This window comes from Crinia signifera, chromosome 2 (assembly GCF_055691185.1).
Source record: "Crinia signifera chromosome 2, ASM5569118v1, whole genome shotgun sequence".
Lineage (NCBI taxonomy): Eukaryota > Metazoa > Chordata > Amphibia > Anura > Myobatrachidae > Crinia > Crinia signifera.
This window is the reverse complement of record NC_139218.1, coordinates 25506471-25650649: the sequence shown is the minus strand read 5'-3', so window position 1 is coordinate 25650649 and position 144179 is coordinate 25506471. Positions and strand designations below refer to the sequence as shown.

The 144179-nt window shown below is 48.3% G+C and overlaps 1 protein-coding gene across 2 annotated transcripts; it reads left to right on the top strand.

Annotated features, from left to right (window-relative positions):
• The first annotated feature begins 58951 nt into the window (after positions 1-58951).
• Positions 58952-142615, top strand: EVA1C (eva-1 homolog C). 2 transcript variants are annotated; one of them, XM_083171827.1, is made up of 8 exons: positions 58956-59455; positions 117891-118090; positions 119483-119606; positions 130730-130882; positions 132663-132806; positions 133355-133435; positions 135958-136047; positions 140085-142615. In XM_083171827.1, the coding sequence occupies exons 1-8, from the start codon at positions 59341-59343 to the stop codon at positions 140465-140467; spliced, it is 1290 nt and encodes a 429-aa protein (XP_083027953.1). In that variant the 5' UTR covers positions 58956-59340; the 3' UTR covers positions 140468-142615. The 2 variants fall into 2 exon arrangements, with proteins under 2 accessions (XP_083027954.1, XP_083027953.1); XM_083171828.1 differs by lacking the exon at positions 133355-133435 and having other exon boundaries at positions 58952-59455.
• The last annotated feature ends 1564 nt before the right edge of the window (positions 142616-144179 follow it).

The window sequence follows — 144179 nt, the reverse complement described above, 5'->3', positions numbered from 1 at the left end:
ATTCACCAGCCCACTCTATCATGGCCTTAGAAACCCAGGCTGAAGCAATAAGGGGTCGTAAGGTAAACCCCACCCCTTCAAAGATAGCCTTGAGGTTTCCCTCCAGCTTTTTATCCACAGAATCTTTAAAAGCTGCACCGCCCTGTACTGGTAATACAGTAGCCTTGGACAAACGTGCCACTGAAGCGTCCACAACTGGGACCTTTTCCCAGAGCTCCGCATGAGACTCTGGCATGGGGTACAGACTAAGGAATCGCTTAGGCATCTGAAGCCTCTTATCAGGAGTTTTCCAAGCCCCTTCTAACAATTCCTGTAACCCCTCATCTGAAGGAAAAGTAACAGCCTCCTTCCGCTGTCGCTTAAAAACACCTTTAACAGGAGTCTTATCCTCCACAGTCAGCTTTAAAGCCTGCTTCACAGCTATAATGAGATCCTCTATACCAGCAGCAGAGTTCTCTTCCAAATCATCACCCTGATCCCAGGGGATGTCAGTAAACTCTCCTTCCTCTTCATCTACCACAGTATTTAAGGCATAAGACCTTCTAGGGGTCCCTGCCACATCATCCATTTTGTCCAGCATTTCACTGAACCTGTTAATCCCTTTTGCAGTATCCTGCATCACCTGGATAAGTGCAGGATCTGCCTGGGTAAGAGGCAAGGAGCCAGACGACTGCTGAGATGATGGCATAGGTCTCTGTGATTCTACCAGCCCATCACTCTGCCTGTCCAAAAGCTGCACCAAAGCGTTTACTGACCTGCCTAGGGCCCTGGCCCACGCAGGTTCCATATGCTCTGCCCTATGGGGATCACTGCCCATGGGTCTCACATCAGCGCAAGTAATACATAAGCCCCCCTTGGCCATCTGCTCAGGGACAAATTTTTGTGTGCAAACATTGCATGCGCTCAGTGCATTAAGGGCTCCCTCCCCCAAAACCACAGCCTGATGCTCAGACATGACGCAAGTGATAAAAGTATATCTATCAGTATACACAGTGCAAACAATGTACAAGCGTTTATACAGAGGCAATGCACCCAATCACTTATCTGTCTGTTGGTTTCAACTGCGGGGAAGCGATGCCCAGGAAATCCAAGTCACTCTGCCAGGATCAGTAAGCCAGCTCAGCTCCGCTGCAAGCGTTCTGAAAGGCGCCAAAGTCAGAGTGAAGGAAGAGACCACAGGTCCCTGCTGCTGCGGGGTCCGTGACCTTTTGGCGCCAACCACCCCCAGCAAGCCGCTCCTTAGGTAGGATTTCCTAGTTCCAGTGTCTCCCCCTCAAATGGGGATCACTTGGAACATGCCTGTCACAACGCTGCTGTCCTCTCATCTAGGAGCTCAGCGTGTAAGCTCCGCATAAAATGGCCGCCGCCATCACGGAGCGCCTGTCCCCCATGATCCCCACCTAAGCGTGGAGCCGGTTTCAGGGTACTCCGGAGCCCAGGCAGCCTTTTAGAAAAGGCTATAAGCGCTGCACAGGGGGACCAGACAGTGTCTCCCCTGTGCACAGTGAGCTGACAGGACGCGCTTCTGTCAGCTCCTGCTGCGCAAGCAGTGTGAGGATTCACTATGAGAATCCTCACACTGTGCCTACCTAGCTAGGGTAAAAGTTAATAAAATAATAAAAATCCCCTAACTACTCTAATTCTTCGGCTGCTCCTGCAGCCCTTTAGAATAGCACCCACTCCAGTGGGCACCTAACACGAACTGAAGAGTCCAGGGATGCAGTAGGGGAGGAGCCTACCCTCTAAAACTTTAGGATAGGTGCCTGGCTCCTTCGGACCCTCCTACATCCCAGTGTTGAGCTGTGTCACCAGGACCATTGAAAGAGAAATAAGGCAGTAAAGTGGGCATGGGTCCCAGAATCATCATTTTGAATAAGTAGCTGGTGTCCTGCAAGGGTTAAACAGCGTTGGTCAAAAAATCTTACACTGGAAACCCGCACAGGGGGGTCACTTACATATGACCCACTTGACATTTCTTTTGACCAACAAGGATTTGGGCAGAAATAGGGCAGTAAAGTGGGCATGGGTCCCAGAATCATCATTTTGAATAAGTAGCTGGTGTCCTGCAAGGGTTAAACAGCGTTGGTCAAAAAATCTTACACTGGAAACCCGCACAGGGGGGTCACTTACATATGACCCACTTGACATTTCTTTTGACCAACAAGGATTTGGGCAGAAATAGGGCACTAAAGTGGGCATAGGTCCCAGATGTCATCATTTTGAATAAGTAGCTGGTGTCCTGCAAGGGTTAAACAGCGTTGGTCAAAAAATGTTAAACTGGAAACCCGCACAGGGTGGTCACTTACATATGACCCACTTGCCATTTCTTTTGACCAACAAGGATTTGGGCAGTAATAGGGCAGTAAAGTGGGCATGGGTCCCAGATGTCATCATTTTGAATAAGTAGCTGGTGTCCTGCAAGGGTTAAACAGTGTTGGTCAAAACAAATAACACTTGAAACCCACACAGGGGGGTTGCCTACATATGACCCACTTGCAATTTCTTTTAACCAACAATGATTTGGGCAGAAAATGGGCACAAAAATGGGCATGGGTCCCAGATATCATTTTGAATAAGTAGCTGGTGTTCTGCAAGGGTTAAACAGCGTTGGTCAACAAATATTACACTGGAAACCCGCACAGGGGGGTCACTTACATATGACCCACTTGCCATTTCTTTTGACCAACAAGGATTTGGGCAGAAAATGGGCACTAAAGTGGGCATAGGTCCCAGATGTCATCATTTTGAATAAGTAGCTGGTGTCCTGCAAGGGTTAAACAGTGTTGGTCAAAAAATGTTACACTTGGAATCCACACAGGGGGGTCACTTACATATGACCCACTTGCCATTTCTTTTGACCAACAAGGATTTGGGCAGTAATAGGGCAGTAAAGTGGGCATGGGTCACAGATGTCATTATTTTGAATAAGTAGCTGGTGTCCTGCAAGGGTTAAACAGTGTTGGTCAAAACAAATAACACTTGAAACCCACACAGGGGGGTTGCCTACATATGACCCACTTGCAATTTCTTTTAACCAACAATGATTTGGGCAGAAAATGGGCACAAAAATGGGCATGGGCCCCAGATATCATTTTGAATAAGTAGCTGGTGTTCTGCAAGGGTTAAACAGCGTTGGTCAACAAATATTACACTGGAAACCCGCACAGGGGGGTCACTTACATATGACCCACTTGCCATTTCTTTTGACCAACAAGGATTTGGGCAGAAATAGGGCAGTAAATTGGGCATGGGTCCCAGAATCATTATTTTGAATAAGTAGCTGGTGTCCTGCAAGGGTTAAACAGCGTTGGTCAACAAATATTACACTGGAAACCCGCACAGGGGGGTCACTTACATATGACCCACTTGCCATTTCTTTTGACCAACAAGGATTTGGGCAGAAAATGGGCACTAAAGTGGGCATAGGTCCCAGATGTCATCATTTTGAATAAGTAGCTGGTGTCCTGCAAGGGTTAAACAGTGTTGGTCAAAAAATGTTACACTTGGAATCCACACAGGGGGGTCACTTACATATGACCCACTTGCCATTTCTTTTGACCAACAAGGATTTGGGCAGTAATAGGGCAGTAAAGTGGGCATGGGTCCCAGAATCATCATTTTGAATAAGTAGCTGGTGTCCTGCAAGGGTTAAACAGCGTTGGTCAAAAAATCTTACACTGGAAACCCGCACAGGGGGGTCACTTACATATGACCCACTTGACATTTCTTTTGACCAACAAGGATTTGGGCAGAAATAGGGCACTAAAGTGGGCATAGGTCCCAGATGTCATCATTTTGAATAAGTAGCTGGTGTCCTGCAAGGGTTAAACAGCGTTGGTCAAAAAATGTTACACTTGGAATTCACACAGGGGGGTCACTTACATATGACCCACTTGCCATTTCTTTTGACCAACAAGGATTTGGGCAGTAATAGGGCAGTAAAGTGGGCATGGGTCCCAGAATCATCATTTTGAATAAGTAGCTGGTGTCCTGCAAGGGTTAACAGTGTTGGTCAAAAAATGTTACACTTGGAATCCACACAGGGGGGTCACTTACATATGACCCACTTGCCATTTCTTTTGACCAACAAGGATTTGGGCAGTAATAGGGCAGTAAAGTGGGCATGGGTCCCAGAATCATCATTTTGAATAAGTAGCTGGTGTCCTGCAAGGGTTAAACAGCGTTGGTCAAAAAATCTTACACTGGAAACCCGCACAGGGGGGTCAATTACATATGACCCACTTGACATTTCCTTTGACCAACAAGGATTTGGGCAGAAATAGGGCAGTAAAGTGGGCATGGGTCCCAGAATCATCATTTTGAATAAGTAGCTGGTGTCCTGCAAGGGTTAAACAGCGTTGGTCAAAAAATCTTACACTGGAAACCCGCACAGGGGGGTCAATTACATATGACCCACTTGACATTTCCTTTGACCAACAAGGATTTGGGCAGAAATAGGGCAGTAAAGTGGGCATGGGTCCCAGAATCATCATTTTGAATAAGTAGCTGGTGTCCTGCAAGGGTTAAACAGCGTTGGTCAAAAAATGTTACACTTGGAATCCACACAGGGGGGTCACTTACATATGACCCACTTGCCATTTCTTTTGACCAACAAGGATTTGGGCAGTAATAGGGCAGTAAAGTGGGCATGGGTCCCAGAATCATCATTTTGAATAAGTAGCTGGTGTCCTGCAAGGGTTAAAAAGCGTTGGTCAAAAAATCTTACACTGGAAACCCGCACAGGGGGGTCAATTACATATGACCCACTTGCCATTTCTTTTGACCAACAAGGATTTGGGCAGTAATAGGGCAGTAAAGTGGGCATGGTTCCCAGAATCATCATTTTGAATAAGTAGCTGGTGTCCTGCAAGGGTTAAACAGCGTTGGTCAAAACATATTACACTGGAAACCCACACAGGGCGGTCACTTACATATGACCCACTTGCCATTTCTTTTGACCAACAAGGATTTGGGCAGAAATAGGGCACTAAAGTGGGCATGGGTCCCAGAATCATCATTTTGAATAAGTAGCTGGTGTTCTGCAAGGGTTAAACAGCGTTGGTCAACAAAAATTACACTGGAAACCCGCACAGGGGGGTCACTTACATATGACCCACTTGCCATTTCTTTTGAACAACAAGGATTTGGGCAGTAATAGGGCAGTAAAGTGGGCATAGGTCCCAGATGTCATCATTTTGAATAAGTAGCTGGAGTCCTGCAAGGGTTAAACAGCGTTGGTCAAAAAATGTTACACTGGAAACCCGCACAGGGGGGTCACTTACATATGACCCACTTGCCATTTCTTTTGAACAACAAGGATTAGGGCAGTAATAGGGCAGTAAAGTGGGCATGGGTCACAGATGTCATTATTTTGAATAAGTAGCTGGTGTCCTGCAAGGGTTAAACAGTGTTGGTCAAAACATTTTACACTTGAAACCCACACAGGGGGGTTGCCTACATATGACCCACTTGCAATTTATTTTGACCAACAATGATTTGGGCAGAAAATGGGCACAAAAATGGGCATGGGTCCCAGAATCATCATTTTAAATAAGTAGCTGGTGTTCTGCAAGGGTTAAACAGCGTTGGTCAACAAATATTACACTGGAAACCCGCACAGGGGGGTCACTTACATATGACCCACTTGCCATTTCTTTTGAGCAACGCTGTTTAACCCTTGCAGGACACCAGCTACTTATTCAAAATGATGTAATCTGTGACCCATACCCACTTTACTGCCCTATTACTGCCCAAATCCTCGTTGGTGAAAAGAAATTGCAAGTGGGTCATATGTAAGTGACCCCCCTGTGCGGGTTTCCAGTGTAATATTTTTTGACCAACGCTGTTTAACCCTTGCAGGACACCAGCTACTTTTTCAAAATGATGATTCTGGGACCCATGCCCACTTTACTGCCCTATTTCTGCCCAAATCCTTGTTGGTCAAAAGAAGTTGCAAGTGGGTCATATGTAAGTCATGCCCTTGTGTGGATTCTAAGTGTAAAATTTTTTGACCAACGCTGTTTAACCCTTGCAGGATACCAGCTACTTATTCAAAATGACATCTGGGACCTATGCCCACTTTACTGCCCTATTTCTGCCCAAATCCTCGTTGGTCAAAAGAAATGGCAAGTGGGTCATATATAAGTGACCCCCCTGTGCGAGTTTCCAGTGTAACATTTTTTGACCAACGCTGTTTAACCCTTGCAGGACACCAGCTACTTATTCAAAATGATATCTGGGACCCATGCCCATTTTTGTGCCCATTTTCTGCCCAAATCCTTGTTGGTCAAAAGAAGTTGCAAGTGGGTCATATGTAGGCAACCCCCCTGTGTGGGTTTCAAGTGTAATATGTTTTGACCAACACTGTTTAACCCTTGCAGGACACCAGCTACTTATTCAAAATGATGATTCTGGGACCCATGCCCACTTTACTGCCCTATTTCTGCCCAAATCCTTGTTGGTCAAAAGAAATGGCAAGTGGGTCATATGTAAGTGACCCCCCTGTGCGGGTTTCCAGTGTAATATTTTTTGACCAACGCTGTTTAACCCTTGCAGGACACCAGCTACTTATTCAAAATGATGATTCTGGGACCCATGCCCACTTTACTGCCCTATTTCTGCCCAAATCCTTGTTGGTCAAAAGAAATGGCAAGTGGGTCATATGTAAGTGACCCCCCTGTGCGGGTTTCCAGTGTAATATTTTTTGACCAACGCTGTTTAACCCTTGCAGGACACCAGCTACTTATTCAAAATGATGATTCTGGGACCCATGCCCACTTTACTGCCCTATTTCTGCCCAAATCCTTGTTGGTCAAAAGAAATAGCAAGTGGGTCATATGTAAGTCATGCCCTTGTGTGGATTCTAAGTGTAAAAATTTTTGACCAACGCTGTTTAACCCTTGCAGGATACCAGCTACTTATTCAAAATGATGACATCTGGGACCTATGCCCACTTTACTGCCCTATTTCTGTCCAAATCCTTGTTGGTCAAAACAAATGGCAAGTGGGTCATATGTAAGTGACCCCCCTGTGCGGGTTTCCAGTGTAATATTTTTTGACCAACGCTGTTTAACCCTTGCAGGACACCAGCTACTTATTCAAAATGATATCTGGGACCCATGCCCATTTTTGTGCCCATTTTCTGCCCAAATCCTTGTTGGTCAAAAGAAGTTGCAAGTGGGTCATATGTAGGCAACCCCCCTGTGTGGGTTTCAAGTGTAATATGTTTTGACCAACACTGTTTAACCCTTGCAGGACACCAGCTACTTATTCAAAATGATGATTCTGGGACCCATGCCCACTTTACTGCCCTATTTCTGCCCAAATCCTTGTTGGTCAAAAGAAATGGCAAGTGGGTCATATGTAAGTGACCCCCCTGTGCGGGTTTCCAGTGTAATATTTTTTGACCAACGCTGTTTAACCCTTGCAGGACACCAGCTACTTATTCAAAATGATGATTCTGGGACCCATGCCCACTTTACTGCCCTATTTCTGCCCAAATCCTTGTTGGTCAAAAGAAATGGCAAGTGGGTCATATGTAAGTGACCCCCCTGTGCGGGTTTCCAGTGTAATATTTTTTGACCAACGCTGTTTAACCCTTGCAGGACACCAGCTACTTATTCAAAATGATGATTCTGGGACCCATGCCCACTTTACTGCCCTATTTCTGCCCAAATCCTTGTTGGTCAAAAGAAATAGCAAGTGGGTCATATGTAAGTCATGCCCTTGTGTGGATTCTAAGTGTAAAAATTTTTGACCAACGCTGTTTAACCCTTGCAGGATACCAGCTACTTATTCAAAATGATGACATCTGGGACCTATGCCCACTTTACTGCCCTATTTCTGTCCAAATCCTTGTTGGTCAAAACAAATGGCAAGTGGGTCATATGTAAGTGACCCCCCTGTGCGGGTTTCCAGTGTAATATTTTTTGACCAACGCTGTTTAACCCTTGCAGGACACCAGCTACTTATTCAAAATGATATCTGGGACCCATGCCCATTTTTGTGCCCATTTTCTGCCCAAATCCTTGTTGGTCAAAAGAAGTTGCAAGTGGGTCATATGTAGGCAACCCCCCTGTGTGGGTTTCAAGTGTAATATGTTTTCACCAACACTGTTTAACCCTTGCAGGACACCAGCTTCTTATTCAAAATGATGATTCTGGGACCCATGCCCACTTTACTGCCCTATTTCTGCCCAAATCCTTGTTGTTTAAAAGAAATGGCAAGTGGGTCATATGTAAGTGACCCCCCTGTGCGGGTTTCCAGTGTAATATTTTTTGACCAACGCTGTTTAACCCTTGCAGGACACCAGCTACTTATTCAAAATGATGATTCTGGGACCCATGCCCATTTTACTGCCCTATTTCTGCCCAAATCCTTGTTGGTCAAAAGAAATAGCAAGTGGGTCATATGTAAGTCATGCCCTTGTGTGGATTCTAAGTGTAAAATTTTTTGACCAACGCTGTTTAACCCTTGCAGGATACCAGCTACTTATTCAAAATGATGACATCTGGGACCTATGCCCACTTTACTGCCCTATTTCTGCCCAAATCCTCGTTGGTCAAAAGAAATGGCAAGTGGGTCATATATAAGTGACCCCCCTGTGCGGGTTTCCAGTGTAACATTTTTTGACCAACGCTGTTTAACCCTTGCAGGACACCAGCTACTTATTCAAAATGATGACATCTGGGACCTATGCCCACTTTACTGCCCTATTTCTGCCCAAATCCTTGTTGGTCAAAATAAGTGGCAAGTGGGTGATATGTAAGTGACCCCCTAGTGCGGGTTTTCAGTGTAATATTTGTTGACCAACGCTGTTTAACCCTTGCAGAACACCAGCTACTTATTCAAAATGATGATTCTGGGACCCATGCCCATTTTTGTGCCCATTTTCTGCCCAAATCATTGTTGGTCAAAAGAAATTGCAAGTGGGTCATATGTAGGCAACCTCCCTGTGTGGGTTTCAAGTGTAATATGTTTTGACCAACACTGTTTAACCCTTGCAGGACACCAGCTACTTATTCAAAATAATGACATCTGTGACCCATGCCCACTTTACTGCCCTATTACTGCCCAAATCCTTGTTGGTCAAAAGAAATGGCAAGTGGGTCATATGTAAGTGACCCCCCTGTGCGGGTTTCCAGTGTAATATTTTTTGACCAACGCTGTTTAACCCTTGCAGGAAACCAGCTACTTATTCAAAATGATGATTCTGGGACCCATGCCCACTTTACTGCCCTATTTCTGCCCAAATCCTTGTTGGTCAAAAGAAATGGCAAGTGGGTCATATGTAAGTGACCCCCCTGTGCGAGTTTCCAGTGTAACTTTTTTTATCCAACGCTGTTTAGCCCTTGCATGACACCAGCTACTTATTCAAAATGATGATTCTGGGACCCATGCCCACTTTAGTGCCCTATTTCTTCCCAAATCCTTGTTGGTCAAAAGAAATGGCAAGTGGGTCATATGTAAGTGACCCCCCTGTGCGGGTTTCCAGTGTAATATTTTTTGACCAACGCTGTTTAACCCTTGCAGGACACCAGCTACTTATTCAAAATGATATCTGGGACCCATGCCCATTTTTGTGCCCATTTTCTGCCCAAATCCTTGTTGGTCAAAAGAAGTTGCAAGTGGGTCATATGTAGGCAACCCCCCTGTGTGGGTTTCAAGTGTAATATGTTTTGACCAACACTGTTTAACCCTTGCAGGACACCAGCTACTTATTTAAAATGATGATTCTGGGACCCATGCCCACTTTACTGCCCTATTTCTGCCCAAATCCTTGTTGGTCAAAAGAAATGGCAAGTGGGTCATATGTAAGTGACCCCCCTGTGTGGATTCCAAGTGTAACATTTTTTGACCAACGCTGTTTAACCCTTGCAGGACACCAGCTACTTATTCAAAATGATGATTCTGGGACCCATGCCCACTTTACTGCCCTATTTCTGCCCAAATCCTTGTTGGTCAAAAGAAATGGCAAGTGGGTCATATGTAAGTGACCCCCCTGTGTGGATTCCAAGTGTAACATTTTTTGACCAACGCTGTTTAACCCTTGCAGGACACCAGCTACTTATTCAAAATGATGATTCTGGGACCCATGCCCACTTTACTGCCCTATTACTGCCCAAATCCTTGTTGGTCAAAATAAATGGCAAGTGGGTCATATGTAAGTGATCCCCCTGTGTGGATTCCAATTGTAACATTTTTTGACCAACGCGTTTTAACCCTTGCAGGACACCAGCTACTTATTCAAAATGATATCTGGGACCCATGCCCATTTTTGTGCCCATTTTCTGCCCAAATCCTTGTTGGTCAAAAGAAATGGCAAGTGGGTCATATGTAAGTGACCCCCCTGTGTGGGTTTCCAGTGTAATATGTTTTGACCAACGCTGTTTAACCCTTGCAGGACACCAGCTACTTATTCAAAATGATGATTCTGGGACCCATGCCCACTTTACTGCCCTATTTCTGCCCAAATCCTTGTTGGACAAAAGAAATGGCAAGTGGGTCATATGTAAGTGACCCCCCTGTGCGGGTTTCCAGTGTAAGATTTTTTGACCAACGCTGTTTAACCCTTGCAGGACACCAGCTACTTATTCAAAATGATGATTTTGGGACCCATGCCCACTTTACTGCCCTATTTCTGCCCAAATCCTTGTTGGTCAAAAGAAATGGCAAGTGGGTCATATGTAAGTGACCCCCCTGTGTGGATTCCAAGTGTAACATTTTTTGACCAACGCTGTTTAACCCTTGCAGGACACCAGCTACTTATTCAAAATGATGATTCTGGGACCCATGCCCACTTTACTGCCCTATTTCTGCCCAAATCCTTGTTGGTCAAAAGAAATGGCAAGTGGGTCATATGTAAGTGACCCCCCTGTGCGGGTTTCCAGTGTAATATTTTTTGACCAACGCTGTTTAACCCTTGCAGGACACCAGCTACTTATTCAAAATGATATCTGGGACCCATGCCCATTTTTGTGCCCATTTTCTGCCCAAATCCTTGTTGGTCAAAAGAAGTTGCAAGTGGGTCATATGTAGGCAACCCCCCTGTGTGGGTTTCAAGTGTAATATGTTTTGACCAACACTGTTTAACCCTTGCAGGACACCAGCTACTTATTCAAAATGATGATTCTGGGACCCATGCCCACTTTACTGCCCTATTTCTGCCCAAATCCTTGTTGGTCAAAAGAAATGGCAAGTGGGTCATATGTAAGTGACCCCCCTGTGCGGGTTTCCAGTGTAATATTTTTTGACCAACGCTGTTTAACCCTTGCAGGACACCAGCTACTTATTCAAAATGATGATTCTGGGACCCATGCCCACTTTACTGCCCTATTTCTGCCCAAATCCTTGTTGGTCAAAAGAAATAGCAAGTGGGTCATATGTAAGTCATGCCCTTGTGTGGATTCTAAGTGTAAAATTTTTTGACCAACGCTGTTTAACCTGTGCAGGATACCAGATGAGGCTGAAGTTGGCTTCTTATTCACTTCTTATTCGAGCTCCAGCTTCTTATTCGAGCTCCAGCTTCTTATTCAGGACAATCACTGTTACAAAGGTTAATGAATCTTGGACCACAAATTTGACTGCAGAAATCAACACAGGGGGGTCACGTACATATGACCCACTTGCCATTTCTTTTGACCAACAAGGATTTGGGCAGTAATAGGGCACTAAATTGGGCATGGGTCCCAGATTTCATCATTTTGAATAAGTAGCTGGTGTCCTGCAAGGGTTAAACAGCGTTGGTCAAAACATATTACACTGGAAACCGACACAGGGGGGTCAGGTACATATGACCCACTTGCCATTTCTTTTGACCAATGCTGTTTAACCCTTGCAGAAAACCAGCTACTTATTCAAAATGATTACATCTGGGACCCATGCCCACTTTAGTGCCCTATTTCTGCCCAAATCCTTGTTGGTCACAAGAAATGGCAATTGGGTCATATGTAAGTGACCCCCCTGTGTGGATTCCAAGTGTAACATTTTTTGACCAATGCTGTTTAACCCTTGCAGGACACCAGCTACTTATTCAAAATAATGACACCTGGGACCTATGCCCAGTTTTGTGCCCAATTTCTACCCAAATCCTTGTTGGTCAAAAGAAATTGCAAGTGGGTCATATGTACCTGACCCCCCTGTACAGGTTTCAAGTGTCATACTGTTTGACCAACGCAGTTTAACCCTTGCAGGACACCAGCTACTTATTCAAAATGATGAAATCTGGGACCCATGCCCACTTTACTGCCCTATTACTGCCCAAATCCTTGTTGGTCAAAAGAAATTGCTAGTGGGTCATATGTACGTGACCCCCCTGTGTTGATTTCTGCACCCAAATTGGTGGTCCAAGATTCATTAACCCTTGTAACAGTGATTGTCCTGAATAAGAAGCTGGAGCTCGAATAAGAAGCTGGAGCTCGAATAAGAAGTGAATAAGAAGCCAACTTCAGCCTCGTCTCTCACTCCCAATTTCTCCTTTCCATCTCTCTTCTGTTTCTCACTCTGTCACACACTCATCAATTTCCCCTATTTATTCTCTCTCACCCTCCCTCTTCCAGTTCCACCTATTCCCTTCTCTCTCTCTCTCTCTCTCTCTCTCTCTCTCTCTCTCTCTCTCTCTCTCTCTCTCTCTCTCTCTCTCTCTCACTCACACACACACAAGGTACATACATACATACATACATACATACATACATACATACATACATACATACATATACAGGGGGCCCTGCCTTTTTTGACAGTCCTGGGCCCCATAATTTCTGATGGCAGCCCTGTATATTCCCTACTACATATATATATTGGATTGTGGGAGGAAACCGGAGTACCCAGAGGAAACCCACACAAGCACGGGGAGAATATACAAACTCCGCACAGTTAGGGCCATGGTGGGGATCAAACCCATGATTTCAGTGCTAACCACTACACTGTCCATGCTGCAATCTGCCATATATACATACATACATACATACATACATACATACATACATACAGCGTATCCTTAGTATTTACAGTTATTGTGCTAACATTGTATGACTGTGTATTGAGGTTCAGACACATTGCTACGAATAATACAATATTATTTCTCTGACCATTTATGGTATAGCACAGTGGTTCTCAAACTCGGTCCTCATGACCGCCCAACAGTGCAGGTTTTCCAGGTCTCCGCACAGAATCGCAGGTGAAATAATTAGCTCCACCTGTGATCTTTTACAATGTGTCAGTGAGTAATCAGTGCAGCTGTGCACCTGCCGGGTGACCTGGAAAATGTCCACTGTTGGGGGTCATTGAGGACCAATGTTGAGAACCTCTGGTATTGCGGAACGACCATGTTCAGATCGACAATCACTTGGTTGACCACTAATCATTAAAAATCATGAAAACCTCGTGTTGACCATGTCACTATATAGACCGTGTTCCGGTTGACCTTTTGCTTGCGTTGATCTTCTGTTAATGTTGATCTAGATGCTGCCGACCTTTTCTAGGCATCTAACTAGACACGTTTGACCTTTAGTGCTGGGTCATGTGATTGTCGATCTAGACGTTGTGGATCCACCGACCGGATATACTCTGACATACCTGGTTTTGTCTGAGGGCATGCAGGCCTAGTGGTCATATAATATGCTGATGGTGACTGGAGGACTGGCACAGAAGCTTGGGTACAATTTTGCCAATCCAACCATGGAACATAGGACACAAAAACTATATATAGGCACACATCAGTGAATAACTATGAACAGCCTAGTTACTTAAGCAGTTGTGTTGGTTTATTGCTAGATAGCTGGTACAGCTGTACTCACTGTTACATGCAGGGCCATATTAACAATGGGGAGGAAGGAGCTCCAAATCCAGGCCTCCACATATAAATATAAATAGACCCATCATTATGATGGTGATGACCATATACCCAGCTGGTCACACCGTCAGCCATAAATCATTGGTATTAAAACTGTACATCTATATTCAATAAGAATTTTTTTTAACTTTTATGTATTATTACATTCAATTTTAATTGATTTAATGTAATTGTTATTAAGTATTATTATTATTATTATTATTATTATTATTATTATTATCAAGTGACTTTTCCTTTTCTTGTGAAACGTTACGGTCTCTTTGTCTTGTAATAAACCTTTAGCTGTAAGTGGTATTATGTATCCATGTATCTATTTGGTAATCTGCCTTGTAGCTCTGCCCCTGGAGAGTATCCACCTTGAAGCAAGAAGGTGCAAGAGAAAATATAATGCAATTTGTTTTCATTTCCTTAAGCAGTTGCATCACAGGACAAGGACTGTGCATGCTGTACATACATGGAGTCGGTATAAAACCCCAAGTGGAACCAGGCATCTCTGAAAATGAGCAAATGGGCAACCTGGGGCAAATACTGTGTTATATACAGGGGTGTAGCTACTATAGGTGCAGGAGGTGCAGCTGCTATGGGGCCCAGAGCTGAGAGGGGCCACCTTCCCTGTCACAGTTACATGTGTTATATACAGGGTGTAGTTACCATAGGTGCAGGGGGTGCAGCTGCTATGGGGCCCAGAGCTGAGAGGGGCCACCTTCCCTGTCACAGTTACATGTGTTATATACAGGGGTGTAGCTACCATAGGTGCAGGGAGTGCAGCTGCTATGGGCCCAGAGCTGAGAGGGGCCACCTTCCCTGTCACAGTTACATGTGTTACATACAGGGGTGTAGCTACCATAGGTGCAGGGAGTGCAGCTGCTATGGGGCCAGAGCTGAGAGGGGCCACCTTCCCTGTCACATTTACATATGTTATATACAGGGTGTAGCTACCATAGGTGCAGGGAGTGCAGTTGCTATGGGACCCAGAGCTGAGAGGGGCCACCTTCCCTGTCACAGTTACATGTGTTACATACAGGGGTGTAGCTACCATAGGTGCAGGGAGTGCAGCTGCTATGGGGCCAGAGCTGAGAGGGGCCACCTTCCCTGTCACATTTACATATGTTATATACAGGGTGTAGCTACCATAGGTGCAGGGAGTGCAGCTGCTATGGGACCCAGAGCTGAGAGGGGCCACCTTCCCTGTCACAGTTACATGCGTTATATACAGGGGTGTAGTTACCATAGGTGCAGGGAGTGCAGCTGCTATAGGGCCCAGAGCTGAGAGGGGCCACCTTCCCTGTCACAGTTACATGTGTTATATACAGGGGTGTAGCTACCATAGGTGCAGGGAGTGCAGCTGCTATGGGGCCCAGAGCTGAGAGGGGCCACCTTCCCTGTCACAGTTACATGTGTTATATACAGGGGTGTAGTTACCATAGGTGCAGGGAGTGCAGCTGCTATGGGGCCCAGAGCTGAGCATGCTTGATGCTACACTGTAATCCACAAAAAATTCCTAGTGTGCGCAAGCATACATGGCCAATAAAGTTGATTTGATTCTATTCAAAGCGTGGCTAGCCCGCAGGGGGCTTCATAGTGCTCGCCCCCCTGTCGGAGTCCCGGTAGTCGGGATTCCGACGTTGGTCTAATGTCATCAAAATCCCGACTGTCTGAAGATCATACCACACACCCATTCAGACCTGATCGCTTATCTGCTAATTAACAAAGCCCTACAATCAGGTATGACTCTGAATAACTCTCCTGAGTCCTAGTATGCATTATCACATATTTCTGGCCCATTTGGAATCATTTCCAGTTTTGTCTATTGCTATTTTTTTAGCCTCTTGGAAAGTAATATAATAAAAAGCTGAAGATGTAAATAAACAAACAAACAACAAAAAGTCTACAATTAGGGTTCCTCTGCACACATTTAATAAAAAAAAAACCACTCCATTCATAGAGGAAGTACGCCTTAGTAAATTTACCCATATGTGTGAATACAAACTGGTATAGCTCCGAACTGGTTTGTTATTTTTTCTATATATAAAGAGAGAGAGAGACTTCTGATTGGCTTACTGCACTCACAGCTATATCTTCTTTAAATGGCAGTGCTACTTGTCTCCCTTGCTCACAGACAGTGGCCCGGCCTCATTAAGCCAGGATCCTGTATATGCGGCTAATTGAGCTCCATTCTCACCACCTGCCACTCGTGCGCCTCATCTGCACACTAACTGCTCCTAATTGCCATCATGCGGCCGGCTCACTGCAGCGACTTGAGAACAGATCCATAGCAGCGTGTGTGGTGTACAGTTCCCAATGTCCTAGGGACCGGGTGCAAGGAGACACACAGTTACAGTAACAACCCAACCTGGGACCAGATGTTTGCAGAGGAAAGGCACCTTGTGCTAATATTATGTGTTAATACCTTTGTGTTTGCGATAATGTGTCAGCTATTATTCTGGAAGCTGTGCTGAATGTTTTCTCTAAGTTGTCACCACACTTACACACGAGGCAGCACAGTGTAACCACACGCTGTAGTGTACACAGATCAGTGAGCGCCTGCACAATAAAGAGCGAAATACAAGAACAAGTAATGTTTTTATTACAAGTCCAAAATCAAATAATAAAAAGTGGCGGTTCATGCACAAGACACAAAAAATACAGCCCCCCCACCCCAACTTATTTTCTAGGTGAGTGTATCTGAGTAAGTCCAAGATTACATTTTATTTTATTTTTCAAATTAAATGTGTGCAGAGGAACCCTAATTGTAGACTTTTTTTTTTTACATCTTTCGCTTTTTATTATATTACTTGGTAAGTAAAACAAGACATTGGTTCCCCCAGCACACTGAATAGTATTAGTAACCAATCTTGAACACTACATGATAATAGAATTCAGAGATATTGGTCACATATACCTGCACCGGTGTATGATATGCCCCCAAGCCACGTCAAGGCTTCTCTGTATATTGGGGGTCCCTAGTGCTATATCTAGGTGAGGCACCCCAAAAAACTAGCATAAGCTAGAAAGCCCAGTGCGGCACACCAGTGAAAAACTATAGTGTTAATAAATATTAGTGGTAAGAAGCCGAAGCTATGTATAGAAAGATATTGGTTACTGAATTCTATTATCATGTAGTGTTCAACATTGGTTACTAATACCATTCAGTGTGCTGGGGGAACCAATGTCTTGTTTTACTTACTCAGTATTAACCCCTCCCCTGCATGCACCTGAGTGGTATTACTGAACTAATTGAGCATCTACCACTATCCATATGTATATTATATTACTTGACAACAAGCTAAAAAAATAACAATAGACAAAACTGGAAATTATTCCAAAATGGGCCAAAAATATGCGATAATGCATATTAGGACTCAGGAGGGTTATTCAGAGTCATACCTGATTGTAGGGCTTTGTTAATTAGCAGATAAGCGATCAGGTCTGAATGGGTGTGGTATGATCTCCCGACAGTTGGGATTCCGATGACATTAGACCAGGGGTGGGGAACCTCAGGCCCTGGGGCCATATGCGGCCCCCGTAGCCGGTCTGAATGGCCCACCCACCCGACGGCTTTGCCGGGAGTCAAGAACAGGGGAATTCTCGCGAGTTTCCTCTTAATCAACAGCAGCCGGAGACTGTCGGTCCTATTCAGCGGCAGCCGCCGGAGTGTGGGACGGCTGCAGCAGGACAATTTGTAAGAGACATTTTTACATATGGCCCCTGAATGATTTTTTCCCCATACAAACGGCCCTTGGCGCAAAAAAGGTTCCCCAACCCTGCATTAGACCAACGTCAGAATCCCGACTACCGGGACTCCAGCAGGGGGCGAGCACTATGAAGCCCCCTGAGGGCTAGCCACAGGTTCTATTCGAGGGAGAATAGTCCCCGTAAGTCAGATCCCAACTGTCAGGCTTTTCACAGTTGGGATTCCGATGTCGATCTACTGACTGTCAGAATCCAGATTGTCTGGCCGTCATCCAGCACCCGTTCTGAATACCCCCTCTGTCACTTCATAATTACCTTTACAAACTGTCCATTATTGCATAGGTTCTTAAACTCCGCCATAACAATCATGGTTTTAAGAATATCCATGCTTGAGCCAAAATGTTAAATCCATTAGACTGAGGTACAATGGAAGGGCCTGATTCAGTCCTGATCGCTGCTGTGCGAATTTGCATAACGGCCGATTATCGAAACACTGCACATGCATATGGGCCAGCCTGAATCAGGGCCAATGTACAGTAATATCCACTCAATTATCTCTGGACCTAGGGGCAAATTTGCTAACTTCTATAAATGAAAAAGAAGTGATGTGGCCCACGGCAACCAATCAGATTCTGTCTTTCATTTTCTAGGATGCCATAGAGAACATAATCTGATTGGTTGAATGGGCAACATCGCCTCTTTTCAGATTTAGAAGCTTTAGTAAAGTTACCGCCAACAGGGCCGCCACTAGTAATGTTGGGGCCCGGGACTGACCTTCAGCCCGGGCCCCCAGCGACACCCCCCCCCCCCTCGCGTGACGGCACCCCACCTCCCCCTACATCCAATTACTATTACTTACCAGCGGTGGCGGCGGCGCAACATCCCCCAGGCTCAAGCAGCGGCAGTGCAGCATCTTCTCCCTCCTTCATATTGGGAGTCGGGACTTGGAGCACTCACAGTGCAGCCTGCAGAGCGCCGAGCCCCTCTGTATCCAAGGCTCGGCGCTCTGCAGGCTGCACTGTGTATTGTGCATGCCTGGCCGCCGTAGCCGGGTGGGGGATGCATTGTGCGGGTGCGGGGGGGTGTGCCGTGCCACTGTGGACAGCTGTACCCCTGGCACCCCCCTGTCGGTGGCCCTGACCGCCAGTCTCAAACATTCCGATTTTTATAATCATTTGATATCATTCAATATCGGTGTAAGGGTTTAAATTAATCAGTGTGGAATCGATGACAGGTGCAGCACTCGCGTCCTTGCTGTGCTGTGGATCACATATAACTATTCTGGCCTAATGAAACTCGTGTTCCCTACACACGGAGCCTGATCGCTAGCTGTCAGGCGTAGACCTCTTTATTTGGGAAACACCTCAAAGCGACAGAACAACATCGTGAAACGCTGTAAATGTAAACAAGCCTGGACATGACAGGACACATTGACTTCATTAAACGCGGTGTGTGAGTGCCAACGTGCTAACTACAGAGGACAAACAAACGCTGTCACTTCTAATGATTCGCAACTAACTTCTCCATCCACCGAAGCCAAAACCTCTCCTCAGCAGAGACCGGAACTGACTCTGCTCTTTCCTTTCCTACTTTTCTTCAGTTTGTTTTTGCCGGTTCATTTAAAGTCATGCAAAAGAGGGGGAAAAGCCGCCATTCTTTTCTAGTGTCTGAAATCCAGCGAGTCTGACATACAAGAGCTATCTGCCCATGGCGGAACCAATTGTACATGGATAATCCCTAAATGATACAGTTTGTGTTTTGTTCCCCCTGGGCCTGAGGATGGAAAGGGGGGGGGGGGGTTGCAGCTAACAGAAACCTGGCAAACTTCAGGAGGAGAATGGCAGTTTGACACTGCACTGTCACAGTTGAAATGGGTCTGTATTTGACCCAGGGCTTGGGCACTGATGCTCTTCGCCCACCAACAGCTGAAACTGCATCTGCTACGTTTCCTAGGCCGGCCGCTGCATGCTGTGTGACCAGCTGCCTCTGTTTATGCTAAACCCAACGCAGCCTTCTGGACAGGCTGCGGCAAGCCAAACCCTAATATACCATCAGTGGGATTCATATGGCAACTTACACAAGACCTTGTATTTCAATATTTCACTGAATAATAATAGGATGAGCGGCGGTATAATAGAAGGGAGATGCTGCTTCCCTAGGATGTCGTACTGTGCATTGGTTAGGATGGACCGAAAGAGAAATGTTTTACCGACCCAGAGGAAGGACGGGGTGAAGTTCACTTTAAAAGTTACTTGAAGTAATAGTCAACTTCTTTCAAAGAGAACGGTATATTTTCATGTCACTTTAACGACCTTCAAGTTGAAATGAGTGTGAATCAGTTTAATAGGCGTCATGTGGACTAATGATGAGGACGAAGGTTTTTTTTTCTTTAACCCTTTCAGTGCGAAGTGAATTTGTCGAAATAGGTGTGAAAATTCACTGCAGCAGTCAGTCATCTTCAGATTGTGTTTGCTCTAGGATTGGCCATCGACCGTTGGTTTTTGACCGATGGCAAATAGTTTTGCCATCGATGGGGGAGAACCAGAGGGTTTCCCACCATCGATGTAAAGCTTAAACGAATAGTTTAGTTTTTTGCTTTTTCCCTAAAGTGCCGGGACACGGAGCATAGCTCCGCCCCCGACACCCACAAAGCCCCGCCCCCACATTTTGATTGTCCCACAGGCTACTCAATCACAGAAAATGGATGACCATCGATATACAAAAACATCGATGGTCATCCATTGAATAGTTATACACTATCGATGGCCAGTTGAACCTTTGCCATCGATGGCAACCATCGATGGCAAAGGCAACGATGGCCATCCCTAGTTTGCTTCCGCCCTCCCACTGTTTATTTATGGGAAACTGTCCCGACTTATGGAGAGGGATCCTTCTGGATCCCCTGTCTGGCTCCGCCCCTGTCAGTGTATAGATAGACAGTCAATAGGTCTTCCCCAAAAGGTCAACATGCAATAGGTCAACAGAGTAAAAAGGTCGACATGGGAAAGGTCAAAAGGGTCAAAATGTCAATATGAGACACGTGAAAAGGTCAACGTGAATTAAAAAAAATTGTGTCAATGTCGACAACTGTCGGCATGGGCCCCCAATTAGTGTAACACATGTCATCACTTTGGGTTCGCTCACCATGATTCAGGCTCGGTGCCTCAGTACGTCAGCACACTGTTACAGCCTCCCGCTAAGCTGACATGGATGGTGAAGTAAGAACGATTTGGTTAAAAAATACTCATGTCGACCTTGTCATGTGTCTACAGTTTTCTCATTGTCGATGAAATGCTTGTGTCCACCTTCCGACCCTGTCAACTTTAGCCATATTTCAGGTTTTGACCTTAGCCCTGTCGAACTGCAGTGGTCGACCTAATGTATTTCGACTTTCATTGAGTCGACCCTATGACCCATACCCATAGAAACACCTGTGGTTTAGGGGGAAAAGCAACAAACCGCCTAAAGGAAAAACTGAAGAAGTTAGTCCGGTACTTCCTCATCTATGCGGCCACTGCTACGCCAGTTACATTAACCGCTACGTAAGAGCACCACTGTCCCCTCGCAGGCTCGCTTCACTTACCACGCTTCCGGCTCGGTGGCTCGCTCCACTCCGCTCGCCACAACTTTACTAAGGGTAATAGATGGTGGCGTGGACACAGGAGGGTGGCGTGGACCCAGGGTGGTGGCGTGGACCCAGGGTGTTGGAGTACGTAAGTTCTGTAGTGTAAGCGATGGCTGCAAAGATGAGGAAGTGCCGTTGCTCCAAGCAGCCAATAATCCTCTACATATTATTTATCAAGTACAGTCTATAAAATGAAAGAAGCTGGTTGGTTGTTATGGGCATAGAAGGACTGATATATCTCCCCCCTCAATGCTATGGGGCCCAGAGCTGAGAGGGGCCACCTTCCCTGTCACAGTTACATGTTATATACAGGGGTGTAGCTACCATAGGTGCAGGGGGTGCAGCTGCTATGGGGCCCAGAGATGAGAGGGGCCAACTTCCCTGTCACAATTACACGTGTTATATACAGGGGTGTAGCTACCATAGGTGCAGGGAGTGCAGCTGCTATGGGGCCCAGAGCTGAGAGGGGCCACCTTCCCTGTCACAATTACACGTGTTATATACAGGGGTGTAGCTACCATAGGTGCAGGGAGTGCAGCTGCTATGGGGCCCAGAGCTGAGAGGGGCCACCTTCCTGTCACAGTTACATGTGTTACAGGTTGAGTATCCCCTATCCGAAATGCTCGGGACCACGAGCATTCCGGATAGGGGAATTTTTCGGTTTTTGGAATAATTTTTTTTAGGTATACTTACCTGTCCCCTGATGGTGTCCGGTGGTCCCTCGGTGTCCACAGCAGGCCTCCGGCATCTTCTCTGGGTCTCCAGCGGTCCCAGGAATGCATTGCGCGAGTGTGCGCACGCACCGGTGACGTCAGCGGCGCGCGCGCACGCTCGCGCAATGCATTCCTGGGACCGCTGGAGACCCTGGAGAAGATGCCGGAGGCCTGCTGTGGACGCCTGGGGACTTGGTAAGTATGAAAAGAGGGTTAGGGGGGTTAAAAAAAAAAATTTGAATAATTCGGATAAGGGATGCCCGGATACAGGATACTCAACCTGTATATACAGGGGTGTAGCTGCTATGGGGCCCAGAACTGAGAGGGGCCACCATCCCTGTCTCAGTTACATGTGTTATATACAGGGGTGTAGCTACCATAGATGCAGGGAGTGCAGCTGCTATGGGGCCCAGAGCTGAGAGGGGCACCTTCCCTGTCAGTTATATGTGTTATATACAGGGGTGTAGCTACCATAGGTGCAGGGGTGCAGCTGCTATGGGGCCCAGAGCTGAGAGGGGCCACCTTCCCTGTCACAGTTATATGTGTTATATACAGAGGTGTAGCTACGATAGGTGCAGGGGGTGCAGCTGCTATGGGTCCCAGAGCTGAGAGGGGCCACCTTCCCTGTCACAATTACATGTGTTATATACAGAGTGTAGCTACCATAGGTGCAGGGAGTGCAGCTGCTATGGGGCCCAGAACTGAGGGGGGCCACCTTCCCTGTCACAGTTACATGTTATATACAGGGGTGTAGCTACCATAGGTGCAGGGAGTGCAGCTGCTATGGGGCCCAGAGCTGAGAGGGGCCACCTTCCCTGTCATAGTTACATGTGTTATATACAGGGGTGTAGTTACCATAGGTGCAGGGGGTGCAGCTGCTATGGGGCCCAGAGCTGAGAGGGGCCACCATCCCTGTCATAGTTACATGTGTTATATACAGTGGTGTAGCTACCATAGGTGCAGGGGGTGCAGCTGCTATGGGGCCCAGAGCTGAGAGGGGCCACCTTCCCTGTCACAGTTACATGTGTTATATACAGGGGTGTAGCTACCATAGGTGCAGGGAGTGCAGCTGCTATGGGGCCCAGAGCTGAGAGGGGCCACCTTCCCTGCCACAGTTACATGTGTTATATACAGGGGTGTAGCTACCATAGGTGCAGGGGGTGCAGCTGCTATGGGGACCAGAGCTGAGAGGGGCCACCTTCCCTGTCACAGCTACATGTGTTATATACAGGGTGTAACTACCATAGGTGCAGGTGCTATGGGGCCCAGAGCTGAGAGGGGCCACCTTCCTGTCACAGTTACATGTGTTATATAAAGAGTGTAGCTACCATAGGTGCAGGGAGTGCAGCTGCTATGGGGCCCAGAACTGAGGGGGGCCACCTTCCCTGTCACAGTTACATGTGTTATATACAGGGTGTAGCTACCATAGGTGCAGGGAGTGCAGCTGCTATGGGGCCCAGAACTGAGAGGGGCCACCTTCCTGTCACAGTTACATGTGTTATATACAGGGGTGTAGTTACCATAGGTGCAGGTAGTGCAGCTGTTATGGTGCCCAGAGCTGAGAGGGGCCACCTTCCCTGTCACAGTTACATGTGTTATATACAGGGTGTAGCTACCATAGGTGCAGGGAGTGCAGCTGCTATGGGGCCCAGAGCTGAGAGGGGCCACCTTCCTGTCACAATTACATGTGTTATATACAGGGGTGTAGTTACCATAGGTGCAGGGAGTGCAGCTGCTATGGTGCCCAGAGCTGAGAGGGGCCCCATTCCCTGTCACAGTTACATGTGTTATATACAGGGGTGTAACTACCATAGGTGCAGGGAGTGCAGCTGCTATGGGGCCCAGAGCTGAGAGGGGCCACCTTCCCTGTCACAGTTACATGTGCTATATACAGGGTGTAACTACCATAGGTGCAGGGGGTGCAGCTGCTATGGGGCCCAGAGCTGAGAGGGGCCACCTTCCCTGTCACAGTTACATGTGTTATATACAGGGGTGTATCTACCATAGGTGCAGGGAGTGCAGCTGCTATGGGGCCCAGAGCTGAGAGGGGCCACCTTCCCTGTCACAGTTACATGTGTTATATACAGGGGTGTAGCTACTATAGGTGCAGGGGGTACAGCTGCTATGGGGCCCAGAGCTGAGAGGGGCCACCTTCCTGTCACAGTTACATGTGTTATATACAGGGGTGTAACTACCATAGATGCAGGGAGTGCAGCTGCTATGGGGCCCAGAACTGAGAGGGGCCACCTTCCCTGTCACAGTTATATGTGTTATATACAGGTGTGTAACTACCATAGGTGCAGGGAGTGCAGCTGCTATGGGGCCCAGAACTGAGAGGGGCCACCTTCCCTGTCACCATAACTTTTGTTACGATGTTACGATGCCTACAAATATCCAGCTAAGCCCCCAATTACGTGCCTTGCGGAATCTTTACCCTATCTGAATGCTGTTTCCCCCAAGTTCTCCAGTGGCCAAGGCTTGATACATGTCCCCCTAAGGTAAATATATACTAACTAGGTGATTCATCGCGCCCTCCGGGCGCTCTTCACACCGTCGTGTGGGTCTTCGCCCCCATTAGAAGTAGAAATATATGTGAGTGTGAGATATAGTCTAATTTGCAGAATAATGTGCTTAAAGTGCATTTGAGAGCATAAATGTTGGAAGCATGGATGTGTGTGTGTGTGTGTGTGTGTGTGTGTGTGTGTGTGTAGTTGTGAGTATTGTAGGCATGGATGGGGGTGTGTAGTTGTGAGTATTTGAGGCCTGGATGGGTGGGTGTGTGTAGATGTGAGTATTGGAAGCATGGATGTGTGTGTGTGTGTGTGTGTGTGTGTGTGTGTGTGTGTGTGGTTGTGAGTATTGTAGGCATGGATGGGGGTGTGTAGTTGTGAGTATTGGAGGCCTGGATGGGTGGGTGTGTGTAGATGTGAGTATTGGAAGCATGGATGTGTGTGTGTGTGTGTGTGTGTGTGTGTAGTTGGGAGTAATGGAGGCATGGATGGGTGTTTGAGTATTGGAGGGATGGATGGATGGGTGTGTGGGTGGGTGTAGATGTGAGTATTGGAAGCATAGATGTGTGTGTGTGTGTGTGTGTGTGTAGTTGTGAGTATTGGAGGCATGGATGGGTGTGTGTAGTTGTGAGTAATGGAGGGATGGATGTGTGTGTGGGTGTCGTTGAGAGTATTGGAGTCATAGAAGTGTGTGTGTGGGTTAAAATCACATTGATGCGTTAGTGGGCAAACCTAGTAAAGTGTACTGTGTTACACAGAGTTTTGAAGGCACCTTGAAGCAAATGTCAAAATCATAAGACATGTGTATTTTGGAGTTTTGGAGGCATGGATGGATGGGTGTGTGTGTGTGTGTATTGTGTATTTTTGGAGGCATGGATGGGTGTGTGTGTGTAATTGTGAGTATTGTAGACATGCAGGGGTGTGTGTGTGTAGTTGTGAGTGTGGTAGGCATGGCTGGGTGTGTGTGTGTAGTTGTGGCATGAATGGGTGTGTGTGTAGCAGTGAGTATTGGAGGCATGGATATGTGGGTGTGTAGTTGTGAGTATTGGAAGCTTCGATGTGTGTGTGTATTAGTGATTTTTTGAGCTATGGATGGGTATGGGTGTGTGTTTGTGTGTAATTGTGAGTATTGTAGGCATGCATGTGTGGGTGTGTGTAGGTGTGAGTGTGGTAGCCAGAGCCGGCCCTAGCCTAAATGACGCCCTAGGCAAGATAATGCTGGTGCCCCCTAGCACCGCCACTAGTTCCGCCTCTAACCCTGCTCCCCCTTCCCAGCACCATCAACCCTCATCATAGCAGTCATCATTTTGGTGCTCCTACCCACAATATTTTAAATAGAAGCAGTGCACACATTCAGTGCGCAGCCCAAACAGGGGTGTGTTCTTGCTGGGAAGGGGCATGGCCACCCAATAGTACCCCCAATTCAAAATATGCCACACAGTAGTGCAACTTTATTCACATTATATCATGCGATGGTGTCCCTTATTCACGTTACATCACAATGTAGTACCACTTTACCTTATATACATTACTCCTCACATTATTCACATTATACCCACATTATACCCTTAGAAAAAAATCCTGTATTTTAATCACATCCATGGCCACACTGCAACCCAGCACAAAGCAGTGCGTGCTGGGCAGAGGAGAAGAGCTGCTGATGTCACTTAAGGAGAGGGGGCCCGGGGCCCCCACTGGGCCCTTCCATCAGACTTTGGCCTGGGTAATTTGTACCCCCTACCCCTTTCTCTAGGCACCCCTGATAATACCACACAGTAATGCCCCTTACACATGACACACATTATTAATGTCCTTATAACCATAATGCCCCTTACTCATTATGCCAACCTTTATAAATGCCCTTCATACACATAATGACACACATAATGCCCCTTACACATATGTTGTTCATTATTAATGCCCTTATACACATGACACACATAATGCCCCTTACACATATGTCGCACATTATTAATGCATTTATACATGACACACATAATTCCCCTTACACATTCAGTATGCCGAACACTATTGCACAACCAACCCACCCGCAGACAGCACTCGCACAGCCGCTAACACTGTGACCTCTGCCTCTGCTTGGATACAGATGTTTCCTCATACATCTTGTCTCAATAGGTCATGCAGCTCCTGGCCCTTCTGCTAACGTTGGGTGCCTTTTTTGCTGAAAATTCATCTTATTTGCATTGTTATGACCAGCACACACAAGGAGCTTCCGATGATTAAAATGATATGTGGCATGAATATATTCTATGTGCGACTGTGGCTGTACCTGCACAGAATGCTATGTTACAGTGATTTCCATGAATACACTATTTCATATGCAGATACAGCCTCACTCACACACAGAATATAGGCATGCTGCATATCATTTTAATCAGCAGAAGCTGCTGATGCCCCTAGGCATTCCAAATGCCCTAGGCAATTGCCTAGTTTGCCTATGCCTAAGGCCGGCTCTGGTGGTAGCCATGGATGGGTGTGTGCGTAGTTGTGAGTATTGGACGCATGAATGTGTGTGTGTGTGTAGTAGTGAGTATTGGAGGCATGGAGGGGTGTGTGTCTGTGTGTAGTTGTGCGTATTGTAGGCATGGATAAATGTGTGCATTTGTGGGATTTTGAGGCATGCATAGGTGTGTGTGTGTGTGTGTGTGTGTGTGTGTGTGTGTGTGTGTGTGTAGTTAGTATTAGAGGCAAGGATGGGTGTGTGTGTGTAGTTGTGAGTATTGGAGGCATGGATGGATGTGTGTGTAGTTGTGAGCATTGGAGGCATGGGTATGTGTGTGTGTGTGTGGGGGGGGGGGGTTGTTGGGTGCCATAAGACATAAAAGGAAGTGTGCTAACATTTAAAACTGAGGTTTCAAGGGAGGAGAGGTGTGTTAAAAGAGGGGTTGGTGGTGTAACGGGATCCGTGCGGGTGTGGGAACGGGGCATAGAGGCTGAGCAGTGTTAGGAAGGGGCGCATACCTCCCAACAGTCCCTATTTTAGCGGGACAGTCCAGATTATTAGGGCCTGTCCCGCTGTCCCACCCGCGGGCGGCAGTGTCCCGCGGTGAGGGGGGGCTGTTGGGAGTCCCCCCTGTCGGCTGCTAAGCAGCGGTAGGGATGGCCATCGACCATCGATGATTCAAAATCATCGATGGTTCATGGCCGATGTCAAATACTTTTGCCATCGATGGGGGAGTACCAGATGGTTTCCCTCCATCGATGGAATAGCAAAACGATGGTTTTTTTTTTTTTTTTCGAAAGTGCTGGGACACGGAGCATAGCTCCGCCCCCCGACACCCGCGAAGCCCCGCCCCCGTGTTTTGATTGGTCCACAGGCCAATCCATCAAACACAATGGATGACCATCGATATGTAAAAATATCGATGGTCATCCACTGCATAGTTAAGCACTATCGATGGCCAGTTGCCGATTTGCCATCGATGGCAACCACCGATGGCAATGGCAACGATGGCCATCCCTAAGCAGCGGGGAATAAACGCTGTGCTGGGGACTGGGGGCATGGCTAGAGGCTCACAGAGCCTCTGGGTCATGCCCCCATAGCGGCAAAATGGGGGTGTGGCCTCGCGGGAGCGTCGCGAGTATAGGCCACGCCCCGAAATTAGGCCACGCCCCGAATTTTCCGTCGCGCATCAGCTGGGTCCCGCCGGAGGATCTTCAAAAGTTGGGAGGTATGGGGGCGGTGAAGGGGCGGTGACGTTGGATGGAGTGCGAGGCTGGGGGTGTAGCCGTGATGCTGGACTTGTATGAGAGTGAGGGGGGGGTGTCGCACGTTGTGTAGCTGCTGGCTGAGTCAGGAGGCTGGTGGGGAGGGGGGTTGCGCGGTGCGTTTCCTTGGGGATGCCCTATGGCCGGGCATGGGGTGGTGTGCTGTGGGATGAGTTGGGGGTGGGGTTTGCGGGCGGTGAGCAGCCATGGGGCGGAGTCAGGACATGTATGGGCGGGCATGGGGAGTGGCGGCCGAGGAGGGGTGTGAGCTGATGTGGAGATCGGAAGCAAGGGGGGTGCTGTGTAGAACGGAAGTGGCCAGGTTTTGCAGTGTGGCTGACGGTGGATGGGCCTGTCAATCACCCGTGAAACCCCGCCCACCGTTTGCCACACTGCATAGACTGACAGATCTGGCTAAATATATAAGAGATTATAGGGTTTCTGTTGCTAAGATTATGTGGCTAATTCATATTTAGTTAATGCAATTTAGGGGAAGGGTACTTGTTTCCTAGCACGGCGCCCCGATGTTCATCTTAAGGCATCTGATCGCATCGCATGCCATATAGCCGCATACGATGCATGCAATGCGATGTGATGCGATGCGTTTTTTAATTGTACAAGCACCCTGATGGGTACTTACAACGTTAAATGCCACCCCCACTATCAACGCAAAGGCGAAGTGCAAACCCGAAGCGTGGTGAGCACAGTGAGCCAGCGAGGGGCAGCGGTACGCGTCCTCCGACCTTTTCATACCCCCACTATCCACGTTGGCGTGGAGTTGATTTTAGATAGTGTGGCGAGTGCAGCGAGCCACCGAGCCTGAAGCGTGGCGAGCGGACGCGTATTGCTTTACATGTATTCCGCGTCCGCTCGCCACGCTTCGGGCACGGTGGCTCGAATTCCGAAAAACTGCGCTCGCCACACTATCTAAATTCAATTCCACGCCGACGTGGATAGTGGGGGTATGAAAAGGTCGGAGGGCGCGTACTGCCTCCCCTTGCGGGCTCTCTGCGCTCGCCACGCTTCGGGTTGGCGTTGATCCTGGGGGGTTGGGTTGACTATGGGGGGCCATTTAACATTGTAAGGACCCATCAGGGTCCAGATGCACTAAACTTCAAAACTGATAAAATGGAGAGTGATAAACAGCCAGCCAATCAGCTCCTGCTTGACATTTTGGTTGGTTGGTTGCTTGTTTATCACTTTCCATTTTATCACTTTTGAAGTTTAGTGCATCCGAACCCTTTATCTGTAAAACTTTCTCTGGCACTACCTATGACAGTAACGAGGAACCCTGTCCTTACTGAGCAGAGCAGGGTCACTTTATTTCTCTTGCCTTCTACCCAATTTGCCTAAACTTTGCTGATTTCGGAGCAGATGGACCCTTCTAGGCGGCATGCCTTAATTAACAAATGCCACCGCTCAGGGCAGTGTCACAGGCAGCATTTCTACACAAACCTCGCTGGAAGGGGCGCCTGGATGCCAGCCAGTGGATGGCAGAGCTTGCCAGCCCCCGACTCCTGGAACACTGCAGGGGGCGATAGGAGAGTGTCCTCCCAGCCACCTCTCCTGTCCTTGGCTGGTTTGTCACTGTCACAGAGAATAGCATCAGGGGCCTTTTGGAAGAAGACACACACACAAGAGTCCCAGCCCGTCAATCAGCAGGAGTCAAAGTCAATCGGAAACAGAACAAAACACTCTGGAAATGTTTTACACTAGCCAGCGACAATGGTATAGACATAGTGTCCCTTATGGATGGCGGTAGCCTGTTGCTCACCCCCTAATGGGGCATAGCTCACATGCAATGCCTGTTAGTAATTGAGCAGGAGTGTGGGAGCTGTTATATTGTGATGGTTGGCACACTCAGTTAATCATTCCCGTGCCCGGACGGGTAATGTGTGGGCCGACACTGCAGCAAAATACAGTATTGTTAGTCTAGTCAATGATATTCCTTTATGTTCCTGTCAGGCACCTGTCCGACCGGAGTCACAGGGAAGACTGTCCTGTCTGCTACGGAGATGCATTGCAGAAAAACGCACTGTTGCAGCATTCCTGTCACACCGCCAGGGAAAATGAGGAGGAAGCGATATAGGCCCTGATTCTAGTTCATTCGGAATGGGGCAAATTCGGCACCGTTACGATGTTTGGGACTCCCCTTTGTAAATGGCTTCGGCAACTTACATTCGCAAGGATCAGGGTGGGCCGGGGGGCGGACGGCGGCAGGGAACATCACCATGGGAACGTCAAGCGTTTTATGGTAGTCCATGGGTGCACAAGCATGGGCAGTGTTTGCCAGGGGCGGGCATCTGGCGTCACAGGATGTCAGCCATCCCCACATCGTCTTTGTCCTGGCATTCTCACTGACTTCTATCTGTGAAGCCAGGAGAAATGTGACGTTGAACGTATGTCTGTTTTGCATAAAATATGCATTTTCTGACTTTGTCCTCCACAATAATGCATGCATATACCGGGGGCCGGATCAAGGCAGGTAGGGACCCAGGGGCAGGGACACTGAAACTTCAGTATGTGTTGGCCCCTAATGTGTGGGGGCCTGGGTTGGCCACCCCTGTCTTAATACCTCTTTATGTAGATCTGATGGAACCTTGCATTTACAATTCACTTTCTACAGCAATTTGTGGAATATCCCCCCTGAATGTTTCTGTGGGGGCGACCACAGCAGATATTGGATATGCGGTTCCCCATTTTAGGTCACAGTAGCAGTCTCCATAGATTTTTGGTTGCGACTAAAACCACTTTTTTTTACTTTTCCCATCATGCATTGGGTCCACGTATACCTGGACGTTTATATGGGGCTGCTATTTATGAGATTTATCAAGAGATTTATGAGAATCCTCTTGGTAGGGACACTCGCGCGGTGCGTCGTTTTCACCCTCTGCGCCGCTGAATAGACACTGCCGGCCCCGGGCAGGAGGTGGGACCGTCCCAAAAAGATACGGGATGTTCCCATGAAAAACGGGACAGTTGGGAGGTATACATATCCCAGCATGCCCAGCCACAGTTTTTCTATCAGGTGGCAGGGCATGCTGGGATATGTAGTCCCACAACATCCGGAGGGCTGCATATTGTGCCCTTGCTGTAGGTGTTTGTGCTGTGGTAATTGTAAGCTCCAGTGGGATTATATTGACTGCTCAGCTCTGCACAATCACAGCAGGAGCAGCCCCAATAGGCGTCACTGGCTCTCTGGGCTTTAGCTTCGCATTTACGAGCTGGACGTTGGCAGCTAACAGCCATCTTTATATGCAGAAAGGGCCTGATTCAGCCATGTTTGCTAAGCTGCGTGTAATCGCAGCCTAGCAAACAGGTAAACGGTGCCCGACCGTCATGTGACGTCAGCCGCCCACCCTGAGCAGACATCGCCACGCCTGCGTTCTCAGGGAACGCCCAGAGTTTTAATAGGGATGCCCATATAGCTCTTCCCATCCCCCTGCTCCATATTATATTAATAAATATAGCTAAATTAATAAATGCCCCTTACCGGCCGCAGCAGCGTTAATTTCACACCATTCGCAACTTTCCGGGGGCGGACTAAAGATGCAAATTGCATAATTTAGCCACGCCCCCTCCTCGAAGACACGCAAATTACAGGTTTTATCATACTGGGGGCGGGGCTTTGTAAGTCTACATCAGGCCCCGCCCCCTGAAGTGCTGGAGAGGAGACTTTAAAAGTAGGCAAACCTGCGTCATATGTGCAGATACCCCTCCCCATGTATGAAGTGTATATGTGTATGTACTGTACATGACTTCCCTTGTACATTCATTGTGCCTATATTATACACCCAGAATAATACCCTGCAACACAGGACCCAACCTTCTGGCTTTCCAGATGTTGTGGAACTAAGAGTCCCAGCATGCCCTCTGGCTGACATGCAGACATAACACCTCCACAACAGCCGGGGTAGCACATGTTGGCTGGGCCTGTCCTATACGACATTGCATGCCGCCTACAGGTACCTGATGTTGCCATTGTGTCACACATTCTTAGGACACTTGTATCACCTACCTCTGTATAGGACATGCCAGCACGGAGACAGACCCCCGCCGCAGGACACTTGTTTGTCTCTCCTCCCCATTGTTCTCCCTGCAATACATAGTGGGAGGGGATGGAAGCGGTGGGGTTGCTGACTGGCGATGGATGGCCTATGTAGGTGTATGGGCTGGGTAGCAATGGATCACCCTGTCACACTAGCACCAGTTTGCATAGACTGGAGCACTGAGGCCCGTATACTGGTAACCCGGCTACAACTGTATTTGAAGTGGAATTTTATGGACAAAGGACAATCCCGCTATTGTTATCCTTAAGTAGCCTAGTGAATATGTTGCTTGTACTCTTATAACCACATAACGGCCTAGAAATAACTTCACACGTAGACACTTATCTAAAATAAAGACGCGACACCAATAGCTTAGATTAAAACTGTCATACTTATTTATTTAAGAACTGGTATGACCCCCGATAAAGGGGATGGCAAAGACCAGGCACCTGAGACCAGAGACCGTTCAGGGGTGTTGCCCCGGGCAACGACCAGGTCGTTCCCAAATTCCTACACACCCCTTACCAAAGGCACAGCCCGCCCTGCGTGGACATCCCCCCGCCTCTAAGGCCTGACGCGAACATATCCGCCTAAATGTTCGTCGCCCCACCGCGCTGAGTCGAGGCCCGTCCGCCCTCCTGGCAAGGAGAGGGGTAATACCACGCAGGGACCACCTGACGCCCTTCTAGAATCCTGGTCGAGGGTGCTGTCCCGCCAATTTTAAAATTATAATAGCCAATTGAATCAAATTTTTGTGAGGCAAAGCCTTTAGAAGAAAGGGAAGGGAGGGTGGGGATCAAAGAATCAAAGAGGGCGCATACCCTTGCTACCCTAACCTATATACCCCTGACCTGGGGTGCAACCCCCTTTGCCCCCCATTGGTGGGGGCTTCCCGCCCTGGATTAACCCCTCCTTCTATGCCCTGTCTCTCTCACTCAACTTTATTTACACAGCCCAATTCACAGGCTCTTAACTGCACTTGGGCTTATTCAGCCCTCGTTTAAACTAAGTAGCCTAGTGAATATGTTGCTTGTACTCTTATAACCACATAACGGCCTAGAAATAACTTCACACGTAGACACTTATCTAAAATAAAGACGCGACACCAATAGCTTAGATTAAAACTGTCATACTTATTTATTTAAGAACTGGTATGACCCCCGATAAAGGGGATGGCAAAGACCAGGCACCTGAGACCAGAGACCGTTCAGGGGTGTTGCCCCGGGCAACGACCAGGTCGTTCCCAAATTCCTACACACCCCTTACCAAAGGCACAGCCCGCCCTGCGTGGACATCCCCCCGCCTCTAAGGCCTGACGCGAACATATCCGCCTAAATGTTCGTCGCCCCACCGCGCTGAGTCGAGGCCCGTCCGCCCTCCTGGCAAGGAGAGGGGTAATACCACGCAGGGACCACCTGACGCCCTTCTAGAATCCTGGTCGAGGGTGCTGTCCCGCCACAGCAATGGTACTTCTCTACTGCCCTGTGCACCTAGTACCAATGCCCCGCCATACCCTACAGTAATGACACCCACTAAATTAACTGTTTAAAAATATCTTCCAGAAAAATCGCCATGCCCTCCTCTGAGAGGTGCACTCCGTCTGGCCTGTACATGCCTGATTTCTCCGTCACAATGTTCGGGTGCCTAACTGCCCTTCCCCCTTGCCTTAAGACAAACCTAGTCAAAGCGTGATTCAGCTTTTTCCTAGCCTTCTCAATTGCCACAGGGTTTTTGGCGCCTCTCCATGAAAAACGTGGTACAATGTCTGACCACACCAGCTTCAAGCCGCTCCACTTACGCAACAAAACCAACAGATCTTTCTCCATTTTTATCCTTAGAGCAATGCCTGTGGTTTTAGCCAAGTCGTTGCCTCCCAGATGTATAATTAAGGTATCGGGCTTGACAAAACCGCTACTCTTCTTTTCCAAAAACCCCAACAAGTCCTTCCACAACATGCCTCTAACACCCAGCCATCTCACTGATTTTGCCTTTGCTAACACTGGCGCTGTTCTGGCTAGGCTATTTCTTTCTGCCCAAAAGACGTATGAGTGACCTACAAACCAAATCACCCCCGTGGGGCCAATGGGAAGGGGAAGGGCTGAAAAGAAAGCAGAACCTAACGATTAGTATCCATACTTATGCTCTATAGTAACAATTAACGGGTTTAGACTGAGGTCCAAGTGGAGGTGAAAAACTCAAAAACCTCTAGAGGGCTTCTTAGTTTGGGGCCAGATTGAATTAAGCACCTCTTAGAGGAAAAATAAAAAATTCACTCCACACCGACGATTGCGGAACGCTAGCCGTTCCCCAACCGTTTGTAAACGAGACGTTTTTGGACCCGCGCAACAGGCGCATGCTATACTTAACTTGTAATTAACTTATACTGCTATACTTAACTTACAATTAACTTAACTATATATTTTATAACTAAAGCATTTCAACTCTAACGTATTTCTTAAAGCTATTGGATTTCCACCTGCCCACGGCCTTGATTGCGCTTTGTGGCAAACCCGCCACTGCTGCTGACGTGGCTGCGCCAATCCTGAACGAATGCGTTCCGAAATCCTCAGGTCTTAGCCCTATCGCCGCTAGGCCCTTTTTCATTACTGCAGCGAACTGAAACTTCGTTAGCGGCGATCCGTCTGCATGCGCTAAGAATTGTGCGGCTGCACCCTGTCTCAATGCCACATACTCCCCAGCTAGAGCAACTGGGCAAATACTTTTCACTAGGTGTGGTCTTAGCGTGATCCAGGTGCCCCTGCCTTGCTGGTCTGTCTTAGACCTTTTCAGCTTGCATAGCACCTGTTCCTTGCCAACCACCACATCCTCCCACAGTATGCCTGAGTGTACTTTCTTATTGCGCGCAGTTAGCTCACTAACCCTAAATGCGCCATGGAAAGCCCAGGCGTAAGCCACCCTAAAAAGTGCCAGCTCCGAGGCATTTTCTGCCACCGATGCCAAGCCCTGTAATAGCTCTACCAACTTCGCCTCGTCCAATGGGCGTCTATTATCTGGTTGAACTGGCTGTACCCTAGACCAACCCTTCATCGCTTTACTTAGAATAAAAGACTTCGTTGGGTCTGGCATGTTGAATAAACGGCAATGAAAAGCTATTCCCGCCAATGTCGCCGCCATAGCCGACTTGGACCTGCCACTATTGTAGTTGCCCCAAACGAAAGCCAGGAGGCAGTCGTCAACAGACTTACCCCTGGCCTCCGGCCGCTGCTGGTATCTACACAAATCCTCCCAGGCTTTTTCGTATGCCCTACGAGTCGCTGGCGCCAATGACCGAAATGCCAATTCTGTCATGCCGGCTCTATCACCTGCCAGACAGAATTTGGACAACTTAGGCCGGTCTCGGCTGCTGTTGGAGCTAGGGCGCGGAATCTGGTGAACTGAAATCTTGATAAAGCGTCTGCCACTTCATTGTCCACCCCTGGTACGTGCTCAGCCCTGAAATTGATATTGTTCTTTAAACAAACAAGGACAAGGTGCCTCAGCAATCTCAATGCTTCCGGCGATGTTGCCCTTTGATTGTTTACTGCGTGAACAACCCCTAAATTATCGCACCAGAAGATTATGTTTCTGTTTGCTAGCTGGCCAGCCCATAGCTCCACTGCGACTATAATGGGGAAGAGCTCCAGTAATAACATGTTTACTGTAAACCCTCTGTCAATCCAGGATTGAGGCCACTTTTCGCAGCACCACTCCCCTTGCAAGAAGGCACCAAAACCCGAAGATCCCGCAGCATCCGTAAAGAGCTGCAGGTCCCAGTTTGAGGCCGCCTCAGACTGCCACATTAGGCGCCTGTTAAAGTCAACCAAGAATTCGGACCATGTCCTCAAATCATCCTTGATTTCCTTTCCCAAGCGGATTGTGTGGTGTGGGTCCCTGACCCCCGCCGTGGCCCTTTCCAATTTCCTGCAGAAAACCCTGCCCATGGGTATCACCCTACAGGCAAAATTTAAAGAACCCAGTAGGGACTGGACGGTTCGTAGCTGGACCCTCTTTCTAGCCCCGCAGTCGACTATCAGCTCCCGCAGCTTGTGGACCTTGTCCGCTGGTAGCCTACAGCAACCCTCCCCGGTGTCTATTTCAATACCAAGGTACGCCAGCACAGTTACCGGTCCCTCTGTTTTGTCGTGGGCTATGGGAACTCCTAACGAACTGAAAACTCTTAAAGCTACTTGCAATGTCTCCCCACATTCCGCTCGACCTGCTGGTCCTGCTATGAGGAAATCGTCCAGATAGTGGGCTACCCCTCTGGAGCCAGCCTCCCTCTGGATGCACCATTGAAGAAAAGTACTAAATTTCTCAAAATATGAGCAAGATATCGAGCAGCCCATGGGGAGACATTTATCTATGTAATAGGCCCCTTGCATCTTAAAACCCATAAATCTGAACGATTCTGGGTGTAGTGGAAGCAGCCTAAAAGCAGATTCTATGTCCAACTTGGCCATAAGGGCCCCTGGGCCGAAACTTTTAACCAAACTAAGAACTTCCTCGAATAACTGGTAGCGAACGCTTGCCAATTCCTCTGGGATGGCATCGTTGACAGAATTGCCGGGTGGGTGGGACAGGTGCTGTATCAGGCGAAATTTGCCTGGCGTCTTTTTGGGCACCACACCCAGCGGTGATATGCACAGGTCAGGTATAGGGAGTACCTCAAATGGTCCCTCCATCCTGCCCAGCTTGACCTCATTTAGCACCTTGTCCCTAACCACCTCCGGCAATTCCCTGGCTGACTTTAAATTCTTATTAGTGGATGTGTAAAAACTTTTTGGGATGGGTAATGAAAAACCATGAACAAAACCCTCCAACAAAAACTCTGCATCGAGCTTCTTGGGGTACTCTTTTAAGTAAAGGGCCAACTGTTTTATAATTATAGGGGATTCCGCCTTATTTAGAGCTAGCCGCTCCCTCTCCGGTGTCCCCCGACTTACCACCCCCTTTGCAGGATTTGGCAGGGTGGCCTGCTCCACAGATCTTACATTCGTGCTTAAAACGGCACTTGGCCCCTCTGTCACATTTACCGTCGTTGTAAGCGAAACAACGCCCTTTCCCCCCGGATTTCCCCGATGCTTTTCCCCCCTGAAAGGACTTCTTCCCGGCGGGTTCTGTCATGGGCTGGCTTTTCCCTATAACCTCCCACCAGATCTCAACATGCTTAGAGCCCATGGGCATGATGGGGGTGCCCTCGTGACATAACCTGAACTTCTCATCATATTCCCTCCACGCCGGGCCCTTATAACTCATAAAAGTCTCATTTATGAGATGCAAGTATCTAATCACATTCAAGTATTCGGTGGGCCTGAGCGTTAAGTAACACGATGAGAAAGCCAGGAATCCCCTTAACCAGTTATGGAAACCCTTAAAGGCCGCTTCGCCGTTGGGCGTGGCCTTCTTTGCTTTATCGAATTCCTTCTTCATTTCTGTTGTTATGGTGAAGAAATCGATAAACTTCCCTTTGCGGATTTTTTCCCTAACTCCCTTCCTGAGCCCTCGAGCTACCGCCGTATTAGAGCAGTGCGATGCCCCAGTATCCGCTGGCGCTGCTGGTGTGCTGCGTTTCCTCTTACGCTTTTTTCCCTGCACCTCCTTTGCCACCTGCTTAGCAACTAGCTTTGCTAGCTTGCGCGGGCGTTTAGTAGCGCCTGAGTCATCACTACCACCTGACGATGCTGAAGACCCTGACTCACCCGAAGACGACCCTTCTTCTTCACCATCTCCCTCTTGCGACGTGTTCTCGTCAACTTCAACCACTGATTCGCTCGCCGGTGTTTCTTTTGCGGCCGAGGATTCTCCCGCTTTCTTGGTTGTCTTGACAGCTGATGTTTTCTCCCCCAGAGTCGACGGCGGAGTTACTGTGCGTGTTGACCCCTCACGAGACCTCGACCCCAAGGACGGCACCGGTGAAGTTGGACGTGTTTCAGAGGCTGAAATAGAAGGGGCGTCAATGACTGTGCGACTGGGTGAAGGCGCAGCCAGATCTACAACTTCCGCTGCCCCTAAGTCTACCTGCAATGCCGGCCCGCGAGCGCTAGACCTATGCATATCTGCCACAACCTCCCCTTGCCTAAGGTGACTGTCAAGGTTCCCCGCGAAATGGCCCCTTGGCGGCGGCGCCCAGCCCCCGTACGGCTGCATTTGATATCCCGGGAACCCATATCCCCCTTGCTGGATGTAAGGGTTGTATGCTGGCATTCCTACATTGAAAGAGTGGCCGGGCCCAGAACCCCAGTAGGGGAACTGAGGCCCGCCGTAACTCCCAAATGTTTGGTACTGCATGGGCCATTGCCCCTGCCCCTGTTGCCCCATGAATTGCTGAGGTAAGAAATGGGTTGGACCTCCCTGGGCCCTGTTAAATTGTGGGCCTGACGCATAGTTGTGTTGATTTTGGGCCCCATAACCCCTTAAACCTGGAGCCAGATTTCCCTGGGGAGGCTGAAAGCCTGTTCCCCGACCCTGGTCCTCATAAAACATCTCCCCGGCCGGGGGGTGTGTTGCACCCTGCCCGTAATGTCCTCCCGCCAATGGGGCTTGCATACGCCATAGCCTGGGCCTTGGTTCATTGTATTGCCCCGGTGTGGGGCCACCTGTGATGACCATCATGGGGCTAGGTCCCCTGCCCGGGCGACCCTCCCCCACTTCCACCAAGCCAGCTTGGTTGCTGGCACCCTGTGACCCTGCATCCCTGGCCTCCCTTCCTGCCTGTTCACATTCTTGTGCCTGCGCCTCTGCGGCCTGGCCAGCAGGTGGAGCTTCTGCCCTTATGCTGCCGTTATTTCCAGGGGAGTCAGCAGGAGGAGCTGCTGTCCCACTGTCTCCTGACTGAGGCACCGAGACCGCGCAGGGAGCTGCGCGGTCTCCGTCCCCACTGACACTCCCCTCCCTCCCTGCTGCTTGACGCGAGGGGGAAGCCTGACTGCCGCCGTCTCCGGCGCGCATGAGAGAATCGGGTGAGCGCGAGGAGACAGCTGACGCGCCTCCCGGCTCTCCTTCTCTGCAGATCGCGGCCGCCATCTCGGACGCGCCGGCATCCCCGCCACCCGCCGCCATTACGCCCCCAGGTCCCTGGGGATGCAATTCACCTGCGGAGGGAGCAAGAGGGGGAGTCCTTGCGCCCGACCCGCCACTACCGTGAGCGGCGGGTGACACAGGCCGCGAACCACCGCCTCCGGCTACCAGCACCACCGGGCGGCCACCCACATCCCCACGCTCAGGGACATGGCTGAGCGGGCGCGCGGCGTCCGCCAGCCAGCGCGGCGGTGGGGCGTTCCTTCTGGGTCTGCTAGACATAATTCCACTTGAGGTAAGACGCTGCAAGCTTTACTTATCTTTTCTCCGTGACGCTGATCCCTGCAGATCAAAGAATCAAAGAGGGCGCATACCCTTGCTACCCTAACCTATATACCCCTGACCTGGGGTGCAACCCCCTTTGCCCCCCATTGGTGGGGGCTTCCCGCCCTGGATTAACCCCTCCTTCTATGCCCTGTCTCTCTCACTCAACTTTATTTACACAGCCCAATTCACAGGCTCTTAACTGCACTTGGGCTTATTCAGCCCTCGTTTAAACTTATCATCAAAGCCTGTTCTAATTTGTGTTGTGTAGTGTTTGTGATAGGGACAAAAGTAACAACCAGACACTTTCTGTATTACAGATTCTGCTTTAAGGGGTTATTCAGACCGGATCGCACTGTTACTAATTTTTTGCAATCAGGTAGACGCCGCCCAGCCAGAGTGAAATCCCGCCCCGTGCATGCCTGCGAATGGCTTAGCGCGGCTTGCGAAAATTTGCTGGATCGGTGATTCGCTGCCAACCCATTCACCGCTCACCATGGAATGCACTTACTCGGCGGCTGCGACAGAAACAGGCTGATCGGGACCGGAGCTGACATCACACGGGTTCCCCTAACACACCTGGGCGTGTTTGTGGTTTCCCTGACACTCCCCCCCCCCCCCCACACACACACACACACACACACACAAAGCCGGCTTCCTGTTAATTACCTTGTGTTCAGCCAGTGATTAAAAGAATGTGCAGGATTTTATTCAGGGCAGCCTTGCGCATGCGTTCAGTGTAGTACACATGGATGAGGCCGTCCTGCGATAACATCCTGCTAAGTTCTGAATCGCTGGTCGAATAGCACTACTCGATTATGAAATCGCAGCCCTGCTCTTAGGTCTAAAAAATCCCCTTAATTGTGTTTATCGATGCGAAACAGAAAGCTATAACATGAGTTGGTGAACTGGGGGAGAGAACACTCGCCCCTCTGCTGTTCCCAGCAGGTCCTGTTCTGCATCAGACTAGTGAAAGGTCTCTTTGACCTTCATCAAATGTGTGAGCATCCCGGGAACAGCTTCCGGGGTGACAACGGGAATGTAAGTACACATAATACCATTCTCAGATAGCATTTGATACATTTGTCCCTTAGGGGTCTATTTAATATGCCTTGATAAATTACAAGGAGATAAATAGGACGGGATGCAGTTGAAATCCCGGCAGTCGGAATCCCAATCGCCGAAATCCCGACACTTTCTCCCTCCATGGGTGTCCACGACACCCATGGAGGGAGAATAAATGAATGTGCCGAGCATAGCGAGCCCGCAAGGGGGAGCGATCCACGTCACCCCCTTGTCGGGATTTCGGCGTTCGGGATTCCGGTGTCGGATTTTGAACACTGGGATTCTGACCGCAGGGATTTCATACCAATCGCAATAGGACTATGTATCATAATTACAGTACCTACTTTTATTGTTGCCTCTCCAGGAGAAGCCTGAAGAGGCAACACGTCGAGGGGCGGGGGCGAGGCTGATGGATGAACCCTAATGGGCTAAATAATCAGTATCTAACAGGATGTGTTTGAAAAATGTCTGTTAGGAGATGGTTGGTTGGTCCTTTATCTCTCTCTACTGTATCACTCTACAACGCTTAGTACATTTGCCCCAAAGTACCAACCAACCAGCTCCTAACTGTCATTTTTAAACACAGCCTGTAACATAGCAGTTGCAGTGGATGCTGCTTGGTTAGTACTTTATCTCACTGCACATTATCTCTCTTCAAGCGTAGTAGAAAGACCCCATAGTCCGTCATGCCTCCCACCTTAGCTACATGGCAGAAGTGCCACCACACTTAGCACTTGTTCCCCTATGCCCAAAGTGACCTCCAATCATGGCAAAGAACCAAACAGTCAGGACAGCTAGTTGAACACCCTACTGCATCGGTCGGGACACCTGGGAGAAACGCTATCTGCAGGGTCACCTGACCATAATGCACCATCATATTTATTTGATCTCAAAAAGTATTACAGAGTTAGGGCTGCAGCACAATTCAAATAGGGAAGCCACACCCACTGCCACCAACTGCCATTGCAAACTGACTCACTGGCAGTTGGTGCTGCTCTGCACTGTGCATTACATGTTAGTTATCAAATCTAAGTACTGAACACCAGTTGCCTAGAGTAGACATTGATGTAACCCTTCATAAGCTGCAGCGCCTGATATTGTTATTCCTTCCCAGCAAACAAGCAAACACAAACATATATATATATATACACACACACACACACACACATATATATATATATATATATATATATATATATATATAAACAGACTGTTGTTTGCGCTCTATTGGTCAGTTGCACTTTGCAAAACCTCCCTGTTAGCGGAGGATAGAGTGGGATAGGAATGGTAAGAAAAATGTAAAGGGCGCTTCTTTCACCTCAATGGACAGTTGTTTTTATATAAATACAACTATTGATAAAAAACTATTTTTTATATTAAAACAATTCAGAGTTCATCATATCAGACACAGGGATTTACAATCCGTTTCATAAAAACACGGGAACATACCCAACGCGTTTCATCACCGAAGTGACTTCATCAGGGGTACTGGTTCCAACACCTTTAAATCACACGGGGTGGGAATGGACCTTTATTGGCACATCAACATTCAAATTAAGTCACATGAAGAGAGTTTTGTAAAACAAACGTCAATGTTGTATGATGTCAAATTTCACCTAAATGGTGTGTTATATGATGTGAAATTGTACCACAATGGAAATAGCTCCTCAGTCTCCAGTGTCTGAATACAGTATATATATATATATATATATATATATATATATATATATATATATATATATATATATACTGGATATAACTTGTCACAGAGTATTTATCATAGAATTGTGTTTTTTTGTCTTACGCTGGTGTCTAGTAATTGCTGCATTTATTTGATAGTATTGATTACATCAGGTCCCTCAGGGATTCATTACCTCCTATTTACACATAGCGAAGGTATGAAACCCGCTCCGTCCTCCCTAAATACACTTTGATTAGAACAGCGTTCAGGGCATAAAAATCAAATTGTAAACTACAATAAACTGTCTCACAACTCTACCGGTACCTGAATAAAAGCGGATCTGCTATACAAAAAGAAAGTTTATTTTATTATTAAAACCTTTTTTTTTTCTTCAATTACAAACCATCTGCATTAAAGTCACACAAATAATCGCCAGATATTTTAACTACAGATGGCAAATCCAGGTCACCTGTGATTCCTTGCATTATCCGGCTGTTCTGCCTGCTTCGCTAGGAAGCGGGTGAGTTCTGGGGTGTGGAGGATTTTTAGGGGTGCGGGGGAGTATGCTGTATACATAAGGGTCTGTGTAACTGTAATGTGTCTGTGGATGAAAGATGAACTACGCTTGGAAAGTGCTAAAATGAGGAGTGAAAAAGTTCCAGCCAATCAGCTCCTAACTGGCACACTACAGGCTGTGTTTGAAAAATGGCAGTTAGGAGATGATTGGATGATACTTTATTGCTCTCTATTTTAACACTTTTCTCAACCACATTGAGACGCAGAGAGTGTCGGTTATGTGCTGCTGTCAGTAGGGCATCGATGTGCCATTGTCATTAAAGCAGTGATGGAATAGTGTCCCCCATACCTCCTACCGTCCACTTCCCAGTGTAGTGGACAGAATGGGGAACGGGGTAGGGCCGTCCTATGCAAATTTGAGTGAATCGCAACAGGTTACTGTAAAGGGGTGGAGCAACTAACCTAGCCCCAAGCCCGCCACCAAGATTAGCCCGCCCCCAACAAGTTCAAAAGTAGGTAAAAAATGATAACGCTTTGTCTCTGTGATGATGTTAAATGTAATAGTTGGAAGTAGTTACACTGAGAGGTGTGGGGTTGTCAGTTAATAATCCATGGTTATGTGATCTAGTATGTCCAATCATGTTATATGCCCCCTGAGGAACATTGCTGTTGTATTTGAAACGGACGTCGGACCGGATATGTCTGTATTATTATGGTATATTTTGTTGACATTCATGGGGCGGGATGTAATGCAGCCCAAGATCGGCGGCAGTGCGGGATGACGGCCAAACTCAGACTTTTTTTCTTAAAGGGGCAATCACTTACAGTGCAAAACCATACCTTGTAAGTGATTGTCCCTTTTAAAAAAAAACTTCAGCGTTTGACCCGCATCCTACAACCAATCAGAATCTACTTCTTATTTATTTATCACCAGATAGTATCTGATTGGTTGCCCACAGAAACATCTCATCTGAAGTTAATTTCCCCCAACATGCCTAAAATGTCGACAAGTTATCTACGGTGGTCTTACGGTGTTTTTCTATTTCTCAACAAAAAAAAAATTTTCATTCTAAATTAAGCGACGTTTATAAACTGGAATTGCCCAAATGCTTTAGTAATGGATAAGAAAAATCACTGTTCGAGCCGTGAACTAAGAATAATTGGCAGTGACATGATTAGTCCCAGTTGGTACACGGCAGGTCTAAAGATTGCAGACTGAAGTCCCCACAGACTCGGGCTCGGTGTAATTTGCTGTTTACCATGGAAAGAAGATCTTCTGTTTCCAATGTGGTATAGGAGCTTGCCATTAGCAGTCCTCGTGCACAGGTTGTTTATGCCTTTAGAAGACACTATTAAGTGTATTTCAAATAGATGTCTCATAAGGGGCTTCTGTCTCTGCTGACACAGCCAAAGGCAAATGATCTGTACAATAATATTTGACAATAACATTATATAATGAATCACATTCATTTTTTGACAGGTGTGCTGACAAGTATTGTATGCAGTTTGCTGGTGTATATTTGCAGCGTTTTAAATGTATACTATGCATTCACATATATTACGGCTGGATTTTGTTGGTGTAATAATGTGTTGCATCTGCTTTTCCCATGTAACTGGAAATCTTAATATTTGGGACAAAACGAGTTATCCAATGTCAAACTTTGATTTAAAGAAAATTGAAAGAAAAAAAAAATTAAATAAAAAAAAATTTTAAATAAATTTAAAGAAACAAAATAGCTTATTTTACAGTGATCAGCCTGTGATCTTATTGGACACATGGCTGGTCACCGGCACCAGCTCCTGATTCTGCTCTGCCTGTCCGAGCGGAGGAGCCGAGGAATTGGAGGAAACCGCGGACAACACCATCTGAAGATAGTGTTTTTATCCCAGGGCTCCCTCTTCTATTTTTTCACAATTTTTTTTTGTAAATCTGAGCAGATCGCATTTCCCATAACAAGTATTCCCTGTAATTTTAGGGATTGGAGTATTTTTTCACGAAAACTGCTCCAGATGTCCATTAATACATTTGGGTGAAACTAAAATGATTTGAAAAGGGTTGCTGAAACATCCGTAGTCACGTTATTTTTCTAAATGTAATAATGATAAATAGAGCCCTAATACAGACTTCAATAATTTTGTTGCAGACCAGGAAAAACATATCCCATTTTCTTAGCAAACAGCGCCACCTTCTGGTGAGAAGAATGGTTGCAGATGAAGAACAAGATCATGGAGTACGCAATAAACTCAGGTTAAGGCACAACCATATACAGTTACCAGTCAGGGGTGTATAAAGGTGAATTCAAATAATTTTTATTGATTTTGATTTAATGTTGTCTTGAAGGGCTAAAAGGCACATTCACATTGATTTTTTAAATGTTAGTAAAAGTGCATCTTAGTCCTAAATTTAAATCAATATTAAAAAAAAATCAGGGGCCTGGTACACATCAGGGGCCACATTGGATCACATATGAAATGTCGGTATTATGTTAAAACAATATATTTGCTCCATGAAAGAGACATTTTAAATATGTTTTGAAAGCTACAACAAACCAATCTGACAATAAAGCAGGAAGAAAAGCTGAGGGCCACATGTGGCCCAAGGGCCATCTGCTGTCCACCACTGGTACTGGTCTTTGTGTCCTGAAGACGGACAGAATGCCCGAAACAGTGTAGACCCTAATAAAGCACATGTCTGTTTAAGTCCTGGAGTGACGCTCATCTTAATGTATAAATAAATATATATATATATATATATATATATATATATATACTGTATATAAAATATATATGCACACTAGTCACCAGCCTGTCAAAATGACAGAACAACATAACAGTAATGTCAGCACCAGCGGCAGTGCACACTTGAGCGCATCAACACTTCAACTTCTCTGTCGGGCACCATCTAGTGGCACCAGTGCACAAAACACTTTAACGTCTCCTTAGAGGTGGGGTGCAGCGTCAGCCTTTTCTTATATAGGATATGATTTAATGTTCACCCAGGGTGAGAAAACTGGTTGCTGAACTCAGCTTCAGTAATTAGAACACAAGGAAGAATGCTCATTTGGTGCTCTCTAGTGGTGAACTGAGAAATGGTGGTGCCATTACTGCTTCAAGGATGCTCCTGACTTAGTACACACCTAAATATCTATATCTGCAGATTATCTCTAAAGGGATCTGGCAGTGTGTGTCCGATTAATCTTGACTCATGTCACAACTGGGAGGACATTTGCATACGCCCACCCTTTTGCACTGTCAATCACTGCCAGCTTGTGCAACGAGTGTACGATATATCGGCCATTGACTGGGCTACACTGCCGACGCAACCGCTGTTACACACTTGCTGACGGGGCCAGCAGTATATCAACTGTTAAACCCACCACCACATCCCCCGCCACCCCACGACCAAAAGCTAAGAGTCGCCAGCATACTTATGATTGGGATGCAGGCTGGAGGGATTCGGCGTGGGCATTTGTAGCAATCACAGGTCGCCGACCATTAAATGATTTTCGGTAATAAAAGTCAGTCTGAATTTTATTTCTGCCGGAGATCATACCTCCCAACAGTCCCGATTTTAGCGGGACAGTCCCGATTATCAGGGCCTGTCCCACTGTCCCTCCTGCGGCCGACAGTGTCCCGCGGTGAGGGGGGGCTGTTGGGAGTCCCCCATGTCGGCTGCTAAGCAGCGGGGAATAAACGCTGTGTGCATGCGCACAGCGTCTATTCCCGCAGCCAGGGGGCTGGGGGCATGGCTAGAGGCTCACAGAGCCTCTGGGTCATGTCCCCATAGCGGTAAAATGGGGGCGTGGTCTCGTGGAAGAGCTGCTGTATAGGCCACGCCTCCAGAAATTAGGCCACGCCCCCATAAATTTCCGGCGCACATCAGCTGTGTCCCGCCTCCGGGAGCTTCAAAGTTGGGAGGTATGGGAGACGGCCAAAAAGGGGTCACGGGTGCTGACATCATGTGACATCAGCCGTCCAACCCGATACATCCCACCAATAGGATGGCATATTACAATGCGATCCCTGGTGGTAATATTCTGCCCAGATCACATTGTATATTCAGCCCTTAATAAATGGGCCCAAAGGAGTGTGTGAAGCTTTACGCTGATTCCAATGTGCCGAACGACTCCAGATACACTCAGTGTACCCAGTGGCGTAGCTTGCTTTGCGGCGCCCCCCCGCCGTTAATGGGGGGGTGCTCCCCCATCGGCCTCCCTCCCCCGGCCGCCCGTGCCCCCCCCCCATCGCCGCAGGCTTACCTGTCTGCGATGCAGCGCGTCTCGGCTGCCATCCTAGCTTCAATTAGATTCTATGTAGACGGACCATGATAAAATGGCCGCCGCCATACCGCAGACAGTTTCAGAGAACTGTCTGCTTTATGGGGCGGCGCAGAGCCGGGACGCGCAGACATGTAAGCCTGGGGGGCGGGGGTATTACTATAGCACCGCAGCCCCCCGGCGCCCCCGCGACCGCGGGCGCTGCGGTGCTATAGTTACGCCCCTGAGTGTACCCAAAAACCTGGGGCAACCAACCAACCAACACATATATTACATAGATCACAACATGTATGTCAGGGTTGCCTACTTTCCAGCTGCCTGCTCCAGGAGAGGGCTGCCAGCTCTGTGAAGCTGGGGGGAGCAGGGCTGCCAGCATGACGCGATTGGGGCAGGGCAGGGGCGGAGCTGTGAGTAAAATGCTGTGATTGGGGGCATAGCCAGCTCAATTGTGTCATCGTGGCCAAGCTCCTGCCACGCAATTCTGGCATTATAGGCATTGCACAGCGGTGGACGGGGCAACAATGACGCAATCCATGTCATTTGGTCCCATGGACCCCCGAGGGGGGGTCATAGAAGACTGGAACTTGCCCCCCTTTGGGGGAGGCGGCACTGTTGGGGCACATGGTCTCTGCAGATGTGAAACCTGCTGAAAATGTCCCTCCAGAAATGTCTGCTGCCTTGAAAGATACAGATGCCAGAGGTCCTACTGTATATCACTGCCCAGAAGTTATGGATTCTGGGTAACGATATACATATCTATATGTCTAGTGTCCATGTGTAACCGAAACACTGCCATCTGGTGACAGCGAGCGAAACTACATCTTTCTCTTTCACACATACAGAAATACGGAGGCAATCACTAGGTAGCAGACTAGCTTTGGAAACTTTTGCTTTGAGTGGGCTTTGCTAGTATATATCTATATATATAGAGAGAGAGAGAGAGATTGCAGGGGCTCTGCACTCACTAAAATAACTAATAATAATAAAAAGTGGAGATTTTGTTCATGTATTGATCAATTCAGTTAAACCTGCATGGCAACAAGTATGTAACCTACTGGTAACAAGCATATAACCCCTGGCTATGAGCATGTAACCCCTGGCTATGAGCATGTAATCCCTAGCAGTAAGCTACCCCTGGATATTGAATTTATAGAAACTCAGCAGTTTAGTAAATAAGCTGCATTCTCAGACACAAAACAGATCAGATCCTGTTCTTAACCAGCTGAGGGCCAGATGTACTAAACTAGAAAAGTGATAAAATGGAGAGTGATAAACCAGCTCCTACTTGTCATTTTTCAAACCAAGCCTGTAACATGGAGCTGATTGGCTGGTGGTTTATCACTCTCCATTTTATCACTGTTTGAAGCTTGATACATCTGGCCCTATGTATCAGGTTAAGAGAGGGGGGAGCAGGTACTTTTACTGGGGCCCATGATTTACAGAGTTGCCCAGGTCCCACTCTTCCCTGTAGAAGCAGCCTGTCCTCTCTCTCTCTCTCTCTCTCTCTCTCTCTCTCTCTCTCTCTTTCTCTCTCTCTCTCTCTCTAGGGCCTTATTTTGGTTCATTCTTTCTGACAAAATCCTTCTTAGATGGACAAAACCATGTGCACTGCAGGGGGGGCAGATGTAACATGTGCAGAGAGAATTAGATTTGGGTGAGTAATTTTGTTTCTGTGCAGGGAAAATACTGACTGCTTTATTTTTACACTGCAATATAGATCTCACTTTGAAGTAAAACCCCACCCAAATCTAATTCTCTCTGCACATGTTACATCTGCCCCACCTGCAGTGCACATGGTTTTGCCCATCTAAGAAGGATTTTGTCAGAAAGAATGAACCAAAATAAGGCTGTGTGTGTGTGTGTGTGTGTGTGTGTGTGTGTGTGTGTGTGCGGGACCCCTCTCACCCACCCACATGTTTTGCCTGCTGCCCACGCAAAAAAAAAATTCCCACAGGGACGTGGCCACAAACCTTCATCACTGATTCGTCAATGAGATCTGAAAGTGAACAGATGGGCCGGGAAGATCATGGTATTTGTATCACAATATCATTGCCTTGAGGGATGTTCCTTAAAGACCATTATTGATGAGCAATCAATTTTCATTGCCATGTCTTCACAGGCACATCATCATACTGTACAGTATATATTATTTCTAGAAGGTGATTTTTTGTGACGCTTCCTTTTTCTCCCTTTATACTTAACCAAAATCGATAAATGAGGTACCATTTGAAAGATTACATTCTCCCCTTCTGACAATTTTTTTAATTCACAATTGCACATTGGATTGTTTGTATACAAATCCATCTGTATACAATCCGGTGTTGGGGTGCCACTTACCTCCCGCTGGAATTATGCGTGTCCCCATGCCTTGCGTAACATGAGGAAACAATAGATCCATAATAACCTTTAAAAACAGTTTGGGATTTCACAATCTTTAGCGTAACTTACTCCTAACTGTCACGCCAGGGGTCTGAGCCCCAGTGACGAAGACCTCTGGTGGAAACTCCGGCCGATATAGAAATTGGGGAGGCTACAAGAGACCCTTGTGCATTGACTTGCGCGACAGTGCACCCAGAGGCAGGAAGGAGGCAAGGTAAAATACAACCAGGTTTTATTGAAAACGATAACAGGAAGGTTTTAAGGAAGGCAGGCAGTAAAGTATGCAAGATAACTGTAATACAATGGAGGACAGATGGGATATGATGCAGTGCAGAGCTCTGATGAAGTCCTTGAGAGATTATATAGTCAAAACTGTTCGAGCAATACTTTAGTGAGGCTTGCCTTTCGCTGAGATGTGGAACGATGGCTGGAACATCAAATGCTGGCAGAACGATGGCTAGAACATTGAATGCTGAAGGAACAATGGCTGGAACATCGAATGCTGAAGGAACAATGGTTGGAACATAGAATGCTGAGGAATGATGGCTGGAACATTGAATGCTGAAGGAACGATGGCTGGAACATGGAATGCAGAGGAACGATGGCTGGAACATCAAATGCAAAGTAACGATGGCTGGAACATCGAATGCAGAGCTAGGCCAGGAACTGTTGAGGTGAATATCCTTTGCTGGACACCGGATCACAGGAGCTGGAATGCCTGGAGAATCACAGAAGCTGGAATACCTGGAGATTAGCACACTGCAGCAGAGACAGAGAGACAACTGCACCAACAGAAGACAATTGACAACTGAAGCACTAGCATCAGTCTGTGGGCTCCCAGCATAGGGGATGCAGATATAATCCCAGCGGTCGGAATCCCGGCGTTCAAAATCCTGACGCCGGAATCCCGTTCGCCGAAATCCAGACACTTTCTCCCTCTGTGGGTGTCCACGACACCCATAGATGGAGAATAAATTAGTGTGCCGAGAGTAGCGAGGCACCGGGCTCGCTGCGTGATGAGCGCAGCAAGCCCACAAGGGGGGGGGGGCGATTTTGCGGTCGAGATTCTGGAGTCGGGATTTCGTATCAAACCCCAGCATACTTATACCCACTGGAAGGCCAGGATTGGCCGGGTAGGTATGACAGGGAGCTTAGACTGCACATGATTGGTTCAACCTGACATGTGACTGAAAGGAGCATGGCAGCCCTATGTCAGACTAAGGCGGGAAAGAGTGTTTGTATCCACCATGCTTGTGGCCAGGAGAAATGGCGGCAAACTGGAGGATTGCCGGACACTGGACACTGTCACTCAGCCTGAGGGGAGTGGCGCACTGCACAGCTGCATAGCGCACAGGACGCCGGATGAGCCTGGATCTGAAACGCAAGCTCAGCCTGCGCAGACACAGCCGGTAAGAGAGCTTGCTTCAATACTCGGATCGTGACAATAACTATGGTAGAAATTATACTATATCTTTCAAGGCATTTTTCCCTTTTAGAGGGCTTTTTCAAAGATCACACAATTGGTCAGGCTTCTCTAAGAAAAACCATGGTACTTGTGTAGTTTCACGGCGCCAGCATGGCTGTGCGTCTTAGTCCCCTTGCGGGGCTCGCTCACACTACGGGCTCGGTGGATCGCTACGCTCGCCACGCTATCTAAAATCAACTCCATGCCAACGTGGATAGTGGGGGTATGAACTATCCACGTTGGCATGGAGTTTATTTAGTTTATTTTAGAAAGTTTGGCGAGCGCAGAACCCGGAAGTAGCACGCGGCCATGCTGGCGTCGTGAAACTACACAAGTATCAAAGCCACTATCATCTTATCAGCTTCCTACAAGTTAGAAAGGATTTCCCTGTTTGGCATAGCTGTCCTGCACAGTGGCATCAGTGTGAACCAGATATATAAATTAAGAATGCAAGCATACAGTATACCAAACTTCGAAAACATCAGGATGCCAACTCAGGAACACTGACAGCCAACATCCCGACTGGTGAGTATGCGGGCAAAACTAGCGAGTGGCAGGGCTGGTGCTGGGCACTGGAGCGCCCGAGGCGGGGGGGGGGGCGCCACGCCGCCCACCCGCTCCACGGGGAGCTTTGTGATGCGGCTGCCGTGCCGCTACAGGGGTGAATGGGGGGTTGATGCGGTCGCCACGGTCGCTCCACCGGGGGGGGGGGGGCGGTGGGTTGGGTTGCCAGGTGCGATGCGGCCGCTGCTGCTGTGTCGCAGGGTTGGGGTGGAGGGCGTTCGGGTGGGGGTGATGCCGCCAAGTCATTCCGGGGGGTGGGGGGCATGCAGCGGTGGCCGCCGAGGTTGCTGGGGAGGGGGGGGGAGTGACAGCCACTCACCTCCATCCAGGGGGGTCCCTGCTCCCGAAAAGGAAAAGAAGAAAAAATGGAGTGGTGCACTATCAACAGCTGCTGGCACTTGGTTGTCAAACCCAAGGTAATAGAGAAATACAAAATAGAAGATGTGCCAGCGCTGGCTGTTCCAATGATATAGACGGTTCTCAATAAAAATAAAAAAATAAAATAATAAATGTAATAATTTTCATATACACATGTAACAAACAAACAAATAGACAATAAAGAATAATATTAATCTAATAAGTTTAGCTCCATGGTGGATGGCTCATTTAAAACAATTTGGTGCAGATTTTGTATATTACCATTCGATGTTAGAAGTCTGATTGGCTGGGTGACAACAGGAGTCCTAAAATGCCCTATGATTTCAAGGGCTCAAGCCTCACCAATTTGGCGTCTTCTCCTTTTAGCTGGAACCCTTAGGAATAGTGCAGGTATCCCAATAATTGTATGGTCCAGATAGATCAGGTAGAATAAGAATGTTGATGGGAGAATGGACTGGTCACACGACAAGGATGGATTTATCAGCAAGAGTTTAAAAGGCTCCCTGCTCCCGACTACCGCCCTCCAGTGGCCGGCGCCCTAGGCAAATGCCTAATGCTGCCTAGAGGTGGCGCCGGCCCTAACGAGTGGTCGGGGAAGGGGGAGTTAGTATTAGGCATTAGTGGGAGGACTTAGGGTTAGGCTACTGGGAGGGGAAGGTTAGGCTTAGTTGTGGAGAGGGAGGGTTAGACGCCTACAGGGGGAGTCTACAGGGTCAGGCTACAGAGAGGGAGGTTTAGGTTTAGACATTTACAGGGGGTAGGGTTAGGCTGCGAATAGTGAGAGTTAGGCACTTAGAAGGGGGGTTATGGTTAGGCAAAGAGGTATGGGGTTAGGCACTAGTGGGGAGGGTAAGGGTCAAACTTCAGGAGTGGGAGAATTAGGGGTGTAGTGGGAGAGGGTTAGGAATTACTGTGCTTGACTTGATTGACTTAACATTTTTAATATTTTATAACTTCATATAAAAGTGTATAATAATAATTGCATCTGAAGTCTAAAATAATAAAATATAGCAAATGAGGCGAAATATCAATAGAAATTCTCATTGTGATTTGTCTGACTTTTCTTCTGAGGAAGTTGTGGGGAAATTTGACTGATGGAAATCCCCCATTACAAATCTGCATTAACCCTTGTTTAACTGGTTAGTTTTGGACACTTTGGGACTAATTCAGACCGGTTAGCAAGGCTGCAATTTTTGTAGTTGTACAAAACCATGCTGCACTGCAGGTGGGGCAGATGGAACATGTGCAGAGAGTTAGATTTGGGTGGGGTGTGTTGTTCAAACTGAACTGAACTGTTTACCTTGCACAGAAACAAAATAACCCACCCAAATCTAACTCTGTCTGCACGTTACATCTACCCCACCTGCAGTGCAGCATGGTTTCGCCCATTTTGAGAACTAATTTGTCTTGCGATCAGGTGTAAATTAGTCCCTGTGTGTGATCTATAAGGTTATGATTGTTCGCAGCTCAGCAGATATCCAAGAAACAGCCTCTGACAATGAGGAAATCCGTAGCGTCTGTGACATGATAGCGTCGGGATGGAATGTGTGACAGACACGGTATAAATACCCGGCCTGTCAGCGACTGCTTTCCCAGGATCCCTTGTGCCCCGCACTTGTTCTGTTGTCTCACTTTCCCTAGACTTTCCGAGATAGGAGCGGAGGATGACATTTCTGGCAATGGCTGAATAGGAACGTGTAGAATGGAACCGTTCCCCTCCTGTACAAGAAGTGGCCCCAATCACCTCAGGCTTATAGCACAACCCAGTATAGCCTATTCTTATGTACCGTGTAATGGCAGTAGCACCAACAGAATATACAGGGCGGGATTCTCTAAAATCCGCAGCCCTCTTCGCCGGCCACCGCATTTCTAATGACCGCATATTCTCTAAAATATGCGGTCATTAACGCAAGGGACAGCTCTTGCGATAAGAGCTGTCCCTTGCGATGCGGCGCCGTTGCTGGACTTCCGGGTCTATGACCCGGGAGTCCGTCTGCGCATGCGCAGACTGACGCGCCGGCCGCAGGGCATGCTGGGAGGGATCTGTGACGGATCCCTCACACACCGCTGCGGTAAGAAGCCCATAGGCTTCTGCAGGGAACCGCCAGCTTTTGCTGGCGATTCCCTCCGCAGCGGTGACACTGCGGAGGGAGGTTAGAGAATACAGAAATGCGGTAAAAACCCCGATAACGGGGTTTTTACCGCATTTCTGTAATAGAGAATCTCGCCCACAGTCAGTAAGTAGATCCAGTCCTACTCTGTATTTACACTGGTTCCAGATTTTAGATTCAATTTTGCTTCCCCCTGCCAAAAAGTTTCTGGCCACTCTCCAGTGTGTTTCCAGGGCCGGTGCATGGCACCGGAGCGCCCCAGGCGGGGGGGGGGGGTGCCCCGGCGCTCACCCGCCCGGCGCTCGCCGTCGCTCTGTCCGGCTGGGGGGGAAGAATGTGGCCGTCGCTCCGTGCAGCTGGGGGGGGGGGAGAATGTGGCCGTCACCCCGTGCGGGGGTGTGTGTGAGTGTGCGGCCCTCGATCCGTGCGGGGGGGGTTGCGGCCGTCGCTCCATGCGGGGAGGGGACGGACGGTGCCGGGAGAGGTGCTGAAAAAGCCCGGGCATTGCTCCACAGGGTGGGGAGGGGGGGGGATCGACGCTCACCTCCATCTAGGCCCGGCGCACATCCGCTCCATCAGGGGGGATGGTGCCGGGTGATGCTAAACGGGCCCCACCGCATCGCTGGGGGGGGAGAGTTGCTCACCTCCATGGGGGGGGACCTCCTGCTCCTTTCTTCCGCCCTCCAGTGGCCGGCGCCCTAGGCAAATGCCTAAGGCTGCCTAGTGGTGGCGCCGGCCCTGTCTGTTTCCCCAGTATGAGGTGATGACGTCACATGCATAACAGAGAAGCTGAAGCAGGATAGAGGAAGAGAAACTAGCAGACACTGCTGATTCCCTTGGCTCCGACGCTTCCCAGGCCGCCCCAGCCCGCCCATCCGCCCACCCATCCTGTACACAGTAGCCAATAGCCGGCTCTGTGTACAGTCAATTGAATAAGTTGCTGCAGAGCACCAATATAGATGAATCTTAAATCTATTTATTCACATATTATATTTATCCGAAAACCCACCGCACCAGGTGTGGGGTATGGCCATAGTGTGATTGACACTAGGGCTGGACACACCGAGGCAGGGGGATCGTATTTTCAACTGTCCTATGACTGGAATTAGTTGGGGGACAAGTCCAGATTAAGGCTTGTGATGTCACAAGGGCAACGGTACTTATGTATTATCTGGGCGCCCAATTTTTTCATTGAATGCCACTACTTAAGGCATGCGATGCGATTTTTAATTGTATAGTCAACCATGGGTGATTTCATACCCCCACTATCCAACTACGCATGGAGTTGATTTTCTATAGTGTGGCGAGCGCACGCGGATTACTTTACATGTATTCTGCGTCCCCTCGCGGAGCTCGCAGCGCTCACGACGCTTCGGGCGCAGTGGCACGCTGCGCTCGCCACACTATATAAAATCATCTCCATGCGTAGTTGGATAGTGGGGGTATGAAATCATCCATGGGTGACTATACAATTAAAAATTGGGTCTTTACAATGAAAAATGAATGCGATGCGATGAAAAAATCGGGCGCCCAGATATTACATAAGTACCAGGGCAACTAAAATATGGGTACCATACTACAAACAATAAAATTGACAATATAATATGCTGGCAACGTTATACAGTATAATGTATAAATACTCCAAGCACCACAATGTGTTAAACCCACTGTAAATACCTCCAGCTCCAGCTCACATTAACATACCTCCCAACTGTACCGAGTTTCTTGGGACAGTCCTGTATTTTAGGGGCAGTGTCCCACGGTGGGGGGCTGGGGGGGGGCAGTTGGGAGTCCCCCTGTCAGTGCAGTGACTAGATGCTGTGTGCATGCGCACAGTGTCTATTCCATACTTGCCTACCCTCCCGGAATGGCCGGGAGGGTCCCGCAAATCGGGTCCCCCTCCCGGTCCCCCGGGAAGGGGGGCAAGTCTCCCGCATTTCCCTACAGCCCCGGCTCCCCCTCTCCCCGCGGTCTAAAAACGATGACTTTCGCGGGTCCACGGGGAGGGGGCGGGGCTAAATGACGCAATTCGCGGCATTTTGTGTCATTTTTAGCCCCTCCACCCAGGGACCCGCAAATTGAGGCTTCAGCCCGTCATGGGGGCGGGGCTTGATGACATCACCCGTGCCCCGCCCCTAAAACGAAGCCTCTACCCACCCCCTTTCACTCCTCTCCGGGCTTCTCCCGGAAAGGAGTATGCCAAAGTCGGCAAGTATGGTCTATTCAGGTAGCCATTGGGGCTAGTGGCATGGCCAGCAGATCTCAGAGAGCTGGCCATGCATCCACAGCATTGAAAATGGGGTGTGGCCTCACGGGAGTACTGTGGTCGTAGGCCATGCCCCTTGACCGTGAAGCCACGCCCCCAAATTTCAGGAGCAGAAGCCTGAAGTTGGTAGCTGCACATCACATGTCCCATTCTAAATACTGCAGTGAGCACTGTGATAATTACACCATCCTGTAATATCAAGACAGAGCCCACTGCGGTATGGCTAACCCTAAACAGCTTTCTCTGGCCGTATGTACAGAAAGCAGTGCTGGGACCCGGCCAGTGTGATCACCTGTGTGTCAGAGACCCAGAGACCAGTGATCGGTGCACCGAAGAGGGCTGCTGGGAATGGATCATTGGATAGACAGCTAATAGGTCGACAAGCATTAGGTCGACATGCATGAAGGTCGACATGACTAAATGTCGACATGGAGTTCGGTCGACAGGGTCATTAGGTCGACGTGGGAAAGATCCCTTTTTTTGTCAAGAATGTCAACACAGCACCAGAAGAGGATCCGATGGCTGACAGTGCTCCCGGAGCACCGATCACCTCGTGTAAGTACAAGCAGCGGTGGGTCACAGCACACTGCCACTGACAGCTGTGGGGAGCATTAGTAGGGACAGAGCTTTTGCGCAAACTCTGCCCCACATGCGGTAATTGATAGATTTACACATTTATCCGGGGGGAAAAAATGTGCCCATTTTATGTATTTTGGGAGCAAATGGTTGATTGCTTCCATACATAACCTGATTTGTGCTTCTACCAGAAAGATTGGACAGATAATTTTATTCTGTAGCGTAAATCCAGCATTAACCTACCAAATACATTTGAGTAAATATTGTGTGCTATTTATATAGGAAAAAACAGCAATGGAAGGATTGCTTCAGTTTTGGGGTGACAGTTAAGAGGATGCGATTTTATGGCATTTTCCGAAATCACACATAATCACACTTTTTAAAATAAAAAAAAATTCCCCCCGAATGCGCATATTTAATGAGATGCGAATATTGGATGAAAAAGTCTGATAAAGTGCAATTTTTAGTCATGAAAATGTGCGATTTTTAGTCATGAAAAAAGCCATGGCGAATTTGAGGACATGTGCGATTTTGTGTTAAACAATGAAAAAAAATGTCGTGCCGTGAAGTCCCCCCTCCTGAGCATAACCAGCCCCGGGCTCATTGAGCCGGACCTGGTTCCAAATATACAGGGGACAAAAAGAGTAGGGGTCCCCCGTATTTCTGAAACCAGCCCCGGACTCTTGGACCAGTCGTCCTGGTTCCAAAAATAAGGGGTATAAAAAACTGGGGGTCCAGTGCTGTTAGCGTGGTTGGCTCTTATGCGTCTCCATGGAGACGCATAGCTCATTCCTGATTGGCTGAAAGTGTCTCCATGGAGACGCATAGAGCCAACTATGCTAACAGCTTGTATTGCACTGTGGCAGCGCTATAGAAGCTGGCAGCAGGGACGGAGGAAGCCAGCTCACCCCACTGTCAGTGCGCTGGTGACATGTGGTTCGACAAGTCCCAGCATGCGGGGGAGGCCTGCTGGGACTTGTAGTTCACCTGTAAAAAGCAATGTTTTACCTGGGTGATTTCGCCGTATCAGGCCGGCGTCCACTGCCCACGGACGCCGGTGACAGCCCCGGGCTTCCGCCCTGGATGGGGGAAGCCTGGGGGGACCCCTTTTTGGGGGGGTCCCCACTCCTCCTGGTACACCGTCCAAGGCTGACCAGCCATGGTGAGCATGATACGGCCAAGGGGACCTTATGTAAAAAGTGTTCCCTGGCTGGTTCTAAAATATGGGGGACCCCCAGTTTTTTTTTTTTGTCCCCCGTATTTTTAGAACCAGGTCCAATCCAAGAGTCCGGGTCTGATTTTAGAAATACGGGGACAATTACGCTTTTTGTCCCCCGTATTTTTGGAACCAGGTCCAGCTCAATGAGCCCAGGGCTGGTTATGCTCAGGAGGGGGGAGCCCACGCCATTTTTTTTGTTTGTTTTTTTATTAATTAACTTTTACACATATTTTAATCTCAATGATCTGTGCATGGTACTGTCAAATTTGCCCATCACAACTTGGTCTGCATGTGTGGCGATTTTTAGTAACGTTTTCCCGAATTCACATCTCATTAAATATGCGATTTGTATACTTTATAATGGGAAAACATCTGGATGCGAGTTCTGGCATTACTAAAAATCGCCACTTCAGAATGTGCGATTTCGCGTAATAAATTTGCTATTTTTGCCGCATTTCGCTTCTCATATACGATTCCTTCCCCCCCCCCACCCCCAATCTCATCCTATTAAATGTCACCCTTGGTCTTAGTTATCATTCTGCAGTATACTATCTCGCTGGCAAAATGCAACAAAGCATGCACAGAAATAAGACCTCCGGACAATGGGGGTTATTCTAGTTCATTCTTTCTGACAAAATCCTTCTTAGATGGACAAAACCATGTGCACTGCAGGTGGGGCAGATGTAACATGTGCAGAGAGAATTAGATTTGGGTGGGGTTTTTCTTCAAAGTGAGATCTATATTGCAGTGTAAAATCATGCAGTCAGTATTTTCCCTGCACAGAAACAAAATAACTCACCCAAATCTAATTCTCTCTGCACATGTTACATCTGCCCCCCTGCAGTGCTCATGGTTTTGTCCATCTAAGAAGGATTTTGTCAGAAAGAATGAACTAGAATAAACCCCAATCAGAACACTCCTCTGCAATACTCATATTTTGCACAATTAGGAAGCTAGCCACTAGATGGCGCCAGATGCCCATATCAGACAGTTCCATTGACTTTTTAAGTGGGAGGCAAAGTTTGGTTGCCAGCCACACATTCCACGTGTTGCTGGAGCAGGGAGGAGGGTGCTTCTGTTTATTCCCAGTGACCAAGGATGATGGCATAGACAGCACACTGCCACTGACAGACAAGCAGCCTCTGCCCTATGGAACACCTGGCTGTCCTCCTGCAGTAGGATCAGTCCCAGCAGCAGCAGCACGGAAGGGGGTGTGTGGCTGTGAAGTAACTCTGAGTCACACTGTCCATGCAGACTCCTGTCTCTGTAGGTCCCTGACACAGAACCGAGAGCAGATCATGTGAGTCCCCAGGAGAGATCTCCACACCATGACCCAGGAACATGGCTATGAAGGGAGACAGGTTATCTGCAGCTGCAGCAGTCTTGTGTGCTGCATTCTCCTCCTCTGGACCAGGCAGGTGTCTGCCCTGGCTGACTTCTCAGGTAAGGATGGGCTTCTTACTGCAGCCAAGTTCTCAGCTTGTGCCAGGAGGTACTGTAGAAATATTCTGGTTTTATGGTAAATATGTTCTTATTCCTACAAAACTTTATTATGAAATTTAGCAAATTTTTGGGACGTGCGTCCTGCAGATGTGATTACATTATTTTTTATTTAACATAAAATGTAATATTGTTTTAGTGTTTGCTTTATTGAGATCTACATATATATTCGATAATTTAAACGAGTCTACTATACTGACTGCTTGTTGTAGACATAATAAACCATATAAAGACATAGGCAAACACAGGGGGGGTCTGGTTGCACAGAAACCCCCCTCGTCTTGGCAAGTGACTTAAATGATGACAACAATAGCACTGGTATATAATATGATCAGTAGAGCGTCCACCACATCATGCAGTGTAAGGGACAGAGCAGAGCCGCTGCCCCTGTCCAGTGTACCAGCTTCTACCACATTTACTGTATGTGTGGATCTGAGCCCTCAAACATTGCACTGGACCAGAGAGCAGCTTCCAGGAGGAAGAAACAGGAGCCTTACCATGAATTAGGAGATTGTGAGCTTAGAAAGTGCAGTACTGGTTCTATTATGTCTGTGTATTTATTTATTGTTTGACCTTTTATTGACTACTTATTGAAATGTTTGAAACCTGTACCATACCTCCCAACTTTCCTAAGTGTAGAATAGGGACATTTGCGCGGCTTGTCCGAAAAGGGGGCGTGGCATATGCAAATGTGGGTGCGGCTTATGCAAATTAGCCGTGCCCTCGTTTTCGGCCGCGAATAGACGCTGTGCGCATGCGCACAGCTTCTATTCTGTGAGATTGGGGGGGGGACTCCCAACTGCTCCCCCCCGCAGCGGGACACTGCAGGCCGCGGGAGGGACGCGGGAACGTCCCCAAAAATCTGGACGTTCCCGCGTTTAGCGGGACAGTTGGGAGGTATGCTGTACTGTTAAATCTTAATACTGTATGTCATTCAGTATCATGTGTATAAAAAGACCGATATTCAGGGCTATCACCACCTCCCCAGACTCCCTTAATTACTCCAATGCCCTGCAGAGTGGGAGATTTTGGATTACATTTGGAAACCCCCCCCCCCCCCCCTTCCCCCTCTAAAAATCCTGCGCTTGCCACTGAAAGAGGATGCATAGAAGACATTATTTTACACGCTCCACAAGTAACACTGTAACCAGGACCATCAGCTCTTTCTGTTGCTGAGACTCAGGTACCTGGAGGTTTCAGTTGGGCAGTTGGGCAGCACATGGCAAATAAGCTATGGCTCTCCAGCTGTTAACATACCTCCCAACTTCTGACGTGCGCGATGCGGGACACTGCTGCCGCGCGCCGGGGGCGTGGCCTAATTTCGGGGCGTGGCCTATACTCGTGGCCCACCCGCGAGGTCCCCATTTTGCCGCTATGGGGACATGACCCAGAGGCTCTGTGAGCCTCTAGCCATGCCCCCAGCCCCCTGGCTGCGGGAATAGACGCTGTGCGCATGCGCACAGCAAATATTCCCCGCTGCTTAGCAGCCGACAGGGGGGACTCCCAACAGCCCCCCCTCACCGCGGGACACTGCCGCCCGCGGGTGGGACAGCGGGACAGGCCCTGATAATCGGGACTGTCCCTGCTGAAATCGGGACTGTTGGGAGGTATGTGTTAACCCTTTCAGGTCCAACGCCTAGTCAGGCTCAACAGCCCTAGCGCTAGCAGCAGATACAGTAGTGAGCCACTTTAAAATAAGAACATTGACATAATTCAACATTCAATGTAGACCATTTTTGAATAAAATAAATAAATTACAATTGATTTAAACCAGACTGAATTGCTCAAAAAATAATAATAATAAATTGGACTGCAAAGGGTTAAGGGACAAGTCCAAGCTGCAAAACCATGCTAGAACTTGAAGTTTGGAGCAAAAGGTTTGCTAAACTTCTTATAGAGTCGCAGTGCACACTGGGACTTGTAGTTCTACAAAGTTGGACACCTGCTGATTACCTTAGCTCAGGGCGGGGCAACACCGGCCCTCCAGATGTTGATGAACTACATCCCAGGATGCTTTGCATTAGTTTTGCTATGTGGCCATGCTGAAACTGATGCAAGGCATGCTGGTATGTGTAGTTCATCAACATCTGGAGGGCCGGTATTGCCCAACCCTGCCTTAGCTTCTTATAGAGTCGCAGTGCACACTGGGACTTGTAGTTCTACAACAGTTGGAACCCTGCTAGTTACCTTAGCTTAGTCTGGCAGTGCACACTGGGACTTGTAGTTCTATAACAGTTGTAGACCTGCTGGTTACCTTAGCTTCTTATAGAGTCGCAGTGCACACTGGGACTTGCAGTTCTACAACAGTTGGAGACCTGCTGGTTACCTTAGCTTTGTCTGGCAGTGCACACTGGGACTTGTAGTTCTACAACAGTTGGAGACCTGCTGGTTCCCTTAGCTTCTTATAGAGTTTGGCAGTGCACACTGGGACTTGTAGTTCCACAACTGGTGGAGAGACAAAGGTGTCTAAATCTGATAGATAATATATATATAGGTCTGACTGCTCATTGCCACAGCTCACAACTGACCCCCTGCACACGCCCGCCCCCCTCCCCCCTCGCTAGGTTTTTGTAGCGACGGGGAAACGGCATGTGTGGCCACTAAAACAGCGAAGCTCACGGCTAAATGCCGCGGGCTCCCTGCATTAGCCAGGAGCCTCACTGTTTGGGGGAATCCGTGCCGGCCTCTGACAGCGAGGATTCCCCCGGGACATTGAGTAGGATGAGCGGCCGGCAAGGGGGTTAAACGGCAGGTTCGCTTGTTTATGGTGATCTCTGCCGTTTAACCCCTCACCAGCCACAGTGCACACTGGGACTGCTACAGCTGGAGGGCCACAGGCTGGCTACAGTTGCTATAGAGGACCGTATTCAATGTGGCCGGTGAGGGGGTTAAATGGCGGGTATCCACGAAAACAACGTTTACCCCCCACGCCGGCCACTCACCTATTCTACGTTCTGGGGGAGTCCTCGCTGTCAGTGGACAGCGAGGATTCCCCCAAACAGTGAGGCTGGCGACTAATGCAGGGAGCCCAGTGCACTCAATGTTTTAGCGGCTGCACACATCGTTTCCTCATCGCTACAAAAACCTAGCGAGGGTGAAACGGCGTGTGCAGGGGGGCAGATTATTACTGCGAGCAGTCGCAAAAAACTGTGCATACTGGGACCTGTAGTTCTACAGCTGCCTGTGCCTATGTATGTTATGGGATCTGGCAGTGCATCCTGGGACTTTTTGTTTTACAGCTGCATGTTGCCTACATTGTTATAGAATCTGTCAGTGCATTCTGGCATTTGTGGTTCTACTGCCGCAGGCTGCCTACGCTTGGCACAGTAAAGGTGCGTACACACGGGCAAAGAATCGCTGGCAATATGGTCGCTGAGCGACCATATTGCCAGCGATTGGAGTGTTCACCGGCGCTAAACCACTTCTTCACCAAACCCAGCAAACTGTCCTCCTAACCTCTGTTCCCCGCCCTGTCTACCCCTCCGGTGTCACCCCTGTCTGTCTACCCCTACTCTTTAGAATGTAAGCTCTCACGAGCAGGGACCTCTTACCTCATGTGCTTCTCCTTTCTTACTTCAGCAGTCTTTGACTGTTGCAGCAATCTTCTGATGTTCCTAGAATCATTTACCCTGTATTTGTCCTGTATTGTCTTCAACTGTAAGTTACTGTTTTCCAGTTTGATTGTGTGTACTCTGTAACTGGGCGCTGCGGAACCCTTGTGGCGCCATATAAATAATAAGTCAGACTGTGTGAGAATGTAAATGGAATGGGATCATTGGGCGGACAGCAACTAGGGGAAGGTCAACACAAAAGGTCGACATGGGTTTTTTTCACTTTTTTTTTTGTCCCGAATTTTAACAGTCTGCACATGTCAAGAAAAAAAAGTGGAAAACCCCATGTCGACCTTTTGACTGTCTACCTTCCCCATGGCAACCTATTGCTTGTGTCGACCTAACCCATGTCGACCTAGTGGTGTCGACCTAGTTATTGTAGATCTAGTGACCGTATCCCATGTAAATGATCCCACAAGGAAGCTGGTTACATCCTGCTGTCACTTCCAGTCTGAGGGAGGCTCCCAGCGCTCTCCCTTGTACATCATTCTCTGACACTGATGTGCCATTACAGCTGACTGATACAGGTATGGATGACGGGAGACCACCTTGCTTGATGTCACATGATGCTCATGATGCTCAGAGGTTATCTATCATGTGTGCAGTGTGTACTGTACCCCCATTTCTTCCATACTTATATCTCCGGGGGGGGGGGGGGGCACCTCTGCAGTGCTGCAAAATCACCATGAAAATGGGCACAACGCCATTTTTCCAAAGTTTTGTTCATGCCTGGTAGGGAAATCGGTACTATTATCACGGCGCCCCCCCTTTCCATCGCATACCATCGTACAACCAAAAACATTGCGTCGCATCGCATGCCATATGATCGCATGCGATGCGATGAGACGCAATTATAGGCGATTTTACATTGTACACCCACCCTGATGGGTACTGACAATGTTAAATGCCCCCCCCCCATTGTTAACGCCACCCCACTATCAACGCCAACCCGAAGCGTGGCGAGCCCAAGAGGGGCAGCGGTACGCGTCCTCCGACCTTTTCATACCCCCACTATCCACGTTGGCGTAGAGCTGATTTTATATAGTGCGCTCGCCACCATTACTTCACAAGTATTACGCGTCCCCTCGCGGGACTCGCTGCGCTTGCCACGCTTCAGGCTCGGTGGCTCGCTGCGCTCGCCACACTATATAAAACCAACTCCACACCGACGTGGATAGTGGGGGTATGAAATGGTCGGAGGACACGTACCGCCGCCCCGCGTGGGCTCGCTGCGCTCGCCACGCTTTGGATTGGCGTTGATAGTGGGGTGGCGTTAACAATGGGGGGGCATTTAACATTGTCAGTACCCATCAGGGTGGGTGCACAATGTAAAATCGGGTCTGCCTGGGCATTTAACATTGAAATCGCGTCGCATTGCATGCCATTATAATGGCATGCGATGCGACGCAATATTAAAATTGTACAGTCTTCCCGGGAAAAGCCTCAAATTGGGTCCATCGCATACCTTAATTAGTGGTATGCGATGCGACGCGACGGGCGCCGTGATAATACACAAGTATTATCCCCCCCCCCCCCCCCCCTAAAAAATGCCCTTGATTTTTAGCGCGCCTTCGGCGCACACTGTCCCGATATATCATAATATATGATATATTGTCTTGTTTGTTGGTTTAATATCTCCTTTCTGCTGGACGTTTATCTCTCCTTATCACCCTTGCATTTATCTCTTGTTAAAGCTTAATACATCTGCCCCAGTGTGTGCTACTTGTCGGGCTTGTAAATGAAAGAAAATGCTGCAGGCATATATATATTTAGCCAGTCTTCTCCTAACTGCCATGTTACAGGCTGGGTTTAAAAAATGACAGTTAGAAGCAGATTGACCAGTAATAGAGGGCCTTATTCTAGTTCACTCTTTCTGACAAAATCCTTCTTAGATGGACACAACCATGTGCACTGCAGGGGGGCAGATGTAAAATGTGCAGAGAGAATTAGATTTGGGTGAGTTATTTTGTTTCTGTGCAGGGTAAATACTGACTGCTTTATTTTTACACTGCAATATAGATCTCACTTTGCAGTAAAACCCCACCCAAATCTAATTCTCTCTGCACAAGTAACATCTGCCCCACCTGCAGTGCACATGGTTTTGTCCATCTAAGAAGGATTTGGTCAGAAAGAGTGAACTGGAATAAGGCCCAGAGTACTAACCACTTTATCACTTCATCTGGCTTATTAAATCTGCCCCTATGATACCTAGGCCATAACAGGGAAATGATGATCTTTGTACTGGGGCAGCACCCCCCAAACAGGTGAAATCTTGGAGCAGCACCCCTCATCCACCGCTAGATACGGCCCTATATGACACCAACACAGTCAAACCTTTCACTGCCATCTATCTGATTACCCCAACAGTATACGCCATTCGTATATCCCCAGGTTCTGCAGCAGGCGCCGGGCAGGGGGAAAGCCGCCCAGTGTGTATGGACCTTTAGAAACATTACAGTCCACCACAGGCCTATGGACTATTATCTATAATGAAGGGGGCTGTTATTTCATGGATCATTCCTGCTCCAAGTAATATGTGTGATCAGATCTCCACTTTTGCTGGCTGTCTTTAGCCTTTTCCTCATGGCTTCCACTATTTGCTAAAAAGCAGCCATTTTATTAAATTCTCTCAAAGGGCTAGATTCTCTAAGCTTCAAAAGTGATAAAATGGAGAGTGATAAACAGCCAGCCAATCAGCTCCTGCCTGCCATGTCACAGACTGTGTTTGAAAAATGTCAGACAGGAGCTGATTGGCCGGCTGTTTATCACTCTCCATTTTATCACTTTTGAAGCTTAGAGAATCTGGCCCCTAGGGAATCCTGGAGCAAATGTATTAAGTCTGGTGAAGTGATAAAGGGGAAGGTGATAACAGAGCAGCCAATCGGCTACTAACTGTGATGTTACAGGTTGGGTTTGAAAATTGACAAGAGCTGATTGGCCGCTGTGTAATCACCTTCCACTTTATCATTTCTCCTGGCTTAATGCATTTGCCCCATGTCACCTCCCCTCCATTACATTCCTACAAGGCACCAGACTCACCTTCTTATGTAAAAGGTGTGTCACATGTGTAACTGGGACAGCAACAGACGTTGCAGCTTGCTGTTATATAACAGCCGCCTAATCTTTATTTACCGTTCTGCGTGCTGCCAATCACTAATTTGTGGCACAGCTACGTGGCTTGTAAGATGCTTATGCCAGAATTGTATATTAAACATCATTAAGTGGGTGTATCAGTTATTACATGTTTATCCAGCACTTCTCTTATTTCTAACCATCTAGGGTACTTGTTTCCTAGCACGGCGCCCAGATTTTCTACGTACGCTAACATAGTGAAATCGCATTGCATCCATCGCATGGGCCATTTTAGTGCTGTGCGATGCAATGCGATTTTTTTAATGTCATTTATTCAATGCTGTGTATTCCCCAGGGGATCGCATCGCACCTCCCGCAAAATCGCATGCAATTTTATAGGTTGTGCGATGCCATTACATTAGCTATACAATAATATCATTGTATGACATACAAAGATGTTTTACCCCCCCCCCCCCCACACACACACACACACACACACACACACACACTATCCACGCCACCCCGATGTGTAGCAAGCACAGCGAGCCCTGTGGCAGCAGAACGCGTCCCCATACCCCCAATATCCACGTCGGTGTGGAGTTGATTTTGCGTTCCCCACCGGGCCCGATCGTAGCAAGCCCCGTTAGGGGACGCGGATTACTTTACATGTATTACGTGTCCCCACGCGGGGCTTGCCACGCTTGCCACGCTTCGGGCTCACTATATAAAATCAACTCCACACCTACGTGGATAGTGGGGGTATGAAAACGTCGGAGGACGTGTTCCACAGCTCCTCGCGGGGCACGCTGCGTTCGCCACACTTCAGGGTGGCGTGGATAGTGAGGGGGTGCCTAAAACCTCTTGGTATGTCATACAATCATATTATTGTATACCTAATTTAATGGTATTGCACACCCTATAAAATCGCATGCGATTTTGTGGAAGGTGCGATGCGATCCCCTGGGGCATACAGAGCAGTGAATAAATTACATTAATCGCATCGCACGGCACTAAAATGGCCCATGTGATGCGATTCTCCTACGCAGAATAGCCCACTAAGCAATTAGCTTAGGAAACAAGTACCACATCTAGAAATGGAATGGGATCATTGGATAGACAGTAACCACGTGGTCATGATTGAAGGTCGACATGGGGAAGGTTGACGGTCAAAATGTCGACATATGGTTTATCAATTTTATTCCACGAGTTTTGACACAGTCACTGAAACGTAGCATGACTTGCTGCGCTCGCCATGCTTCGGGACGACTATTATATTCTCCCATCACGCCCTAGTGGATGGAGAGAGAGAAAGTGGAGAGGGATAAAGGTACATACAGAGTTTTTCGTCAGTCAGAATACCGTCGCCGTCATCAAGAATCCAGACAGGGGCCAGCTAAGTGTACTTTCCCTACACCTGCCCCCCCCCCCCCCCCCCCCCCGCAACCCTAACCCTCCCCTCCAGCAGCCTTCCCCACACCCACACACACCCACAGCCTGACCCTAACCCTCCCCTCCAGCAGCCTACCCCACACCCACACACACCCACAGCCTGACCCTAACCCTCCCTTCCAGCAGCCTACCCACACACACACACACACACACACACACACACACAGCCTGACCTTAACCTTTGCCACTAGTGAATAATCTTAACCTCAGTACCACGCTACCTAAACCTAACCCCCCTGGCCCTCATCCTAAACATAGCCATTTTCTAAGTGCCTAAAACTAATTACCCTCCCTCCCACCCTAACAAAACCTTTCGCCCTCCAGTCTAAAGCTGTGCACACACGTATTCGATTTTGTGTTCGATTTTCACTATATAGTCAAAATCAAATCGAATGGACATCGTACGGTTTTCAGCCTCATTCGATGCCGATGCGCACTCCCTTTTAGTGTGAATCGAACTGTAAAATAGACTGAGCAGGCGACTATGTAGTACAGATCTGTGCTATATAGTCCATATCGAATGCGTTTTGCTGCCATTTGATTCAATCAGGATCGAATCACACTGTGTTGACGCACCTCTACCTTTCGGCATACTGGTGCCGGAATACTAAGTGATGTGGAGATTCCGGTGTCGGTCTCCCGGCACCAGTCTCCAGGAGGCTGACCGCATCCCATATAAAGTATGAGCTGTTTACTGTTTAATGTTACTGGCTGCATTTCAAAAACGACAGTTAGTAGCTGATTGGCAGTTTATCTCTTAACTTTATCTCTCGCCAAGACCTCAAAGTACCTTACAATTGGCTCATAACTGCCATTTTTCATTAGCCTGTGAAATAGCAGTTAGGGGCTGATTGGTTAGTACTTTATCCCTCCTCACTTTATCTCTCAGCAAGCTCATCACGAGGATAATGATGCCTCCATAATAGCTGTGCTCTGCCATAGAAGGACTTCCAGGTTTAGGACCTGGGACGCTTTCTGTAGAACGCAGTATAAGGAAACAATGAAAGCGCAATATCGAACAATAAAAAATACTGGGGCAGATGTATTAAGCCTTAACAAGAGATAAATGCAAGGGTGATAAGGAGAGATAAACGTCCAGCCAATCAGCTCCTTACTGACTTTTTTCAAACCGAGCCTGTAACATGGCAGTTAGCAGGTGATTGGCTGGGCGTTTATCTCTCCTTATCACCCTTGCATTTATCTCTTGTTAAGGCTTAATACATCTGCCCCAGAGGCACATACTCTACTGTACTGCACTGTGCATTTCCAAAGATAGAAATAGACCTGTCTGGCTGAAGCCAGCACTCAAGCACCATTGTATAAGTACCCTCCATGGAGCCCACCCCTGAATGAGCAACTACGTAGCACATTTACAAAATGACAATGAGTGGGATGGATCCAATTGGAGGAAACACTTGGAGAAACACAGAGAGAAGCCCATAGCCTTTTATAGGGTAAAGATGGCATTGCCCATCATCATTACCGTAATATCAAATTGCCATCCAGGGATCTATAAATATTGGTAATATTTTTTTAACTAATAAATATACAGTATATAACATGTTACAGAAACACGAGGCTACAATAGAAATGGCAACTAGCTGTCGCCGTATGGGTGTTACTGGAGCAGCGTCACTGCTGCGCATGTCTGGGAATAGCATTGCCACAGATACTTGCACCAATTCGTCTCCTCACATCCCCTAAATGCTGGGTTCAGCTAAATAATATGAATTGCTCCAGGTGATCCTTATCGTCTTTCTGGCTTCTAGAAGACTCTGAACCATATAATAAGCGTCCTGATCCCTCATAGGCAATTAACCGGTTAACAGAGTAATAAACACACATGAAATTTAATTCTAATCCTTGCTCAGTATGAGCACATTAGTCACAGTATCTGCGCAGGTAACAAAGAGCTCTCAGATATGACGGGACCATGTGTTGGCCACAACTACAATGCGCAGGTGATATAACACCGTCAGCAGGGAGCAGACATCACATTTAACTGTGCATTTGCTCTGTGCATACGGAGTATAAGGCGAGAGCTGTGAAGGGCTGTGGGGTAAGGCTGGTTTCACACACTCCGGCTCCTGCCGGACGGTGAAATCCCGCACGGCCAGGGAGCCGTGCCGCACACACTAGTTTATCATGGAAGGGATGGCCACAGCCCGGCATCCGTCCCTTCCAGTGGCGGGATCCGGCTGCAACCGTGCGGCCGGGTCGTGGCCGTCCGGTGTGAATGGACAGAATAGTGTCCATTCACAACTAATGTGTGCGGCACGGCTCCCTGGCCGTGCGGGATTTCACCGTCCGGCAGGAGCCGGAGTGTGTGAAACCGGCCTAACTGTCCGCGTGTCTTATTTACAGCGTATCTACTAATGCTTTATATAGTGTCTGCACCGCTAATAGTCCCATCCCTGTGATACCAGCTGCCCTGAGTCATATAGTACATATGCCCTAACATCTGGAAGACACTATCCCATGGACTGCGGGTACAGCATGTGAAATATATACACACTTATATAATATATATATATATATATACACACACACACACTGTGTAGACAAAAAGTCATTGGACACCACCCTGCAAGTGGTCCCACCCCACCAGTGGTCCCAGGCCTGAGCTGATTAGTTGGTGGGATAATCCTACGACTGCAGGGACCAATATAAACATGCTGATGGGGCCCTGGTCCCGCACCCCCCGCCTCCATTAAAGGGAGCTGGGCAGTGGGGAGAGAGAGCCGCAGCACAGTCTCTCTCCCAGCTCAGCGCACTCTGCTCAGTGACATGTGCCAAGCTGGGGAGAGAGACAGCGGCAGCCTGTCCTCTCTCCCTCCCGTTTATTTTTATTTTTCATGAGAACGTGGCAACGCCCCCTCCCAGAGGCCACACCCCCTCCATTTTACCTGGGCCCGGCCAACCTGTCGGAACCCCTGCACCTCCTCCCAACCATATTTTTGGAATCAGGACTGGCCCACGAATTGTTGTAGGGGACCTCAGTCATTTTTTTCCCCCATGTATATTTGTTCCTCAAGTACTATCTCAGAGTCCCGCGACTGGTTATGGTTTTGCAAAGAGCGAGGATGATTTTTTTTACTTTTTAATTTTTTTACCAACCACAAGTCTATTGTTTTGCGGGTTTTTGTAGTACTATTTTATGTGTGATCCTATTACATTGCCTGATTTGTATGCGTGCAATGGCAAAACATCTGGATATGAGTTCTAGGATTGCAGGAAACATGGGAGATTGCACGTTCCCACATACTATTACATTGGGGCGATTCAGACCTGATTGCACAGCAACGAATTTTCAGAGGCCAGCGTTCCGGTAGACGCTGCGCCGCTAAAGTGAATTAAAATTGTCGGTTCATTGCAGGATGGACTTCAACGCAGGATGGCCTCGCGCATTTGCAAATCCACCAAACCCCACCCTGCGAATGTCCGCCCACCCGCTCCACCCCCCCCCCCCCAACCCCCTTGCAGTGCGGGTTCGCCCGCACAGGCTGCAAATGGATGTTTAGCATAAACACAACACTTTTATTGGTAAGCTGCTCAATCAGAGGTCTGTCATTCAGGTGCCAACAGGGAGGGGTAAATCTGGTTAGGAAAGAAAAACAGTTTGTATCCCTATTGCACACTGAATGAGAAATATACATATAATAATCAGACAATACAGAGATCTTGGTTGCATATATCTGCAGATATAGGGTTAAGCCCCCAGGCCGTACGTCAAGGCGTCTCTGTCACTGGGGGTCCCTAACACTGGGTATGGGTCTGGGGTGTGGGCCCCCAACATGCCGACACAGGCCGACTACTCCAGGGCAGCACACAAATGAAAGTTAGTAGTGTTAAATAAGAAGCACATAAGTGCTATGTAGGGAGGTGAAGGTGTGATTAAAATACATACAATAGGGAAAAAACATAAATGTTAATAAAGTGTTAGGGTGTGCTACCCTGGAGCAGACCAGCCATACCAACAAAGGGGGAATCACACTCCCAAACCCATCCCATGCACAATAACAAATTTATGGGCCTAATAGCCCAGTGTAAGGCCACATGATAATGGCTTACAACATCTGAGAGCCAGCTTACCTGGAGATACCCCTGGCTTCTCCAATGGCACTCAGGTGTCAGCAATCCCTCCTATTGCTGACCCATCTATGCCTCTCAACTGCACAACACTTTTATTGGTAAGCTGCTCAATCAGAGGTCTGTCATTCAGGTGTTTAGCATAAACATCCATTCATATGCCGCGGGTAACCTCCCACATCTAGAACAGTGGTGTCAAACTCCTGGCCCTCCAGCTGTTGTGGAACTACACGTCCCAGCATGCCCTGATTTTATATAATGGATTGCTAAAACGGTGGCAGGGCATTCTGGGACGTGTAGTTCCACAACAGCTGGAGGGAAATGAGTTGGACACCACTGCTCTAGGACAACATGGAGAGACGGGTGCATCCTAGGCTGACTCAACCAAAAAGGGTGTCTGCCGTAATCACTGCCACGTGACGGACCTACATAGTACTGATCTGGTTTGCCGTCCGTGTTTAATCGCTTTTGTCTCTATAGTAAAGAAAATAAAACTGTAGCTTCCATTTCCTTTGTTAGTATTTATTGATGTAATAGTTACAGGAATACAGCCAATATCATAGACTGATGTCATAGTCACAAGTCCGTAGATCGGGGGAGCGGTGTCACAAAGCATCAGGATTACACTAAATCCCCATAATCTCTTTTCTGCAGGATAATATCGCTGTACTTGTTCTCAGAGTCCCAGTGCGCTCTATGTGGGTCCAGATCTCTGGGCCACTGCTATCCCTGTGTGAAAACTCATGTCGACTTTTTCCATGTCCACCATTTCAATGTGTCGACGTTCTTATAGTCAATCCTATGAGCCATACCCGTTTTGCAGGCATCTGAGAGTCTGCTCAGGGCATGCGCCTGCGAAACAAGAGGGGCCCCGTTCTGACGCTGCACAAGGGGCCCCCTGCTCTCTTGCTGCGCCCCTGCCTGGCCTGCCATTACAGTACACAATGAACGCTGTGACATGAATGGTTAATGTGGAAATACCTAACTAGAGATGATACAGTCAGTAAGTGATTTCTAACGGGAGAAAACACCACATTCCAAATTCTTCCTTCCTTATAGAAGAGAAGATCAAAACAAAGCAAAATTACCCATCTCTAATGGGCCGCAGTACGGGGATCCTTAGAACCATCTACTAAGTAATAACAATTTGTTGCAGCTAATTGAGCGTGGTTAATGGCTTTCTATAAGGAGATGGTAACAGGAGAGAGATTAGTGTATGTTAGTGTGATGGCATACCAGGGGAACATCACAGAGATAAATCCCTGTATCTGTACAATAGTTTGTCTGTACAACGTACATGCTTTCACTTACAGCGTCACTCAACGTTCAACAGAGAGGGGAGGACTCAGGGGTGTGCGTGGGATTCCGAGGCAAAGATACCTCTATGAATGAATGAATGGCCAGAGAAAGTTCAGCCAACATTATAGGTGTACACTGCTCCAGGCGCTGGAGGTCCGTAGGAAGTAATAGTCATCTATTATACATCCTGGACTTCCGCCCAGGACTCGGTGGGTACCATGATGGAAGGAGGACATCAAACCTAGTGATAACCCTAGCAACCTTGGTGGCTAATACGGAATACTGACCCCGATGTGATGCCTAATGTGGGATACCGGCCACTCTCTGGTGGCAAATACATACTGCTGACCCCGGTGTGATGCCTAGTGCGGGATATCGGCCACTCTCTGGTGGCTAATACAGAATACTGACCCCGATGTGATGCCTAGTGTGGGATACCGGTCACTCTCTGGTGGCTAATACATAAAACTGACCCCGGTGTTATGCCTAGTGCGGGATATCGGCCACTCTCTGGTAGCTAATACAGAATACTGACCCCGGTGTGATGCCTAGTGCGGGATATCGGCCACTCTCTGGTGGCTAATACATATTGCTGACCCGGTGTGATGCCTAGTGTGGGATACCGGACACTCTCTGGTAGCTAATACAGAATACTGACCCCGGTGTGATGCCTAGTGCGGGATACTGGCCACTCTCTGGTGGCTAATACAGAATACTGACCCCGATGTGAGGCCTAGTGTGGGATATCGGCCACTCTCTGGTGGCTAATACATAATACTGACCCCGGTGTGATGCCTAGTGTGGGATATCGGCCACTCTCTGGTGGCTAATACAGAATACTGACCCCGGTGTGATGACTAGTGTGGGATACCGGCCACTCTCTGGTGGCTAATACATACTGCTGACCCCGGTGTGATGTCTAGTGCGGGATACCGGCCACTCTCTGGTGGCTAATACAGAATACTGACCCCGGTGTGATACCTAGTGCGGGATACCGGCCACTCTCTGGTGGCTAATACAGAATACTGACCCCGGTGTGATACCTAGTGCGGGATACCGGACACTCTCTGGTGGCTATTACAGAATACTGACCCCGGTGTGATGTCTAGTGCGGGATACCGGCCACTCTCTGGTGGCTAATACAGAATACTGACCCCGGTGTGATACCTAGTGCGGGATACCGGCCACTCTCTGGTGGCTAATACAGAATACTGACCCTGGTGTGATGCCTAGTGCGGGATACCGGCCACTCTCTGGTGGCTAATACAGAATACTGACCCCGATGTGATGCCTAGTGCGGGATACCGGCCACTCTCTGGTGGCTAATACAGAATACTGACCCCGGTGTGATGCCTAGTGTGGGATATCGGCCACTCTGGTGGCTAATACAGAATACTGACCCCAGTGTGATGCCTAGTGTGGGATACCGGCCACTCTCTGGTGGCTAATACAGAATACTGACCCCGGTGTGATGCCTAGTGTGGGATATCGGCCACTCTCTGGTGGCTAATACATACTGCTGACCCCGGTGTGATGTCTAGTGCGGGATATCGGCCACTCTCTGGTTGCTAATACAGAATACTGACCCCGATGTGATGCCTAGTGTGGGATATCGGCCACTCTCTGGTTGCTAATACAGAATACTGACCCCGGTGTGATGCCTAGTGCGGGATACCAGCCACTCTCTGGTGGCTAATACATAATACTGACCCCGGTGTGATGCCTAGTGTGGGATACTGGCCACTCTCTGGTGGCTAATACATAATACTGACCCCGGTGTGATGCCTAGTGCGGGATACCGGCCACTCTCTGGTGGCTAATACATACTGCTGACCCGGTGTGATGCCTAGTGCGGGATACCGGCCACTCTCTGGTAGCTAATACAGAATACTGACCCCGGTGTGATGCCTAGTGTGGGATATCGGCCACTCTCTGGTGGCTAATACATACTGCTGACCCCGGTGTGATGTCTAGTGCGGGATACCAGCCACTCTGGTGGCTAATACAGAATACTGACCCCGGTGTGATGCCTAGTGCGGGATACTGGACACTCTCTGGTGGCTAATACATAATACTGACCCCGGTGTGATGCCTAGTGCGGGATACCGGCCACTCTCTGGTGTCTAATACAGAAAACTGACCCCAATGTGATGCCTAGTGCGGGATACCAGCCACTCTGGTAGCTAATACAGAATACTGACCCCGGTGTGATGCCTAGTGCGGGATACTGGACACTCTCTGGTGGCTAATACATAATACTGACCCCGGTGTGATGCCTAGTGCGGGATACCGGCCACTCTCTGGTGTCTAATACAGAATACTGACCCCGGTGTGATGCCTAGTGCGGGATACCGGCCACTCTCTGGTGGCTAATACAGAATACTGACCCTGGTGTGATGCCTAGTGCGGGATACCGGCCACTCTCTGGTGGCTAATACAGAAAACTGACCCCAATGTGATGCCTAGTGCAGGATACCGGCCACTCTCTGGTGGCTAATACAGATTACTGACCCCGGTGTGATGTCTAGTGCGGGATACCGGCCACTCTCTGGTGGCTAATACAGAATACTGACCCCGGTGTGAGGCCTAGTGTGGGATACCGGCCACTCTCTGGTGGCTAATACAGAAAACTGACCCCAATGTGATGCCTAGTGCGGGATACCGGCCACTCTCTGGTGACTAATACAGAGTACTGACCCCGGTGTGATGCCTAGTGCGGGATACCGGTCACTCTCTGGTGGCTAATACAGAATACTGACCCCGGTGTGATGCCTAGTGTGGATACCGGCCACTCTCTGGTGGCTAATACAGAATACTGACCCCGGTGTGATGCCTAGTGTGGATACCGGCCACTCTCTGGTGGCTAATACAGAAAACTGACCCCGGTGTGATGCCTAGTGCGGGATACTGGCCACTCTGGTGGCTAATACAGAATACTGACCCCGGTGTGATGTCTAGTGCGGGATACCGGCCACTCTCTGGTGGCTAATACAGAATACTGACCCCGGTGTGATACCTAGTGCGGGATACCGGCCACTCTGGTGGCTAATACAGAATACTGACCCCGGTGTGATGCCTAGTGTGGATACCGGCCACTCTCTGGTGGCTAATACAGAGTGCTGACTCCGGTGTGAGGCCTAGTGTGGGATTCCGGCCACTCTCTGGTAGCTAATACAGAATACTGACCCCTATGTGATGCCTAGTGCGGGATACCGGCCACTCTGGTGGCTAATACAGAATACTGACCCCGGTGTGATACCTAGTGCGGGATACCGGTCACTCTCTGGTGGCTAATACAGAATACTGACCCCGGTGTGATGCCTAGTGTGGGATACCGGCCACTCTCTGGTGGCTAATACAGAATACTGACCCCGGTGTGAGGTCTAGTGTGGGATTCCGGCCACTCTCTGGTAGCTAATACAGAAAACTGACCCCAATGTGATGCCTAGTGTGGGATACCGGCCACTCTCTGGTGGCTAATACAGAATACTGACCCCGGTGTGATACCTAGTGCGGGATACCGGCCACTCTGGTGGCTAATACAGAATACTGACCCCGGTGTGATGTCTAGTGTGGGATACCGGCCACTCTCTGGTGGCTAATACAGAATACTGACCCCGGTGTGATGCCTAGTGCGGGATACTGGCCACTCTGGTGGCTAATACAGAATACTGACCCCGGTGTGATGCCTAGTGCGGGATACCGGCCACTCTCTGGTAGCTAATACAGAAAACTGACCCCAATGTGATGCCTAGTGTGGGATACCGGCCACTCTCTGGTGGCTAATACAGAATACTGACCCCGGTGTGATACCTAGTGCGGGATACCGGCCACTCTGGTGGCTAATACAGAATACTGACCCCGGTGTGATGTCTAGTGCAGGATACCTGCCACTCTCTGGTGGCTAATACAGAATACTGACCCCGGTGTGATACCTAGTGCGGGATACCGGCCACTCTGGTGGCTAATACAGAATACTGACCCCAATGTGATACCTAGTGTGGGATACCGGCCACTCTCTGGTGGCTAATACAGAATACTGACCCCGGTGTGATACCTAGTGCGGGATACCGGCCACTCTGGTGGCTAATACAGAATACTGACCCCGGTGTGATGCCTAGTGTGGATACCGGCCACTCTCTGGTGGCTAATACAGAGTGCTGACCCCGGTGTGAGGCCTAGTGTGGGATTCCGGCCACTCTGGTGGCTAATACAGAATACTGACCCCTATGTGATGCCTAGTGCGGGATACCGGCCACTCTGGTGGCTAATACAGAATACTGACCCCGGTGTGATACCTAGTGCGGGATACCGGTCACTCTCTGGTGGCTAATACAGAGTGCTGACCCCGATGTGATGCCTAGTGCGGGATACCGGTCACTCTCTGGTGGCTAATACAGAATACTGACCCCGGTGTGATGCCTAGTGTGGGATACCGGCCACTCTCTGGTGGCTAATACAGAATACTGACCCCGGTGTGATGCCTAGTGCGGGATACCGGTCACTCTCTGGTGGCTAATACAGAATACTGACCCCGGTGTGATGTCTAGTGCGGGATACTGGCCAATCTCTGGTGGCTAATACAGAATACTGACCCCGATGTGATGTCTAGTGTGGGATTCCGGCCACTCTCTGGTAGCTAATACAGAATACTGACCCCGGTGTGATGCCTATTGCGGGATACCGGCCACTCTCTGGTGGCTAATACAGAATACTGACCCCGGTGTGAGGCCTAGTGTGGGATTCCGGCCACTCTCTGGTAGCTAATACAGAAAACTGACCCCAATGTGATGCCTAGTGTGGGATACCGGCCACTCTCTGGTGGCTAATACAGAATACTGACCCCGGTGTGATACCTAGTGCGGGATACCGGCCACTCTGGTGGCTAATACAGAATACTGACCCCGGTGTGATGTCTAGTGTGGGATACCGGCCACTCTCTGGTGGCTAATACAGAATACTGACCCCGGTGTGATGTCTAGTGTGGGATACCGGCCACTCTCTGGTGTCTAATACAGAATACTGACCCCGATGTGGTGGGATGTAATGAGAGACGACTTTATTGGCTGCAAAAATGTCGCTTAAAGTCCGACGTTAGAATATCCGACTTATCCCCTGAATTCGAGCAATGTAACGGTGTGCATATTTTATACTACCCAATGTAAATCGGTTAAGACTTCTGGCTGTATTTAGACCAGGGATCATTGATTTATTCGGACCAATCGGAATGTGATGTATTGTATAATTGTATAACAACACATATCTATTAGTCAGACATAATAAGAGCTGGTTTGTTTGGGTGAGTTCTAATCGGCAATGTTTACTTTCAAGTACAACATTTGTAATAAATAAACATTAAAAAAAGTTTTTCTAATCTTAAAAATGCAAAATATACTTTGATTTGTAAAAAATAGCTCATGGACTGTACTTGTTGTTTCATTTTTTTTCCCTGTTGAATTAGTCTTATGCATCTCGGGATGCTAACTAGACGCACAAGCAGCTGTTACTGATGAAAATTCTAGCATGCCTATATTCTGTATGTAACTGTGACTGCATCTGCATACAAAATGTTCTGCTGCAATATTTCCCAGCCAAACAGTGTACCATTATTTGTTATGCATACAATGCTATGCGGCTTGTCTATAGTTAATGTTTGGCCTGCTGCCTATATGTATAACGTATTGGGGAGCCAGCAAGGCAAACCTAGACAATGAGCTGGGGTCTGCATAGAGAGAGGAATATAGGCGTGGGGGCTTGTTCCGCCGCCTGGGATAGATTGTTATGCCGCTGTGGCATTGCTTTACTAAATGCTATAGAAAACATGTTGGCACCACTGCACTGGCAGAAAACACCTCTATGTAGCCTCCTCCCTGCCCTCAAGGGAAGAACTCAGACTCAGTAACTTCATGTCTGGAGATGAATGGATCCTTCCTACCACAGCGCAGACAGATAACAGGCTGCTTCAGGGACTGTCTGTCTAACACAGCGCTTCTCCTTATCCAGTACCGTGCATCACTGTATATGATTCATTAGTGTTTATGTTTCTACTTTATATAGAATTATAATTACCAGGATATATACTGATCCTTTCCTTTGGCCCTTATTCTGGTTCACTCCCAAAGGCAAATTCCTTCTCAAGTGGACAAAACCAGATGGGGCAGATGTAACTTGTGCAGAGAGAATTAGAGTTGGGTGGGGTTTTACTTTAAAGTGAGATCTATGTTGCAGTGTAAAAATTGCAGTATTTTCCCTGCACAGAAACAAAATAACTCACCCAAATCTAACTCTCTCTGCACAAGTTACATCTGCCCCACCTGCAGTGCACATGGTTTTGTCCATTTGAGAAGGAATTTGCCTTTGCGAGTGAAACAGAATAAGGGCCATTGTCTTTAGCAGAAACCTGCAATACATGTACTGTGGAACTACAAGGCCCAGCAATCCATTCCAGCCAGAAGAAGGCAAACTACAGGGTCCATAGATCATTGTTTAAATTTGCAATGGAATCTGGGCTCAAAATTAGCACCACTGCATTACAGTATGTAAATGTGTCACCCGGCACAGGCAGGGGCTCTGAAAGAGCGGTGCCAAGGCTTCTGTGCGATCTGCCTGATCGCCTTGCACAGCCCCCATTTCTGGTAGAGGGTTCCCAGTTCTGCCGGAGTCTACTGAGCAAGCGCAAGGCTCTGGAAATATGGCGCCCGTCATGTTCCGGAGACTAAAATCAGTACTGGACATGCGCTGTGGCCATTTTTGCTGCTAACGGAGCAGGCGGCATGGATCTAAAACATGGGTGCAGTGTGTGCAGTGTGGATCCTCCTGGGATCAGGGGCACATGTACACTACACATGTTGCACCCATACTAGAAACGCCTATGGATGGCAGCAATTATCTGAGGTATCTGCCGCAGTCCTTCCCATTCCTCCATACATTCAGGGGATACTTAATATTTGCAGAAAACACACGTTATATATTGTTTGATAAATGGGACCCCTATGGCCTTCCAGGCTTTTAGGATTGTACAATTGGTAAAGCATGCTGGGACTTGTAGTTCCACAGCTTCTAGAAATCCATGGGCAAGGCCGGGCTGGAACTAAAAATCCATCCTGGCATTGAAAGCAAACTGGCCCACATCAGCATCACTGACGTGGCTTCCAGCCTCCTCTTGGGCAGGATGTATTAATATACATCGCCGCCCAGCCACCGCGATGCTACTGCATATGTACTAACATATGCGGCTAGCATCGGGGTGTGGTGACGGAGACCCTCGCGATACCTGTAATGTGGTGTGCGGGGGTCTCCGTCACATCCCGGCGGCTGTGAGTGTCCCTGGCGTCTCCTTCTTCCCCCCCCCCCCCCCCTGCAGCCGGCTGTCCTCCCAGCTGTGACACCTGCTGGGGGAGGAGGAGATCGATGGAGGAGGAGATCGATGGAGGACGGGAGGGCGTGCAGCAGGCGGCGATAGAAGCCCACAGGCTTCTATAGGGTATCGTCACCCAGAGGTGGCGATACCCTGTCCGGCGGAGACGGGGTGGACGGGTAATGGTACATAGGAAAATGCGGTAAAACCCCTGTTTTACCGCATTTTCCCTTTAGTACATCCCGTCCCTTGTGACCAATTACATTCATCCCACAAATCAGCTGCTTCACCAGGCTTTAAAGAGCTGAGCCTCTGACTGCTGTATGTTTCGTCCCATCAGCCCCAGCAGACTCAGATCGGAACTGCGTGGAGATCCATACAGTTCCAATAAGCGTTCTCTAAGTCCACCTCTAAGTATGGTATGTGCTTAAAAGTGCCTATATTATTTATTACCAGTTATTTATATAGTGCATACATATTCCACAGAACTTTACAGAGAATATCTTAACATTTCCATCAGTCCCTGCCCCAGTGTAGCTTACAATCTATATTCCCTACCACATGTACTGTACTTGCACACTCAGACATTCTAGGGTTAATTTTGTTGGGTGCCAATGTATATTTTTGCATTGTGAAAGGGAACCGGAGCACCCGGAGGAAACCCACGCAAGCACGGGGAGAATATACAAACTCCGCACAGTTAGAGCCATGGTGGGAATCGAACCCATGACCTCAGCGCTGTGAGGCAGTAGTGTTAACCATTACACCGTCCATACTGTATAAATATAACATGTAAAGATCAAAAACAAGCAACGAAAAATGAAATTAAACCACAAAAATATGTATTTGTGAGTTGGCGTCTGTAGCAGATGCTGGGCTACAAAGTGTTCTTTCATACGGGAGTAACTTTGTTTATATGTAACCACTGTCCTCTTTAGAAGTGAAGCTAAAATCCCTTCTCTTGAGTGATGATTATATTTTGGACCAGTATCTCGGGGGGTAACATCCCAACATCCCTATGGTGTTGTCCCACATCTGTTCTTCAGCATGAATCCACATGATGTCAGGCAGATTATAGCCGGGCAGGGAATGTGGCAGGAATGCCAGATACAATCATTGGTAGACATTTGGAAGTGAAACAGAGAAATTCCTCGCTCAGTGCTCACCATTGTGCCGATGACATTTCTCTATCAGATAAACGCTGTTGGCACAATTCTCGTTGCATTTCATGTAAGCTCTTAATGGTGATTTCAATGCGGCGCTGTGAATAGAAGATGCGGGAGTAACATGCGTAACTTGCTTCGGTTACATTGCCTTTTGTCCGCATTATAAATATGTTATTCTACGGGGATGAAAGGCAGACAGAAAACAATATGGCCTTCATATAATTGTTATACTGTTAGACCAGTGTTATTCCTGCTGGTCCCAGAAAATGTGTTTTGTAAAAAAAACCTATTTAAAGGACATGAAACATAAGCTGCACTTTAGCGGAAGTCCAGAGACGACGCTGCATCGCGAAGGACAGCTCTTATCACAAGATCTGTCCATTGTATTAGTAACTGCATATGTCAGTGCACATGCGATTAGCAAAAATGCAGTAGCCGGCGTTGAGGAGCCAAAAGGGGCTGCGGCTGTTGGAACATCCGGCCCCCAGTCCACTCCTGGCACCGCCCACACCTTTCCATCCCTCTAGACCAGAGGTGACCAACCAATCAGAGGCAATAATTCCAGGTCCACTTATACATACTTTACACTAGGACCACTTGTGGTTAATATCCCGACTTGCAGCCACAAGACCAGCGCCTGAATCCGGACACCAATGAGGATGGCGACATTCTGAAGGTAAATATGTGAGTTAGGCCAGAGGTGGGAGCATAGGCACGCGCACATAGAGTGTTAGGGGTGCACAGGCACCCCCTAATGCTGTGCCCACCCTTATATACTTTTGCGTCCATTGTCATATCACTACATACCTGCGTCATCCATATCACTACACACCTGCGTCATCCATGTTTGTTTATGACTTTATTTGTATGAACTGTTACACAGAGTAATTAGATTATGTTGTGGCTGAGAGATGTTTTATATTGTAGCGAGTGCGAATAGCTGATGGTAGACTCGTTTGATTGGTGGTGTTAGACACTCCCTAATGAAATGTGCTGCGCACACCTATGGGTGGGAGTGTTGGATTTATGCACTGGGAGGGTTAGGTTTAGGCTGCAGGATAGGAAGGTTAGGCACTAGCAGGGATCTTAGGGTTAGGCTGCGTGGAGGGAGGGACTAGCAGGGATCTTAGTGGCCCTTATTCTGATCTGTGGGGCCAGATCAGAATATGCGGCCAGGACCGTGCAGGCGAATCCCCGCCTTCCATACGGATCGCCACCTCCGTCCGAACGCGGATATGTGGCGGTCCGCATGAAAGTGGACGGGGATACGCCTCCTCCATCTTGGGAGCAGCCCCTGCATTCGATGGTCGCCGACCATCGAATGCAGGGCCGCACGCTCCACCAGCTCCCGCCACCCTAGACCACACGGACACTTGTCCGTATGAAATCATGTATGGGGGCGGGCAGCTGACATCCGGCGATGTCAGATGCCCGCCCCCTACACATGCGTCACGGCTTTATTACCATGCATACGCCCAGCGTTTGCATGGGAACGCCCATGAAACGCGGGGCGTATGCATAGGGTAATGAGGCTAAGTAGCCCCTCACGCCCCTCTCCGCCCCCTGTGCGGCGTCTAAAAAAAACGTACGGCGAAACCGCTTGCACATGCGCAGAGTGACCTCTGCACATGCGCAGACGAAAAACATCGGCGGTACGACCGCAAGCGGCAAACACCGCACCAACCAGAATAAGGGCCAGTGTTAGGCTGCGGGGAGGGAGGGTTAGGTTTAGGCTGCAGGATAGGAAGGTTAGGCACTAGCGGGGTTCTTGGGGTTAGGCTGCGGGGAGGGTTAGGTTTAGGCTGCAGGATAGGAATATTAGGCACTAGCAGGGATCTTGGGGTTAGGTAGCGGGGAGGGACATTTAGGTTTAAGCTGCAGGATAGGAAGATTAGGCACTAGCCGGGATCTTGGGGTTAGGTAGCGGCTAGGGATGGTTAGGTTAGGTTTAGGCTGCATGATAGGAAGGTTAGGCACTAGCGGGGATCTTAGGGTTAGGTAGCGGGAGGGATGGTTAGGTTAGGTTTAAGCTGCAGGATAGGAAGGTTAGGCACTAGCGATCTTAGGGTTAGGCTGTCGGAGGGAGGGTTAGGTTTAGGCTGCAGGATAGGAAGGTTAGGCACTAGCAGGGATCTTGGGGTTAGGCTGCGGGGAGGGAGGGTTAGGTTTAGGCTGCAGTATAGGAAGGTTAGGCACTAGCGATCTTAGGGTTAGGCTGTCGGAGGGAGGGTTAGGTTTAGGCTGCAGGATAGGAAGGTTAGGCACTAGCGGGGATCTTGGGGTTAGGCTGAAGGAAGCGAGGGTTAGGTTTAGGCTGCAGGATAGGAAGGTTAGGTGCTAGTGGGGATCTTAGGGTTAGGTTGCGGAGAGGGAGGGTTAGGTTTAGGCTGCAGGACAGGAAGGTTAGGCACTATCGGGGATCTTAGGGTTAGGTTGCGGGGAGGGGGGTTAGGTTTAGGCTGCAGGATAGGAAGGTTAGGCACTAGCGGGGATCTTGGGGTTAGGCTGCGGTTAGGGAGGGTTAGGTTTAGTCTGCAGGATAGGAATATTAGGCACTAGTAGGGATCTTGGGGTTAGGCTGTGGGGAGTGAGGGTTAGGTTTAAGCTGCAGGATAGGAAGGTTAGGCACTAGCGATCTTAGGGTTAGTCTGTCGGAGGGAGGGTTAGGTTTAGGCTGCAGGATAGGAAGGTTAGGCACTAGCAGGGATCTTGGGGTTAGGCTGCGGGGAGGGAGGGTTAGGTTTAGGCTGCAGGATAGGAAGGTTAGGCACTAGCGGTGATCTTGGGGTTAGGCTGCGGGGAGGGGGGTTAGGTTTAGGCTGCAGGATAGGAAGGTTAGGCACTAGCAGGGATTTTGGGGTTAGGTAGCGGGGAGGGATGGTTAGGTTAGGTTTAGGCTGCAGGATAGGAAGGTTAGGCACTAGCGGGGATCTTAGAGTTAGGCTGCGGGGAGGGAGGTTTAGGTTTAGGCTGCAGGATAGGAATATTAGGCACTAGCAGGGATCTTGGGGTTAGGTAGCGGGGAGGGACATTTAGGTTTAAGCTGCAGGATAGGAAGGTTAGGCACTAGCCGGGATCTTGGGGTTAGGTAGCGGCTAGGAATGGTTAGGTTAGGTTTAGGCTGCATGATAGGAAGGTTAGGCACTAGCGGGGATCTTAGGGTTAGGTAGCGGGAGGGATGGTTAGGTTAGGTTTAAGCTGCAGGATAGGAAGGTTAGGCACTAGCGATCTTAGGGTTAGGCTGTCGGAGGGAGGGTTAGGTTTAGGCTGCAGGATAGGAAGGTTAGGCACTAGCAGGGATCTTGGGGTTAGGCTGCGGGGAGGGAGGGTTAGGTTTAGGCTGCAGTATAGGAAGGTTAGGCACTAGCGATCTTAGGGTTAGGCTGTCGGAGGGAGGGTTAGGTTTAGGCTGCAGGATAGGAAGGTTAGGCACTAGCGGGGATCTTGGGGTTAGGCTGCAGGAAGCGAGGGTTAGGTTTAGGCTGCAGGATAGGAAGGGTAGGCGCTAGTGGGGATCTTAGGGTTAGGTTGCGGGGAGGGAGGGTTAGGTTTAGGCTGCAGGACAGGAAGGTTAGGCACTATCGGGGATCTTAGGGTTAGGTTGCGGGGAGGGGGGTTAGGTTTAGGCTGCAGGATAGGAAGGTTAGGCACTAGCGGGGATCTTGGGGTTAGGCTGCGGTTAGGGAGGGTTAGGTTTAGTCTGCAGGATAGGAATATTAGGCACTAGTAGGGATCTTGGGGTTAGGCTGTGGGGAGTGAGGGTTAGGTTTAAGCTGCAGGATAGGAAGGTTAGGCACTAGCGATCTTAGGGTTAGTCTGTCGGAGGGAGGGTTAGGTTTAGGCTGCAGGATAGGAAGGTTAGGCACTAGCAGGGATCTTGTGGTTAGGCTGCGGGGAGGGAGGGTTAGGTTTAGGCTGCAGGATAGGAAGGTTAGGCACTAGCGGTGATCTTGGGGTTAGGCTGCGGGGAGGGGGGTTAGGTTTAGGCTGCAGGATAGGAAGGTTAGGCACTAGCAGGGATTTTGGGGTTAGGTAGCGGGGAGGAATGGTTAGGTTAGGTTTAGGCTGCAGGATAGGAAGGTTAGGCACTAGAGGGGATCTTAGAGTTAGGCTGCGGGGAGGGAGGTTTAGGTTTAGGCTGCAGGATAGGAAGGTTAGGCACTAGCAGGGATATTAGGGTTAGGCTGCGGGGAGGGGGGGTAGGTTTAGGCTGCAGGATAGGAAGGTTAGGCACTAGTAGGGAGAGTTGCGCTGCAGGTAGAGAGGGTTACTGGAAGGTTGGTATACATACTGGATCTCTGTTGGGATTCTGACTGCCGGCGTTTCCGATCAACCTATTGTGATTTACAGAAATACCAAGCTCTCTAAGAAAGTATTCCAGGGCCTTTTTGGTGTAATTTAGCAGCCCCCATATATTCCTATGAGAGCTGGTTTCGACACCCCCTGAATACATCCTGTGGATCTGTACATTTTGCAGGAATTTCCAAAATACGTCTGTTTTCGGAGGAGCTCCCCCAGATTGATCATTCTGACTTTAAACATCCAGTCCTGTGGTGTAAAATCACTGTAAATAAATGAGAGATTCCGCATTGCATCTAATGTATGGTATGTGACTTTCTTATGGGCCCTTCACCCGTAGCGATGCGCTTATGAGCGTGCTGTGTCAGCGCTGTGTGCTGAGCAATCTGCCAGGGCCAGTGTACTCCGCTGAGAACACTGGCCCTGACCAATTAATATCCAGCATGCTGGATATTAATCATCGGGCAAAGCAATGCGCAGGGCCCTACACACATAGCGATGTAGGGTCATTTTCTGAGCGATGTTACTTCATTTAACTACAAAGTAACATCGCTCAGAAAATGGCATGAAATTGTTACGTGTGTAGGCTCCATTACTGTCCCCACCTGTATATTCACGTGAGTTGAGTACTGTCTTAATTTGTTCATTAAATCGGTTCGGTTAGACATTGGGGGGGGGGGAGAAACTCATGAATCATTGCTTGCAGCCCTATGACACTGGGAACAAAGATCTGCGAGTTCAGCAGTACTGTAAGTGGGGTATGGGTAAAAACCGGACCAGGACAAAACCCCCGGGCCGCCGGACCAGACATCAAACTCTGCATTTTGGAGCTTGTAGCGTCTGGTCCGGGGGGTGTCCTGTCTGGGGGTTCTGCCTGTGACACCTCTTACCAGGTAGAGGAGGAGGGGAAGAATAAAGCCTCCCTGTATGGTCCGGGCATGTAGAAAAAAAACGGACGGTCCGGACCACACGGGGAGGCTGTAATCTCCCCTTCCCCATGTCCCTGGTGATAGCTATCACAGGGACCCCCCCGGACAAGACACCCCCCGGACCGGTCCCTACAAGCTCCGAACTGCAGATTTTGATGTCCTGTCCGGCGGTCCGGAGTCTAGTCCGGGTCCGGTTTTTACATAGTCCCCTGTAAGTGCGTCTTCAAATTACGCTTACTCATGGCCGCGAGTTAATTGCGTCACATTCAGTAGACACCATCCAATATATGTGTATAACTGGGAATTTACAATTGTGCCCTATGGCGGGATGTATCAACATACACCTCCGCCCTTCGCACGGCAGCCGCCGCGATGCTACCGCATATGTACTAACATATGCGGCCAGCATCGGACTGCGGTAACGGAGACCCCCGCGATACCTGTGATGTTGGCTGCGGGGGTCTCCGTCACCTCCCGGCGGCTGCCAGCGTCCCCCTGTGTCTCCTCCTCCCCCCTGAAGCCGGATGTCCTGCCGGCTATGACACCAGGGGGAGGAGATGATCACAGGAGGACGGGAGGGGGTGGGCGCGCAGACGGCGTTCGGCGGGCGGCGAAAGAAGCCCATAGGCTTCTATAGGGTATCGCCACCCAGAGGGTGGCGATACCCTGCAAAGCGAAAACGCTGCGGACGTTTATTGATACATAGGAAAATGCCGTAAAACGGGGGTTTTACGGCATTTTCCCTTTAGTAAATCTCGCCGTTAAACTCACCCGATCAACATTATTCAGATTTTCTATGGACATGACACTGGATTTTCTTAGATACTGGACCTATCTTCCGTGTTAACCAGCGGTATGTCGGCATTTAGGCCATGTCAGCATTTACCTCCCCGTGTGTCGGCAGCTGGAGCTGCTTGCTGCTTAATGAATAGTGCGCAGTGTTTATTATAAGCTCTGGGCGTTTTCCTGGTGAAGTACTTTAGGATGTGACGTCACTGCTGGATGCAAGAATAGAATATTGTTAGTAAACATATGGTTAAGGAATAGACTGTTGGCTGGACAGCGCACAAAACAAGGCTGCTTGGATCCCGCTGGATGTGGAGCCAGTCGGCTGATATCGCTGGGGGTAGAAAGCCGACTGAGCCCCAGATTCAGGGAGTTGTTGAGCATTCCCGGATATCACTGATTCACTTATCTCTGGCTCCCAGCTGCAGACGGCGGCTTCCAGGACTATTTATACCTACTGGGCTTTATGTACGTACGTGGAAATGTTTAAATAGCTCAACTGCTCCTGAGCACTTGGAACAATACCGGCATTCGGTACAGACTACAGTGGTCTCTTTGCCATCTGGGTGGCTAATACCCCATTCCCACCAGCCAAAAAAAACAGGGTTATTGCAGAGTCAACCTGGCACCCGGCTCAGTGGAAATGGTGACAAGGTAGAAATCCTGAGTAAATGACCTGCGATTTTTACCCGAGTAAGGAGCAGGGTTTATAGCAGGGCTTTCCCGGGTAACGAGCAACGGAAAGAGGGCTTACCCGCCCGCTTCTGCCCTCCTTTCCTGGGTTTCCTGTTTACTGGAAACGGTGTCAACCTGGGAAAAAAATGGGAAAACAGGGCCGGAAAAATCGGGGACATGTCAGTGGAGACCCGCCCAAATCCCGGGTCAATAATCCTGTGTATAATCCTGGATTTTGGTGGAAAAGCGGTATTACGGAAGTATCCTGGTGATGGCCTTCGCAGTAACGAAATGTTGAAATCTTATATTGATGGGCATGGCTCATCCTACAGACAATGTCTAGGTCGACACAATAGGTCGACACTAAAAGATTAACATGAAGTAGGTCGGTATTGACAAAAGGTCGACATTGACAAAAAGTTGATATGTACAAGGCCGTCATTGACAAAAGGTTGACACAAGCAAAAGTGAAATGTCAACACGTGAAAAGGTTGACATGCCTTTTCAATGTTTTTTCCCAATTTTTCGACTTTTTTTTACATAGTTTACCGTCCACATGTATTCCGATGGGGAACGGTCAATTGTACTGAGCACAGCAATACCGAATCAAAGTACCTGGCCCAAAGCATGGCGGGTGAAGACCCGGCTGCAAGTTACTTTTGAAAATGTTTCTGTTGCAAGGCGCTCACAGCCAGATTGACAGGGGGGGGGGGTTCATGGGCGTGTCTGCAAAAACAGTGGGCGCACCTAATGAAACGCTGGGAGTGTCCATCCAAACGCAGGCGCGTTTATTCCTGCTAGGGCTGGGCACGTGAAACTTGGAAGCCGCTGTTTTGCTTGAAGCCGCTGAGTAAGTCCTGGGCTACGCGGCGGCTGCAAGCACCAGGGACAAGAGGAAAAATCATTAGATGGTAAGTAAAAATCTAATGATTTTTCCTCTACCCATCCACTGTGAGCCCATGGCGGCCACCGTCCTTATTATCTGAGTCCATCACATTAGTTGCTGTTGCTATACTTCTACCAAATAAAATGCCATCTCTCCAAAAAAAGTGCACAAAAATCACTCCGGTAGCAGACATAATTCCTGTGCCGTTTTATTATTGCGGTAACCCCTAGAAATTTATAGCTTTTGGAATTTGTATAATCACTATAGCACACAATTAGCAGTTATTTAATTGTAATTGGAGCAGAATGAATAAGGTTGACATTGTTGACAGCGGTTGCTAGGATACCAAACCTCAGGAATCTCTTAACGTAACCACATGGTTCTAGCCTACTACCTTGTGGTTTCAGCACAATACACACTCATGTTTAATACATGTTATTGTGTCCGTGCTTACTCCTAATTATACATTGAAATGCCACTGAATAGTCACAATGACAAACACTGTAAATAACATCAACTTATTCCACCACATGCTGAGAAAACATCGCTCTGATTGTGTCAACAAATTACTTATCATTTGGGAGCTGTCCAGACACAAAGCATAGGGGTAATTCAGCCAGGATCGCATGGCAGCTGAGGGTGTGTGATGTCAGCTCCAGGCCAGATATAGCTGTATATCCTATATTGTCAGTCGCAAATTACCGAAAACATGATTGACGCAATCTGCACATGCACAAGTGCGACCGCAGTCTAAGGATTGACGGAGGCAGTAACTCTGCGCTGAGGGGCCGTGGTCCGGGTATTGCACAACTCCCACCATACCACGACCAAGCGTATTGGCGTGGGATGCGGTCATTTGGTCTACAGCATGATAATAGACAGTAATTAGGTCGACACCATTAGGTCGACATGGGAAGAGTTCGGCATGGGTCTAGGTCGACATAGGAAAAGGTCTACATGGTTCTTGGTCGACAGGTCATTAGTTCGACAGGTCAATAGTTCAACGTGTCTAGGTCGACAGTCAAAAGGTCGACATTGGCTCTTTCACTGTTTTTTGAGCATGTGTCGACAGGCGGTATTTCATGCCCTACCATCCACTAGGACGCGGTGGGAAAATAAAATAGTGCGTGCCCGACGCATTGCGAGCGATGCAAGGGGATGCGGTGCACTTTAAACTGTGTCCATGTTGACTGTGTTGACATTCAGGTAAAAATCAGTGAAAAACCCCATGTCGACCTTTTCCCATGTTGACCTAATGGTGTAGACCTAATGACTGTCGACCATCATGCTGTAGACCAAATGATCCCAACCCATTGACGTTTAGGAGCAGGAAATGGCGTTTCCTGGGTGTGGTTGGAGAAACGCAGGTGTGCCCAGGTGCTTTTAGAGAACGTCTCGCTGACCCCTTCCAGTCCGTCTCAGTCACAGATTAGTGGAAGCCTCAGACTTGCTCACAATTTGCACAGACAGCAAAGATTCTTCGATGTTCCTGAATGCGAGTGGATTTGCGAATGCACGGATATTAGCGATGCATTCGTTATTTTGCACTGGGGGGGTTATTCTTTCCTTCTGGGCAGCAGCTAAAGTTAAAGGAGATAATGCACCAGCCAATAAATATATTTCTTATATAGTAAACTGTAGAGGGGTTCCAGCCACCGGGATCTATGGGCTCACAGGAACGTTGACGGAGGACTTCAAAGGGATTACAACATGTGGAAACTGCATATACTGTAAGTGGAAGCTCACATCAATAACAGGGACTGATCATATAAAGGTATCTTTAATGGAAGAATGAATGTGTATGCTTACTTCAATGTTATTGTTGTCACTCCTATAAAGGTATCTTTTATTCCATGATAGGCCAGGTTTTTCTCAGAAGTATTTTGGATAACGGATTATTCCGTATTTTGGAATATTTTTATATTTGAATGAGGTATCTTGCATTTATGTTGCATAAACACATCAAACACATGAAATTCACACAAATATATTGTAGTTGTGCATGAAACAAAGTTTGTGTACTGTCTCAGGCACTGAATTGAATTCCAAACAATCATTAACTTGCACGTATTTAGTGCCAGTTACATATCATGTCCCCAGTAGTGCCAGTTACAGATGTCCCCAGTAGTGCCAGTTACAGATGTCCCCAGTAGTGCCAGTTACAGATGTCCCCAGTAGTGCCAATTACAGATGTTCCCAGTAGTGCCAGTTACATACCATGTTCCCAGTAGTGCCAGTTACATACCATGTTCCCAGTAGTGCCAGTTACATACCATGTCCCCAGTAGTGCCAGTTACATATCATGTCCCCAGTAGTGCCAGTTACATATCATGTCCCCAGTAGTGCCGATTACAGATGTCCCCAGTAGTGCCGGTTACAGATGTCCCCAGTAGTGCCAGTTACAGATGTCCCCAGTAGTGCCGGTTACAGATGTCCCCGGTAGTGCCGGTTACAGATGTCCCCGGTAGTGCCGGTTACAGATGTCCCCAGTAGTGCCAGTTACAGATGTCCCCGGTAGTGCCCGTTACAGATGTCCCCAGTAGTGCCAGTTACAGATGTCCCCGGTAGTGCCCGTTACAGATGTCCCCAGTAGTGCCAGTTACAGATGTCCCCGGTAGTGCCCGTTACAGATGTCCCCGGTAGTGCCCGTTACAGATGTCCCCGGTAGTGCCAGTTACAGATGTCCCCGGTAGTGCCGGTTACAGATGTCCCCGGTAGTGCCGGTTACAGATGTCCCCGGTAGTGCCGGTTACAGATGTCCCCGGTAGTGCCCGTTACAGATGTCCCCGGTAGTGCCAGTAACAGATGTCCCCGGTAGTGCCAGTTACAGATGTCCCCGGTAGTGCCAGTTACAGATGTCCCCAGGAGTGCCAGTTACAGATTTCCCCGGTAGTGCCAGTTACAGATGTCCCCGGTAGTGCCAGTTACAGATGTCCCCAGGAGTGCCAGTTACAGATTTCCCCGGTAGTGCCAGTTACAGATGTCCCCGGTAGTGCCAGTTACAGATTTCCCCGGTAGTGCCAGTTACAGATGTCCCCAGGAGTGCCAGTTACAGATTTCCCCGGTAGTGCCAGTTACAGATGTCCCCGGTAGTGCCAGTTACAGATTTCCCCGGTAGTGCCAGTTACAGATGTCCCCAGGAGTGCCAGTTACAGATGTCCCCGGTAGGTAGGTGCATTGTGGAGACTCTGGTTTTAGGAATAATTTGGATGACGAATATTTGGATAGGTGTGCGAGTGACCTTACGGGAGCAGCGTAAGGAACATGCCATAGCTAGGCACACCTACAGTACTCTTTTCTGTTGCGGGGATGGGTCATAGGGTCGACACTATGAAGGTCAACATACATTAGGTCGACAGGGCTGAAGTCGACAACTAAAGGTCAACAGGGTTTAGGTCAACACATGAAATAAGTCGACAGGCTTAAGGGTGGACAGGGTTGGAAGGTCAACACAAGCATTAGGTCGACAATGGGAGAGGTTGACAGTCCAAATGTCGACATGAGTCTTTCAGTATTTTTTGTCCCGAATTTCAACTTAAGTCGACATGGACACATCAGTGAACCGCGTCTCCTCGCATGGCCCTGCGCTGGCCATGCTTTGGGTGCGTTGCCCTGCTGCACTTGGCACACTATTATATTTTGCCTCCATGCCCTCATGGATGGTATGGCATGAAATACCACCTGCCAGCACAAGTCGGCTAAGAAAAAACATGAAAAATTCATGTTGACCTTTTGACTGTCGACCTTCCCATTTTTGACCCTATGCTTGTGTCAACCTTCCGACCCTGTCGACCTTAGCCATGCTAACCTATTTTATTTGTCGACCTAATGTGTGTCGGCCTTCATATTATCGACCTACAGTAGCAAACATATCCCTTCTGTGCTTGATACATTGGCTCAAACTCCCCCATTGAGAATAATGGCCCTGCCCTCTGCAGCGTCAGTTTGTCTACAGCTGGCCATGCATTTGTCTGATTTGCCAACTTTTTACCTGAAGGATCGGGCTGAGAAATCATGTGAAAGTTGACAAATCGGATGTGTTTGACATGTGATCCGATGCGCGGTCCTATGTGTGTCGGAGTCAGAGATTGGACCAGCCTCCCGGCAGCAGGAGGTTGAATCGCATGTGATATATCGCATACGAAGGATCGCATACACTATAGCTCCCAGGATGTTCGAGGGAATTATTTTCCGATTTCTCCCTCTTATACGGCCTACACACATGCCGATATTAAGGCATTTTCTAAGCGATTTTGCTTAGTTTTGCAAAGTCGCTTAGCAAATGCCCTCACATCGGTGTATGTGTGGGGGCTGTATCGGCATCCGTGCGCGTCCCCGCGCGTCTTTATCGGTGGCCGAGATTGATGGACAGTGTCCATCAATCTCGGCATCGGCAGTGTTCTCCCACCGGAGAACACTGGCGCTGCCCGCTCGCTTAGCACACAGAGCTGACAGCTCGCTCTGTGTGTGGGCTGTCAGCTCTGTGTGCTAGGCGATAGCGGCGCAGCACAGCCCGACCTAGCATAGCTAGGTAGCCCTGCACACATCGGCATGTGTGTAGGGCCCAATAGGGTCGCATAAGTGTAGCAGGTAATAAGGGGATGCAGTCAAAATCCCGACGGTCAAAATCCCGAATGGGTCATAATACCGACAAGGACAAAATCCCGACATTTAAAATCCCAACAAGGTCAAAATACCGACATATAGACAGGTCGACATGGGTATTTTCACTGTTTTTTGACCCGACATGTGCCGACAGGCAGTATTGGGCGTGGTGGGAGAATAAAATAGTGGGTACTTGTTTCCTAGCACGGCCACATATCTTATGGATCGTGTACCTTTAGTTAAGGTACACGATCCATAAGATGGACCCGATTTCCTTTGAAATCAGGTCCATTTGGCCGGCTAGGATAAAATATCGGGGGCATCGCGTCGGTCGGGACCGTTAACAATGGTCCCGACGCGACCGACGCGATGCCCGCGATTTCCCCATAGACTTCAATGTTAAAAAATATTTTAACATTGAAATCGTGTCGGGAAAGGTAAAATATCGGGGGCATCGCGTCGGTCGGGACCATTAACATAGGTCCCGACGCGATGCCCCCGATTTTTACATAGGCTTCAATGTTAAAAGATTTTTTAACATTGAAATCCTGAAAAAATGTGAAATGGGCCAATATGACCCATTTCACATTTTAGATGTCCCCGTCGTCACCCCACGATAGACGCCAACCCGAAGCGTGGCGAGCGCAGCGAGCCCGCGAGGGGCGGCGGTGCGCGTCCTCCGACCTTTTCATTCCCCTACTATCCACGTCGGCGTGGAGTTGAGAATAGAATAGTGTGGCGAGCGCAGCGAGCCACCGAGCCCGAAGCGTGGCGAGCGCAGCGAGCCCCGCGAGGGGACGCGGATACCTTCACAGTTATACGCGTCCCCTCGCCGGCTTCACAGGTGTCCGTGGCGACGCGGACACCTGTGAAGTCCGCGAAGGGACGCGTTTACCTGTGAAGGTATCCGCGTCCCCTCGCTGCGCTCGCCACACTATTCTATTCTCAACTCCACGCCGACGTGGATAGTAGGGGAATGAAAAGGTCGGAGGACGCGCACCGCCGCCCCTCGCGGGCTCGCTGCGCTCGCCACGCTTCGGGTTGGCATCTATCGTGGGGTGGGGTGTACGCCTGGACATTTGGGGGGGGTTGGGAAGATTTTACATTGAATCCAATGTAAAATCGGGTCCCAAATCGCATGCGATGCGATCGACCCGATTTTTCCGACACGACCACCCCGATGTAAATCGGTGTGGCCGTGCTAGGAAACAAGTACCAAATAGTGTGCTGAGTGCAGCGAGGCACCGTGCCCGAAGCATTGCGAGCGAAGCGAGGGGCTGCGGTTCACCTCCAACTGTGTCAATGTTGACTGTGTCGACATTCGGGTAAAAAAAAACAGTGAAAAAAACCCATGTCGACCCGTCGACCCAAAGTCATGTTGACAGTTTCACCTGCACATTCTATATGTCGGTATTTTGACCATGTCTGGATTTTAAATGTCGGGATTTTGTCTTTGTCTGGATTTTAATTGTCGGGATTTTGTCCTTGTCGGTATTTTAAATGTCGGGATTTTGTCCTTGTCGGGATTTTGTCCTTGTCGGTATTATGACCCATTCGGGATTTTGACCCTGTCGGGATTTTACCGTTCCGAATCCGGTAATAAGACATGCGCTATATCAGATCTGGCTTATTCATTTTATTATACTTCCACGCAGTTTTAAGGATTTGGAAACAGCCATTTCTACACGACCATGGCTATAGGCTTCTGTATCCATAGCTTGAGTTCCGTCCGGGTTCACCTCTCCCTGCTGTCATGTGCACTCGCAGATTCCTGTAAGGACTGTGAGACGTGTGAGAGGCGATTATATACTGCAAGAAAAGTGTAACGGAGAACAATGTGAGGAAATGAGGTAGCCCGCGGTGTATGAGGGGGAGGAAGCGGTATGTGTGGAGCTGGCAGCGAGCGAGTGCGCGGTAGTGTGAGAATGAGAGGCTAGAAAGTCAGGAGGAAACCCGCAGTTCGGGGGAAAGTGTAATAATCGGTGCTGGAAATAATGAAGGCGTGGGTGAGAACTGGAAATGCCCAGTGCGAGAGGAAGGGTGTAAAATGCAGATTTACCTTTACTAATGTGGAGGAAATGTCATCATTAGTACAACAGAGATGGTTTCAGCATAATGGCATCATTATTAATAGGCCAAATGAGTAGGGCCTGCTACATGGTAAGTTTGAATTAAAGTCGGATCCAACAATACCTATTCAATTGTGCAGCCAAACCCGACTGTCAAATTTGGCTGCTGCTGCTCAGCCGGCCTGGCGCCGAGACCGGGTGATCAGCAGCAGCGGGAGGCCGGCACCTGGTGAGCAGCAGTAGCACCACCACTGCTGCTGCTGCTCACCCGGCACCGTCCTCCCCGCCCCATTTCCTCCATCTGGATAGAGATTGTCGGAAATAGGCCAAAACCTGTCGGATTTGGCCCCGTTTCTGACAGAAACATGCGGATTGTCGGCTATTTGGCCAATCCACGTGGTTTCCGACACTGACATTTTCATACACATTACGGCAGTTTCCAACTTTCCAATTGAATAGACCCCAAAGTGGGGCCCATAAGCATGGTATACAGCCATCATGTCTTCATTGAAAATGTTGACTCAAGAATGTTGACATGATCTGAATGTCAATTTTTACATTGTAAACAATGAGTTGACATTGTCAAAATGTTTAATTTTAGCTGATTTTACACCAAATTTCAGGTGAAGGTTTGGCTGCAGTTAGGGTTAAGCTGCAATTAAGGTTAGTTAAGACATCTATGTAAAACCACACGATCGCCATGGTGACTGTCGACATTATGTCAGTGTTGACATTATGAATGTCAATATTTGGCATGTCGATCTCCCATCCATGTTGACGATGTGAAGGTCGGCTTTGTGTACCACACCCCTAAGCACAATGTACAATGTTGGCAATAATCGTGGGTTTTCCTCATGGAATATCATATTGTTTTAGATTTATCGTAGAATGAACCATTTACACTGTGAGAAAAGCGGACGTCTGAAAGCGGATGTCACATTTTTCTGACATTTGTTTATTTGTGCATCTGTGTCATTAGACTCTCAGATTCTAGCAAATAGTTTCCATGATCTATTAAAATTCCCAGCGTGAATGTACGTGGTTTGGTATTGTCTGGGGAGCTGCAGAGAACATTGAGGCAGCGGCCTCCCTGCTGAGGGAAACCTTCCCTTCCATCCGCTCCAGCTCCCCAGGGGGCTCTGGGTAAAATTGGAATTGGCAGAACAAGCTGATTTGTGGAGATGGCAGTATTGACAGAACAGCCACGTGGATTCGTGGCATGTAGCCGCACAACCCCCCAATCTGTAGTCACACGTGGTTAGGAAGAGGCTCTGAAGCCCAGAACATTCAGTGGCGTAACTTGGGGGTGGTTGGCCCTGGGGCAAATATATAATTTGGTCCCTGGTCCCCAACCCAAGTTCACAATATGCAATACAGCAGTGGGTGACAGGGAGAGGCAGAGTGGGACAGAGAAAAACAGTGGGTGACAGGAAGAGGGTAACAGGGGAAGCAGCGGGTGCCTTAGTCCTCAGGGGGCCCCAGTGCACTGCACTTGCTGCACCAATGCTAGTTCCGCCTCTGAGCACACTTCTGTCACTCCACTTAGCTATATAGTTATCAGGTGCGTGACTAGAAGTCTGTGGGCCCCATAGCAAAATATTGAAAGGCCTTACCACCACCACCCCACCACTGTCACTACAATGCCATGTAGGGGAAGAAAACAGTGTGATGTTGCTATGGGCAACCAATCAGCATCAGAAAAACTGTCAAGAAAGAGAGAGAGAGGCGTGGTCAGGGAGAAAAAGAGAGAGTGTCAGACAGAGAGGGGGGGGGCAAGAGAGGTGTGCTAGCAGGAGCGAGAGAGGGAAAGTCAGGGAGGGAGGGAGAGAGAGGGGAACAAGACAGAGTGAAAGTGTCAAGGAGAGGAAGAGAGAGAGACAGGATGTCAGAGAGAAGGGGGGAGAGAGAGCACCAGGTAGAGAGAGAGGAACAGACTGTCCGAGAAAGGGAGTGTGTCAGTAAAGCTGTGTACACACGGGGGTGATATATTGCCCAGCGATCAGAGATGGTCGCTGATGAAAGGGAACCTCTGCCGGGGGAGCCGCAGAGTGAATCAGCTGGTCGCAGGAGCCAGCAATCATAAGGGGGCTAAAAACAGGAGCGCGCAGCTGGCGATTTATCGCCGGTGCACACTCCAATCGCTCAGCAACCATATTGCCAGCGATATATGCCCGTGTGTACGCACCTAAAGAGAGAGGAGGATAGAGACCATTTCAGGAGGATAGAGAGGGAGAGAGTCTCGGAGAGAGAAATAGTCAGTGAGAGGGAGGGGAAAGTAAGCTCAGTGGTGTAGCTAGGTACCATGGTGCCCGGAGCAAGAGCATGTCCCCCAATTTGTAGTAGGTGGCACCCCCCAATTTGTAGTAGGGGGACACCCCCCCCTAGGCAGACATATTAGACATATTCAGAATCTGAGGGGGGGGTTGGGGGATCTGAATATGTGACATGTCTGCTTAAGCGGCAGGCATTGTCCCGCTGCGGGGGGTGGCAGTTGGGAGACCCCCAATCTAGTAGAATAGACGCTGTGCGCATGCGCACAGCGTCTATTCTCGTATGAAAATGAGGTCACGGCTAATTAGCATAAGTCACGCCCTCATTTGCATACGCCCCGCCCCCTTTTCGGTCGCTCGCGCGGCTTTGTCCCTATTTCTTCAGGTCAAAAGTTGGGAGGTATGGAGCTGGAAGGGGATGTGACTTGTAACAGTGAGTCTAATGCAGACATGCAGTAGCAGTAACAGTCACAGACCCCCCCCCCCCCACACACACACACACACACCCATAAGCAGGCATGTCACATATTCACAGATCCCCTCCAGCACAGCCTAGGCAGACATGCAGTGAAATTTACTCCCCCACGCCTGCCAGTGTATGGATCAATAATTATGCCCAGGTAAATACAGTGACAGACCAGTGCTGGCTGCCCCAGCACCCACTCACTTCAGAAAGCCTGTCCACGGCGCTGCTGTTGTGCTCCTCGGTCTCTCTCCCCTCTCAGGCTGTAGTTTCACTTTCGACATCAGCCTGAGAGGTGCTCCCCCTGCCTGCCAGCGGCTGTATCTCTACCTCAGGCAGCCGCAGCAGCAGGGAGAAGGAAGACAGAGCAGGGAGCTGACTCGCCGCGCAGACTGATGCCGGGAACAGCGGGGAACGGGGGAGCCGGCGGCAGAGCTCCGGCGCCAGGTGACATGTTGGCGCCTGAAGCTGGTGCTCCGCCGGCTCCACCCTAGCTACGCCTCTGAGTAAGCTGGGTAGACACCACCTGTTCACAGCACAGAACTGGGATAGAAAGCAAGTGTCTATGGTGCTAGGGAGTCTTGTAGTGTGTAGTGCTACTCTGCAGCAACCGCACTGGAGGAATGCCAGCCTCCAAAAGTACAAAAAAAGGAAAAGAGCGTGGGGCGTTCAAAGGTACACAGGATAATTCAATACAATGTATTAGTTACACCAACATAAACAAACATAACAATACATTACAATCTAAAAAAATATCAGGAGTAAATATATATACAAATCTAATAACTTTATATTGATAAGTATAGCACCGATAGCTGGAGTAGCGGCGTTAATCCCTTTTAATAAATGTCAAAAAGCTGAAAAGTTCTGCTCAGACTCTATACATGAGAGTCAACTATAGTTACACAATAGTTTAATCTATATTTTACACCAACATCAGCCCGGTGCCCAATGCACAGGAGCACTGGGGACAGCCCCAGGTTTCAGCCTGGGCAGGTCCTTCATTGGGTATTCACTTCCCCAGGATCCCTGCCCATACTGACTGGTCAGGGGGTAATGCTTTAGCTGGGGGGACTTGTATTAAAAGTCTCCCCCCGGCTGCTGGCTGTTTGGTCCTGGTGCTGGTTCTCGAAATACGGGGGACTCCTACTAGTTTTGTCCCCCATATTTTGGGAACCAGGACCGGCCCTTCAGCCTTGTGCTGGTTTAAAAAAAAAAATACAGGGGACCCCCTATTTGATTTGTTCCCTGATTTTTAAGACCAGGACCATCTCTTTGAGCCTGGGGCTGGTTATGGCCAGGGGGGGGGGGGGGGGGGGGGGTTCAGTGCCTGCCCAATATCCTATATAAAAGGCTAAATCCTCCTCATCTCTGAGGTGAAGTACGGCAGTGACCGCTAGAGGCCACTCGACAGACCACAACAGAAAGTGAAAGCAAAATGATCTGTTTCAAACTTGTTGGATATGAAGAGAGGGAGTTCTAAGCTGTCATGTTAACAGGCCCTGCTGGCCACACATGGACATTAGTGCTTCAGAACCAAATCCCCGGTGGCAGGAACACCGTTCTGGCTATACTTGTGGGCGGACAGATTTAAAGGCCTATGCATACTTTCCTTTCTCCCTGGAACAGTGGTCTCCTGCATCCCCCCTAGTGCATTTGTGCCTCTCCTTGGCTGCCCACTTGCAGAGCACGGGGCACAAGATGGTGCAATTTACAGTGAATTGCATCACCTTAGCCCCGCCCACTATACAATGCCTGGCTTTATAGCAGGGGGTGGAGCCACAATTATGCAGTTATGTTGTTATGCCCCTGATCAGCCCACCACCCTGCTGGCCACGCCCCCTATCTGCCATAGGTTTTATGGCCTTGGGGCCAGGTGTAACAAGTTTTGAAAAGTGATACAATGGTGAGTGATAAACAGCCAGCCAATCAGCCCCCAACTGTCATGTCACAGGCTGGGTCTGAAGAATGGCAGTTGGGTACTGATTGGCTGGTTATTTATCTCTCTCCACTATCATGTTACAAGGCTTAGTAGTAGATCTGCCCCTTGGAGAAATCAGTCTTCTCAACATAGCATCTGGTCTGTGGTAAAAAATGTGCATGCTGGTATCTTGTTTGTGGTAGAAGGACATGGAGGAGGAGGAGGATGAAGATGATGATGATGATGATAATAAAGTAATGACTGAATAGCGAGTAGGCAAAACAGAGTAATTGTAGAATTCCCATGGAAGCAAGAATAAAGGAAATCCAATTAGAACGAGTAGAAAGCAGCCCGAACATTCTTCTATGTAAGATTTGCGTGTGACGTTCGAGCGCAGGCAGCTGTTTACACACAGGGTAACTCATCCTGCAAGTCATGTCACACGGACCCTAGTCTGGGGGGTTGTTGTGACTTGATGAAAGCCAAGCGTAATGAGAGAAGCCCAATTTCAACAAGGAAGCACCTTTCAAGCCTGCGTTCAGAGATCTTTTTCATTCAGCTTGTACATTCGCCCCATATATATCATTTCATTATTATTATTATTATACTTTTTGTCAGTAGCGGAAACAGAAATATTTTTAGTTTTGCAAAAAAAGCTGCGTCACTTGGGGCTCTATTTATCATTAAACATTTTTATATGCCACGTGGTGTTTATAACTATGATCCGTCAGAACGGTGGTATCTTGGCTCACAGCAGTCATTTGTGGCTGTTTCCAATATTTATAGCTCCCAACTGTCTCGCTATTCGCGGGAATGTCCCGTGGTTTTTTGGGGACGTTTCCGCGTCCCTCCTGCGGCCGGCAGTGCCCCGTGGTGGCAGTTGGTCCCTCCTGTCACCCCCTGTCACCCCCTGTCACTATCTCCCCAGACCATAGGCGTCAAATGGAGTATGTGGTACTTGTTTCCTATCTGGGCGCCCGCTAAGTTAATTGCGCACCATGCTATTCTCCGTATAAAAATCGGATCGCATCGCATCGGATACCACAAATACACATACACGATATTGAACGATGCGATGCGATCCGATTCGATTTCCCATAGGAAACAATGTTAAATGGATCAATTTACCTAAATCAGCATAGGGAAGAATGGTAAATGGGCCAGAAACCCCCAAAAAACCCACAGAGCAGTGGAATGTCCCCCCAAAAGTAGTTGACGCCACCCCGCCATCAACGTGAACCCGAAGCGTGGCGAGCGCAGCGAGCCCGCGAGGGGCGGCGGTACGCGTCCTCCGACCTTTTCATGCCCTACTATCCACTAGGGCGTGGAGTGAGAATAGAATAGTGTGGCGAACGCAGCGAGCCCCGCGAGGGGACGCGGTTACCTTCACAGGTAAACGCGTCCCTTCGCGGGCTTCCCAGGTGTCCGCGTCGCCATGGACACCTGGGAAGCCCGCGAGGGGACGCGTATAACTGTGAAGGTATCCGCGTCCCCTCGCGGGGCTCGCTGCGCTCGCCACGCTTCGGGCTCGGTGGCTCGCTGCGCTCGCCACACTATTCTATTCTCACTCCACGCCCTAGTGGATAGTAGGGCATGAAAAGGTCGGAGGACGCGTACCGCCGCCCCTCGCGGGCTCGCTGCGCTCGCCACGCTTCGGGTTCACGTTGATGGCGGGGTGGCGTCAACTACTTTTGGGGGGACATTTCAATGTTCAGGGGTGTTTTTGGCCCATTTACTATTGTTCCTATGATAATTTGGCTAAATTGAGCCATTTCACATTGTTTCCTATGGGAAATCGAATCGCATCGCATCGTATACCATCGTACATCATCGAGTACCGAATCCGATGCGATGCGATCCGATTTCATTACGGTGCCGTACGTAGAAAACCTGGGCGCCCAGATAGGAAACAAGTACCAAGTATGTTAAGATAAATAGTAGTGTGTTCTGCAGATGTATAGTCCTGGTTGACTCACAGGAATAGGCCAGTGAGGTATCACTCTGTCTGGCCTTAGTGCGGGGCTTAAGGGTATCTGGAGGGTGCCCTTCAAACCATAGATCCCTATGGGACCTATGTCCAAAAACAGGTGACCGCAGCGGTCTCTGGTGGGGAGGGGATGGAGTGGTGGTGGATCAGGGCGATACACACCACAGGGGGATGGGCTGGCTTAGGCTCACTTCTCGTGGCTAAAGCTGGTGTTCTCCTTGTTCAGTGCAGCATCCGGCTCCACAGACTGGGACACAGTGCTACTTCCGGGTTCGCGGTCTAGCGAGAGTACGAGACGCCCGGAGTGCTCTGTAGTCTGTGCGCTCAAACTCCCGGCTGGGTGGAGACTTGTTGGATCCGAGTGAATGTAGATGTGGGTGGGTTCAATGGATATGCCGAACGCGTTTCAGACAATCGGCCTTTTTCCAGGGTTGTGGTGTGGACTGTGATTAATGGTTTTATTGGCTTGAGAGGGGCGGTGTCAAGTCACTGATTGGTTGTCAATTTGACATACAGGGACATGTCAAAGTATTCAACCCCTTTAAAAGTCTGTTGTACAGATAAGACTTACCCAAATTGTTCCAGGTTATGGCTGTATGGTGAGCTGGTCAGCTGTTAATGTAAGTGATCAAACTTCGTAATTCATATTATGAATGTAGGGTTCTCGCAATACCTATACATCCCTTCCATCATTAGAATGTATTACATTCAGGTAACAGCCAATGGGAGTGTCTGCCTTCAACCCAGTGGGCATGTCCACATCAATGATCCCCCCAGGAGTCAGTGCTATATATAGCACCTTGGCCTCTTTTTCTCTACACTAAAAACATTGCTTCAATGCCACGCATCTACTCATGCCATTGAAAGGACTTCAGACAGTGATGCTGAACCCTGAATTACAGCCCAGTCCTTATTATTATTATTTGTTGGTTTGTCTGGTATGCATTCAGGCACTGTTGGACCGATTTGGTTTGATTGGGTTAAGATTAGGTTCACAGCCACTAAAAACACCCAATCTCGACCCAGTGGAGGTCCCGGAGGCCCAAAAGGGGGTCCGACCACTACACAAAATGGGTCAGGGAAGCAAGATATGGCATAACATAGAGGGTATAGAGGACATGGGGTTTAAGAAAAAATGTGGTCAGATCCGGGAGCTGACCACAGAGAGGTGTATGCCAGCCACACCATGGGCACGGGGAACATCAGAGAGGGATGGCAAATGTTCAGGGATGCCTTCTGGAGTGGCCAGGACCTCTGTCTTATGTCAAGTTACTGTACCAAACCCGAGCAACTCCAGGTGCCTCAGCTAGTATATATATATATATATATATATATATATATATATATATATATATATATCCTGATGACGAGAATAAATCTCGAAAGATCTTCTAGTACCTATGATGAATGGATGTATGCCCCCCTTGATACGGGTTAGAGGGGAGGCGGGCACCTGGTGCAGTTTATATCCATTCAAGCAAAGGAGTGCCGGCTATTCTCCCTCTACAGCACACCAGTGCTGGATTAAGCCTTCGAGGGGCCCGGGTCACTTTAGAGAGGGGGGCCCCCTCCCACTTGTCATTACTGGCCGCAAACTGGACGGGGAGAATATAACACTGTAAAAAAACACAGAGTAATGGCAGTAAAAACTTAGTCAATGGGTAACTGCTGGGGGCGGGATTAATATAAACTATATATCTCCTATATATTTGGCTACATCTGTCACTCAAAGTGGGTGTCTGTGTCTATAACGCTCTGTTCCTGGACTTTCCTCTTAATGTGTGATTGCCTTCATCTGTGCTGAACACCTTTCTGAGAAATTAACCTGTTTAAAACAGGTGATGGCAATCATACATTAAGGGGAAGTCTAGAAACAGAGCATTGTGTCCCTCCTGGAGAGGGTCATGTTGGGAGGTATGTGACAGAGAACCAGCCCAGTGAGCCCACAGACAGTGCCAGACACCCACTGCCTTCCCATGTTGCCCAGCACTGCTACTCCACAGCCACCAGGTGAGCGCCCCCCTCCCGCGATTTGCGGCAAAACCTCCCCCCCGCGCCCCCCCCCCGCGATTTGCGGCAAAAATACCCGCTCCCCCGCGACCCCCCTACCGCGATTCGCAGCAAAAACACCCCCGCGACCCCCCCTCCTGCGATTCGCTGCAAAAAGAACCCCCCCACGACCCCTCCCGCAATTCGCGGCATAACCACCACCCCGCGACCCCCCCCTCCCGCGAATCACGGCAAACCCTCCCTCGTGACCCCCCCCCCCGCGATTCGCGGAAAAAACACCCCCCCCGCGACCTCCCTCCCGCGATTCGCGGCAAAAATAACCCCCCCTTGCACGATTGGCGGCACCCCCCTTGCGACCCCCCTCCCGCGATTCGCGGCATCCCCCCCCCCCGCAATTCGCAGCAGCCCCAGGATTAAATGGCACATGCAAAACACTGACATGGCTATGGTCGACAATGAAAAAGGTTGACATGAGTTTTTGAAGATTTATTTTTAATTTTTTTTAATTTTTTCATATTCATTGTCATGTGTCGACATGGACACCAATGAAGTGGCACACTTATGTCAACATTTACATGTGTTGACCTTTCTGTGTTGATTTTTTCTTGTGGCGATTCGCGTCACACCCCCCGCAACCCCCCCCCCTCCCGCGATTCGCGGCACCCCCCGTGACCCCCCACCTCCCGCAATTCGCGGCAACCCCCCACCGGAACCCCTGTGAACCCCGCCCCTCCCGCGATTCGCGGCACCCACCCCCGCGACCCCCCTCCCGCAATTCGCGGCACCCCCCCGTGATTCGCGGCAGCTCCAGATTGCACATGGAAAATACTGACATGGCTATGGTCGACAATGAAAAAGGTTGACATGAGTTTTTGAAGTTTTGTTGTCATTTTTTGAATATTTTCATATTCATTCTCATGTGTCGACATGGACACCAATGAAGTGCCACACTTATGTCAACATTTACATGTGTTGACCTTCCTGTGTTGATTTTTTTCTTGTGGCGATTCGCGTCACACCCCCCGCAACCCCCCCTCCGGCGATTTGCGGCACCCCGGCACCCCCCCCCCCCGCAACCCCCCCCCCCTCCCGCAATTCGCAGCAACCCCCCACCGGAACCCCCATGAACCCCGCTCTCCCGCGATTCGCGGCACCCACCCCCCGCAACCCCCCCCCCTCCCGCAAATCGCGGCACCCCCCGCGATTCGCGGCAGCCCCAGGATTAAATGGCACATGCAAAACACTGGCACGGCTATGGTCGACAATTAAAAAGGTTGACATGAGTTTTTGAAGATTTATTTCATTTTTTGAATGTTTTCATATTCATTGTCATGTGTCAACATGGACACCAATGAAGTGGCACACTTATGTCAACATTTACATGTGTTGACCTTTCTGTGTTGAGTTTTTCTTGTGGCGATTCGCGTCACACACCCCCCGCAAACCCCCCTCCCGCTATTCGCGGCACCCCCCGTGACCCCCCACCTCCCGCAATTCGCGGCAACCCCCCACCGGAACCCCTGTGAACCCCGCCCTCCCGCGATTCGCGGCACCCAACCCCGCGGCACCCCCCGTGATTCGCGGCAGCTCCAGAATTAAATTGCACATGGAAAACACTGACATGGCTATGGTCGACAATGAAAAAGGTTGACATGAGTTTTTGAAGTTTTTTTTTCATTTTTTGAATGTTTTCATATTCATTCTCATGTGTCGACATGGACACCAATGAAGTGCCACACTTATGTCAACATTTACATGTGTTGACCTTTCGGTGTTGATTTTTTTCTTGTGGCGATTCGCGTCACACCCCCCCACCCCCGCGATTCACGGCACACACACACACCCCCCCGCGATTCTCGGCACCCCACCCCGTGACCCCCCCTCCCGTGATTCACGGCACATCCCCCACGACCCCCCCTACCATGATTCGCCGCAACCCCCGCCCCCGTAACCCCCTCCCGCGATTTCCGGCAACCCACCCCGCGACCCCCCTCCCGCGATTCTCTGCAATCCCACCCCTCCCGCGATTCGCAGCATCCACCCCCCCACAACCCCCCCCTCCTGCAATTCGCGGCACCCCCCGCGACCCCCCCTCCTGCAATTCGCGGCACCCTCGCGACCCCCCCTCCCGCGATTCGCGGACACCTAAGTTGCAATACAGGGCATCTTCATACAATTCTAACCATATTTCTCATATACAAACGTTCACAAATTAAGGGGGCGCAGCCCCTTACGCCGGTGTGAAGAGCGCCCGTAGGGCGCGATGAATCACCTAGTATATATATATATATATATATATATATATATATAGCTGGATGTAGCAAGCGGCACTCACAGGACTTGTCAAGTAAAACAGATGACACAGACACCTGGTCTGGTAGCTTTTTTAACTGCGGCAGCAATGTATAGTCCAGGTGATGATCGGCACTCTAGGGGAGGATAAGAGTAGATGGCCTGGGTGCCTTCTTAAGTCATAACCGAAGTTAATGCTGAATATAGCTGGATGTAGCAAGCGGCACTCACAGGACTTGTCAAGTAAAACAGATGACACAGACACCTGGTCTGGTAGCTACCAGACCAGGTGTCTGTGTCATCTGTTTTACTTGACAAGTCCTGTGAGTGCCGCTTGCTACATCCAGCTATATTCAGCATTAACTTCGGTTATGACTTAAGAAGGCACCCAGGCCATCTACTCTTATCCTCCCCTTGAGTGCCGATCATCACCTGGACTATATATATATATATATATATATATATATATAGCCTGACATGCTTAGCGCTGCCTTTGATTAAAAACCCTCCCATGATGAGGCCGCTGCTGTCCTCCAAGGACCTGCATGAGATGCATATGATGAGCTCCACCAAGCAGATCTCAGCACAAGCCGCTCAGCCTCTAACCTCTTGTGCAAAATCTCATGGGACTTGGTCAACTCCCAGTAATGCACTGCACACTTGTGTAGTCAGTGTGCCTAGGCTCCCAATGCTCAGCACCATTGATCATTGGCAGATAGGTGAAGCTGCAGCACTACCCCACTCCCATGCACAAAACATTTAGCTAAAGAATTTTTTTTTTTAAATACATGGCAAACCACATGGGAGGCCCAGGGGTACTGACCCCCTGTGCCCCCCCCCCCCCTTAATCCAGCCCTGCAGTGCACACACTGGCCGAGTGGTACTGCAGTAGCTGTGCTCTCGTAGAAGGCTTCAGGAAACGTCACAGCTCATCCTTCACATATATTACCCACCCCATATCTATTTAATGCTTCTCATTCACTTGCTTCCATCATCCGTAATATATGCAAGTCTCTCCCATGAGTGCCTCTGCCCCTTGACTCCCAAGTGTGCCTCCTACCACCTCCCAATTCCCAACCCTATATGTACCTTTTGACCCAGCCCCAATGAATGCCCCTATCCACTGCTTTTCCAATTTTTCCTCTGACCCCCCCCCCCGACCCCCCGACGAGTGTCTCTCTGCCTCCTACCTCTCCATGTGAGTCTATGATCCCCCTCCCCATATGCTTCTCTGACCTCCTTTCTCTGTAAGTAACTGCCTTGCCCACCATCCCTACTGTGCCTTTGCCCCTCCCCAAGGCTGGTGGCTGCAGAAGTAGTATGGAGATTAATCTATGACAAAAGGGAGCCGACCAGTGACACTGACCAGTGTGGGAGTATACACAGCGCTCGCCCCTTGTAAATGCCCCTTTTGTTGCCTCAACACGTCTCTTTTTGAAGAGCTCTTTAATTAAAATTTAAATATTCTAATACCATTATACTGAGATGGAAAGCCAATATAGGCTGTAGTACATGTACATCTGGGGCGGGTTCCTAGTCACCCTAATACAATATACGATCATATAGGAGCCTAATAATAATAACAACCCCATATTATTGAACTAGTGTACTAAGCTTTCATGCAGGCGTGTGTAGGAAGATGGACTGGAATTCCAGCTACACTGAAATGCTTTAGATTCTAACCAGTCAGCCGTAGACCTCCATCTCTTGGTTACAGTCATTTGCACATGACGGGGGATACTGGTTTCACTTAACTCACAATGATTAAATCGCTTTCCATTTTGACAGCTTTCAATATATCATATCAGAATCTTGTAGAGCAAATGTGTAAAATAACCCAGGCTGATCTCTGCAATGTGCTATATAGGGGCAGACATTTTATGATGGTCCATCTCCATAGCATCAGAATGAAGCCAGGAGGGGAGCCGGGACCACCGCAGCGAATACAGGTAAAGCTGCGGGGGATGGGGGGGCATTACAATTGCTAAACGGGGCTAAACGACAAATTGCGTCATTTAGCTCTGCCTCCTCTGCAGAGACCAACGAATCACAGCATTAATGATTAATGACAATGATCTGAGAGCCTGGAACCCTGCAGCAGAATCTTCTGGGCTTCTCCTGAAGGTGAGACCTAGAAAGTCTCTGAAACGGTTGTTGCAGGGTCTTTTCAAAGCTAAGTGGAAGACATCTGTCCACTGCGCACTGACAACAATGCATACCGTGCATATTCATTTTTTTTTTTTTTTGGTGGCCATCTTGGTTAAAGAATGAAGCCTCCCTGTAGGAAACAATATTGAGTATGTGCAGTAGCAAACCCCTGCTTCAACATTTACCACTTTATAACAGACTTGTCTACTTGAAACACTAAATGTGGTGTGTGAGTATATGTGTAGTGTTCATTCTAGCACCCGCTATCTTTGAAAACCCATTCAGTTCCTCTTCCCTGCCTGGGGTGTCGCCGTCTGCTGTGGTGTTTCTAGCAAAGGTCTGGTTTGCTTATCATTGCTGATATACACACACCACACTGTGCTAGAAGCACTACAGCAGACAGTGACACCCCAGGCAGGGAAGAGGAACTGCATGTGTTTTCAAAGATAGCGGGTGCTAGAATGAACACTATATGTGTATCACTGTTCCCCTGTGTGTTGTATATATACATAAACTTTGTTTACCAGGAGAAAATGTGCTACAAGAAGATGGGTGCTTTGTAATAATATACAATAGATAGGGAACGAGAGGAGTGGGGGAATAGGAAACAGTCAGTCGGCGGACACCATATGGTCGTCAAATCAAAGATTGACAGTGCTTAAGTTTGACAGGTTAAAAAAGCCAACGTGGCAATGGTCGACACCCAAATTGTTGACCTTTTCTTGGAGGCGGGTTCACATGTTTTCACAACAGTCGTTTGATTTACTATATACGTGGACATTCTCCCAGCTCACACCTAGTAGTCCTAGCGCTAGTGTGGCTGGCCTGCAGTCTCCCAGCACACCCTGCAGCACACAACATTTGGGAAGAGTAACCTTACCGGCCGGAAGGAGCCTGCCCACAATGATAGAATATGATCATGCTGGGAGTGTCAGAGAGGGCAGCTGGTGACACCAGAATGGTCAGACAGACGTTCAGCTTGGGCATACGGCTACACCTTTCAAGGCTTTGGCACTTCAGGCAATGTCCTGGTCAGCATGTGCCATGAGCCACCTCTGAGCTTATTCTTTATGGCCTAGGGTTGGTTATTTACTCATTTATTTATTTACAGTGTCTTATATTGCGCAGCATATTCCGTTGCGCTCTACAATTGGAAACAACAGTGATTAAACAAACTGGGTAGATACAAACCGACATGGAGGTAGGAGGGCCCTGCTCGCAAGCTTACAATCTATGGGGATAATAAGAGGGATACGTAAGGATAGAATGCCATAGCATGGCAGTCCCACCAGATTACAGGACAGTCCTGATGGGATGCAATTAGATCTGAATGCTACTGGTGGTTGTGTGGGGGTCCTGAATATGATAAGCTGCCTGATGAGGTGAGTTTTCAGGGAACGCTTGAAAGTTTGGAGGCTAGAGGAGAGTCTTAGTGTGTGTGGAAGGGCATTCCATAAGGTGGGTGCTGCCCGACAACAATCCTGCAAGTGTAAGTAGGAGCGAGTAATGAGTGTGGATGAGAGACGCAGATCTTGTGCAGAGCGGAGAGGTCGGGTGGGGATATATTTTGAGATAAGCAGTCGGTGTAGTCAGAGTAATGGCTTTGTATGTAAGTAGAAGTATTTTATATTGAATGCGGTAATATACAGGCAACCAATGGAGGGACTGGCAGAGCGGATCAGCAGACGATGAACATCTAGCCAGGAGGATCAGCCTCACAGCTGCATTCAAAATGGATTGTAGTGGAGGCTATTGCAATAGTGAATGCGTGATATAATGAGCGCATGGATTAGAGTTTTTGCAGTATCTTGTGTAAGGTATGGATGGATTTTGGATATGGTTTTTAGATGCATGTAACATGATTTAGAGACAGACTGAATGTGAGGAATGAAGGACATTTCAGACTCAAGGATGACCCCTAGGCAGCGAGCTTGTGGAGTAGGATCAATTGTTGTATTCTCAACAGTGATAGAGATATCAGGTCGATAACTACTCTTGGCTGGTGGGAATAGAATTAATTCTGTTTTGGAAATGTTGAGTTTGAGGTGGCGAGATGACATCCAAAATTAAATGGCAGAAAGACATTCAGAGACACGGAGCAATACTGGTGGTGACAATTCCGGGGAGGAAAGATAGATTTGATCATCACCAGCGTACAGATGATACTGAAATCCAAAAGAGTTGATTAGTTTCCCAAGTGAGGAGGTATAGATTGAGAAAAGCAGAGGACCTAAGACTGAGCCTTGTGGTACTCTAACGGACAGAGGAGGAGGTAGAATCAGAGAAGCAAACACTGAAAGAGCGATTAGATAGGTAGGAAGAGAACCAAGAAAGGGATGTTTTCTGAAGACCTAGGGATTGTAGTGTCAAGAGAGTGGTCAACAGTGTCAAAGGCAGCTGAGAGATCTAGAAGAATAAGAAGTGAGAAATGGCCTTTAGATTTAGCAGTGGCCAGATCATTGACTACTTTAGTCAGTGCTGTCTCTGTGGAGTATTGAGAGCGAAAGCCTATCTGAAGTGGGTCCAGTAAGTTGTAGGAGTTAAGAAAGTGTGTGAGGCGAGTGTAGGCTAGTCTCTCAAGTAAGTACCAGAGAAAAATTTGAGCGCTAGGGACAGGTGTACTGTGCTGCGTACAGATGGCTGCCTTCTGGTAGAGGGATGCCGCCCTCACTAAAGGTAGACAAAGAGAACAAAGGACCAGTGGGCGCCTTCTGTACGCTAAAACAATTTATTAAACCAAAAAACACACAAAAAAACACAGTAAATACAATTACAATAAAAAACAGTAATTTGCATGCATGCAGCAATTCAATAAAATAATTCTAAAAAGCCATTTCACTGCATTAGCATGAGAGGTATTGATAATTACCAGTTCCTGATTGGATGGAAAAATTGCCAGGTGTGGGCAGGTGTTACAGTCTCGCACAGATTTGTTGTAAGCAAGATTTTATAGATATTTCCAGGTGGAATTGGGGCTTTCAGGACGGACCCACACCGTATATATCACAGGGATTCCTTGATGGTACTTGGTATTGTCTCCTCCACTCACCCGGGCAGGTGCAAATTTGCCCGATGGATGTATCAAGTAGGTGCCTGATATATTTTAACACCCTTTTGGTCCGAGTGCTGCAGTAGCCAGTGGCCCGACTCTGGACTCTGTGCTCCACTGAATTAGTAGCCAGCCCAGCCTTTCCGTGTGCTGGTGTGGACAGCGTAGATATCCAGTGCACACAGCGGCTGACACACTTGCTTCCCAGCCGGCTGCCTGCGTGCACAGTATAGGCTTGAATGCCGCAAATCACTATCAGTCAGCTGGCATAAGTACCATAAGCTTCTGGTGCAGACAGCAGCTGCTGGACTCACTTCCCAGTCGGCTGTCTGTGTATGCAGTGGGGACCTGAATGCCGCAGATAAATATCAGTTAGGCGGCGGGCTGATGGTATCGGTGTAGCGCCCTACAGGTCCTCAACTGCTGATCCTCTTCTCTGGGCTCCTTAAAGACGCGTTTCGCTGCGCTCAGGCAGCTTTATCAATTTCAGGAATTTGATTCCTGAAATTGATAAAGCTGCCTGAGCGCAGCGAAACGCGTCTTTAAGGAGCCCAGAGAGGAGGATCAGCAGTTGAGGACCTGTAGGGCGCTACACCGATACCATCAGCCCGCCGCCTAACTGATATTTATCTGCGGCATTCAGGTCCCCACTGCATACACAGACAGCCGACTGGGAAGTGAGTCCAGCAGCTGCTGTCTGCACCAGAAGCTTATGGTACTTATGCTAGCTGACTGATAGTGATTTGCGGCATTCAAGCCTATACTGTGCACGCAGGCAGCCGGCTGGGAAGCAAGTGTGTCAGCCGCTGTGTGCACTGGATATCTACGCTGTCCACACCAGCACACAGAAAGGCTGGGCTGGCTACTAATTCAGTGGAGCACAGAGTCCAGAGTCGGGCCACTGGCTACTGCAGCACTCGGACCAAAAGGGTGTTAAAATATATCAGGCACCTACTTGATACATCCATCGGGCAAATTTGCACCTGCCCGGGTGAGTGGAGGAGACAATACCAAGTACCATCAAGGAATCCCTGTGATATATACGGTGTGGGTCCGTCCTGAAAGCCCCAATTCCACCTGGAAATATCTATAAAATCTTGCTTACAACAAATCTGTGCGAGACTGTAACACCTGCCCACACCTGGCAATTTTTCCATCCAATCAGGAACTGGTAATTATCAATACCTCTCATGCTAATGCAGTGAAATGGCTTTTTAAAATTATTTTATTGAATTGCTGCATGCATGCAAATTACTGTTTTTTATTGTAATTGTATTTACTGTGTTTTTTTGTGTGTTTTTTGGTTTAATAAATTGTTTTAGCATACAGAAGGCGCCCACTGGTCCTTTGTTCTCTTAGTCTCTCAAGTAGCTTGTAGAGGCATGGGAGCTGAGAGATGGTAGTTAGAGAGACAGTTTGGATCAGAATTGTGTTTTGTTAGAATGGGAGTAAAAAGGGGTCATACGTGAACAGAGAAGGAAAGATACCAGTAGAGAGAGAGAGGTTACAGATCTTAGTTAAGCTTGGGATTAGCACAGGAGACAGAGCTTTACTGACTTGGTATAGGATCAAGAGGAGAGTTAGTGGAGTAGGAAGATTAGAAGAGTGTGGATACTTCATCCTCACTTGTGGGGTCAAATGATGGTAAGCAAATCATTGGCTGAAGAAGAGCAGGTACTTGTTTCCTAGCACGGCACCAGCGATGAAAATTGTATCCATCGGGTCCCACAAAATTGCGTCGATCGCATGCAACCAAATCGCATGCGATGCGATCGACTCAATTTTTGCATTGGAACCAATGTAAAATGGTCCCTGAGACCCGATTTTACATTGGCCCCAATGTTAAATGCCCCCCAGACCCCAATTTTCATTGTTTCCCCACCCTGATGGGTGAAATGGCCCCCCATTGTTAACGCCACCCCACGATGAACGCCAACACGAAGAATGGCGAGCGTAGCGAGCCCACGAGGGGCGGCGGTACGCGTCCTCCGACCTTTTCATACTCCCACTATCCACGTCGGCGTGGAGTTTATTTTATATAGTGTGGCGAGCCACCGAGCCCGAAGCGTGGCGAGCGCAGGCGCATTACTTCACAGGTATAACGCATCCCCTCGCGGTGCTCACTGCGATCGCCGCGCTTCGGGCTCGGTGGCTCGCTGCGCCCCCCACACTATATGATATCAACTCCACGCCAACGTGGATAGTGGGGGTATGAAAAGTTCGGAGGACGCGTACTGCTGCCGCTCGCCACACTATCACGTTGGTTGCGTCGGTCGCATCGCATGCCTTAACTGAAGGCATGCGATGGACGCGATTTTTTAATTGTCGGGGAAAAGGCTAAAAATAGCCCTAAAATCACGTTGGTCACGTCCATCGCATACCTTAAGTTAAGGTATGCGATCACCCACGACGGGCGCCGTGCTAGGAAACAAGTACCGAAGAGCATGCAAATTCATCTTGGATTTTAGCAATCTTTTCCTTGAAGAAGGAAGCAAGCTCTTGCGCACTGATATTGGCAGGTGTGGGGGGGGGGGGGGTGAAGGAGGGTAAAGAAGTAATTTAAATGTATTTAAAAGTTGCTTGGGGTTAGTGGCATGAGAAGCATTACGATAGAAGTGGTAGGTAGTCTTAAACGTGACAAAGTCACTTGGATTTTGAGATTTACTCCACTGACGTTGAAATCTACGTGATAGTTTTTGCAGGTGTCTTGTTAATTTAGAGTGCCACGGGTGGCATCTAAGCCTATGTGGATTGTGAGGAGTAGCTGGAGCAGCTTCATCAAGGGCAGTTTGTAGAGTCTGGCTCAGGTGGGTTACAGCTGTCTCAGGACAGGCAAGTGTAGAAATGGGTGAGAGCTGTGGTTGCAGAGAGGTAGAAAGTCAATAGCATTAGTATTTCTGCGGGTTAGAGGAGGCTTGCATGATTTAGGTATTATAGAGTTTGTAGAAATGAAGGAGGTTGAGATGGTGATAAGGTTGTGATCCGAGAGAGGGAACGGGGCGTTAGTGAATTCAGAAACAGAGCATAGCCTAGCGAATACAGGATCAAGGCAGTGGCCCTCCTTGTGAGTAGAGGAGTCAGACCATTGGGAGAGGCCGAGAGAGGAGGTTAGAGAGAGGAGTTTAGAGGCATGAGGAGAAAGTGGGCTGTCAATAGCGATATTGAAATCACCCAGGATGATGGTGGAGATGTCAGAAGATAAGATGTGTGGGAGCCAGGCAGAGAAATCTTCCAGAAATTGATGTTTGGGAAGCCCAGGTGGGCGATAGATAGCTGCAACACACAGAGAGAAACGGGTGAAAACCCTGATAGAGTGAACTTCAAATGATGTGAATGTGAGTGGTGGGACTGTGTATGTGCACAGCTGGGACAGTAATATACCTACCCCACCTCCATTACAGTTACCAGGCCTGGAGGTGTGTGTGGAGTGGAAACCACCATGTGACAGTGCTGCAGGGGAAGCGGTGTCTGATTGCGTGAGCCAAGTCTCTGTAACATCCAGCAGATTGAAGTTGCCAGTGATGGAGAGGTCGTGGACTGATGTTAGTTTACTGCAAACAGAGCGTGCATTCAGTAAGGCACATGTCAGTGACCTGGAGGGTGATGGGATACATGTGACATTTATGAGGTTGGCTAGATTTCTATATTGTCTGAATGTAAGTGAGGCAGGTGGTTAGGGCCTGGATTCGTGGTTATATCACCAGCTAATAAAAGCAGAAGAGCTAAATACATGTTAGTGGAGGTTTGTGAATATTTGGTGCAGTGACAAGTTTTGGATGATAAAGTGCATGTACAGTACTTTAAGTAAAAAGCTCATGAGTGTTAAGAAGAGGGGAGTGAATAGGGTTGCCACCTCTCCAGGATTTCCTGGATTCTCCCTGAATTGGTGGCAACCCTCCAGGACGTTTTTGCAGTCTCCCGGATTCTGGGATTCTCCCGGAATCCGGATGACTTTGAAAGCCTCCACAGCCTCTCAACTGAGTGTCGCACACTGTCAGGGCCATAGGGAGGGTGGTTCCAGCAGAGCGCGAGCTCCGGGTGCCAGAAAGGCCACAGGGAATGCACAGTGCGTCTCCAGCACTTGCGAGTTGCTGCCCGCCCCACAGCTCCCTCTACCTCCAGAAATATTTAAACTGGGCCGCTGGAGAGGAGAGGACAGAGGTGCACTGTGTAGCCAACAGTTTGGGATGCTGCAGCAGTGCTTCCTCACAAACTGAGCCTCGGAGGAGAGATAAGCCGGCTGCTACTGTGTATGAATCCCAGGGCAGATCCCTCTGTGCGGTCAGCTGAGGAAATGGTGAGGCCAGTGTTGAGGGGGGGGATTTGTGTGTGAGGACGGTCAGTGTTTGGGGCAGATATGCATGTTAGAAAAGTGAGGGGGTGGGGGAGGTTGCTGTGAAGTTTTTGTCACTGGTGTCAGGGTGAGGGGAGGATGTATGAGGTATCTCTGTGGAGGAGGGGAAATGTGTTATTAATTGTAACAATAAGGACTTCAATACATGTCTGTATTAGAGGCCACACCCACTTTTCTGAAGAGGTCATGCCCGGTTTACAAAGCCACGCCCAGTTTCTGGGAGAACATGCACACATGAAGGTGTGTGTGTGTGGGGGGATCTCCAGGAATCGAAGATGCCTGAGGTGACAACCCTAGGAGTGAATAATGGAAGCAGAAATGAGCGCAGAGGGGATAGTTGTAGGGATAGTGTAGGATAGTTGTAGGGATAGTGTAGGGTGAGTAGATTTGGAAAATAATTCCATGACATGATATGAAGAAAGAGCAGTTGGGCGAGCTGCTGTCAGTTATAAGGCTAAAGATAATATTGGAAGGCAAAAGTGTTATAAGTTATTTACCTTTCCTTAATGTTGTCTACAGCACAATGACTTGCGGGAATTATGTGCAATGAAAGGTTTGTACAAAGAGCAGAATAAATACCAAGAATTGCAGCAAATTTGGGAACTTACTGGTGGATCAGATCTAGTGCTGAGGATCCAGGTTACACAGTCAGGAGATGCGTGGTGAGAGCTGATGCCAAAGTGTCCTTCGTTGGTTGAAGATATATTCAGTGGTCCGTTGTATGTACAGATTGTTTACTTTCAGTTTTCCTTCGGTTTAACATTGCTATATACAAGTTCGTATTTAAATGATGCTACTCTCTGAAAAGATGTCCTTAGCAGAGATGTACACAAGCCTCTATCTGCACAAGGCTCCCTGATGGTCATTAAATAATGGACTTTTGATTGGTTACCAATTTGGAAGGGTCCCCACATCATTTTGGATTTTTTCTACATTTTACGTTGGCCGTGAGGGATGCAGTACCACCAGGGGAGCCGATTTAATTTTTTCTGGTGGGTGCTCCCCCCCCCAGTCTACCACCCACCCCCTCCGGACTCACCGCTGCTCGCATCGGGGATCCCAGCAGTGGCAGGGCCGCAGCGGGGTCCCAGCAGAGGATATGCCATCAGCAGCAGGGTCCCTGCGGAAGATGGGAACTAGCAGCGGTATTAATACCGCTACTAGTTCCCATCCGCCGCAGGGACCCCCGTTACTGATGGCATATCCGCTGCTGGGACCCCACTGCCGTGACCCGTGCCGTGGGTGCTCCTCACTTTCCGTGCGTGCTCGGGCCCCGGAGCACCCACGGTTTCGGCGCCTATGAGTACCACCAAGAGACAGCCGCCGTCCCGCTGGGATTTCATATGCGCTGCTTAGTAAATGTAGCTCATTATATTGTAGGAAAGCTTTGAGGCACATTAATGACAGAGCCAGGACCCAGTACACGGTTGTGTCCAGGATGTATCTAGCTGCACCATTTGTACGAGCTCTATGGAGGGCTGCTGAGTATAACGTGTTACAATACTGAAAAGCACTAATGCAACCTCACTTTATAGAAGAGTCAGGAACAGTGTGAATGATCTCATGGTAAGAAGGTTTGTGCTTTGTTCCAGGATATCTGACGAAACTGCTGCAGAATCACACAGTGTCCGCCTGTGACGGGGAACATCTGACCCTGCAGTGCCCTCGTCATTCCACGGTCAGCATCCAGTCTGCGTTTTATGGGCGTCCATTGCAGAGTTCACCGGCCTGCACCACGCCAGGCGCCATGCCCACCTCTCACCACACATGCCTTGCACAGACTGCACTGCAAGTAAGTGCCCGATCCTCTCACCCCTGATATAAACCAACACAGTGGTACTGGGGCAGTGAGCGCATAGTTATCTGTTATTATGACATTTTATTTATAAGGCGCCTGCAGCGCTGTACATTCTGCAGGAGACTCCCTGAAATAGTAGCGGTCTCCCTGTCTCCCTGCAGAGTCTAGCCATCTCCCTGATTTCCCCACATTATGCAGCTTAGAAAAAAATACATAGTTCCCCCAGCACACTGAATGATACCAGTAAGCAGATTCAGGACCCACATGATCACAGAATTCAGAGATCTTGGTTAGATTTATTTGGTCTGGCTTCTTAACGCTAACCTTTTTTTTTTTTTTAGTTTATCTTTATTTGTCGTTTTTTTGCACATACAATCCATCCATAGACATTTGTATAACCTTTATTAACACTTTTGTTTTCTCACTGGTGTGCGGATCTGGGCTTTCTGGCTTATGCTGATTTTTGGGATGCCGCACCTAGATATAGCAATAGGGTCCCCCAATACTTGACAAATGGCTTGGGGGTTTACCCTTTGCAAGGGTCAGATTCAGTGTGCCGAATTTGGCGCCCCCCCGATGGTCGAGGTTTGTGCACTGCTGTGCATGTGCAACTGCAAACCCAGACTGACGCCGGGCCGTTTGCAGAAGGGTGGGAGGGATAAGGCCCCCATACACTATACAACTTCTCCTACGGGAAAAGTCGCATCCAGTTCTCCTTGAGTCGCTCGGAACCCTCATGGCAGCACGATCGCATGAGAACTATCGCATGTGGCCCTTCTGCATGTGACCCCTGCCGCCAGGAGGGGATCCGACCTGGAGATCTTATGTGACCTCCAGGTCTGATCCGATGCGCACGCAAGGGACCGTGCATTGGATCGGACGTCAGACACATGCTATTTTGGCCAATTTCAACTGATTTCTGCTATTTCGGCCAATTTCAACCGATATGCAAATTTCAGTGGGAATATCTCCCCCCAAAAATTGTCCACAGAAAAACAAACAAATAAATGCAAATAACAAGATCATTATGGCTTTTTTAATGATTTGTCTCCCATTAAAGGGTTACAACTGGTGTGACACATTTTACATTATTTCATATGTAGTTGAAGTCTATATATAATTTTTTGTATGGGAGACTCTCTCCATGACACAGTGAGTAGATAAGGAATAAGGCCGGGAAATGATATGGGGCTGAGTTTCCTTCCTTAATATAATGTAGCACAAAGCACAAGATAAGATCAGCTGATTACATGTGTATATGTATGTAGCGGTGCGTGTGATAGCGTATTGTCCGCATGTATAGAATCCCCCTCGCTATAAATGCATACATTGTTTCTGGGTGAGATACTCTACATTCACAAGGTTTTCTGTATCTTATTGTTGCAGAAAGTACTGGACGAGTGCCAGAACCTTAGGTCCTGCCAGCTTCCCGTGAACAGTCGTGTGTTTGGGCTGGACCCATGTCCCGGTACAACCAAATATCTGCTGGTCTCCTACAAGTGCAAACCTAGTAAGTGAAGCTTTTTACTGTGCAAGTGCAAGTGCAACTTACTGCTATTGTACAGGGGGTTATTCAATCTGAGCCAATATTTCCCAACGGGAAATATCAGTAGTCACCTATTCAATGCTGCCATTAATGACCGCGTTGAAGGGTGTTGGATCCGACTTTTTAAAAAGTCGGATCTGTTTTATCAGAAACGGCTGCAGATTGTCGAATTCACAGCCGCTTTTCGCCAATCCATTGGCTGATTTCGTCGTTCTGCAGACTTTCCGACACTTGACAGCTGGAACCTTGAATTCCGGCTGTCGAGTTACAGTCAGAAGAAAAGAAAACTGCCCAGGATTCCGACTTTCTGGACGACAGCCGGAATCCCAGATTGAATACCCCCACACACACACACACACACACACAATTTTCGGCCAGCTGAAACATGACCGGCATTCAGTGTTCCAGCTGTTGAGTGTCGGAAAGTGGGCGTGTTGGTAAAAATGGCCACAGATTGTCGAGAAACAGCAGTATCCTGGCCGCTGGTATGTCGACAGGGAAGGGAGCACAAAGAGGCCCCTTGCGGGCACAATGGCTCGCTTCGTCACAAGGTTCTATTCCTCCTCTATGGGGTCTCGGACTCCCACAAGGGAGAATAGACCCTGTGCGCCAGGATTCCGGCTGGTGGTCATGTCAACAGTCGGCATTTCACCATCAGGATTGTGACCGCCAGGTTCCCGACTGCATACCCTATCATTATCATATTGTATAAACTTAATATATGTGTTTAGTTCATTTCATTTCTATTTATTATGTAGGTACTTATGTAGTATCTGGGCTGCCGATTTCTAAATCGGGTCGAATCGGGCACATCGCATCGCATCGCATGCGACCATCGATGCGATGCGATGCGATGCGATGCGATGACCCGATTTTTCCATAGGAATCAATGTTAAAATGGACTGAGTCCATTTTAACATGGAATTCAATGGGAAAAAGGGGTCCTTTTCATACCCCTACTATCCAAGTGGGCATGGAGTTGGATATAAACCTGTGGCGAGCGTAGCGAGCCACCGAGCCCGAAGCGTGGCGAGCGTAGCGAGCCCCGCGAGGGGACACAGAATACCGGCCCCTCGCGGGGCTCGCTTCGCTCGCCACGCTTCGGGCTCGGTGGCTCGCTACGCTCGCCACAGGTTTATATCCAACTCCATGCCCACTTGGATAGTAGGGGTATGAAAAGGACCCCTTTTTCCCATTGAATTCCATGTTAAAATGGACTCAGTCCATTTTAACATTGATTCCTATGGAAAAATCGGGTCATCGCATCCGATGGTCGCATGCGATGCGATGCGATGCGATATCGCATCGCATCGCATCTGATTGTATGCCTTAACTTAAGGCATACAATCAAAAAATCGGCAGCCCAGATACTACATAAGTACCATTATGTATTATATTTCATTTGTATTTATCTGATGTATGTATAGTATTAATGTATGTCTTTAATTAAATTTTTATTTTGTTTTATTATGTATTAATTTATTTATTTGATGCATGTATAATATTTAGATTATTTAGATTTTTCTTTGTATGGTTGTAAAGGTGGCCATACATTACTGCGATGTATCGCAGCAGTGTATGGCCATCCTTCCCCCCTGACCCGCCCAGGACCTTCCCGATGTGGCGCATACGATCCTTTCACATGCGTTGTGTCGCATGCGACCCCGTTCCCCACCGCCGGGAGGGGGGGTCAGTCCGAGGTCAGACGGGCAGCAGGTCAAATGCAATGCGCACGGAACCACTCATCGGATCCGATGGGGACGTCAAACATCTGATTTGGGACTATTTCTCCGCCCGATCCATCGGGATCAGATAAAATTGTTCCAAATAAGACTAGTATCCTTTTTATAGTCTACACTCTGGAATATGCTGGGTGTGACAGGTGATGCTCTGCCTGTCCTGACTTCACATCACTGTGAGAGGGGGATTCACAAAAAAATCATTAATACAGCTTATATAGGCTGCAATACCTATAACCATTAAAGATGGAATAAACTTTCTCCGGGGACAAACTCTGCTTAACGTTTCATTTGGCAATTTTGCTTTTGCAATAGAAAACAGAGGGAACAGGTAGCTCAGATGATACAGTTATGGGAAACTTAATTGCGTAAATCCTAAGAAATCGGTTGTTTTATAATTTCAGGAAATGTTACCTTTGTGGCTTTAGCAGAATTGTAGCGCCACCTAGTGTTCTTAAAGTTTCCTTTCTCAGGTTATACTCAGCTTGTAGCTGTTGCCCTACTTTAAGAGAGATTATTAACGCCAGTGGCATAGGATGAATTTGCTGCTCGTCCGATGTGCCAAGCAAAAGGATCACTGTGCATTATGGGCACACATAGCTGGCCACATAGAATTGATTTTGGCTGTTTGGATGGTGGAGATATAGGGCGGTATTCAATGAGGCTGATTCGCCAGGTTTTTATGGCGATTTTGTGCTGTAAGGCGAATTTCTGACTAAAACGGTGAATCACCCTATTCAATGACCAGATGGCGAATACATTTCAAGGTTTTTTTCGCCATGATTCACCAAGTAGCAATCGCTATCTTTTTATGGTGAAGTGGAATGTGAACTTTTAAAATAAAGTGTTTTGTTTTTTCCAATTGGTGTAAAAAAATCTGGAATTTTATTCTGAGGAGGGGCATGCTATTTTTATTCATGTGCTGTAAGCACATGAATATATATTTAATAAAAAAATATATATATATATTTTTTTTTTTTACACAGACCAGCCAGCAGGGGGCCGGAGCTGAGCCGCTCATTAGATATTCATATATTCACTTCACCCGATCATTACATATTCATAATCGGGTGTAGTGAATATACCCGGTCCCCTGCTGGCACCCCCGGGGGGCAGCCTGTGCTGCCTGGCACCCGGGGAGCCCACCTCCCCCCCACAAACGTTCTGGGGCAGGCAGGGAGACTTCCATCTCCCTGCCTGCCACTGTCCTCAGGCTCCCTGCGGCGTTCGCCGGTCAGGGGCAGCGAGCCCCTGACTCATTGAATACCGGAGCCGGCGAGGCTCCGGAACGCGGCGACCAGTGGCGAATGTGCAGCGAATCCTAAACAGGATTCGCTGCACGTCGCCGGTATTCACATTGAATACCGCCCATAGAGGGGGTTATCGCTGTCATTGCACTTATAAGCATATTGCTAAAAAAATTAAATTTATTACATTATTATCAGACATTGGATTTGTGTTGGGACCACAAGATGTGCAGTACCAGACCATTTTCCAGTATTGCAGTGTGTGTGGCCAAATTTTGGTTCGCCACAGGTATCAATGATGACTTCCAGTGTTTGCTCACAAAAGCAGCCCCATAGGATTCTATGGGGTTGCTAAACGACCACAATTGCCTAAAATGAAGCATTCCCGAACTTGCCCCCCCTGCTAGCCAACGGGTATAGTTCATTAGGTCTACAAGAAGTTGGTCGACAAGCATTGGGTCGACACCATTAGGTCAACATGAGTCTAGGTCAACAGGTCATTCGGTCAACATGGGCAAGGTTGACAGTCAAAAGGTCGACATTTATTTTATTTTTTTACCTGAATGTCGACTTGGACACTAAAACGTATCACCTCGTCCCCTTGCATGTCTCGCTGCGCTCGCCATGCTTCGGGCACACTATTTTATTCTCCCACAATGCCCTATTGGATGGTAGGACATGAAATACCACCTGTCGTCACATGTCGGCTCAAAAAAACAAATCACAGGGAGGGGTCCTATCGCAGCCCCGCCCCTGCTTGTGTTTTCTATTAAACCCTGGCCATCTTTAATTTCTTATTGACTTGACGACTGACTATAACTAATTCCAATGATCGGGGCTAATGCGAGGTGATTTATAAATATACCCCATATTATCCTGGTACCTCATTGTAGTAGTACTGGACTGTGCACACAGAGGGCTGCAGATTCCCCGTGTCCAGTGGAAGCTCGCGGTCTCCATCAGTGTGAGATGAACACTGGTGAATGGGACGGTTTGGTTTCAGCGTTAGAGCAACCTGTTGTCACAGAATTCTGGTCCCTAGACTGTAGCTGTCTCAGAAGGAAAGAGATTGTTGTGCTAATGACTCCAGTGATCAACTCCTTTTGTTACCTGACAGCAAACCCTGTTAGGCTGCAACTTCCAGTCCTGTTAACACAACTCGTTTTATTGTTTAATGTTATTTTAACGGACTTCCAAAGTACATCGCTACCTATACATATTCCATCTGTGTACTGTATGCTTCCTGAACATTGCACCAGGAGAATAGGTACAAGGGATCTGATATCCGAGGGGTCCAGTTGGGATAGCGGAAGGAACTAAGGACACTCTGAGGTCACTGCAGGAAGAAGTGGTGAAGTAAGACAAGCCAGGCAGTCAGTACCTGGGTAACCAAGCGGAGACGTAGTCAAGGACAAGCCAGCTCAGGACACAGGCATCTATAGAGCACAGACAGGCAAGATAACAGGGAGAAAACACCATAATCAGGCAAGCTGCTGGGTTTAAATAGCCCAGAGCTTCCTCTGATTGGTCGCTGATTAGGAACAGGCGAAGCTCATATTGGCCCTTATTCTGGTTGGTGCGGCCAGAGCCGCACACGGGGCTCCGGCCGCACAAACCAATCCCCGCCCACCCTACGGATCGCCACGGCCGTCCGTACACGGACGGCTGGCGATCCGCATTAAAATGGTGGAGGCTACGCCTCCACCATGGTGGGAGCTGCCCCCTGCATTCGATGGTCGTCGACCATCGAAGGCAGGTCCGCACGCCGCGGCAGCTCCCGCAAGCTAAGACCACACGGACAATCGTCCGTGTGGTAGCTTGTATGGGGGCTGAAAGCTGACATCCGGCGACGTCAGCTTTCCGCCCCCATGAGTGGCGTCATGCCCTCATTACCATGCATACGCCCCGCGTTTGCATGGGAACGCCCATGAAACGCGGGGCGTACACATAGGGAAATGAGGGCATGATGCCTCTCACGCCCCTATCCGCCCCCTTTGCGGCGGACGAAATCCGTCTGCGGCGAAGGGGGCTGCACATGCGCAGATTCACCTCTGCGCATGTGCAGACCAAAAACATCGGCGGTACGGCCGCACGCGGGCCGTACCGTTCCGATCTGAATAAGGGCCATAGTGATTAGGAATCCTGGGAATAGTTCCCAAACAGTCCTAGAGGCCAACATGGAAAGTGGCAGAGCCGCAGCGCAGATCCGGGGTGCAGTTACCGGTGTAGATGGGATGGGTGTGGAATGTGCATCGCAGCGGCTGTAACACTTGCTGGAGACACTGGTTTGATGTAGTTGATCACTGTTTTTGTATATCCGTTTATGTACTCGGTGCTGTGGGTCCCTTGTAGCGCCATATAAATAAAGGATAACAGCGGATATGTAGTTAACATACTGAATGCAGTCATTATAGGGTTTACAGGGTGCATTACTGTTGTATAGGGTTGGGATCATTTGGTCTACAGCATGATGGTCAACAATCATTAGGTTGACACCATTAGGTCGACATGGGAAAAGGTCGACATGGGTCTAGGTCAACATGGGAAAAGGTCGACATGGTTATAGGTCAAAAGGTCGTTAGTTCGACAATGTCTAGGTCGACAGTCAAAAGGTCGACATGGGGTTTTTCACTGTTTTTTTACCTGAATGTCAACACAGTTCACATGGACACAGGGGGGGATGCTCTAACATCCACGCCCCTTACCGCCCCCTATCGCCGTCTAGCGCATTCATAATTATCGCATATGCACTAACATATGCGATAATTATGGCAAAGGACAGCTCTTGCGTTAAGAGCTGTCCTTTGCGGTGAGAGTCAGCGGGTCCCGTGGGGACCCGGCGGCTCTCCCCTCCCTCCCTTACCCGGCGCTGCTGCTGCTGCGCCGGGCCCATAGGCTTCTATGTGGCATCGCCAGATTTTTCTGGCATTGCCCCCCGCCGGGGTAACCCGGCGGGGGATGCATCCCAAAATGCGGTAAAAACCCTGATAATGGGGTTTTTACTGCATTTTTAGTTTAGAGAATCTCCCCCATAGTTTGAAGTTCACCGCATCCCCTCGCATCGCTCGCTGCGCTCGCCATGCGTCGGGCACGGAGCCTCGCTGCGCTCGGCACACTCTTTTATTCTCCCACCACACCCAAATGATCGCATCCCATTGTATAGTATAATTTAACAAAACAAATACTGCATAGAAATAGTTTAGTTACTGTATCACAATAGTGGGTTGACTCATATGGTGTACACATATAATATTGTAATATATTGCAGTAGCATAGCTCAGATGTATGAAAACTTCCCAGGTCGTCATATGTCTGTGACTTTTAAACAAAAATGGTGGGCAGCAAAATGAGCAGGAATTGGTAGAAGAACACGCACATCTTAAGACGCAAACCAATACCTCCCAACAGTTAGGTCCTATCATTCGGGACCCTGAGGGTGTGGCCACAATGTTTGGGGTGGAGTCCAGGGGCATGTCTTCTGGATTCCCTGTGTATTTGGGCTGCCGCCAGGCCTTCATTTCTCAGTGTTATTCCGCTGCTCTGCTGAGATATGGCGATCAAATGCTCCCCCAACCTTCCCCCTGCCCGCAGATGGGACAGTCTCCAAAAAACATGACTGTCCAGCTGAACGTTTGGGTGGTATGCATACCCTCGTATTAGCAGCATATGTACCTAGTTTACTGCAAATCATTGACTGTGCTTTTACCTTCCCAGTAGCATACACTATGGCAGAGCACCAGATGTGATAGGTGTATGAGGACACATCTGTATAGTGTAATAGGGCAGTGCAATACGCTATATACAGTAGCGTACGGCTACCGTCACCGGCTAATACTAAGACCACACAGTGTTAGACGCAGCTGTCTCATACACCTTTCACATCGCACTTTTAACCCAGGATATTGCCAAGGTTCAAAATCTCGGGTCCGACCCGGGTTTGCGGTATTATAGTGAGTTGCTTCCCCATACTCCAGCATGACCGCCTGAATTAGTTAACTGAACATGGCAATGAGAGGCACAGATATGCCAGCTGATGCCCGTGCCAATGTCATATAATATCTGGATCTAGTCCATGACACGGATGCTGAACTCAATTTTTTTTCTTAATTTGTATTTATTAGTTTATAACAGAGAATAAGGATACAAAAAAAGTGGGGTACAGAGCAAGGGTAAGAATGGGGTGAATACGGGACATGACATGTAGAAATAGAAGTACGACTGCAATAAAAATACAAGTATAAAAGTATACTATAAAAGTATAATACAAGTATAAAAACATAGTAATAAAAAAAAAAAAATCAACATTGAAGAGACCGACAGCGGATCTTATAGCAGCCCAAATTATCCATATTTTGGGGGAGGGGATGACCCAAATTATGGGGGTTATTCTGGTTAACTCGCAAGGCTGCGAAATCAAAGCCTTGCTAGCCCACCAAACCCTGCCTTGCGAATGGTTGGCTGGCGTCACCCATTCGCAAGTGCAATTCGCACGCAGGTCCTGCAAATAGATGTTACGCAGTAACACACAGCCCGACCCCCGCACACGTGTCATGGCCTCATTAGCGTGAGAATGGCCAGCGTTCCCATGGGAATCCCCATGAAATGTTGGGAGTTCCCATATGCTAATGGGGCTGCCCGACGCCCCTCTCCGCCCCCCGCCGGCTGCCTGCACAGGAAATGCGTCTGCGCAGAAATGCAAACACAAGGGGGATGCCAACGGATTCGTGCAGTGCCAGCAGAACCGCATTATTAGTGGTGTGGTGGTGGTTAAAGTCGACCCAGACCATGTCGACCTGGGTCAAGGGTTGACCTGTGGGCCAATAGTAGTCGACCTATTGACTGTGGACATAATAATTCACACCCATCCCCAGGACTCATATATAGGGGGTATTCAATTAGCCCGAAGAAATATTTAGAGCACCACAGCCCCGTTTTCACTTGAAATTGGAGCTGCTTTTGGGGATTGGGTTTCACCTGCCTGACTTGCTCGCTGCCTATACTATTAATGGTCCTTGGAAGCAGAAGGTGTAGCCAAGCAATTAGCACAGTGATTTCTCTCATCAAACACACACCCCTGTACACAGTATCGCCATCTTACCAAATAATCCAAAATAAAGGTGTAAATGGGGCCAACTGCCAGCCCATCATCAATAACTCAAGGCTTAGATGCGACCAACTGCCAATCCATTTCCAAAAACTAAAGGCTTTGATAGGGAGCAAACTGTCAGCCCAACCCGAACAACTCAGTCTCAAGATGGGGCCAACTGCCAACCCATCATCAACAACTCAAGGCTTAGATGGGGACGAACTGCCAGCCCATCACCAACAACTAAAGGCTTACATGTGACAAACTGCCAACCCATTTCCAAAAACTAAAGGCTTTGATGGGAGCAAACTGTCAGCCCATACCCAACAACTCAAGGCTTAGATGGGAACCAATTGTCAGCCCATCACTAAAATCAATAGCTTAAATGGGAACCAACTGCAAGCCCATCACCAACAACTCAAGGATTAGATGGGGGCCAATTACAAGCCCATCATCAACAACTAAATGCTTAGATGGGAACCAACTGCCAGCCCATCACCAACAACTAAAGGCTTAGATTGGAACAAACTGCCAGCCCATCACCAACAACTAAAGGCTTAGATGGGAAACAACTGCCAGCCCATCACCAACAACTAAAGGCTTAGATTGGAACCAACTGCCAGCCCATCACCAACAACTAAAGGCTTAGATGGGAAACAACTGCCAGCCCATCACCAACTCAAGGCTTATATGCGACCAGCTGCCAACCCATTTCCAAAAAAAACGATAGCATTTTATGGGAGCAAACTGTCAGCCCATCCCCAACAGCTCAATCTCTAGATGGGGAACAACTGCCAGCCCATCACCAACAACTCAAGGCCTAGATGGAGGCCAACTGCCAGCCCATCACCAACAACTCAAGGCCTAGATGGGGAACAACTGCTGGCATATCACCAACAACTCAATGTTTCCAAACTCCTCTGCCAGCAACAGAACCGATGATGCAGCTGTCACCAGTGGGCTAGAATCAGCCTAAACCTTTGTTCTGCAGTGGAGAGCACCACAAGACCTACAAGTAGATATCAATTGTTACTGTTCTCTCCTACAAAACAATATATCTGACATTCCCATTAAGCGGATGGAATGTGGGAACTTCCAAACATACAAGAGACCTCCCAGCCAGGAGATCGCTATTATAAGCCAGCAAATGAGCCCAAGAATCCCACCCCTCAACAGGACTACACACACATCAGACCATAAAAAGGGGACACCCTTGCTCCTAAGTGTATTCTGGCACATCGTAAGATGAAAAGTTAGGACAGGCACAGGAAATGCTTTCTGTCTTCCTTCCTGATATCCCAACATTCTGAGGGAGTTGGGCACGTTTGGAATATATACATTCAAGGTGGAAACGCTATTGAGTGATTACACCGGACTTGTCACCTTGGAAAACTTATTTCCGTATATCCTTGTATTTGGTTATGTCAAGCAATGAACTATTACCCAGCGTCTAACCCATATGGATACAACTATATTCAAGATGTTTTCTAGCCCATTGAGCTGATTACAGTACATAAAAAAGGACTCTGTATTCTGCCTGAATGGAGAGAATAATCCTATTAAACAAGTGTGTGCTCTCTGCCAGTGTTGAAACGGCTTATTTTACACAGTAGAAAGAGATTTTTCTTTTTCTAAAGCTGGCAATTGACCAGGGACTTGTTCCCGGCATCTGATTCAGGGGAAGATTGTCTGAGTTCCTTTACCACCTGCGGCTCCAGCTAGTAGTCCTAATTTCCCGGCACCGGGGTAAATGTTTGGAAGTGTCCCTGTTTAGCAGTAATGAATATGTACACCATATAAATCCTTAAGTGAAATCATTCTGTTTTCTAGCCTTTATAATGTAATGTTTATTAAATAAGAATATTTGAGGTGGACGGTACCATTGATTCAGGGGATCTTCTCGTAGATGATTTGCAACTGAGCATGCTCCAATGTTTCTGAAAACCCCTATGGTGCATACGTGACACCGAGTTAGCACACAATTATGCTGTTGCTATGGTTTCAGACAATATAAAAGAGGTCTATATTTGTGATTACTTGTCACAGTACTTCATTTTGTTTTATATCTTGTATGGACTGAGTTGGGAGCAGTGGAGTCCCCAACTTTTATATGTTGCCAGTGCAATGTGTTCAGAACTTGCGGTGAAGCAGCAGTCCAAAAAAAGGGGCGTAGTCTTGTGGGTTAGGGCGTGGCCTAGCTGGTTATAGGGAATGACCTCGCAGCCCAGACCAACATTTTCCTCACTGAGGAGGTCCGGGACTTACAGACTGCCCATAGAGAGTGCCTTGGCTGCAGTACTGACTCTACGCTTAATGTTACAGTCTATGACGGGAGTTCTATTAAAGATGGGGATGTAGCTATGGGCAACCAATCAGATTTTACTTCTTAGCACATTCGAGAAGATAATAGAATCTGATTGGTTCCCCATGGCAACATTACATCTTCAATAGAACTCTCCTCTTAGTAAATTTACCCTTATGTGCTCAGACCTACAATTTGACCACCAAAAAAACATTTAAAAAACCCCTCGTGTTGACTGTTTCATGTATCTACCATTTTCAAGTTGACCTTTTCGTTGTGTCAACCTTGCGCAAGTCGACCATTTGGGGATGACCTACGGCCTTACACACTGTTTTTACCTTTTCACTGCCGAACCAAGCCCCTGTATACTGCCCTTTGCATTGGTCGGAACACTGGTCTCTTTATAGGAGGCCGCCCATCTGCCAACCACCGAAACCTCAGTCTGGGGCATGAAAGTAACATGTTCAGGTCTCCTGCTCTCCTACACAAATATACCAGGCTATATACTGTACACTTGGCTTTGAGTAGACGTCTATTGTGCGATGACCTAAAATTCTATCTGGAACGTTTGTGCAGATGTGTCGTATATCCAGATAGTTATTTCCACTGCATCTCGCCTGCGGTCAGCCCTAGCGTGCTGCGCCCCGTGCCGTGTTATGCAGAACGTTAACATTTGTGCAGACTGTTTATTTAGCAGCTTCTTCCGTTTTTAGCTGAATACAAATCGACATCTGTCTGTGAAAACCAGGAGCTGAAGCTCCACTGCAAGGAGCCTAAGTTACTGAATATCTACTCAGCTGTCTACGGCAGATTCACCAATGAGAAGAACCCTTGTCCCACCGAGATGGACCAACCGACGCCGTATGGTCAGTATAGTGATCCGTAGCCTGATTCTTCTCTGTATTGGGTATGGGGAGGTGAAGATAATACTTCTGTTAGGGTGTGGTAGGATGTACGAGAATCACTTCTCCTCTACAGCCAGACGGGTTCCTGAAATCTGTTGGGAAAGGAGAATGTACTACTAAGCTCAGAAGAACCAGTTGCCTAAACATCGCTCTGCATTTTCTCCTGGTTCTGAGGGGGGTAGGTCCAGGTGGGAGCGTGCATCATCGCAGGTCAGCCATCTGCGACTGGTGACATGGGCAAGGGCCATGGTGATGCTGTCATCACATCATCGAGTCCGCAACTTGCCCACTTGACTTGGAAACATTTCAATAACCCATTGGCATATGCTCCTGAGAGAACACCAAATTTCAAGAGCCCCGCTGGAAATAATTTCTGGAGTGGTGGCTGGCATGTGTTCCTCGGGAGATGGTCTTCCTGCACCCGTGGCTGAGTAATCTGTTTAGGATTGCCCTCCTAGTGCCAGGTGAGGAGGAGACAGGGTCAAGATTGCCGTAGCAACAGAGAGGGTGTGCCAGGCTCAGCCACTCCTCCCAGGGGCTGCCAGAAGATTAAATCCCAGCAGCCACCACTGGATAGTTGGACACCATTTCTTCAGGTGTGACCATGTCTGGGCAAAACCGTGGATGCAACACATGGCTGATATCATACTTGAGTAGTGGGCATCCCATTGTGACATATATACTCCTATTTATTACTATTGGACGATACCAATCATTTTCTTTTGAGGGGGGGGGGATTTTGCGGTGAAAAAAAATCTATCTTGCCGCAACTTTCTAAGATAATGATTATCCCTTCAGTCGTGATCCTTTTTCATTTTGTTTAATTTTTTTTTTTTTAAACTTGAGGCTGGGAACTACAATTTACTGGAATAACTATCATTTAATTAGTACTCCTGCCTGAAAGTGCTTATTAAGTGGTCAGAAAAACACTGTTTCGGCTGTTTAAAATTTATTTCTCCTCAGCAACCTTTTCAGTCTTTGTAATAATCGGAATAGTACAATTCTCTTCCACGGTTACATGTTGCTTAAAAGAGGTCAGTTCTGCACAATCTACATGTGAAATGGCAGCTACAGTGTGTTTCTGAGTTTTTACTGAAGCATTGCAGGATTAATGCCAGCGCATGAAATGTGTAATTGTAAATCTTACTGATGTGTGCATGGATTATGTGACCAAAGCATGCTGGGAACACAGATTAAATAAATCATGGAAGCCCACTGACATAACTTGCTCCGCTCCAAAATGACTGCTCCCACTCGGTGTGGGAAGGGGCGAGGTTGTGGATGCAGCTGCGCAGCGGGCAGTCCGGGACGGATACAGGGGGAGGCAGGTAGTACTGGGCAGCATGAAGCACCCAGGGGCTGTGGGTGCAGCCGCGGAGCGGGCATTCCGGATGGCTCTGAGTGAGCCTGAGTCTGACTCGGCTCTTTCCGGACACTGCGGACTGCACGGATCCCATGCTGCCCAGGTACCACTTGCCTCTCCCTGTATCCGTCCCTGAATAGGGCCGCCCTCAGGATTAAACACCCAGCGTGGCCGCTCGTATGGAGTGTCCCTCGAGCCAGCCCTGGGGAAGGGATCCCGTTTATAATCCCCTGGTTATGGCCCTACACAAGAGGTAGCCAACTATTGTGAAACTACCCAGGATGCCATGCAAGCAAAAGGCATGACCATTATTTTTTGAATGTATCATTAAACGATTAAGCGTCTAATAACATTCTATTGGCTTTACAATTCCTACAGACTGTGTGTCGTACTCAGCGCTGGAGGTCCTGGCGCAGAGGTGTTATGGGAAACAGCGGTGCAGGATGGTCGTCAGCGATGAAAATTTTGGCAGTCCGTGTCTGCCTGGTGTGGTTAAATATCTTATTGTAAATTATTCTTGTGGTAAGTAAACAGGTTTATATAATCCACCCTCAGTCATTGTGCATAATAATATATGGTGGTATAAATGCTCTGTTCTCCTCCTGGTACTTTGTTACTTGATAGTTTCCTAGTTATACCTCAGCTCCAGGTTCTGGCTCTCCCCTTGCTATTCCTTGGGTATGTACGGGTGCACCATGTAGAATTTAAGTGTAAATGTCCACATTTATCTTGTATCAATATGAGTGGAACAATGTAGACGTTCCAAAGATGATTTCCATACCTGCTAGATACTTGCAAGTTATTCTTGTTGACCCGCAACTGCGAAATTTGCAAAATTTGAAAAAGTACTGGCCAATCAGCTCCTAGCTACCATGTTATAGGCTGTTTAAAAAAAAAAGACAGTTAAAAGCTGATTTTGCTAGGTTGATTACTTCAAAGCTGCCCATCCTGGGGGAATATGCTTAACGTCAGTGCCCCGTGCCACCTTACCCCTGGGCACAAATATAATGGCAAATGCTAAGACCTCACAGAAGACACATGTGCAATATTTTCTTTTTTTCCGTTTATAGTTCCCAAAATCATTCTGAAAGAGGTTGACCCCAAGGTTTCTAATGTAATACCCCCCTCGAAGCAGAGCGATGGCATATATGGTAATTATCTTGATATATCATCACTTTTGTTCTTTTTTGGGGGGGGAGGGGGGGGGGGATGCTATCCTTGACCATAGATGGAAATTGTTATTCCAATTAAAAAAAGACAAAAAGTTCTTAATCGATTGGGACTAAAAATATAATACTTGGAATCACGATTGTTGTAAAGATGACTGTAGTTTAATGTTAGCTAGGGAGAGATAAACTACCAACCAATCAGCTCCTAACTTCCTAACTTTCATTCTTTAAACACAGTCAGGGCATGGCACTTAGGAGCTGATTGGCTAGTAGTTTATCACTCTCCACTCAGACAATTGATTAGCAACGATGTGCGCAGGGAGGATTAATACCCCTTTTATGACCCCTTTTACACCAGCATCTCCACCTTGCATAATGCCGGTTAGGTGACTTCACCAGAGGCGGGGCCTGAGCCCATGCTGGGAGATGACCGCACCTCCCAGCGCCAAATTTTCCCATTGCAGTGAACGGGTCCTGAGTCGCATTGACCCAGGTTACCCGTTTACACTAAACCCCAATCCCGGTCCAACACGGAACATTTGATGGGTTGAAATCCCAGGTCTCAAGACCCGGTTTAGAGTGTTTACACCGCTTGCAAATCTGGGTTTTTATGCGCTCCAATGCAAAAACCCGGGTTATTATTACTGTATCCTCGAGCCAGGTTGTTGATGGGTTGCTGATGTGTTGACCTGGCTCGAGGTGTGGTACGAAAGCACCAAAACTTTTAACCCGGGTCGACCAACCTGGCATTTCAACCTGGGTTATGAGCAGGGATAATCCCGGGTCACCCTCTGTATAATGGGTGACCCGGGTTTAGTGTGAATATGCCGGACTGGGTCGGTGCTGGGTCAGACCCGTTATTACGATCCCGGGTCCGACCCGTGTTGTGCGGTGTTAAAGGGGTATAAGTGACAGGTAGTGAGCGTTTGTGGGAGGAACTGGCATTTTCTTTAAAAAAAAAAACAGGCCTGTCGCGATAATTTCAAGGGTGTTCTCAGCCTGTCAATGCAAATCCGTGCGTAGTAGTAGAGGCTACAGCAGCTTATTTTGACAGACATTTTGAACAACCATAGGGATGATTCGACCAGTGGCGCGTCTGTTACAAATGCGTCATTGCCATCTTTTCACAGATGCTTACAAATTTCCACCCACCTTGGAGTCTAGTTTTATACAAACTTTGCTATCTTTAAAGATTATTAAACAAATACTAATTCCACACCGGTGAGTGTAACCATTGTTACAATTCACAACGGTAATGTGTGAGCAAATATTTACCAATCCAGCAAGATTGTATCTATTACATAAACTGGCAATGACTGTACATCTGTAGGTCAGGCAGCGTATAATGCCCTACCAGCCATCACAGCATTGTAAGACTTTCACGTACTGACGTCTGTGGTCAAGAATTGTGCTTTATCTCATTCATATTGTTCCATTTGCTGTATGTCTACGTTACTGAAACCTTCTTAGAATCCCTGCATGATCACTTCCTGTTACCCATAATCCTTTGCAGGACAATCCCGGCTCTACACGGTGGCCTTTGCTATAGTTTGCAGGCTAAATGCAGAGCTAGCTCCAAATAATTTTTTGTGGCATGATGCTAAACTTTTTTGATGTATTTTTGGGCGTAGTTTCATGTTCCTGATTTTATAGCAGCATGGAATTCCCCTTTCCACTTATTCTCAGTTGCATTTTCAAAGATCCCGAGCAACTGTTTGCAGCAGCAGGGTCATTGTTGTCTGACGAAATCTTGCTTTAAAATGGTGGTGATTTATATCTGAAGGGAGAGCACAGGTGGATATATGCATTTGCAAGGCCTGATTTCACTATAGCGGGGCGGTGTTTGAACTGAACATTCACAGCCGTGCGGTGAGGTCTGAATCGGACCCTTGGGCCTCAGGGTCAGGATAAGATACAGGTGAGGGACAAGCTGAACTTTTATCCCATCGCTACATGCAGCAGGACCCCTGACTGAATTGTACTCAGGGATTGATTGCAGTTGTTTTAAGGGGGAGAGGGCAGTGTGCTGCGTCCCTTCTGTAACCTCACTCCCACCCCCCAACCGAAATCATGCTCAGAGACCGTATGTGGGATTGAATCATTGGCCACAGTTTATTTACAAATCAGTACTTACATTTGCAGGGTAGGGACAGAGAACGGTGGTCAAAGCAAGCAACCTGTCAATGACCTTCATTGATTTATGGTGTGGGGCATGTACTAACGCTACAGCATGTGTGGGCGATATGATGGTATCTGCGGCATGATCAGTTTGTGTTCTATGCTGCCGGAGCTTACAGCCTTTACCTATGTACATATGCTTGTGACTGAGGTATGATCAGTATGTGCTATTCATTCCATTATATTCCGCTCGCTACGCCTCATTTCAGCGCAATAAGTACAAACATTCCTTCCTCTCTGACTCCTCTTCATCCCGTGTACACTCAGCCCAGGACTCCATGCCGGACACAAGTCATTTACTTTGTGTATTTTCTGTCTCACAACAGATATCAAACTGCAGCCATCGGAGTCTCGCCTCCCCAGCGCTGAGGGGCTGTTCCTCACTAACCTCCTGGCTGCCTACTCCTATATCAGAGGTAAGGTCTGTTCCCACACCGAAAAGTCACAGGATATTCATCGTCTATAATGGGTGCAAGGTGTGGGTCCAGAGGGGCAACACTGCACACCCTGCACTCATAAAATTATACTTCTGAGTCCCAAGTGAATGGCGCTGCATATAGAACTCCCTTGGAAAATGGCATGCCGCCATTTTCCTGGTGATTTTCAAATTTGAAGTAGAGATGTCCCCAAGACTAAGGAGTGGACGCCATGTTCCCAGAGACCTGAGCATGCGCAGAAGGATGGATTCACTGCGGGACAGATGAATGAAGCGACTGTATACATAAATAACAATAAGCATTGTACGTAATAAGCAGAATCTAGTATTGCGTAGGTAAGTTAAGGGCCTTATTTCGGGTCGGATGTAAATGTAATCGTAAAATGCATCTGGGGGGGAAAGTCTGCTTTTTGTGAGCAATTGAGAGAAGGGGGCATGTTCAATGCAGCAAACTCCTCATCATATACCTGCACCAGACACGGCTGCCCTACTGTTGGGGGCGTGGCTTTAGTGCAAGTACACAGGTAAAAAATTGTAGTACACAATGGGTGCGGATAATGGAGGCTGATTCCTGGACAATCTGTTGAGTTGTCTGTTATTTTAGACTCCTCCCATCACTCTGTGCCTCCATAATGTTGCCATGTATGTGCTGTCTGCTGACTACACGTGTGATGTGATGGGTTATGGTATATCAGACTCCTCCCATCACTCTGTGCCTCCATAATGTTGCCATGTATGTGCTGTCTGCTGACTACACGTGTGATGTGATGGGTTATGGTATATTAGACTCCTCCCATCACTCTGTGCCTCCACAATGCTGCCATGTATGTGCTGTCTGCTGACTACACGTGTGATGTGATGGGTTATGGTATATTAGACTCCTCCCATCACTCTGTGCCTCCACAATGCTGCCATGTATGTGCTGTCTGCTGACTACACATGTGATGTGATGGGTTATGGTATATTAGACTCCTCCCATCACTCTGTGCCTCCACAATGCTGCCATGTATGTGCTGTCTGCTGACTACACGTGTGATGTGATGGGTTATGTTATGGTATATTAGACTCCTCCCATCACTCTGTGCCTCCACAATGCTGCCATGTATGTGCTGTCTGCTGACTACACCTGTGATGTGATGGATTATGGTATATTAGACTCCTCCTATCACTCTGTGCCTCCACAATGCTGCCATGTATGTGCTGTCTGCTGACTACACAGGGGTTAAAGTGAGGGGGAACTGGGTGGAACTGAGTTCCACCACCTCTAATGGTAGGGGAAACTGAGTTCCACCTCTATCACAGCCCTGAATAGTAATTTCAACAGAAAAACCTGTCCCAGCGTCGGCTTCTTCTGGCACGGCGTATGTGATGTCATACCGTCACCACCGCAGAAGTAAAGAAGGGCCACTAAAAGCAGGCTCTGTGCTTGCTGAAGACAGGGTGAGAGGGGGCTGGAGGGACTCAGAGGTCGGGAAGGTGCTGGAGGGATACAGGGCATGGAGCTGCTGAGGGACATGGACAGTGAGCTGGAGTGACAGATGTGTATAAGCAGCACTACAAAGGGACACTACTGTGTGATTTGTGATTTCAGGGCACTACATGCATTGAAATGTGTATATGATTGTACTACTGTGTTTTGTAGTTTTAAATGGAGTTACTATTGTGTGACCACACTCCTTCCTTGTGAGACCATTATCCCTTTATTGGAGGTGGGGCAAAATTCCCTGGCACTGGTCTAGTCTCTGCCTAATGAGGAGGAGGGTTCGGTGTTATGGGAAAGGAGTTCCACCACCTCTCCAGTAACACTTTAACTGTGACTACATGTGATGTGATGGGTTATGGTATATCAGACTCCTTCCATCACTCTGTGCCTCCACAATGCTGCCATGTATGTGCTGTCTGCTGACTACACGTGTGATGTGATGGGTTATGGTATATTAGACTCCTCCCATCACTCTGTGCCTCCACAATGCTGCCATTTATGTGCTGTCTGCTGACTACACATGTGATGTGATGACCTTCTGCAGTAACTTGCTGGGATCCCGTCATTATTTTCATTGCCTGATGGGGTCCCAGAGCAAAATAGTATGAGGACCCCTGGTATAACCCCATGGCCTGCCCTCACTGAGCTGCTAGCCTGACCTCACTGTGGGCGGGATGTACTAAAGGGAAAATGCGGTAAAACGGGGGTTTTACCGCATTTTCCTATGTACCATTAGCCGTCCGCCCCGTCTCCGCCTGGCTCCTCTGGGTGGCGTACCCTATCGCCGTCCGCGCGACACCCCCTCCCCTCCTCCATCGATCTCCTCTTCCCCCAGCAGGTGTCACATCTGGGAGGACATCCTCTTGCAGGGGGAGGAGACGCAGGGGGACACTGACAGCCGCCGGGATGTGACGGAGACCCCCGCACACAACATTACAGGTATCGCGGGGGTCTCCGTCACCGCAACCCGATGCTAGCCGCATATGTTAGTACATATGCGGTAGCATCGCGGCGGCTGGCAGGCGAAGGGCGGCGATGTATATTAATACATCCCAACCTGTGTTACTGGCCTGACCTCACTGCTACTGGGGCGACCTCACTGTGCTAGTGGTATGACCTCACTGTGCTAGTGGTATGACCTCACTGCTACTGGGGCGACCTAACTGTGCTAGTGCTATGACCTCACTGTGCTACTGGCATGACCTCATTGTGCTAGTGGTATGACCTCACTGTGCTAGTGGTATGACCTCATTGTGCTAATGGCGTGACCTCACTGCTCTTTGTAGAACCTCATTGTGCTACTGGCGTGACCTCACTGTGCCACTCTCATGGGGATGTGGGTTTGAGTGATGTTACACGCTGCCGGCACCTTGCACCCTCACAGGTTATTGGCTGTTATCTCATGACATTGTGAGGTTATTTGGGTACTTGTTTCCTAGCACGGTGCCCATCCCATGGCATCGTGTACCTTATTTAGTGGTATGCGATGCGATGTGATTCTTGTACAATTAAATATCACATAGCATCGCATGGAAGCAAATGGGATGCGATGCGATTTTTAATTGTACAAGCACCCATGCCATTAGATATGATGGGTACTTACAATGAGATGTAACCCCCAGTATCCACGCCATCCCGAAGCGTGGCGAGCGGCGGCAGTACGCATCCTCCGATTTTTTCATACCCCCTCTATCCATGTCGGCGTGGAGTTGATCTTAGATAGTGTGGCGAGCGCAGCGAGCCACCAAGCCCAAAGCGTGGCGAGCGCAGCGAGCCCCGCGCGGGGACGCGGAACACGAGCCAGAAGCGTGGCGAGCACAGCAGAATACATGTAAAGTAATCCGTGTACCCTCGCGGTCAACATGCTGAAAGGTCGACATGGGTCTAGGTCGACATGGGACAAGGTCGACAGGTCATTATGTCGACACAGGCATTAGGTCGACGTGGGCTATGTCAACAGACAAAAGGTCGACGTGGGGATTTTCACGGTTTTTGTCCTGAATGTCGACATGGACACAGGAAAAAGTGCACTGCGTCCCCTTGCACGCTACGCTCGGCACACTATTTTATTCTCCCACCACGCCCTAGTGGATGGTAGGGCATGAAATACCGCCTGTCGACACGACAGGTCAAAAACTGTGAAAAACCCATGTCGACCTTACAGCTGTCGACCTAGCCTATGTTGACCTAATGCCTGTGTCGACCTAATGAACTTTCGACCTAGACCCATGTCGACCTTTCAGCATGTCAACCTAGTGGTGTCGACCAAATGACTGTCGACCTTATGCTTGTCGACCAAACGACCGTATCCCGTGTGCACTGTGACGTGATTTCACAGTTGCTCTGCTGAACCATTTACTGCTGCTGCTAAAATGATTGACAGGTCAGGCTTGTGGGTGTAGTAACGAGACACTGACACAAAAGTAGATCTCAAGTATGTTCCAGCTCTATATAAATACAATTATTAATATTATTATTATTATTAGATCTAGCATAGAAAATTATGATTTCATTCTCTCTTCATTCATCTGCAGACCACCCGGAGACTGCAGCCTTGTTCTTTGTGTCCAGCGTTTGCATCGGACTGATCTTCACCCTTTTCGCATTAGTCATCCATATATCCTGGAGGAACGACCGACGCAGACTTCGGAAACCCAACGGACAAGTTGTGCAGCAAAAAGACTGCGAGGGGACAGACTCTTCTAGCAGTGAGGCAGGAGAGGACGAGGCCTCGACCAAGTCTCACTTTTCCCGGGAGTTCCACGAGCTGTGTAAGACGTCGCGCCCCCTATATAACAGGGCAGATTCCGCTGATCTGGCAGAAAGGATAGAACGCAGAGATCAGATTATACAAGAGATCTGGATGAACAGCGGCTTGGACCTCCCCCCTAGTAGTCTCACAATACCATTTATTTAACTTGCACAATATGCGTCCATTATAGCGGTGATCGTGCACTTGGCGGAACTAGTCTCAGCGTGACCTGCCCGAAATGCTCGGAGGCCAAGTTTCCCATCACTTGTATTATAACCTTCTGTGAAGGGAAATGTATTTACCTTTTTATTAATACAAAAAAAAAAGAATTTTTCATTTTTTAAATATGGATATAGGTCATTTATTTTGGAAAGCTACTTTATATTTTTGTACAAATGTATATTTATCAACGTAAAATTATTGAGAGATATAAGGGGAGAAGAAGGACTTCGGATGTAGTAATAGGGATCTTTAAAAGTAGAACAATTTTCTAATTACCGTGGAACTGACACCTAGGGGGAAATGTACTAAGATGGGAGCGCTATATCAAATGGGATGTTGCTATTGGCAACAATCGGATATTATCTATCATCTTCTAGAAGGTGATAAAAAAGGGGCCCATTTATCAAACCATATTTGCGGCTAAATCCCCGAAAACACCCGTTTTCGGGGTTTAGCCGCAAATATTAAGTATCCCCCAAATTTATCAAAGGGGGACCGCAGCAGGAATCTCAGATCCCTGCTGCGATCCCCCCCCCTGCAGTGCCGCCGGCCGCATCCCCCATAGGTTTCTATGGGGGATGCGAAGCTGCCTGATGTATCAACATCGGGCAGCCTGGCTCCGCATCCCTGGGCTATCGCCAATCAATTGATGGTGGGCTTTCAATGTCCATCCCTACGTTCTGACTGCCTTCTCCGGGAGAAGGCAAACAGTTCTGTGAGGCAGGGGGGCGGAGCTGATGATGGGACAAGAAAGGGGTGTGATGGGATGGAGCTACAGAGACGCTCAATTGTCATCATGGCCACACCCCCTGCCATTCAATGTTGGTATTTCAGGCATTGCACAGCGGTGGGCGGGGCTACAATGACATGAGGGAGGGTAGGCCAGCTCCTAACTGTCATTTTATAGACTGTTAGATATGATCACTAGAAGCTCTAATGTTATGTTACTGTGGGCAATTTCCCCATCACCTCTATCTCAGGTTCGATACATCTCTCCCTATATTTATGATTTTTCACCATAAAATAGACTATTCATAATATGTTTTAAAATGGCAGTAATACACATTATAACGTGGTGCCAACAAGTCAGCTACACCCAATGACTTTGTCTTGCTGGTACTAATTTAATAAAAGTGCCATATTTATATATAAAAGGCTAACTACTCCTCACCTCTATGAGGTGAAGTACAACCAGTGTCCACTAGAGGCCAATTGAAAGACCAAATTACTCCTGTGTGTGCCAAAAGATGTCATAACAGAAAGAGAAAGCCATTTTTGCAGGGACACAGCTGTTTTCAACTTGCTGTATATGGAGAGAGGGAGCTGTGAAGACAGCGATCGGAGGTAGGAGCAGATATGGACTGGGGGTTGGGTGGAGGGTTTGTGGGCTAAAAACTCACCGCTCAAAGTGAAAGAAAAACTGTCACAGCTCAGATTGAAAGTACATTGCAGAAGCCGTCATTTTTACTGGCGTTTAACTCGTTAAGCATCATCCCACTTAATAGTTCGCTGCTTCACCTGCGCTCAGCTGCACTCTTCACCTGAGTACAGAAAACATATCCATTCCATCATGTCGATAATAATAATACCAGTCGTGGCATCTGCTGTAAGGTAGTCATACCGTTTGTTGTACATAGGAGCATTTACGTGCCTTCATCAGTACACAATGGAGACAGCCACCCCGGGGGTGATAGGATTGTATGCGTGTAACGTCTGTGTGATAAATGATCAGCTTGCAGTATTAATGTTCAGAATGTAATGTATAAAGGACAGGGTGTGGTAGGGGTCAGCTAAAGTATATAGTACTGGGTCCTTTTTTTCCTGAATGCTATCTTTACAAAAGGGAAGTCCTGTGATAAAGCATTCCTGATGCGCACAGACTGTGTATGTTTTAGGACGTGTGACATTTGTACACTGCTGGAAAAGCCTATTCTGGTGTGACAGTATTCTCAGACGTTTGATGTTCCGCCAAACACATATTACTAATTTATAGAGCAAATAAAACCAGTGTTGGACATTAATGGATCTCAAATTGTATGTACTACTGAGCAAAATAATATACCTGAAATAAATGAAGTATTTATACATAACTGTTTGGCATGCAATCTTTACTTTTCCTGCTGCTAACATTTGGCGTCTTCATGCAACAGCTTAGTAGTCGGCACACAACATGCTTTGCTTTGTCATTTCAGCTTTTTGCCCTTAGGACGAATCCTTTTTTTATGACGTTCTTCTAATAACTGCGGCATGTGTCTTTTTGTTTCAATAATGAACACAAATGGTTAAGTTCTCAGACTGAAAAGTGCTTAACTAACATACATCTCTTTTACACCTAATACATCTCTTTTATTACCTAAAAATAAGATAAATATTCATGTTTTCTTAGGGCAGCGGTTCCCAAACTTTTTTGAGTCAAGGCACCCTAAAGCATACCTCCCGCGTTTTTTGGGAACGTTCCCGCGTCCCTTCCGCGGCCAACAGTGTCCCGGGGAGTGGGGGGGGGGAGTTGGGAGTCCCCCCTGCAATTTGTTGAATAGACGCTATGCATTCCCGCAGCAGAGGGTCCTGGACCACCAACCTTAAGCACACCTGCAATCGTTCCGCAGTACCCGAGGGTGCCACGGCACGTAGTTTGGGAACCACTGCCTTAGGGTCTTAATTTACAACTTTTGTTTAATGCAGCTAAGGCAACCATAATCACATCACATGTCACTTGATTAGCTAGGACAGTGATGGCTAACCTTGACACTCCAGCTGTTGTTGAGCTACACATCCCAGCATGCCCTGCATCAGTTTTAGCATGGCCAAATAGTAAAACTGTAGTAGAGCATGCTGGGATGTATAGTTCAACAACAGCTGGAGTGTCAAGGTTAGACATCACTGAGCTAGGCAGACGTTATCAGCAGTCCCGGTCTCCCCACCGACGCTGCACGTGGGAGGGATATCAATCGATGGTCTAATTAATTTCCCCCTCTTCGCTCGGCTGTGATCACATTTGCAGTCGTGTTTACATGACCGCTGGGTTCCGAAAACAAAGAGAACCCAAATGTTTCCAGCGGATATATATATATATTTTTGTGCTATGGCAGCCATATAAACATCCCCATAGAAAAATTTGGCAAAACTAATACTAAATTATAAGAGAAAAAAAAGATATTTGAAGTTTTGACTCCTTGAGCACGTACAGTGCATCCGGAAAGTATTCACAGCGCTCCACTTTTTCCACATTTTGGCCCTTATTCTGGTTGGTGCGTTCGTGCCGCCGATGTTTTGTGTCTGCGCATGTGCAGAGGCGTCTCTGTGCATGTGCGAGCGGGACGCACGGCCACATTCCGCATGAAATGTGTACACTACGAACAGGGGGTGGAGAGGGGTGTGAAGGGCTGTTTGGGCTCATTACCATATGTTTACACCCCGCGTTTCATGGGCGTTCCCATGAAAACGCTGGGCGTACGTATGGTAATGCGGCCGTGACGCACGTGTAGGGGGCGGACATATGACATCGCCGGATGTCAGCTGCCCGCCCAGATCCCTGCTTTTGCACGGAGAAATGCCCATGTGGTCTGAGGTTGCGGGAGCTGCCTGGCCACTCGGTCCTGCATTCGATGGTCTGCGACCATCGAATGATGGGGGAGGTTCCCTGAGATGGAGGAGG

What these genes read in the sequence shown, in the direction of transcription:
- EVA1C (XM_083171827.1), top strand. Translation starts at nt 59,341, where the DNA reads ATGACCCAGGAACATGGCTATGAAGGGAGACAGGTTATCTGCAGCTGC. An exon ending in CTCCTACAAGTGCAAACCTA is followed by an intron (nt 119,607 to 130,729) that starts GTAAGTGAAGCT and finishes TTCCGTTTTTAG; the next exon opens with CTGAATACAAATCGACATCT. An exon ending in TGCCTACTCCTATATCAGAG is followed by an intron (nt 136,048 to 140,084) that starts GTAAGGTCTGTT and finishes ATTCATCTGCAG; the next exon opens with ACCACCCGGAGACTGCAGCC.